The sequence below is a fragment of the Lontra canadensis genome, unplaced genomic scaffold (genome assembly GCF_010015895.1).
Source record: "Lontra canadensis isolate GAN:19392208 unplaced genomic scaffold, GSC_riverotter_1.0 scaffold98, whole genome shotgun sequence".
Classification (NCBI taxonomy): domain Eukaryota; kingdom Metazoa; phylum Chordata; class Mammalia; order Carnivora; family Mustelidae; genus Lontra; species Lontra canadensis.
The window spans coordinates 2,203,523-2,347,701 of NW_022631092.1; the positions used below are offsets into that span (position 1 = coordinate 2,203,523).

Sequence of the window (144,179 nt, forward strand, 5' to 3'; positions counted from 1 at the left end):
GTCAAGTGTGTTTGTGGAAAAACAGTGGAAAGAGAAATAAAAAAGAGTTCAATTATCCACCTTTGTAAGAGATGAAATCTAGAAAAGAAAGTCTATGAGAACATAATATCCTCTGAAATAAATATGGCCAAACCCACCTATAAAAAGTTTCATAGTTGGGGCGCCTGGGTGGCTCAGCGGGTTAAAGCCTCTGGCTTCAGCTCAGGTCATGATCTCAGGGTCCTGGGATCGAGCCCCGCATCAGGCTCTCTGCTCCGCAGGGAGTCTGCTCCCTCCTCTCTCTGCCTGTCTCTCTGCCTACTTGTGATTTCTATCTGTCAAATAAATAAATAAAATTTAAAAAAAAAAAGTTTCAGAGTTATTGAAGGACTCCTAGAAGGTTCAGATCCAACTCGCCCCTCCCCTCCCCTCCCCATGTACACACGAAACAAGGATAGCACATACAATTATATCTAACTCATTGCCCTGGGAGCCAGAAAATGGCCATGTTCCCTGCTTTAAAAAAAAAAAAAAAACTTTTGAAAAAAATTAACCCCCCACATATGCTTGAGGAAGTCCCTAAGGCACTTGGGTTTCAGCTTTTCCAAGTATCTTGTGGGTAAAAAAAAAAAAAAAAAAAAAAAAAAAAAAAATGCAGACTAATGAAAACTGTAATAGATCTTACCCAAAAAAATTCAAGGTTTCTAACGAGGGGGGCTATCGGAACATGGCAACAAGTCTTCACTATATTTATGCGTCAGGTTTAACAACTGTTTGGGCACAGACACAGACACTCACCCACACTCACACACTGTCACACACGCTGTCACAACTGAGAACAGACTACAGGGTTGATCCAGTCATCTCATCTTCCCTGCAAAACTCCTACTCAGGCTGCGGAGTCTGGTCTGCTTCAGTCTGAGTGTCTCACAGACGCGCCCTGTCTGCTGGGTTAATGGAGCCGTCCTTCCAGAATAAGATGTCTGAACTTAGGAAGTCAAATAATGGAAATGACCTTGGAATGCGTATGAGGTTATGTCAGAAAGGCTCCATAAGCTCCTCTCTAGGAAGTACAATCCTTTGTGGCCCAGTGTCCATGTCTGCCAGGGAAACAGAGTTCTGCTGGGTCTGTTATTTCACTTGTAACATGAATTGTAACATTCTAGAACCTGTCCTTAAAAATGCAAGTTTCCATAACGAACAAGAAGATAAAGGAGCCAGCCACCCCTCTTTTGCTGCAGTGACAGATGTCACACAACTAGTCTGAAGGATCTATGTGGGGAGTTGTTACACGGAGAACTTTTACTGAGAGTATCAGTCTTGCCTCTGGTGTAAATTGAGATATACGCGGGTATCCATAACTGCCACCAATTTGTTTTTTACTGTTTTTGTGTATCTGTCCACGGAAGTATAATCTTAACAAATAGGTCAACGGTTTTAGAAATCATGCTCTGTGGGGGAAAAAAGAAAACTCCCGAAAGCAATGCTGATTAGTCATCTTAATTGACAGTTTGGTAAGGAGGAACAAGACTGCAGCTGCTGCCTTGCGTGTAATCCTGAACTCTACACGCCGTAGTGACAAAGCACTTGACTCTTCTCCCGCGCGCGTGGTGGAAAACGAAGCCCCTAACTCTGCTATTGTTATTATTAGTTATTATTGAACAAATAAACTGAAATTTTCCATTTTATTTAAAGCAACAGAGTCAATGCTGAGTATGAAGCAAATGCTGGCTGTGCCATTATACACCACACATCGTCCCTCCTCATCAGACACTCAGTTCCACATGACTGGTGCTGACAGTTACATGAAATCCACAAAGAATACTGAATTCACTGAGCCCATATTGTCCAGTCTCTCAAATCTACCCAAGTTTTAACTACTCACAAAATGAGTAGTTCATCAATTCCATTTCTTGTCCTTAAATGAAAAATGCCAAGAATCACTAAAAATAGCCCAGAAGAGGCCATATGAAAGGAAAAGGGGAAACAAAATGTCCTGGACAAGTCTCCAGCTGAGTAGCTGTCCCCTGAATAATTTATAGTTGATGTTGGTGTGCTTCTCGTTCATTACTTAAAAATGAACTGTCTTACTCTTTACCTGTAGAATAAAAGCTTCAGGAAAGTATTTAAAACTTTTTTCACAAACACTGGTATCTCATTAACCTATGTTTTATTTTGAGTAAATTCATTATTCATTATTTCACATTATAAAAAGTAACCACACACACATATGCATTCACAAATTAGATCATCTTTATCATACATCAATATATTTTAAAAAACAAATATTTTCTAATATCAATATAGTTATATGCTGATTGCATTTTGAAATAGAGAAGCTGACAATAGCTTCATACAGTATATCTTAAGAACCGACATTTTAAAATTAAGAATCGTATATGTTCCACAGGCAAATTTGGATGGAAATATTAGCATTAGTACAAATAAATGCTGTTGACATAGCTTAAGCATGATAGCTTGGAATAACAGCTGATTCAAACTAGATTCATCATTTTAAATCAAGTAAGGACAAATACAATCTAAAATGTAAACAAAGTATTTATAAAATAAATTCTTCTAGGAAATGAAATCATCAATCTATTATTTTTAAGGTAGTTGTAGCTAAAAGTTATCAGAAATCTTGGTAGAATTTTCATTGCCAAATTGAAATTTCAGAATGTCCAGTTACAACGTTGTCACCACAATCATAGGACTGATAGAATTGCGGACAGCTGTTCGTCTCCTTTGCAGTGTGACTTTTCAATTGGGCTTGGAGATGTGCGAGAAGATGCAATGTATTTCTTACTCCCCAGGCCCTTTCAAGTGATTAGTGAAAGCAATTTCAGTTGGTTTGGACTTTCATGTAATTTTTGAGTGCTAAAACTCTAGAACAGTTAAATCAATGGTTTCCTGTACCGGTGAATGCCGACTGGTCTCTTCTGCAGTAGGGCTAAAAGCGTATTAACTAAAGTTGTTTTTCATTGCACTTCACTATGACAGTAGAATTCTGTAACCACATTATTACTCAAGAAATACATAGTATACCTCCTAGGGAATCTAATTTCAAATACGGAAAGTTTATCAACATCAGCTGCCATTATGTGTCTCTCTTTCATTCATTAACCAAAAAAAAATAAATAAGTAAAAATAAAAAAGAAAGAAAGAAAAGAAAAAAGCCCATTGCTTTAGCTTTTGTCCATCAATCACATTATCTCCAGTTGTCTTTGTTTTACTTCCTTCATCAAGCAGATGATTTAAGGATTGGATTTTCTCGATTTTCTTTGTCAGGAAAGAAAAGAGGGAGGGGGAGAAGGAGGGAGAAGGAGGGAAAGAGAGAGAGAAGAGAAAAAGAAAAAACAAACCATGAAAAATTTTATCTGTTTAATGCTCACAAATTAAATAAGAAATAAAATCTACTTTAAATAAACGGAATATATAAGGATTCTGATTAAGTGAAAAAGAAATCACACACTAATGATGACTTGGAACTCTTTAATCACCAAACCCTACATACATCTAACATAGCATTCACTTCAATTCACATGACTTTTCCCACTTTTTTTGTGTGTAATGACAAGAGAAATGAACACAGGCCCAAATATATCAATAGGGCCGTGATGCCTTCCTGTACCTCCTTTAAGACACTGGTACTTCTTAATACCAGAAGGCTCATCTCTAGGACACTAAGAAGCTGGAGAATGTGTTGTGTGCAATTTTTTGGAGAAGCAACATCGAAGTAATACTTCCTGAAATCCCTTCATATGCTTATTTTAAGGAAAACGGAGAGATTTTCATTTGGATATGGCACATCACCGAATCTTGCCTAATACTTGACAGAAACTAGACCAACATAGGAGTCAATCAAGCTTTTCCAGTCACGCAGCTGTGTGCTTTCAGGAGCAAGTCCAGACTAGAACCACAGCATACGGAAACAGGGTTGTGGACTCGACAGCCAGCATCCTGCTAAAAAGAAGCAGCTATAATACCAACATTTCTTCTCCTTCAGAATATTCAGAAAAGAAAAAAAAAAATGATGTGATTTTTTAGAGTGTTTCTAGATTCATTTTTTTAAACTCTCAGTTATATGTAATTGGTTATATAATTCTATGGATATAATTATATGTTATATAAAAGATATATCCTGAGCCAGAGAAAATTGAGTCTATAAAAAAGAAAAATGTGCTCAGCAAAGAAAGAACAGATGAAGATAGTAATCTGAAATACAGGAGTATTTGTCTAAATACTAGGTTTTAGCCATCTCTACTTTAAAATGTTCCTATGACATTTAGAAAAATAAGAGAAAGAACTACATTATCATGTTATTAAATATGTTCTTCGATAGAAGAATTCGTATTATTAAATATGTTCTTCGATAGAAGAATTCCAGGCAAACTTTTGAGAGGAAGAGGGCCGAGTGGTGACAGACAGAAGGCCCCTTGAGGGAGGAATCCACCCTCTTGTTGCACAGATGGGCTCCGTGAGGCCCAGACACCCACCAGACTATACAGAGCACTTCGCTGCCTGCCCTTGACCAGAGCACAAGGCACCAACTCCAGCTCCAAGTTCTCTATAGACCATTACCCCACCTGCCCTCAAGCCTCAGGACTTTGAAATGGAACTTCAAAGCATGGTCATCTGAGCAATAATCATAAGGGCAAAGAACACTCTCTGCAAATAAAAGTACCCTTTGTATTAATGCGCCTAATCTAGAGTATCCATATCATCTTTTATATTTGTTATTGCCTTGTGCTATTATAGTGTCCTTGAGCTCCATTCAGTAAACTTCTAAGTTTTAAATGAATTTGGAATACATCTACATATATATATATATATATATATACATACACACACACCAAAGGCCAATTAAAATTTAGAAGAAATTATGATATAGTTCAGTTCCTTGAAGGGACTAAAGCTTGCAGTTTCTGCAGAAAAGATGCATTTGAGAAATTTCATGAGAAAATCCTCATGAATTCAGTGAAATATGTTTAAAGGGAACCCGAGTCCTATTTAAACTCCATTCTCATCAGAAGGTTCAGGTGTCTTGTAGGAAAGCACAAACCTGTTGCTACGGTTTGGGCTTCCTGGCCAATCAGTTCCCCCTCCATACGACCTCTCACCACGGAGACTTGTAGACTCTACCCTGCTAAGTGTTCCAACCACAAGCACCAAAGGCTTCAACAGTTCAAACAGGATATACATAGCACCCGAAAAGGAACCATGAGGGAAAAGCAGAACAGCGGCCCTTTATAACCACAAGGTGAAAGTGTGAGTATGGTCTGCAGAAATCTCCAGTTTGCTGGGCCCACAGCCCTGGGCTACAGGCTTCAGGCATGTCTCTCCAGGGGCATTAGCTGTAGCCTGTCTCTGAGCACTGGGTAAGGACATACTGCATACGCAAGCCGGATACAACTGTACCCAGCGTCTTCTCAGACCTAAATGGCCTGAACGCAAACACTTCACAGGAGAACCATGGATCTCGGGTACTAACGGAAGCCATTTCAAGTTTCTTGTTGATTCCCTAAAGTTCCAGGGTCTTTGTCACATCCCTATCATTCACATAAAGTAGCCGACATAACAGAAGCACAGGTGAAAATAATTCCTTTTAATTTATACCTTTTCCTCATTACGGACATTGTCTCTTCCTTGGAAAGTATTTAAGTGGGACGGAGAGGGCCTGAGAAAAGAGTAGGACGATCCCCCTGGCCCATCACTGCATTACTTACAAGGTAGCCTTTCGTGGTTGCGTGTCTTTACTTCCACTGCTCTTTGGATCAACTGAGTTCCCAGTCCGGGAGGTGCTCGGTAGGGAAGGACTGGGAGAAAAGGAGGTCGGGGTGCTACTGGCATTACGAGTGCGGAATGAGTCATCTGAAAGGAATTCAACTACAGTCAGACATGCTGAATGTGAAAGATGGTAACTTAAGAGAAGGTTAATGATAGCTTTTTTCTTTTAAAATCCATTTTAAATAATAAACAATAAACTGCACAAATCTAAAGTCTGACGTATGTATACACCCATGAAGCCATCACCACCACCAAGAGTGAACACACCCACCCCTCCCTCCTGCACCCTGGCGACCCCTCCCCCACACTCCAGGCAATCTACCTCGGGTCACTAGAAATTAGTTCGCATTTTCTGAAATATTACATGAATGGAATCACAAGGTACGTCTGTCTTCTTTCACTCAGCATAATTATTTTGAGATGCATCCTTGTTGTGTATATCAATACTCATTCCCCTTTATTGCTGACTGATACGCCAATGTACGGATATGCCAAAATTTGTTTCTACATTCTCCTGTTGGTAGACACTGGGATAGTTTCCAGTTTTTGACTGTTACAAAGAAGGCTGCTATGAACAATTGTGTACAAGTCTGTGTATGAATATACGTTTTAACTTCTTGTAAATAAAAGCCTAGGAGGGAAATTGCTGGACCACATAGCAGGAATATATTTAACTTCCTAAGAAACTGCCAAGTTGTTGTCCAAAGTGGTTGTACCATTTCGCACTTCCACGAGCAATGAATAAACGTTCTGGAGACTTGCTCTGTGTCTTTATACACACGGGACAGTGTTGACTCGTTAGTTCTAAAGATTTCTTTGATGTATCCTGAATGTAAGTCCTTTGTCAGGTATACGTAATACGGTTATTTTCTTACAATCTGTGTCCTGCCTTTTATGTTTTCACGCTCTATTTCAAAGAGCAGTTTTAAATTTTGATAAAGTTCAATATGTTAACATTTTCTTTTATGGTTTAGAGAAATATCTTTGTCTATTCCAAAATCACAAAGACATCCTTCTGTGATATTTTCTTCATAAATGTCATGCTTCCGTTTATCGTGCATGTTGAGATAATTTTGTCTTAGTGTGAGATAAGGATTGAGGTTCAATTTGGTCTGTTTGTTTGTTTTTTTTTTAAATAGATATCCAAAGGACACAAACTTAGTGATTTGAGGGGCACGTGCACCTGAATGTTTATAGCAGCAATGTCCACAACAGCCAAAATATGGAAAGAGCCCAGATGTCCATCGACAGAAGAATGGATAAGGAAGATGTGGTATATAGATATATAGATACAGAATATTACTCAGCCATTAAAAAGAAGGAACTCTTGCCATTTGCAACGACATGTATGGAACTAGAGGGTATTATGTGATATGAAATATGTCAGTTAGAGAAAGACAAATACCGTATGATTTTACTCATATGTGGAATTTAACAAACAAAACAAATGAACATAAGGGAAGGGAAGGAAAAATAAAATAAGATGAAAATTGAGAGGGAGGCAAACCCTAAGAGACTCTAAAGTCCAGGAAACAAACTGAGGGTTGCTGAAGGGAGACTGGTGGGGAGAAGAGATCATTGGTGATGGCATTAAGGAGGGCACTTATAACGAGCACTGGGTGTTATATGCAACTGAGGAATCACTAAATTCAACCTCTGAAACTAATTTTAAAAAAATGGATATCCAATTGTTCCAGAATCATTTTTTGAAAATACTAACCAATTACTATTGATTCATGTTGGAGCCTTTGTGGAAATTCAACTGTCTATGCGTGACAGTGTAGACACTCCATCTTGACTACTGGAGCTTTCTAGCAAGTGTTGAAATCAAGCAGTTCAAGCTCTCTAAATTTGGTTTTCTTTTGCAAAATGGTTTTGGCTATCCGCAGTTCTGTGCATTTCAATTTAGATTTTGGAATCAGCTTATACATTTCTACAGAAAGACTACTGGAATTTTGATGAGGATTCCATCTCTGGATCAATTTAAAAGGAACTGACATCATAACAATGTTAAGTTTTTCCATTCACTAACATAATATCTCTATTTATTTAGGTCTTCTTTTTTTTTTTTTTTTAAAGATTTTATTTATTTATTTGATAGAGAGATCACAAGCAGGCAGAGAGGCAGGCAGAGAGAGAGGAGGAAGCAGGCTCCCTGCCGAGCAGAGAGCCCGATGCGGGGCTCGATCCCAGGACTCCGAGATCATGACCCGAGCCGAAGGCAGCGGCTTAACCCACTGAGCCACCCAGGCGCCCCTATTTAGGTCTTCTTTAATTTCATTCAGCAATGTTTTGAATTTTTTAGTGTATATAGAATATACATTTTGTTAAATTTATCCCTGAAGACTCAGTTTTTTAAGTTACTAAAAATGTTATTTTTAAAAATACTTTATTTTATAAATTTAGATTTACAGAAAAATTGAGAAGATAATTTCCAACCACCCCCTTAACTCAGTTTCCTCTCCTAACACTTCACTCTAGAATGCTACACTTACTACAGGGAATGAACCAGTAATGAGACATTATATTACTTAACTAAAATCCATAGCGCATTCAGATTTCCTTAGGTTTTGCCTACTGTCTGCTTCTGTCTCAGGATCTCATTCAGCATACAACGTTACCCTCACTTGTCAGCTCTCCTGAGGCTTTCCTTATTTTTGGTGACCTTACCAGCTTTGAGAGGTACTAGCCAAATGTTTTCCAGGATGCCTCTCAATTAGAATTTAGTGGATGCTCCTCTTAGTATTAGACTAAGGTTGTAGGTTTGAAGAAGGATGACGGAGGTAAAGTGCCATTTTCATTACATCATTATCAAGGGTTCAAACTATGATATATTTTATGACATTTAATGTATTTTATCCTAGTTTCATGACAGGTCACTAGAAATAGGATTGCTTGAGTCAAAGACTACTTCTTAAAACTAGGATTCTTGAAGAACTTTACCAAACTGGTTTCTAAAAGGGTTCCATGGAGTTTCATACCCACTAACAACGGATACATTGCAGTTTGTGTCCCTGAATTCTTACTACCATTCTCTTTCTACCTCCCCCACACAGCCTTGGATGAATGTCGGAATCAATGACAGGCAAAAGTCGCCAAACAGTTAACGATGGGTTCATGTTGAGTAAAAACTACTCAATTTGACCTTCCAAGTGATAACTCTGACCTTTCATTTCAGCTTTATTTATCCTGCTCTTTCACACTCAACTCCGTGCTCCAGCTGAACTGGCCTCCTGCTGCTTCCTCAAGACACTGACCATCTTCCTTATGACCGGTACTCTGAATAGGATATTGTTCCACACCCTTCTCTGCCCATCAGAAATCCCAGCATACCTTAGGCTTCATCCCAAATCACATAAACATCTTGGAGCCTGCCTTAAGTCCCAAAGTAAGTACAATCTCTTCTCTATGTGAACATCTCATACTTTTGTTAAGAGATGTTTTGCTCCCTTTTTCTCTTTGTAGATGTGTACTTGTGACTTCTTCCTCAGTCTGTACTTCATTAAGCAATATATAACAAACAAACAAAAGAGGTTCCAATCAACAATACTACCTCTCCCCAAAAATAATATTGAACCCTTAAGACAGAATATTTTCTGAATATTTTAATATTTAACCTTATAAAAGATTTACCATTATAAAATAAATGATTTAAGACTCTGGATGTCAAGTTTTAGGATCCGTAGATCACATACACACTCTTGACTCTCAAGATGACTTAAGAACTAGCAAAGTAAAAACTGAAGAAATCAGTGCACATCATTCAAACTTGTTAAAAAAAAAAAAAAAACCACTCTGAATCATTCTTAATGACTTAAGCAAAGAAATTCCTTGGCAAGAATTGTTACAAGTTCATGAATAAATGTGCTCCTTTGAAGTCATCTCTAAGAGGCCAGATTGGATCCATGCAAGTCTGAAGAACCACTTAGGGACAGCAATAATCATCAGCACCATTGAGCCCCAAGCTGAGCTAATTCAAACTGACTTTCCATGTATATTTATAATTCTTAAAGACACTCTGTATTATAAAGTTCATCAACCCTGAATGTTCCCTCAGTGTCTCCTAAAGAATTCACTGATTTGCTATGATAAAAATAATCAATAGTTTTATTATGTATAGTCCTCACTTTAAGAATTGTTGAGAACTTTAGTTCAAAAACTTCCTATTATCAAATGTGTTCAGGTTTCTTAAGCTATTCATATTCTATCTTGTAGAACCACTTTGTGTACAGCATGTGAATGTCGATGCTCTGATATTAGAAAGGTCTTTCTGATGTGGCAAATGAAAACATACTGCTCACAGAACAGCCCGCGGGCACGTATCTACTCTTCATGAGAGTAAGGACACAGTAAGAGGTAAGAGGAAGACAGAATACTCAAAACGTAACCTGAAAAGGAAATGTGACCAAACTTAAAAGAATTTCAGACCTTTAAGTAGATGTGCTGTTCTTTACACTAAAAACTAATAGATCAATACTATTAATTTTTAGCCAATATTCTAAGGCAAAAACTTGAAAATAGACTTAGAGCCACTAGCAACTTTTAGCAATGTATTTTCCCTTATTCATAGTATAATTCTGTGTTTTATTATATAAGCCAGAGGTCAGCAAACTACAAGTCTGTGAACCAAGTCTTGCCTTGCCTGCTGCCTGCTTTTGTAAATAAAATGTTACTGGGGCATAACCACACCTATTCATTATGTACTATCTATGGCTTTTTGCTCAACAGCAGAGTTGAATAATTGTGACAGAAACCGATTTGACCAAAAAAGCTGAAAATATTTACTATCTGGCCCTTTACAGGAAAAGCCTGCTGACCCCTGGTATAAACATTCAAATATATAATACTGTAAATGTTTGGTTGCATATGATCCACATGAAGCCCTACTGTTTTTAACTTCCTTAAAAATTATGGCAAAAACTTTTCATCTGTGCCCCAGGAGGCCCTTGGCCTATGGAAAAACCTACCCTATCATTGTCCTTTCTCTCTTTCAAAAGCACTGAAGGCTGACTCTTGGCTGTGAAAACAATATGGCATAGTCAAGTATTTTTTCAATTGCTAGGGAAAAGTTTAATTATTTGGGCATTTGATAAAGATGTAAGGTTAGGGAAAACTCTGTATCTAGAAATAAAGAAGTAGGTCATTTAAAGAAAATAACATTTCACTATACGTAGCAATTTTTGGAAGAGCTCAGATTTCTACTTACCAGTCAGTGAAATCACAGAAGTCTTCCCTAACCCTGAGACAGAAGGCGTATATCCCGCTGTAGAACTTTTACTAGAAAAGAACGTGATTTAGTTTAAAATACAAGTATATGCTTCTTTCACTCCAGTCATTAGGCACTTGGTCTTTTCTAATCTTTTTTAATGTTTTCTGCTACTTCTGATGACGCACATTTGCTACTTAGAGTTCTCATTTATTGTTTACATCCCATGCCTCCCAACAATTCCTTTGTCTTTAACTTAAAAACATTTTCTTAAACTTAAAGTTGTTATCTTGATACTTAGCTAAGACAGAAAATATGGATAAGTTTCACTGGAAATAACTTGTGTTCAGTTCTAATCTCTTTTGCCCATCTCACGATCACCCTGTTGACTAGGAACTCCAGACAGGTCTACTGAGAATGTACACAAACATAGCTGAAAATCTAGAGTAAGCTATCTTTAACAAAAGAAAAACATATTCTTCCCATGCCATGTTATTTTTGTCAATAAATACTTTTAAAGACAATTATGTTTACTTAAAATTAACTTTGTTGATTAGTATGCAGCTATTATGTTATATGTGTACAACACTTATAACAAATCATGGTCACTGGATTTATGCTGATTCTCTCCTAACCTTAACTGTTCATAATTCAGTCAGTGGGGCCAAAGGGAAAACCAGACATTCATCTTTTGTAAGAACTGTTGTGATCACTTTACCATAGAAACATGCCAGTGGCTTCTCCATAGAAACAGTGTCCACAGCATGTGGCTGGATGTCCACATCCACCAAGGGAAGGGGACATGTCCACACCCACTTAGTGGTTGGGTGGCGCATGAAATAGAGTACCCCCTCCCTCATAAAACAGTACATGGATCCCGTGATGTCACCATATAGCACCACGGTGATAATTTTTCTAGGATGCCACAATACCCATTCTTTTTTTTTTTTTTTAAGATTTTATTTGTTTGTCAGAGAGAGAGAGCACGAGCAGGCAGAGTGGCAGTCAGAGGCAGGGAGAGAAGCAGGCTCCCTGCTGAGCAAGGAGCCCAATGTGGGACTTGATCCCAGAACCCTGGACCATGACCTGAGCTGAAGGCAGCTGCCACCTAACCAACTGAGCCACCCAGGCGTCCCCACAATATCTATTCTTACACAAATTGGTAGACTATAGTTTTTCTCATAGAGAATCTTATAGAAGAAAACTTCCAATTTACTGACCTATACAAAACCCCGAATTAATCCTGATTTTATACAATGTAAATATTTCACATAAATAAAGACATATAACTATAAAAATTGAGTAAAAACATGAAAAGCTGACAGATCATACCTAGGACACTTGTCTAAGTTGCCATACTTTGCATGAAAAGCTTGATTATTAAAAGACTGGCTTCGAATCAGTTTGGATTTCTTGACTTCTTTGCCTGGAATGATAAGCAGAAGGAAAATGCAGCTGCTCAGTGCATCTTCAGCTGCTCCAACCCCATCCCCTCGCCAGCCCCCTATCGCACTTTCATTAGGCACAAATGTGTCCAGCTTCCTTTCCTTAGTCTGAGCTAACTGGAGTATCCCCTACCCCTACTGCCCATCAAGAACTCCCAAAATAATGAATGATAGGAGGTAAAAGGCATTTTAGAATTTCATCTCATGGAGTGACTTTCCCTGTAATTAATTTTTAGAAAAGGAAGACAGGAGACATAAAAAGAAGTTGTTTCTTACTTGTTGACGGGGTGCTTGTCCCAGAAGGTCCAGGAACAGAAATAGGGATGTTCTTGGGCAGAGTTGTTGGTGTCTTAGTGTCTCTACCTAAAACAAACTCTGTTTTAAATTCTTTCATTTTCTCTGAGCTCCTAGTCTCCATAAACACACAAGACAGCACGGAGAGCATGAGTCACTGTCCCTAGCTAAGCAGCATGCTCTTTCCCAAACAGTCTTACTTTATATATTTACATATTTCAAACTTAGCTATCAGTGACCAATCTCACAATCTTCTTGCTCTTATCAGACTTTAAGTTTTCCTTTGAAGAATCCGAAGGTCCACACTGACTTGCACAATTTATTCATGTATTCCTACGTCGGTACCAAACGAAGCAGCCAATTTTTAAAAACAACTTTTAGAAAATGAAAGAAAGAAAAGCAATTTCCCATATCAAATCTGAAAATCAGCATGAGCTTTCAGAGTGGCAGGATGCAACAATAATTGTATGACTTAGCGGTGAAGACACAAGGAAACCACTTACGTTTCTTTTCAAAGGTTTTATCACTCATGGGCCTCCCATCATTCTGTTGTTTCTCTTTCTCTAATTGTTCCTATTATGAAAACAGTATGTTAGCATTAAAGGTAAGCACAAATAGATTCAGAAAACTCTTCTAATGAGAAATTATTCTAAGCTTTACAGATGCAAATAGTTTGCAAAAAAGAATTATTTTCTCCAAATTATTGTCAAAAGAAGTCAAGGTTCTTTCACACTTGTGTTCTTTTACTATCTACAGACTTATAGATAGTAAGACTCTTGGGCATCTGTCAGGCTAAAACAATGAGTGTAGTGTCATTGTTGTCATGAGCTTTTATATTCTAGAAGACATCTGCTAATTCTCACCAGGTAAATATTAGTCATATTTTAGTAACATTTTTCTTTAAAAGGACTGAGAGAAAAAGAAACGGCCTTTTGGATATTTTTAAATGTTTCATTGAAGTATAACACACATAAAGTACATAAATTATAAGAGCATAGCTCAATGAATTTTCCCAAAATCAACACATCTATATAACCAGCTTCCAGATCCAGAAACAAAATGTTACCAGAAATCAAAAGAGTCCTTTATCCCAACGAACAGAACAAGTAGGCAAGAAAGTCAATAAACATACCAAGTTCTGAGCAAACTTAGCTTAACTGACACACATAAAACACTACCCTCAGGGTGCCTGCCTGGCTCAGTCAGTAGAGCATACAACTCTTGATCACGAGTTCAAGCCCCACATTTGTTGCAGAGCCTTCTTAAAATTTAAAAACAAAACAAAAAAAAGCAAACAAAAAAAACCCACTACATTTGACAACTGGAGAACACACATTCTTTTTAGTTGCACATATAAAGAAAAACAGGGAGAAAATAGACAACAGATTTAAAAAAAATTCCATTGGTCTGCATAAAAAAAGAACCAAATGGAATCCCTAACACTGAAAATAAAACATGTAAAACTGAAAAACAAAATGTCATTAAGTGGACTCACAAGTAGTTTTATCTATTTTGTCTACTTTTCCCTCTATTATCTTGATCATGTTGTCTTAAAGTCCTTGTCTGCTAACTCTAATACCAGTATCATCTCCGGGTCTTTTTCTATCACCTGATTTTTGTCTTGGGTTTAGGTCATTGAGTCCTAAACATTTTTAGAGCCTGTTTATGCTCTATAACCTCTATCCTGAACTTCAATCTTTGTCTCAGAAGGCTGCTAAAGCAATGTGATTGCTTTTCAAAAGATTTCCACTTAAGTGTTTAATCTCACCGTACAATTCTTCACAGAGAGATAGAACATATAAAGAAGAAATAAATGGGAATTTGAGAACCGAAAAATACACAGTGGGAATAAAAACAATGGATAAGCCCAGAAGCTGAAATGGGGAGGACAGGAAAGAGTCACTGACATTAAAGACAGATCAATAGAAATTATTCACTCTGAGTTAACAAAGTTTAAGGGGAAAAAAAAAAACAACCTCACAGACCTATGGGCAATATCAAAAGATTTTACATGTGTAATCGAAGACCCAGAAGTAGAAGAGTGAACACATATTTATTTTTTAAACGATTTATTTATTTTAAAGAGAGAGCATGTGCACACATGCGTGTGCAAGTAGGGGGAGGGGCAAAGGGAGAGACTCTTCAAGCAGACTCCCCACTGCACCTGGAGCCTGATGCAGGCCTTGGTCTTACAATGCTAATTATGACCTGAACTGAAATCAAGAGTTGGATGCTCAGTCAACTGAGCCACCCAAGCATCCTGAAGAGTGAACACAAATTTAAATAAATAATGGCTCAAACCTTCCCAAATTTGGGAAATACACGTTTACAGATTCAGGAAGCTAAGCAAATCCAAAAACATAAATTTGAAGTCAATTCTGCCTACACACATCAAAAGCTAAAAACAAGAACAAAAGAAAAAAAATCTTCAAAGTAGCCAGAGAAAAGCAACATTACACACAGAACGATAATTTGAATGAGAGCTAATATTTTATCAGATGTTCTGGAGACCAGAACACAATTACAAAGTACAGTAAGAGAAAGGTTGTCAACCCAGAGTTCTCTGAAAATATCCTTCAGGGATAAAGGCAGATAATACTGTATTTCAGATTAGGGAAAACTAAGAAAATATGTCAGAAAATACTATACCCCAAGAACAACTAAAGACAGTTCTTCAGGCTGAAGGGGGGGGGGGTGGAAACAAGAGGGAAGTTTGGATCCTAAGCAATGAATAAGAGTACTAGAAATGGTAAAAATAAGAAACACAGAAGTTCACTCTCTTAAATTCTTCAAAGGTTCATATCTCACAACTTAGAGCAAAGTTTTGAATCAGTTGTCATGAGACGATTGGTGGGGTTTTCAATACAGATATAATTCATATAAAACTTTTAACATAAAGAAAGGGTAGAAAAGATCTGCGTTATTTTTAAATGAAGTGATACAACATTAATAATAGGTAGACTTTGAAAGGTTAAGTTTATTGTAACCTCTAAAGAAACCACTAAAAACAATTCTGAAACAGAGAGAGAAAGAAAAAAAGGGGAAAGAGAGAAAGAACACCAGCCACTAAGATAAGAATGAAACAGGGGTTTTATCACCATGGATCTGATATACATTAGAAGAATATAAGAGTATAAACAACTTTATAGTAACAAATTTGACAGCTTAGATGACATAGACAATTTTGGGTAGGAAGCAACTTACCAAATATATAAAAGAAGAAATAGAAAATCTGAACAGTTTTATATCTATTAAAAAGTAGTTGAATCAATTATCAAAATCCATTCTAAAATGGGCACTTTGGGCCTTGACTGTTTCACTAGTGAATTCTATCAAACGCTCAAGGAAAAAATAAGACCAATATTATAAAAACTCCATCAGAAAATAGAGGGAGTGGTAATATTACACATTTCATTTTATAAGGCCAGAGTAACTCTAATACCAAATTTTAAAAGACTCCAAAAATGACAAAAAAGGAAATTATAGACCAGTTTCACTATGAATATAGATGAATATTAAAAATTAGCCAAGAATCCAGCAAAAGAGAAAAGGATAAAATATCATCACAAGGTAGAGTTTATCCCTAAAATATAAGATTGATTTAAGCATTGAAAAAAATCAATGTAATTCAATGTTTTAACAGGATGAAGTAGAAAAATAAATATCATTTCTAAATATGCAGAAAGAGCATTTGACAAAATTCAATAATCATTCATAAAAACTCTCAGCAGACTAGGAATAGGAGGGAATTCTCACAATTTGATAAAGGGCACCCATCTAAAACTTCTTTGCAATATCATATTTAATGGTGAAAAACTGAGCTGTTTCCCCTTATAACCAGTAAAATGACAAGGATGATGTCTCCATCACTTTTACTGAACTGGAAGTTTTTTAAAAGATTTTTATTTATTTATTTATTTGACACAGAGAGAGAGAGATCACAAGTAGGCAGAGAGGCAGGCAGAGAGAGAGGGGGAAGCAGGCTCCCTGCTGAGCAGAGAGTCCGATGCGGGGCTCAATCCCAGGACCTTAGGATCATGACCTGAGCTGAAGGGAGAGGCTTAAGCCACTGAGCCACCCAGGCACCCCTGGAAGTTTTTTATTATACTGGAAGTCCTAGACCTTGCAACTAGACATAAGAAATAAAATGCATAAACACTGAATAGGAAGAAATAATCTTGCTATACTTAAAGAGGATGTAATGGCTCATGTAGAAAATCTTATTAAATCTAAGAAACAACTCTAGAACAAATACAAGACTAAGATACAAAAATCAACAGTAATTGACAGCAGAAACAAAATTCTAGAAAGTGAAATTAAAAATTATAATTCCATTTATAATAATTCCAAAAACATAATATACCTAGAAATAAATATAACAAAATACTTCCTAAACTCCACATTTAACACTACCCAAAAATCATGTAGAAAATAGTAAAGAAGATTAAATAAATGGAGTGGTAGACAATGTTCATGGACTATAAAATTCATTGTTTAGATGGCAATTACCTAAATTGATCTATGGATCAATCCTAATTAACATACAACCTAATAAAAATTCCAGCAAATTTTTATGTAAATGGCCAACTGTTTCTAAACTTTATATCTAAATGAAAAGGCCCAGACCAGCCAAAGCAATTTTTAAAAGAACAAAGTTGAAAAACTTAACTGACATGATTTCAAGAATTATCATAATGTTACAGTGATAAAAGACAGTTTGGAATTGCCAAAAAGATAAACATACATATCAGTGGAACAGAATAGGGAGTCAAAAAATAAACACATACATATATGAACAATTTTTTTAAAGGTGCTAAAGCAATTCAATAGGAGAAGTTTTCAACAAATGATGCTAGAATAATAGAATATTTAGATAGAAAAAAATATATAAAACTATTTGAAATGAAACACAGATCCTACTATAAAACCTAAAACTAAAATTTCTAGAAGAAAACAGGAAAAAGTCTTTGTAATTTTGGGATAGACAGAGGATTCTTGTAACAAACAAGCACAAACAGAGAAAATACTGATGAGTTAGACCTCATCAAAATTAAAAAGTGCTCTTCAAAAGGCACCATTAAGTGAAAAATAAGCCACAAACTCCAAGAAATTACTCATAAAATGGATATCTGAAAAAGTAGTAGTATTCAGAGTATATAAAAACCCTTATATGCCAAAAATTGGAGAAAAACCACCCACTTTAAAATCTAAAAAGAGAAACCCCTGGGTGGTTCAGTCTGTTAAACATCCTGCCTTGGGCTCAGGTCATGATCCCAGGCTCAGGCTATCTGTTCAGTGGGAAGCCTGCTTCTCCCTCTCTCCTCTGCTCGTGCGCTCTCTCTTGCTATCTCTCTGTCTCTAATAAATAAATAAAACCATTTTCATAATAAAAAAATTAATAAAGATCTGAAAACAGACTTAATCAAATAAGAGATAAGGATGAGCCATAAATAAACAAAAAGGTGTTCAATATCATTAGGCATCAGGGATATGCAATTTGAAAGTCCAATGAGACACGACTACATACCCACCCTATCAAGCTGAGAGGAGATGGGGTAACTGAAGCCCTCCGCCATAGCCAATGGACATGTCAAATGGCCCAGTTTTTGTTTGTTTTTAAGTCAAGCATTCCCCACCATATCACCCAGTCCTTCCATTCCTGGGTATTCCCCCCACCCAAAAATGAAAATATAAGCCTCTCCAAAGACTTCTTCATAAATGGTCACAGCAGCTTTATTTCTAACATTCCCAAACTAGAAGTTACCTAAGTTCTTATTAAGGGGTGGGTAAGCAAACTGTGGTATGTCTGTAATAGGGGCTACTACTCAGAAATAAAAAGGAATGACTCTCGATATATACAACAGCATCGATGACTGTCAAAACAATTATGACAGTGGAAAGAAGCATGAGCAGAAAATATTACATATGAATAAATTTATACAAATTCTAGTTGCAAGCTAATTTATTGTGATAGAAACTAGATTAGTGGTCTTTGGGGACTGGGGTAGAAGATATGGATTACAAAGGGGCATGGGGAAACTTCTGAAGGAATGGAAATGGCTGGCATTTTGATTGTGGCAGTGGGTTCATAGATTATCCATAAGTTAAAATTCATCAAAATGAACACTTTAAATATACAGTTAATCATATGCCAATTATATGCTTTTTTAGGGGCTCTCAAATGTAGTTTTCTTTCTAGTTCATAAAAGAGATTTCAAAGGGTCGGGACGTTTTAGTTATCTAGGAAGAAAAACAGCAGTGTGAAATTGAAGGAAAATACTAATAAGTAACTCATAACAAAGCCCAGCTAATACTGATTAGAAAAATGTGTGTGTGTGTACGTGAAAATAACGTACCATTTCCATAAGAAGTAGTTCTTCTCTTTCTTTCTCTTGATCCAACAAATCTTTTTCATAAAACTTTTTCTGAAACTAAGTTTAAAGTTTAAAATGAAATTATGAGACATTATGTGAGTTTCTGCTGATTTTAAAATATTCTTTCAGCATAAGATAAGGTGTGTGCTTACCGCATCCATGGACATTTCCATTCTGTCCAGCTCTAACACGGTCTGTAAGCGAAGTGGTAAAAATTATTCAGCAGGAATTAAATTAAATCAACCAATCATTTCTCAAAAATACTCCTCTTCCAGAGGGAGGTTCAAAGAGGAGACTTCTCTACTCTGCGGGAGGCTTAATTAGAAAATCTCTTAAGTTCTTCCCAATTTTACACTGTATTTTTAACCAGCCTCCAAAGGCCAGGATCCGTTTAGACTTGTAAAAGACTTTGACTTTAAGAAGAGCAAGTCTCCAGGTGAACGCACAAGTCTCACTGTGAACACACAAGTCTCACCGTGAACACACTAAACCCACGCAAACTAACAAACTTCTAATAACTCCCAGGGCCACTTCTCTGAATTTTTGGAAACACAAGATAATTTTTGAGTTTTTTTTAAAAGTTTTAACTAACTATATATGAAGCAAACTCTCATTTGGCTTTAAATCCTTAGTTCCTTCCCACAGAAACTTTTGACCATTATGACATCGTAGCCATTAAGAAAGACTTTGCCCTAAAAGTATTTCTTGATTTAGTATTTCTCCTTCAGGACAAATTAGTCTGAAACAAACTGTTCCAATCAAACAATGATCCATCTAACTGAGGATTCTGACTCTGATAGAGGAACAGTACTGCTCTCCAGGAATAACTCTGACAGCTCAAATAAAGTACATTTATATATTCCTACATCCAAAGCTAGCCATTGCAAATGGAATATTTATATGAAACATTATTTTTATGCTGCAATTTGTGAAAATATTACAATTTATGCCAGGAAATGTCCCCTTTAAATACAATTACTTCTCATCTTAAAAAATTGACAAGCAAAAAGCCATACCATTTTTATCCCAAAGCTTTGTATGGCTTCCTCAGAGGTTCCCATGCCAAGATTTCAGTTTGATAAACATTATTCTATAGAATTTTCATGGGATTGATTAACTTCCTCATGTGACATATTCCTAAAGAGCTCTAGTCCAGAATAACCCATTGTAGATTAATAATCCACGAATTTTATCATTTTTGTGCCTACTTACAGGGTTAGTTTGTATTATCTTTTTAATAAATTAATAAAGTTAATTAAATTAATAAAATTAATAAAGTTAATAATTTCTGTCAAAAAAGTAACTCACCCTTTTATGTTTATTATTTTGAAAGTTAACTCTATTGCCTAAATTTTGTTATTAAAAGCAAAGTTTTGTTATTAAATGGTATTAAATGGTTATTAAATGGTAAGGACAGAAATACCTGATGTAAACAAATACATGTAATGCATTTTATTTACATATATATATAAACATTTATCAGACTCTGGGTATTTCTGGTTAGTTTGGTTGGTAAAAGAGGAATTCACGTTTCTGTAAAACAAAGAGTACACTAATACTAAGTCATCAAATCATTTTATTAAGAAGTTTCTTGTGTGACATCTGGCAATGATCTCTAGAAACAAAAGAAAAAAATCAAAAGATCCTTTTTTTTCTCATCATCAATGCTAAGTTAAAGACATTAATAAATTAATTCTTCCCAGTACAAATCAGAAAACTGAAGTTCATGTTCAGATTCCTAAAAATAACCACTTTAATTTGATTTAATCTTATAATAATATTAGTTACACATTCAGCAAAAAGTTTTTGAAGACTATAAAATATTCTCAGGTTTGACTTCACCAACCCAGATTTTTACTGTTCTAGGTTCTAACATCTCCCAGCAATTCATTTGAGATCCCATGCTAAAACAAAGCAACAAAAAACCCCATAAGACATGATGATACATTAATGAAAAAGGAATGCCCTCAGGGTAAGAGATCTCTATTCCGGCCCCAGCTCTGCTGCTTGCTAATATAATCTCAAGCAGACGTTTACTATCTCTAGACCTAGAGCTTTTGCAAATCAAACAGATCATGAGGGCCCTCCCAGGGCTAAATTTCTATGAAGTGTGAATTTTCCAATTTTACCAACACAATTTTCCTGGATTATAATCCCTTATAAATCAAGTCTGGTGGATGAAGCATTTGGTTGACCCGTACTTACTAAGAACCTCACGTATTCCAAGCTCGCTTTCATGGCACGTGTATCACTAGTAACAGAAGCTGAATGTCTGAGTTCCCTTTGGAAGGAACTTGACCGGCTGTGGCACACATCAGCCCAGCCAGTTACTAATACTACTTGAGCAACGATGTAAGTATTTTGACATATTGCTATCCTGGCAAGCTAAAACAGGAAGCTAAAATGGACACTCTCTTTGTGCCAGACATGCAGACATGGTGGTAAGAGTGATACTTACTCTTTTGACAATAGCCAGGACATCCTTATCTTTTTCTTGGCAGAGGAGTTTCCGCACACACATTTCTAACTGCTGAAGTAGGTGCTTATCTGCAGGGATCTTCAGGGTAGATTTCACTTTGGGCAACAAGCAGCAAAGTTTCATTCTATAATAAATTAAATAGTACTGGCTTTTGAACGCATTTAATAACTAAGAATAAGAGTAACATGAAATTGAAAGAAAGTTCAAACTCTGGAAAGCGTGGGAGTCTGTTTCTCACGTAGCCCATGTTTATGGAGTGCCTGGGATGAGTCAAGCAGGCATTATTCTGGGTGCGGAGATACAACAGTGAATAAAACCAACAAATCCTCTGCTCTCGTGGAGCTTACACTATATGGGGCAGGGAAAAAAAGAATAAGGAATTAAGTAAAATGTCCATCGGATAGTGCTAAGTGCTGTGAAGAAAAAGAAACCAGGGAAAGATGAGGGAGGACCAGAGAAGGGGCATTATAATTCTAAAACACGTTTCAGTGACGGTTCCACTGAAAAGATATTATTCAAGCAGAGACTCAAAGAAAATGAGGGAATGAGTAATGTGAACATCTGGAGAGCTTTACAGGCAGGGGCCTGCAGTATGTACGAATGCCCGAGAGGGGGCGCTTGCCTTGGGTGTCACCCCAAATTTGGCCCAAACTGGCAAGAGAAGGCCAGCTGGTTTAGGACCCTGTGGGCCACTGCATGGAGCCTGGCTGTTCCTTCCAGCACCACAAGAAGCCACAGAGAATTTCGCACAGAGGTGAAAGTGATCTGACTTAGCACGCTGGACGTGATCGGAGTACCGGGCTGAGTGAGAGGCGACGGTAGGTGGCCAGCGACGCAGGGAAACAACAGGGAGGCTCTAGCGGTAACTCGGGCAGGGGATGGTGACCGCCTGAACTGGAGTGGTAGCACTCAGGCGGCGAGAAGTGGTTGGACTCAGTGTATCTGCAAGCAGCAGGACGTGCTGAGGGACTGCAGGTGGGGTGGCAGAAAGGAGGTAAGGCTTTGACCTGAGCTGGCAGCAAGACACAGTGGTCGTTTGCTTGGATGGAGACCACTGCAGAAGGAGCAAGGGTGGGTGTGAGTGCAGGAGACGGGGATTTACTTTTGGGCAGAGTGAGTCTGAGGTGCTTGTGGAACATGCCATGGAAATGCTCAGTGGGCAGCTAGCTCAACGTGGCTCCCAGCCAGGATGGACGTCCATGCTGGAGACGTAGCGTCAGGAACCTTCAGCACACAGATGACAGGCAAGCCATGAGACTGAACGGATCGCTGAGGCCGTATGTGCACTTTGAAAAGAAAAGGAAAAAAGACAGAGTCTAGGCACCACCCCAGCCTACACCACATGCATAAGGAAGCAACACAGAGACTGAAGAATGCCAGAGAGGGGAGTGGGGAGAGGAGAATGCCAGGGAGGAACAGAAGAGCCAGTGCAGAAAATGCTCTGCTTTGCTAAGCTACTATTGTACCGCTCTGCCAGGGCTGGTCTTAGAGAGGGATGCTGGGTGGCTCTCTATGTTTTGGCTGCTGTATTCATTCGTTCATCTGAGTGCTCTCCAGATATTGTTTTTTTACTCCTATGCCAAACCCGAGACAACCAAGTCCCATTCCTAGAGTTTCCAGGACGTGCTGTCAGCTAAGATTACAGTGAAGGATTCTTCATACACAGTAAGATTTGCTTTTTATTCAAGCAGAAAGGTGAAAGAGGCTCTGCCTGCAGAATTTTCAGCTCCGTCTGGAGCAAAAATGGTCTCAAACTCATTCAGAGCTCACCACGGATCCTGGTGATGCTTTCTCTAAATTAAGAGGCCCCAGTTGCCCCAGAGAGAATTTTTTGCATTTCTGGCCGAGAGGAAGACTCCTCTGAATGCCAGTAGTCTTTCCAGCCTCCATACTGGCTAGACTCAGTGAATTCAAATTTTAAACATTCACTTACAGAAAACCAAAAACAAAAGACTATGCATACTTCATTCTTCATACTCAAGGCAGGTCTGGAAAACCTACTGTATTCAACAGAAGGTACAGAAGCCACAGAGGTGATTATCTCTGTGAGAATCCTGGGCCCATGAGATGACAAAGATTTTAAGATTAGGTATCACATCTTTCCGGTAATCTAAACTCTTTATGTACATTATCTCAGGTGTTTATCCATCAGAACACCCTATGAATTGGGTAACTAAGGAAATCAGTGCACAGAGAGATTCTGTAACTTGCCCAGAGACACACAACTAGAATGAAGCTGGAAATCAGCTCAGGCGGTGTGGCTTCCAGAAGCCCTCCTCCTAACTGCATCATCCCGCTGCTCTGCCTGTGATGGCTTTCCTTCTATCTACACATCTCTATAGAATTGGACAAATGCTTCTATATCCAAAACCCAGTTAGGATATGGTGTTGCTGGACCCATTCGTTGGGCTGGCAGCTGCTTGGGCAGAAGAGTGCAAACAGACAAACTGCTATGCAATGATCTCTTACCCCCAAAACCAACCAACATTCACGGAGCCATGTTCGATTAATCTTCATTTGGTTTTTGAATTGGCAGGTTGCTTTCTCTTGAGGTTAATGCTATGCTTTTAAGTCATATTCACCTGAGTAGAGATGATGTCATTTCCTTTCAAATAATTTTTGTTGACTGCTTGGTAAGTGAAAATTCATCACCCCAGGTGCTGCTTTACTAGAGTCCCAACTTTACTTTGCAAAATGTTAACAACGTAGTTGGACTCATAAGAGATTTAACACAGATAAGATGCACAAAATACTGCAGCCAATGCATGGGCATTTTCTGTACTTTCCTACACTAAAATATAAAACAAAAATGAATCGTTTGATTGCCCCTAAAAATGGGAAGAACTTCACCAAGCCAACTTTGAGTTGTTTTTTCTTTAGTCTTAGATGATCCATAAATTAAGAATAGCTACTCAACCTTCTCCTGATGCCAATATGTCTACCCAAGTGGCAGGAGAAGGCTGCCAGTCTGGCTTTGACTCTTGCCCTCTCGACCCAATAAACAGAAGACCTGGGACACTGTGAAAAAAAGATTATGCTTCCAAGTCCTACTGAGGCTCATCAATTGGGATTACTAGGAATTTCAGAGTAAGTATAAATTATTTACTTGTTTTTTTTTTCAATTGACTATGAAAAAAAATTGCATGTTTGTTATAGTACATAAGTAGATATATTATAGTAGATAAATTTAAAAGTACAATTTTTTCAAGTATTTCCTTGGACTGGTACCATACCTCACATTTGCCACAGGATCATGTGTCAGTTCAATAGCAGGTAGAAAGAAATATTTACAGAAAAATGATTTGGAGAAGATTTCTATAATAAATTCACAGGTATCCAAAAATCGAAGTCTGTTCCAATAACTTTTTCCTTGGCCCAGTTCTAGAAACAACAGTAACAAAAAAGAGAAGTTTAATTTTTTCCTACACGAAATTCTGTGTGACAAAATCAAACACACAGAATCCATGACAAATTTCTTTGTATCCACAATTTGTTTAGAAAATAGAAGAAGAGAAAAAAATCATATTATACACTCCAGATTAGTAGACTCCCAAAATAATGACATCTTAAAAACCAGAAAAAGGTCACTTTAAAGTATTGAATATATATATTATTTTTGATCACCCATTATGTGCCGAATACTTCACATGTATTATCACATTTAATCCTGAAAAGCAATCCAATAGGATAATCATAGATTTATCCAACTGAGAGGAGGTTTTCAGAGGTTAAAGTCACAGAGCTGGTAGGTGCAGGATTGTAATTCAAATGCAAGTTTGTGTAATTTCAAACTTTGAAGTTATATTTGATCAATCAAATCAACTGCTTTCTTTGTCTCATTTCCATAAGAATCCTCTGAAGTGGTTAAAGTCGTATGTAAACACTGTATTACTGACAATAATTCAGGTTAACATGTAAAGGATTATTTTCTCTCTTATCACACAAATGTTCAAAAGCAAAATTCTTAAGATTTAAAACCAAACAGAATGTCCTTACAAAATAAAACTGATTCTAATTGTGAGGTCCTACAACTGAGAAATGAAAATTAAATTAAAACAGAGTAAAAAAAGAGAAAGATTAAAGTATACTGAGCATAGGGGCACCTGGGTGGCTCAGTGGGTTAAGCCTCTGCCTTCAGCTCAGGTCATGATCTCAGGGTCCTGGGATCGAGTCCCGCATCGGGCTCTCTGCTCAGCAGGGAGCCTGCTTCCCCCACCCCCTGCCTGCCTCTCTGCCTACTTGTGATCTCTGTCTATCAAATAAATAAATACAAAATGTTAAAAAAAAAAAGTATACTGAGCATCATTTTTCTTAAATGGAATTTTATATACTCTAATTTTTTGAAAAGTGGTGATCCATACTTAAAAAGGTAAACTTCAGTAACCAGAAAATCCCATTACTCACCTATGCTGGGTAACAGAGTTTAAGAAAAGCATTAAGACATTATGTCAAAGCAAGTATACAGTAATTAAAAAGGATATATATGTGTGTGCCACTATTTCTAGAATTAACAGTTCAACTAGAGGTTTATATCTTGATTTTAGCCCTTAGCAAATTAAAATAAATTTGCATTTGTTAATTGACTTAATCTTTGAAGACATTATGAACCACCTAAGCTTACCAGATACATATTTATAGGTACTATCAACTCTGCTCAAGGAAACAAACCAAAAACCCCTACATTCTGTTAATATTTAAAATAAAAACATAAAATAAATTACTACATTCATGGATATTCTACTCATATTTTAGTTCCAAATGCTATTTATCAGGGTAGAAACTAGACTCTCAACATAATTATTTTAATTATTTTTAATAATTAATAATTATTTAATAAATTTAAATAATTTTAATTAAACTATTTAAATATTTTGATATTAATTTTAATATTTTAAATAATTATTTAATTAATTATTTTAACTTCTCAAGTGTAGAAACTCACTAAAGTAGGCCCAGACTAATTATTACTTCATTCATCATAGACTGATCCTGTCATACAGATTTCTAAAACCAAAAAAAAACTAACCTACAAAACTCAAACACAAACACACTCTGGATATTTACCAATATCAGCCTAACTATTCATGGCAAAATGATAAAGCCAGACAGAGCTAACTAAGGCCAGTTTACTTTCTGTTTTTCAAAATGAGAGGCAATGATTACTTACGTTCAATTAATTTTTGAATGACCTCATGTCTCTGTTCTTGTTTACGATTATAACGTAGAAAAACACATAGAGTCCGTGAAGCTGCCTTTTGGACAGGTAAGACATTCTTGAAGAAATAGGTAAGAAAGACAATTAAACCAATCAAACAGCATAATTTTGCTTCACAAATCAACTTTCAGTTTTGGCTAAAAGCAAGAGCAGGGATGTCTGCCTCTCAAATCACTGTGGAAAGTTTCTTCACAATTTCATGTTAATATCACTCAGGCAAATCAGCTAAAGTATCACATTACAAAGTTAATGCAGTTTGGCACGGTCATTTCCAAGTCATCCAGATCTGATTTATATTTGACTTTCTTTCTCTGCTACTTCAGCTTATAAGACATTCTCCCCAAATACATCTCCCCAGCCATTCTCTTAGCTTTTCTCCAGCCTTGTGTTAGGTATTGCATGTTCTTGCAAATATTCATTGAGTAAATGAATATTTACTCAATGAATATTTGCAAGAACATGCCCTGTGTCAGATACATCACCAAAACAGAAATCTAGAGATCCCGTGACCAGCTGTACTTTTCAGTCCTTCTGGCTTCTACCTCTTCAGCCTCAGTGTCATTCACTGAGATCCCTGGTCTGTCCCACAGATAAAGCTTAGAATCCAAAGGACACCATGTCAGTAACTCTTACTAGTGTTCTGTATTCCTTTGTCTTTTGAATTTCTGTCACACCACTGGGTACAACTGATATTTAAGTAAACTCAATCATCTACCTTTACTGGGTTTGGGTTCAAATTATGTATTAGAGAAAAATCTCTCAAGCAGATATACTATGTCCAGTATAAAATTCACGTTCACCATCTTGGCTTACATAGAAATACAATAATATTTAATTCTTGAAGATGCAGGTATTATAATGGGGATCCTTGGAATTCGAGTAAAATAAAACTTTACATTGCTGGGAGTGTGATGCCTGCTACCTCCTCTCGTGTTTTATATACTATTGTGTGGTGTTTTTAATGTGTTAAATGTAAAAGGAGAATATTCATTATGAATTATAATAGAAAGTTTAAGAAATGTACATAAACAGAAGCATCACTAGAATTTTAAAAAGTGAATTTTAGGTAAATGAATGAAATAAAAACATGTCACTCTTTTCTTTCATTCTGTGCATACTAGTGGAATTTTGAATGCATAAATACTTCAGTCATAAGAAAATATGTATATTTTGTACCTCACAGTATAACATAAGTTATCTTTTGGGCCAGAAATCAAAGATAAATGTATCAAAAACACCTAAGGGCAACCTGAGTAAGTTGTGAAAACTGGAGCACACTAAGAATGACTACAGTTGATTAAAACCATATTTAATATTAGAGAATGAGCCTGAAAGAGAGAACAAAAAAAAAAAAAAAAACAAAAGAAAACTCAGCAATCTCCACTGCAAATGGCTCCTGCACCGACTTTCAGCTCTGAAAATTGATCACTGGAGGAAAAAACTAAGGATCACATGATGAAATAGATTTCAGCATCATCAAATTACCCACGTGGATGAAGCAAAGCATCTCTTCATAGGAGAATGCATGAAAAATGTAGAAGGGATAGAATTTTTAAAAATCACTCTTCTGCAAGTTCTAATGAAAATGGATTCAGGAAGGGTCATCAGTGGATGCCAACCCTAATGGGTGTGAGGTTGATGAGAAACTGGTGTCCAAAGGGTTCCAAGGGTCAGCTGGCAATGACAGTGCCCCTTGCAAGGGAGAAGTCATAATTCTGCCGTGGGCTAAGAGAGCTGTCACCACCTGGGCAAGCACTCCAAGCTCACTTACAGAGGAACACGTGTCCTTTGTTCCCAAGTTGATGCGAGATGACGCGAGATAAAATACAAAGAGCATTTATGAAGTATGCTTGGCAAAAATGTTTAAACCTAAAACTCAGCAAGCCCTTAGATCTAATTTTCCGTTTACAGGAAATACTGAGACTCGGTGAACAAGCTAACCCCGTGAGGCAGCAATGTGACAGGTACAGAACGGGAATATTCTACAGGATGACGAAGTCTCTTCCACAATTCAAGGTCGTGAAAAAGTGGGGAAAGGGAGAAAAGGGAGTCTGTCCTGAATTAAAAGACAATTAAGAGTTGTAACAGCCAAAGGCAATGTAAAGATCCTAACTGGATCCTATATGGAATATAGGAACATATAAAATATGGTCGGGAACAATGTCATCTCCATGGATGTGAACTTACACTGAAGAATAACCATCCATTTTGTAAAACGCAATGATTCTAGTGTGATTATACAGGCGGATGTCCTCTCTTAGAGATGAACATTGAAATGTTTAGAGATAAAATATAATGATATCTGTAATTTAAAATTCCTCAGTGCAATGAAATAGAAACACAAATACGGCAAAATGTTAACAATTGTTCCATCAAGCCGGGTTCTACAGGAGGGTTCATCATAGTCTTTTCTCTGCCTATCTGTATCTTTAAATTTTTTTCACAACAAATGCAGAAAAAAGAAGTTAATGTCATTCCTCAAAACCTTCTGAAGATCCTCCTTATTTCAGAGACCACAAACTAGACCCCACATCCCGTTCTTCAAAGTGTGCCGCCCAGGCACCCTACTCCCCGCCACTCGCCACCCCAGCTTCCTGGCGCCTCACACAACCACATTACTCCCTTTGCCCTTGTCCTTCATCCACATGGTAACTCCTTTACTTTGTTCAAGCCTCTGCATGAAGCATACTTGATCAGAGAGGGCTTTTCCCTGATCCCTGTCTCCACAACAGCACCCCACTCCCATCTGTCACGCTCCTCACCTTCTACCCTGCTTTGCTGTTCCTCACTGTACTTTTCAACCCTGACATATTACGTACATATGTTGCTTGACGACAGCCAGTCTCCCAATAGCATCTCAGGCTGCGTGATAAGACATCCTTTGTCTCTTTGTTCACTGTTGTATCCTGGTACCCAGAATACACTGCTTGGCACATAGTAAGCACTCAATAAATTTTGCTGAATGAATGAATGGGTATTATTATCATTAGGTATGGAATTAAAAATATAAATCTTTTCTCCAGAGGATATTGAAGCAGAATAATGTATCCCTTTGATCATGGGAAATGTGCTATAATAATCATGTATCTCTTTTTAACTGGGGAATTACTGCCTTGTAAAAGAAAACAGTAAAACCAATCTCTTAGGCTTACAGGTACTTTGTTCACATTTTTGTGATAAATCATTTCTCTTTCTTGAGAAGTGAAATTAAAAATACAGAATAACTATGTGTTCTTAGCTTTGTAAACACAGCATACCTACTAAATCATCAGGCTGAGATAAACAATTAAGATCAAACGTCACAGCACCTACTGGCATCTGTGAATATATTCACTCCTCCTGTGGGATTATGTATCCTGTTACCACCCTTTAGAACACAAGCTCCCTTAAGAGCAGGAGTCCGTCTGTCTTATCCCCTCCTATATCCCTAACTCCTGAAACAGTGCCTGACACAGAGCAGGCACTCAAACAGATTATTTCTGAATAAAATAATTCATCAATTCTGTGCAATTTTACGTGAAATTTCCTATGTGGCACACTCACAGACTGTCCTCTGATAAGGAGTCATTGATGTCAAAATCATTTCTTAAGACTGTTACAGCTATAACGTGACCTTCAGGCTCTAGGCTATGCTTTGATGAATGAAATTAACCTGTAGAAGTGTTAGTTCATGAAATGTATCCTTATTTTTTTTTACTTATGTTATAAATGACACCAATAATGTTATTTTGTTTTTCTTTTAATCTTTGAAGATAAACCTGATTTTGGTTTCCTGAAATGACTATTCGAATTCATTATCTCCCTTTCATTGAGAACAATGAGAATATAAAGCACTTTTTCAACAGTTTCTAAAATACACATGTTATATAGAACATTTTCATACCTCAGAATTGGTAGGAAGACATATTAAATGCACAGTGAACTGTGAGCTAAATAAACCTCTGAAATTGTTGTGTCAAAGGTAGACAACTTACTCTCTGGAGGATTTGAGTACAAACCTTTTCCTTCCTCCCCCCCCCCCCAGGGCCCCGCTTTTGACTCTAATTTTAGGGATATCCACAGTAGGCTACCATGTTTTTAATATAAGCTTTAACTGTTACACAGCCACTTTTTAGAGATCCTTTAAAAGAAAAAGCAACTCCACTAAGATTTAGGGACTTAGAGGATGTCTCGGCAACATGGCATAGCTGAGGTAGGTAGGCTCTGAAGCCAGGACACATAAAATGTGGATGTGAGAGCACAAGGGACTCCGCAGTCGAGATCGGACTCCTGCCAACCTGCCTTTTGAGAACTATATCAAGTCTGAAGTGAGTCTATTCTCACTCTCCTTGGCAACATATGGAAAAAGCTAAGTAAAGGTACCTCCTGTTCATTCTTCAATCCAGCTGTGTAGGCAATGTTCAAACATAAGCATTAGTGAAGAAGCAGAGGGAAATCTGAGTCTCCCCCTTGGGGACCTGGGAATAAAACATCCTTCTAGGACCAAATGGAATCAACAGAGTTTGTTGTACTACTCTGAGAATGGGAAGAATCTGGTAATTCCAAAATCAGGTGTAAGTTCAAAAGAATTAGATGAAAGGGGGGACGCCTGGGTGGCTCAGTGGGTTAAGCCTCGGCCTTCGGCTCAGGTCTTGATCCCAGGGTCCTGGGATTGAGCCCCGCATGGGGCTCTCTGCTCAGCAGGGAACCTGCTTCCTCCTCTCTCTGTGCCTGCCTCTCTGCCTACTTGTGATCTCTCTCTGTCAAATACATAAATAAAATCTAAAAAAAAAAAAAGAAGAAGAATTAGATAAAATGTACTGCGCTCACATTTGTCATCATGATTGTGAACATTCTTTGTAAGAAACGATAATAAATCTGATCACTTGATATGATGTGTGGCAGACAGGCATATTTCTGGAGTAGCTTCTCATGAGTTCTCCATTTCAAGGAGGCTGCCGCTCGCTGCTCAGCGGCTGTGAGGGCTGGGATCAAGTCAGGCAGAGATGATAACTGGAAAAAAAGCACATCAGAAGACCGACGAGAACAAATCAATTGCAGCATTCAGTCAAACCACCCAGTCTTATAATACACTGGGGAGAGGAATATTCTCACTGACTTCAGAACCTAAGAGGATCTTAGCTGTCACAGGGAGATAATTATCTGGCAAAATCAAATATATTTCAAAGAATCCGTAAGTAAAATTTATGGTTACTGAAAACAAAATTTTGAAATAGAGAATGAGACTCAATCCTTCTAGCCTAAGTACAATGTGTCCTATTTCACTGTTGGAAAATTTTGGCTTCCTTCATTCCTACTGTTCTGTGCTCACCAGAGGCTATGCTTGGAGTAATAATTAATACTAGTAAAATCGAAAATATGAATGTAAACTCCAAGGACAATAAATAAGAATCGTGGGGGATTCTCACTCATGGGGGAAATTCAAGCTGTTGAAGCTTCCACAGATATTTACTAATAAGCACCTGCTATTACGGGGCAAGCACTACTTTAAATGTTTTCCACACATTATCTCATTGATTCCCCACAACAACTCTGTAGAGGAAGATCATATTGAAAACATTCAGCAACTTCTCTGATACATGGGATTTACCTTGTTTTCTTGCACACTGCTTTCTCCACCAGTAGACATAAGTTCAAGGATTTCTGGAAGATGATCTATAAGAGCATCTAGTACCTTTTAATAGAGACATCGATTACTGTTATGGTAACTACTGTTTTTCTAATCTTGTATTAGCCTCGTATGTCCATTTCTGTGCAGAAATAGTATTATTTACCAAACAAAATTTAGGGACTTTCTATTTTCCTACATTGCCATCTTCTTGCTGGAACGTTTTAGAAACATGGTCAACTGCCCCGATCGAAACTACCTTTTTGAAAAGAGATTAGTGTATCTGCCCCTTGATCTAGATCTAAGGCAGCTACATCTATACAACCAATATGCTGAAAACTGCCTCTCAACTTTTACAAAGCAATTTAAGTCAGGTAACACCTAAGCAATGTGCAAATATTGATGAGTTGAGCTTCGGCAAGCTAGTAGTCATTTGGGTGAACAGGATACACTAAATGCATCATCAAAACAAAGAATTTCAGTTTCCCCAAGTACACTCCCCAAATAATACTGACAGAAAAAAAGATACAAAATGTGATATAAAACAGGACTGCAATTATGTAAAATACGAACATTTTCATAGCAAAAAAATAAAAGAAAAACTTAAAAATATAACAAAACAGAAACAGTGACTGGAACTTTTGTCTGTCTACTTTCTGGTATGTCCTAAATTTTTCTTAATAAACAAATATACACTATTTTAAAACCTAGGATTTTTTTTTCAAATATCTCAACTTCCAGTCTATGATACAATGGCACCCTGTCTTGATGCTTTTGGGGCTAGTCAGCTGAATGAATTCATGCAATTCTGAAGAAGTTTGGGGGGGAACAGGCATTAATAATATTCAGATTAACATAATTATGATAGTTATAATAATTAACATAAAATTAACATAAATGGAGTATAAACCAAATAGTAAGAAGATATTACCTCCAGTGATTCATCTTGTAATAATGTTATTAGTTCTTTATGAATTAAATATACTCCAGAATTTAGAAGTTTAGATACCTGAAATGGAGCAATAAAGTCTCTCAGATTTAAAACTATTAGACATCTAAAGGATATGATAATAATTTTACAAAATGCACCCCTTTTAGATACTTCTTCTAAAACAAAACTAGGTTACAATATAAATGTAAAAATTAAATTTCTAGAAAAATTAATTGCATAGAAAACCAGCTTTTTTAGTCTGCTTTATAACACTCTGGAGTGTGGAGACACAGGGTGGGAAAGCCAGTGCCCACCAGGGTGTAGAAAGTACGGGATGGATTCATCAGAGTCATAATTTTCAAATCACAAGCAGTAAGTCCATGGACACCTCTAGCTCATATTTTAAAGTCTTAATAGCAGCCAAGAGGGTCTGACAGAACATCATGGGCATATAAGCTTTCATCCTGGATCAGTGCCTCCTGAAGAAGGCAAGTACTGCAGAAGGTCGGTGTGACACAGGGACAGAGGGGACTCTGAAGCAAGCAAGACACTGAAGATATTTCCAATCAAAGACTTTAATCAGCACAGGAGGAGTTGGGAGGGTCTAATCTAGCTTCCCTGTGAACAAATTTGTTTTTCTTCCTCCAGGCAAACTCAGAACCCCCAGTGGTAAATTTACCAGTTTCTACTTCATCTTTTTTTTTTTCCCTTTTCTTTTTTGGGTTTGGTGTTTTCTTTGTTTGTTTGTGTTTACATATTGGGCTTCTGGGTAAGATTTTATTTGGTGGGGGGGAAGGTTCCTGGATAAAGAAAATGTTTTTAAAAATTTTGCTCTACAGTGTTGTTTCTGACTTGTTCAAAATACTTTCAAAATAATGTATTTCTGAAAAACAAGAATGAAGTTAGGACATGGTAAAATAACTACCAGAATTTAACAATAACACTGTGAAAAAACTGTAAATCCACCAGTGGATTCTCACTACTCAAAAGGATAAACTAGACTAACAAGCTTTTTATGGAGTAACAGCAACAATCTACCTACAAGGTATAACTGAGAGAACACGGCAATTAGCCATCCAGCAAAGAGCTAGATCAATGATCCAAACTTCTACCAGTGAAGTATTTTTATGGACACATTTCAAGATGTTTATTTATAGGGTGTTAACATATTATATCCACTATAAAATGCAAAAAAATGAAATATTAAAGGGATGAGATAAAAATAAACATCAGTAAAACCTCTAATATATAAATACTGCTTTCTCAGATACTAAACTCACGAAACCATCTCTAGAGACCATTCATCTAACAAGTACAAGCACGCACAGTAACCAATCTGTGTGCCCACTTAACACACAGTGGGGACTGACGATTTGAGTGAATTAGGCCAGCCAGAGCGCTCTGTTCTTTCCCCTCCTCTGAAAGTGTGTTTCTATCGCTATATTTACAAAGATGACTTAATTCTGTAACACTGGAATTATTTTAATTAATTATTCCATTTAAAGGAAATATTTCCTAGATTTTGCACAGTGACCAGAAAAACTGTTATCCAAAAGAAGCAAAGACTATCAGCCAGCAGCCAAGAGTTCTTTATTATTAAGCAAAGTAATAGTGAGACTTTAGATGCCTCAGGTACTTTTAGCTAATCTAACGATGCTCTGCTTGCTGTAGGAACACAGTACAAGCAAAGGATTGAAATCTTCTCATTGAGACTAAGAATATTTAGGTGCCTCTTATAAAGAAAGGAAATATTTTGTTATGCCAATTATAAAGAGGTATTTCTGTTTTGAAGTTCCTAAGTTATAGTTCATACATCTTTACTACAACTATAGCATACATGTGCTTATTGGGATCATCTAAGACACGAAGCCAAATTTCAACCTCAAGCATTGAACAGTTAATGACATTCATCATCAAAGTTTAAATTCATTTTTGCTCTTACATTACAGAGAGTTGTTGTAATAGCCGAACCTAACAGCTATGTTCATGACACATGATCCATTTGCAGTAGAAACAATAAATTTAGGGTGCCTGGATGGCTCAGTTGGTTAAGCATTTGCCTTTGGTTCAAGTCATGATTCTAGGGTCCTGGGATTGAGCCCCCAGCTCAGCGGGGAGTCTGCTTCTCCCTCTCCCTCTGCCCCTTCTCCTGCTCATGCTCTCTTACACTCTATCTCTCAAATAAATAAATAAGATCTTTAAAAAAATTTAAATAATCTGTCTATTTTCCATTTATTCTCAAGTTCTTGAGTTTAGACGCAAAGTTAAATATAAATACTATAAAGCATATAAACACTGATTTTATTTCCAAAGTTGCAATACCCGTATTCACACCACAATGTCTGGCTTAAAGTAAGCATTTAGTATATGAATGGGTTAATAAATGATAAATGATTATAATGTGCTTATGTAAATGAATTCTACAAACATACTAAGAGAATTATGGGAATTTTAAAATAACATTAAGGATCACAATATGAAAGACATATGGAGTCTATATCTTGTAATAAACCTTTATAAATAGAAGTGTACACAGTATCAAAAAATCATCTAGCATACATAAGTGGAATTAACAACAAACGTGAAGTCGTATTACTTAGTCAGACTTACTTCATAAAAGCAAATAGCAATAGTGTATCTGACTGGTACTTCAGGGTCATGACAAAGGCAGAAGAATGTAGAATAGAGTTCCATGTGGAAGTTTTTAGGATCAACAAAAACAATCATGGCCTGGTGAAGGTGGAAGGGAGAAGATGAGTGGGAAGGAGAGAAAAACATGCATCAATACCTAATATTGCAATCATTTATACTGAAATCATGCCCTCTGAATAATAATTTAGATAGAGATCATATTTGGGAGATCCAAATGCATGCATACAGTTCTAGTTTATATATAAAGGTAAATATAAATTATAGCAATATTACATAGAACCTACTGTATATACCAGACATAAGGCTAAGCAGTAGGTGTCATATATGCCCATATTCTTTAATGCTATCTACTCATATATTTTAAAGTTATAATCAAAATGTTTATTCCATACAAATACATAGTTTATTACCGGAAAGTTATAAGCACAGTTCTTCCGGACTGAAATATACTTCTTCTCCTGCTCTAGGATTTGGGGTGGAATCTGATTTTCATTGTGTCCATTTTCTTGTTGCAAACCCAATGTACAGAGTTTCTTATAAAACTCCAAAAATCTCAAGTGTTGGTCTGGAGTAAAAATTCCTAAAATAAATGTAAAACCTTTGTTTAACATTTTAATTGAAAACAAAAATAAAGAGAGAAAAGCAAAGTACAATATATACATAATTGGAACCAAATAGTCAAGTAAATGGCTAAAGATCATAAATAAAGGCATCAGTGAGGAAAGAGTACCTATTATGAAGAAACCCAACACATTTTTTCACCTGATGTTAATTTTAACAGTATTTTAATTTTGACTTTGATAGCATAACCTACACAATGCAGGAATTACAACTGCATTAATTTCTGCCGCATATAACATACCACAGACCTCTAACAAGTCACTGTTATAGTAATACATCAGGGTCATTACTGCTGTTTATTGTAAATATTCTAAAGCTGTCTGCAGAAAAGACACATACATTTCTGCAGAGAAGGTGCTTAAAAACTCAGGTCTAAAAGATGACAAAGTAAACTCAAAATGTTTTTGATCAATGGACTGGTTCCATATTCATAAACTATGTTAGGGAGCCAGGAACTCATCATATACTGAAGTACTTATTTTCAACAGCCTATTAAAAGTCTACAATATACATTTTCAAAAATGTTTTACTATGCCAGATGGTTATAACTTAATTTATGCTTACATTATTATAGTTAGCAAAGAACTGAGTAATGTTCAAAATGCCAAGTTGTATTATGTTGAGTAATATTCAAAATGCCAAGATGTATTATGCTGATTCTAAGCTGAAACACTCACATGATATATTAATTATCCAGCAAATAGTTAATAAGGATATACTTACTATGTACCAATAGTTAATATAAATGAACTTCTATTATCATATGCCAACTGATACATATCCAAAAAAAATTTTTTTTTCATATTCAAAAATTTAAAGGGCCATGCCTACTTCATTCTGTCACTGTTCTTTCAAATAGATTCTATTGGGGGAAAAGTCATTTTTAATGTGTTCTAAATTAAGCTATCAAAAATTTAGGTCTCTTAAGATTTAACACACTGGAAGGGGGTTTTACAACTGGAGAGCTCAAGCTTAGTAGGCTGATATAAAAGAAAAAGGAAAAAAATTATCTACAATCTTGAAATTCTTAAGATATATCATACCATATAGTCCATGGCATAGTTTTCCTAAATGGAAAGATAAGGAAATAAGAATTGATTCATCTGCTTTGAAAGATTTTTCACAAAATGATTTCACTAGGGGAAGTATAGTTTGACTTCTGTCATCTGGAAAACAAAAAACAAAACAAAACATACTTTAGATCAAGTCACCCACACTGCACATGTAGAAATTAATACATACACACAGATCCCAGAAAGAAAAATTACTGTTAGCCACATAGTAACAGAAGATTTCTGCCAGCAGTGGTGGTGGGTGTGGGGCATAGAAGCAAAGAGAGGAGAGTTAAGATCATCAAAAACTTCAATGACAGGTGGAGAAGCGCAGACTTTCCGTATGCCTGTTTACTGAATTTCTTCACTTTTACTTCTTAGAAGACACTTCCTTAAGAAGCTAATCGATTTTTTTTTTTTTAAGTAGGCTCCCCACCCAGCATGGAGCCCAGTGCAGGGTTTGAACTCACAATCCTGCAATCAAGATCTGAGCTGAAATCAGGAGTTGGACACCCAACTGACTGAGCCATCCAGGCACCTCAGAAGTTAGTGAATATTTTTAAATAAGTCTGCTGGCTATAAATTTCTGATATATTAGCAATATTTACATCTTAATTCTAAATACTCTGAATTTCCCATAGTTCTCTTAAACTTTCAGAAACGCACCACTACTTTATTAAGGGTCTGAGAGGACTAAGTAAAATGCAGCAAGAGGCTTATTAGTATTATTATTCCTGTGACTCTCACCACAGTTCAGTACAACTACTGTTTTAACTAAACAACACTCATCAGACAAACACTTACTGTATTTCATATAGAATAAAAGCATTATATTAAGTAAACAGAAAAAGGAGTAATACATGGTCTCTGAACTTGAGAAGCTCAGGCCAGCAAAGAAGCCAAGGTGATGATGAGTGGTATTGGGAGCATCGTGTACCGGGAGCGGGAAGGAATGGCAGGGAAAGCCGAGAACACAGGTCAGACCCAGATCTGTGACAACCAAGTGCGGGCAGTGAGGGGAAGAGAGCAGAGAGGATGCCAGGATTCCCACACTGAATGCCCAGGGCTACCCCATAATTAGGACAAGGAGATTCATTCATTCACCTCTTTTCATGTATTACAGTTTTTCCCCCTCTGGCGCATCAGATAGCCTAAATGATTATTCTGCAGCAATCATATGTAATTACCATCCACACCGCAAAAAACTTTAACAGGCTCTCCTAGTTCAGTAAAATGCTTTTTAAATGTAGTCCTATAATTACACAATAGAGTTTTACACCAAAGTACTTGATATTTACTCCTCCAAATTTCACCATATCAGCATGGTTAATGTTTACTGACAAATTAATGTCCAGCATTAGTCGAGGGTCTAGTCATACAGTCACAGAGCAGCCGTCTCTATGATTTGACACAATACTAAGAAACACCTCCTTACACATTCCCACCCAAGTACCTCATCCCAAATTTCTCTTCCTATGGCCATGAAATTTTTAATATTAGAACATTAAGGAAGGGAAACTAATTTAGACACTGTTCTGATCAGCATCTTGAGCAAGTTGAGCAAGTCAGAGGTTAATTACCAAGCCAAATTCTTAGGAAGGCTTAATGTTCATCATGAAACCGAATGTAAGAGATTCTGTCCTTTATCTTCCTTTACTCCCTATCAGTAATACAAAAGAAGGAAAAACACTGCTTTCAGAAGCAAACAAGTGCACGTGAAGACTTACCTGCATCAAATACATCAAGCAGATTAACCAAAGTTTCAAAAGCTGCGAGACGTACGCTGCTGCTCTCATCCCTAGAGAGCTCTATCAGTTCAGGAAGCACCACGCTCTTTGTAAGTTCTGTCCTGCACAATAAGCAATGGAAGGAAATAGCTCAATTCAATAAATTATAGCAAGAACTTATTAAGAACAAGTCATGGGGCCAGGTGCTGCAGAAAACAGGAAAAATCACAAGGACGTGGTTCCTGCTCTACAGAAGCTTGCAATCTGGTTGGAAAGAGTGATATAAACATAAGAAACATTCATAGTAATTGTATGATTACTTAAATCAATTCTAGTTCTACCAGGATAATATTATTACCTACGGAGATCCTAATGACTAGAAGTTTATACTAGACTTTGTAAATTTTAAAGTAGTTTTCCATTTTAAGCAACAAGACAACAATCTGGACTAGTCAGAAAAATTTAACAGTAGTGATTATAGAAACCTTAACAAAATCTTTTTCTCCAAATTTCGAAGGATAAATTATTTTTTCTTTCACCTAAAACATAATGTTACAGGAACTAATTTCTATATAGAAGAATGATATATGATACTAAATATTCCCTCTAAAAGAATGAAACACAATAAACATGCTTTCAGGACATACGCAACATTTATAATATAATCACAACTGGTTCTTATTCAAGACTTTACGTTTCTGCTTATTCACCACGAGATGTTATTACAATGACACACACTGATAAAGTGGAGGCATATAATGTGGCCAGCTTTCTTGGACACATCACAGAAGATGGTATGAATTATAATCTGATAGCATACAAGAAAGTCAACCAGAGCTGCAGAAAACCTTAAAAATTTCAGGGAAGAACACAAAGACTCCAAGACAGCACTGTCAAGCAGAAGGTGTTGCTATGATAGAAATGTCTACAATCTGTACAGCAGCCACATGTGGCTACTGAGCAGTTAAAATAAGGTCAGTATAACTGAGGAACTGAAATTTTAATTGCATTTTACTTTATTTAAATAGCCAAACATGGCTAGTGGCTACCATATTGCAGCACAGCTCGAAGGACTTGAGTGATCAGAAAGCCAAAAACTGTCTTTAAGAAATTAATCTATGAAAGAGGGGAAGGTGGTCAGAAGTTGCAAACCTCCAGTTATTAAATAAATAAGTCATGGGAATGGAATGTGCAGCATAGTGACTGTAGTTAGCAATATTCTACTGCATATCTGAACGTTGCTAAAAGAATAAATCTTAAAAGTCCTCATCATAAGAAAAAAATATTCTGTAACTATGTAAGGTGACAAGTGGTAACTAGACTTACTATGCTAATTATTTGTAATGTATACAAATATCAAATCATTATGTTGTACACATAAAACTAACATAATGTCATATGTCAATTATACCTCAATAAAATTTTTTTTCTAAATAGTACTTACTCTTAGTATATAAAATACTCATGTGAGATTTTGAGTAAATTCCCAAGAAAATAACAAATACCCATTTCTTTAGCATAAAATTAAGAGAAAGAAAAAAAAGGAAATGAATCTAGATCACAGGTGTAGAGGTTAGCATTACCAGTGGTTCACAAACATTCATCAAACATAGGAAGTAGGATAGGTAAAGGAGTAAAACAGGAGAGAATATGTTCTGACCCAAAGGTCATAAAAATTTATTTCATACAAATCTTCCTCAGAACTATTTGTTTACCATTGAAAACCTTGAATTTATTAAGAATGAAAAATAAGAGTTTAAGATAAAGATTTCATCACTATTTACAGTCAAAACTTATCTCCATTCAATCTTCCAACAGACTTTCCTTTTCTTCCCCAAAGTAGTACACTGATGCAATCCCAACTTAATTATCTGCATGTTAAAGATAATCAGACGCAAGAGGTCTTTAACAGTTGTACAATGATTTCTTAATGTTGAAAAGGCAAAGAGAATAAATCAAATTTGTATTTCATTAGTGGTTCCTAGGGCCATTTCAATTTCAACCTACCAACACAAATGGGGACTTCTCATCTCCAATTAGGTTAAAGCCATAAAAAACTACTGCACTGTGTATTAAAACAGCACTTTTATATGTTTATTATCAAAAAATTTTAAATATAGGAAGTATAAAAATAAGTTAAAATAACCTGTAATGCTCTACTTAGAGAAACTTTGAAAGTTTCTGATAATGTATGGTCTTTCAGACTTCTTTCCTGTTTATATTATATAACATCATCTTTGGGCTTCAGCTTCCCCACCATCTGTAAAAAATGGAATGATACTATCCATCCAAGAGGTGTTTTTGAGGATATTAAGTTCATACATGTGAAGTGCTTAGAACATACAGTAAATATTATCTAAGTGTACACTTTGATTATTCATCAATTTTACTATAAACTAGTTCCTTAGACTCATCTCTCAAAATCCGATAATATAGGTAAAAGATAAGCAAAAATTTTCCCTATATTGTCGAACTCAAATGGACTCTAAGTTTATGCTTTCCCAGTAGGACATGAAGCTGTTCCCTGTGCCTTTGCTAATAACGGAAGAATTATCATTAACTTTTCCAATTTCATTGGCAAAGTAGCATTTCACTATTGTTTTTGTAAATATCACATACTATTCAATAACTGTCTGCCTACTTGACTACATCTGTTATCAAATTCCAAGCACCTGGAGACAGGACTGTATCATTTTCATTATTACATCCCCCATATGTAATCCAGTGCTTATGATAGATGCTCAATATATATTCATTAAATGAATACATCTCTCTTCAACCAATGAGTTTGAACAAAGAGGTTAAATCTACTTATTAGACATTTGTATTTCTTCTTTAGGATGTATATATATGTTTTCTTTGCCTGTCTGTCACATTATAAAAGTTAAGTGGGAATAAGGCATCATGGCAGACCCACACTAAGATGCACATACTATTAGTTCTTCTAAACAACTGGATTATAGCTGAGCAACTTTTTCAAGAAGTAGATGTGGGTTTTACACCACCTGTGCTAGTGTATCTATGAGAATATCTTTCTTGATTTTAAATGTAACCTCCACCCCAGCTAGGGCAGAATTCTAGGTCATTATCCTTTCTACTAAAAACCCTTCTGGCATTTCAGTAATTGGAACAAAAATCTTGGGACAGCCTGATCCTATGATTTGTGTAGAAGTCCTTTTTTTTCAGCCAAGATACTAACAATTACAATCTAGCGCTCCCATGACGTCAGAGGAGAGGTGCCCAAAATATAGGGTGAAGGATAACAAGATGAATGAAACAAGCAAGCTTGCCCTGACAGCCAACCCGGAATTTGGGGTCTGGCTGCATGATACAAATTGACCCAGGTGCTGGCCATGATTCAGCATCGTCTGATGGCTTGTCTGCTTCAGCGAAATACTAATGAAGATAATCCTGAGTTCCACGGTGGGCTAGGACAGCAACAGCAATTCAAGAAAACTTCTCATTTGTTTGTGCCCTTTCCACTGGCCTGTTTTAAGAAGCCTAGGCTTAAAGAAATACTGGGGACCAATCATCTCCATCTCTTTGTTAAGAAGATAGAAGGTGCTTCTAGTGTTCTTGCTTAGCCCTCCCCCTACGTGGTTCCCCTTCATCACTGACCTTCCAATCTGACAAAAGAGAAAAATCATGGGCAGAGGACAAAAACCAATCATCAGTCCCATTATATCTGAATACTACAATCCACCTCTGACAAAGGCAATCATGGATCTGCTTTTTGTCACTATAGTTTGTATTTTATATTACGGTGTATACTCTTTTGCATCAGGGTTATTTCCCTTAACATACTGATTGTGAGATGTATCCATGATGTCATATTGCATGTATCAGCACTACGTTCCTTTTTCTTGCTAAACAGTATTTCACTGTGTGGACATACCACATTTATTTTTCCCTTCACCTAGGTAGACATTTGGAATGTTCCAGTTTGGGTTATTACAAATAAAGCTGCTATAAACATGTATATATAATATAATTCTTATTGTGGACATAAATTCTTACTTGATTATATTCAGGAATGTGATAAATTTCAAATTAGTCTTTATGTAGGGTGTGAGGTGAGAATCAATGTTCACTGTTTTCTCTCATGAATATTATTATCCCAGTACTGTATTTTGAAAAGATTTTCTTACTTGAACTGCTTTGGCACTCTGCTAAAAGTCAACTGGCCATGTATACGTGGGTCCATTTCTGGCCTCTCTTCTGTCCCACTGGTCTATTTTTTTTTTTTTTGTATGTATCCTGAAATACCCTTAAATCCATTTGTTAGTTCTAATAATTGTTTTATAAATTATGAGGATTTTCTATGTAAATGGTGATGTCATCTACGAGTAGAAATCATTTCACTTCTCCCTTTCAGATCCTCAGACCTTTTAGGGTTTTGTTTTCTTGCCTTATTGCAATAGCTGGAACCTCCAGAAGAGTGTGAGATAGAAGTGATGAAAACTACCCTGGACTAGTTCTTACCTTAAGGGAAAAGCATTCAATACCTACCATTAACTATGATGTTAACTGTAGGTTTTTCATATCTGCTCTGTATCAGATTAGGGAAGTGCATTTTACCCCAGCTTCCTGAAAGTTTTTATCATGAGTGGATACTAAATTTTGTCAGATGTTCATAAGCAGCATTTCTAAGTTATCTCATTTGCCATATCATCAGAATTAGAAGTTTGAGCAACGTCTTCAAAAGTGTGTTCCTCCTTTCCAGTCTGAGGGCTGTGTATGTTCTTCCCCTCTAACACTGAAGGATATTTTTGTAGGTCCCGTATTTGTTTCTTATTTTTCTCTTTAGTCATCCCTATATTCCATACAGTTGTTCTCCTACAAACAAATGTGCATTACCTCTTCATTATACTATTTGTTATTCATCTGATTATTCTAAGAACTGTCCACTTTGACCCTAAGCTGGTACACAATCCACAGTTAGCTTTCTAGTGTTGTGTAGCCTTTATTTCATATGGATATGCTAGCTTGACAAGAAACACTTAATTTTGCCTCCTGATTACCTTATTAATGGATACAATTTCTGGTGCTCATTTCTGATTAAACTAAAGTGGTCAGGGTGCCTGGGTGGCTCAGTGGGTTAAAGCCTCTGTCTTCAGCTCAGGTCATGATCCCAGGGTCCTGGAATTGAGCCCCACATCGGGCTCTCTGCTCAACAGGGAGCCTGCTTCCCCCTCTCTCTCTGCCTGCCTCTCTGCTTATTTGTGCTCTCTCTCTCTCTCTCTCTCTGTCAAATAAATAAATAAATAAAATCTTAAAAATAAAGTGGTCAGTAATTGTTCTCTTGCCAGCCGCAGCAAATAGGAGATTACAAATCCACATCTGCACCGTGCTTGGGCCTCTTCCAAGCACTTCTCATCCCCAAATGCCTTAGAACACAACTCCCAGTGCAGCGGTGGGCAGCCTCTCTCTTCAATCAGTAGCAATCTCTGAAATGTCTGTTCCCACCTCCTTTCACCCATCTCAGAGATTCTTCTAGCCTTGAGTGTAGGAATTTCCTGTTGGTGGTTATCAGATCCTATCAATAGTAGTGATTTCCAATGCCAAAAGAAAAGACAGTGTACCTCTCTTTAGTTTCATGTACTTATCAAAGCGAGAATAAAGAATATGAATCAGATATTAGCAGGGTTCAGCCATCACACCATGGAAGTCCTATGATTATGTTCTTTTTTTTTTTTTTAAAGATTTTATTTATTTATTTGACAGACAGAGATCACAAGTAGGCAGAGAGGCAGGCAGAGAGAGAGGAGGAAGCAGGCTCCCTGCTGAGCAGAGAGCCCGATGCGGGGCTCGATCCCAGGACCCTGGGATCATGACCTGAGCCGAAGGCAGAGGCTTTAACCCACTGAGCCACCCAGGCGCCCCCTATGATTATGTTCTAATAGTATGTGAGAATTCAAATTGAAATGAATATGCATTTAATCAGGCAAATTAGTTTATTACATGAATTCTAAGTTAACAAGCTAGGTAGAGTCTAGTTTGACTTTTGTAAATTAATCCTTAAGCAATAATCCATTATTAATTTTCAGAAGACTAATTGGAACATACTTGACCCAGATGGGTTTTTTTGTTTCTTTTTTTTGGGGGGGGGGTTGTTTTTAAAGATCTTATTTATTTTAGAAGGAGAGTGAGCAAGCTGGAGGAGGGGTAGAGGGAGAGAAAGAACTCCAAGCAGTCTCTCTACTGAGCATGGAGCCCAAGGCAGGGCTCAGTCTCAGCACTCTGAGATCATGACCTGAGGCAAAATCAAGAGTCGGACACTTAGCTAAGTCACCCAGGCACCCAGCTGACCAGGGTGTTTTTAACAGTGGCAAAATGTCAGATGACAAAAAATGGAATACAACAAGACGGTGGTATATTCTCCTGATTGGTTCTGATCCTGATTAAGGAACAGAGAACTGGGCAAGACTGAATTATTCATGGTCCCCAATGATCCAGAGTCAGCCTAGCTTTGAAAGATCTATCAGAAAGAAGTTGGTTCTGAAATCAAAATTAGAGAAATGATTCCTCTGTTGAAATGTTAAGCTTCCCACACAACACTTAAATCCAACTCAGCAAGGCGGAGAGGACAGAGGACCTGAATCTGTGTGACATTCTGAGGGTATCCTGAAGCCTTAACTACTGGTCCCCAATTGTGTTTTTTAACAGTTGTGCAAATGGCAACAACCTGATTGTCCCTGCTTATGAAACAAAGAACCAGATGAAAACAGTGCAACTTCTACTAAAAATGAGTGGTCCAATGTTTTTTGTATCAATTTAGGATCTTTAAAAAAAAAAAAAAACTATTTCCCAAGATGATTCTTAGATAAAACTTCCTTTAACATATATTGACATGAAATCAGTTTTTATGGAGAAGAGACTACCTGCCCTATCGGTCTCTTTCCTAAGCTTCACACTTCCAAAACGCAAAAAGAGCAACAAAGCAGACAGTGCAAGTGCAGAGTGTACAGGAAACAAAGACTTCAACTGAGTAATCCCATCTGAGATGACCCAATAATACTCTGCTAGCCCAAAGAAATGCTATTGCAATAGACCAAGCATGGTTTGTATCAGGACATTTTCCCTTCCTAAATCTGGGAAGCTAACAAGCAACTGAAGGTAAGAGAGAAATTAGCATGAAATGAATGCTAAGCATCTTCACTTTAATCTCTCTTAATCCAGACACATCAGGAGGTACTTTTTACAATCATTTTTAAAGATCATATAAAGCTTAGCCTTTCAACACCATGTTTTCATGGAATACAGGAATAGGATATGAATATTTGACAAATCAGAAGAATATGAAGTAAGTTATTAAAAGTGTACTTACCCAATGCCCTGAGCTATGTTTTCTAATTGCCGACACATACAAGACCGAACTTCATATTCTACATCTTGACACAGTGATTTTACCAGAGGAAGTATTTCTCTTTTAATGCTTAGAAGGGAAGGAGAGGAACATGCAAGTGGGTGTTTTAGAATAATTAAAACTTTTAAACAATTATTGTCAAAATCTTAGTTTAACTTAATAAAAACAAATATGCTTTAATAGAAAGCTTTGTACTTTACATGGTATTTTCACATATCATATTACATTTGGATGTTATCTTTTGTGATTTGTAAATTATATATATGCCTGGCTCTTTCTAAAGTAATGGTTAATTTTGGATTGACAGTTAAACATCTTAGCTAAAATGAAAGGCTACAAGGAAATGGAATGGTCTAACAACCATCGACCAAAATATTCTTCAATTTTATATTTTCCTCTTGCATCATAATTATACAACATTTCATTCTTTCCACTTGGGATTTATCATCTGGGTAGAGAGTAACATATAAACTATTAAGATTCTCCATAAAACCTCAAATTTTTCAAATTCTAAATAATGAATTCATAACAATAATGGAAGAAACCAGAAAGTCTATCTTTAGGTCAGGTTTAACAATTTTTGAAGTCTATAGAATAATACCATTTTATGTTCAAAATTACATTAAGGGTGTGAAAGAGAAGATTAAGATGAGAAATAGAAAAAAAGTTAACCATATTGATTTTGAAATGCCATGAGATCAGAAGAAATGCATCTGAATAAGTACACTTTTAAGAATTCTATAAGTTAGAACTAAGCTTATATGAGTATGAAATGATATGTCTAATATAATTATTAATCATATGACCATCATACATTTTAAATCAATTTAATTGAATAAAGTAAACAAAAATTATATACAAATACTCACGTATGGGCATCAAATTTGTTGGTCAATTTTCCTAAAATTTTACAACTAACTAAACGAGACTGGACTGTTTGGGAAAGTTGTGCCTTGGAAACAAGTGGGTTCAAAATCTAAAGAGAAAAAATTCAGAGAACAAATTCACAAAGTTTTATATATTCTTGCCACTAATGTCAGCTATTTTTCTCAAGAAATATTTTAGGGTCTTAAGTGTTTTTAAGGAACCTGAATTATAATGTGAGGTGCTCACAACCTGAATCATCTTGTTTGCCTTCCGGCTTACTAAGGTAAAGTTGATGAAAAATTATATAATTAAAAACCAATCAGGCACATAAAAACTGAATTAAAGCTTAAGGTGAATTCTGCAGTGCTCCATATGCATATAAAGTATCATTGTGAAATGTACATTTTCAAAAGAAAAAAAGAAGAAAATTGCCACATATCTGAAATTTATTTTTATTCCATATAAAATTTTTATATTTATCTTAAAGGGATGCAAAACAATATAGCTTCAAATACATTCTATTAAGTAATTCTGTCATTTGAATGCAATTCTGGACACCCAACAACACAACACGATGAAAGACTATAAGGAACTATGAAGGTCAAAACCATGATTCTGGGGTGCCTGGGTGGCTCAGTGGGTAAAAGCCTCTGCCTTCGGCTCAGGTCATGATCTCAGGGTCCTAGGATCGAGCCCCACATCGGGCTTTCTGCTCCGCAAGGAGCCTGCTTCCTCCTCTCTCTCTCTGCCTGCCTGTCTGCCTACTTGTGATCTCTGTCTGTCAAATAAATAAATAAAATCTTAAAAAAAAAAAACCAACAAACAAACAAAACAAAAAAACCCATGATTCTGGCACCCGCTCTTTAATTTGTCCAAGTAATCCTCTTACCCTGCCCCTTGCTTATGCTCTCACTCTCTCTCAAATGAATAAATAAAAAATCCTTAGAAATAAATAAACAAATAAAATTGGAACACTATTGCTGAGTAAAGTCCAGGGAAACAGGCATTTCCACATATTGCTAGTAAGAGTCTTAAGAATATGAATGTCCTCTGATCTCCTAAGTCCACTTTTTTGGAAGGCAGAGTTAAGAAAATTATTTGAAAAACTTAAAAAGTTCTACACAGATGCTTGCTAATACCTTATTTTAATAATAAAATGCTGAAAGTAGGTTTAAATGTTTAACAAGTAAAATATTTTGTATCTACTACCAGTGAGTTTAAAATAACATAAGAAAATAATGCTAAGTGAAAAATAACCAACCACATACAAATTCACCATGATTACTAATATGTCCAACAAAAAACATGTATAGGGAAAAAAATCTGAAATGATTTTTCAGATTTTGGTTAAGTCCAGAACCATGCTTTTTCTTCCTACTGTTTCTGTATTACTCATATTTTTCATAATGAACTTGTGTTGTTTTCAGAGTGGGAAATAACCTTATTATTCTTTTTAAATGTGACTTTTTTTTAAAAACAAAAACAAAAAATCTTAGAGTGGCTTACTTAATAGTATTTACCAAAAAAATAAATAAATAAAAAAGAAAGAAAGTATTACCTCATGTCTTAGGGTTTCTTTGGGCAATACTTCTATCACAGACAGAAGAGTTTCCAGCCATGCATTGCTGACACCTGATTGACACAGAAAAAATACACCCAATTAAATGTCTTACAAATTTAGTTTCAACTCAGCCATTAAGTTAAACAATACTTAATGATAAAATGGGATGATAATTTTTATTACTATTTGAAGAAGTTCCTCTATTTTTTTTTTTTTTTTGCCTCACCAACATCTAGAAAACATCTATATCTTTAAAAAATAATATGGGGAGGAATATCTTTCAGCTAAAATGTATTTTTCGCTGTACAATAATACTATTGCATAAATACTATAAAATTCAAAAATTCTAAGAAAAAAGTATAGCTCATAAGATGAATTAATGAGTCTTCAGCTTTCGAGGACACTGAATTTCATGGGCTTTGGAAGGAAAGAGCCATGGCTGGTTTTAGTCACACTAATGACCACCATGGCCTCATTCAGTTATCCTCATCAGGCTAACAAGATTCGAAAACCGTCATGGGCTGCATCCAAGGCACGATAAACAGGTACAGAATGGAGCCCGCCGGGCTGCTGACCTGCATCCCTGTGCTCCAGGTGCAGCAGAATGACTTGGAGGAAGGCGTGGGCGTACGTATGAATTGACACCGATTCTTCCTGTAGAATGGTCAGGCACGACACTGCAGCTGTTAACTGCATGTCCACTCCTGCAACATGCAGGACTTCCTGCGTAATCACAAAGAGTTTACAGAGATGAGAGATCAGAAACTCGAAGTTTTAAAATCCAAGGTCAGAGAAACTAAACATAGTCACATTCCACAAAATAACGGTATATGACCTATAAGGGTATGTGCTTCCTCTTATTACTTTAAGAAAACTCTATTAATCTGCTCCTTATTGTTTAACTCACTACACCACAAAAAAGTTTAAATGTCTTAGGCATTTACAAAATAAGATAAGATTCCATTGTCTTTTTAAATGAAAACTATAAATATAGATAAACCTCTGAATAATAGAATAGGGATTTTTGATAGCTCTCAATGTCTAATTTTGCTATTTGTCTTGTACAGTTTGCCATCATACCTAGAACAATAATGTCAAAGGTCAATCACATGTCTCTTCATTACTTGTATTTCTGCTTCAAAAAATAAACATTATGCATTTACTATAAAAAAGGAATACACTTAAGGCTATACAAATATATTTTCCCCCTTAAAAACACTGATGAGTACATAAATGACCATGCAGTAAACTGTTTTTAAAAGGAATTTTTTAAATATAAGAATGCTTCTAAAAATTAACTGAATTCATAACCACCTCCATTCAACATTTTTTAAAAATTAACATATATTCAAAGTTTAAAACCTATTAGTTTTCAACACATCAAAAAGTAAAAAAAAAAATCTTTCATATAAACCTCATCAAAGATATTACCTCTCTAGAAGAGAAAGTGTATGCATGTGTATGTGTGTGTGTGTAAAATGTAAAGTCAGTTAAAAGTCCTACTTTGCTTAATCAGTTATGTCAATTATGGGAATTGCCCTTGAACGCCTATTTTATAACTAACATAATAAAGTTAGTAGAACAATGTAGAACTGGCAGCCATAAAACAAAGTTTCATATCTGTGACCTTAAGAAAATTAATCTCTCAGGGTGCCTGGGTGGCTCAGTGGGTTAAAGCCTCTGCCTTCGGCCCAGGTCATGATCCCAGGGTCCTGGGATCGAGCCCCACATCGGGCTCTCTGCTCTGCAGGGAGCCTGCTTCCCCTCCTCGTTCTCTCTGCCTGCCTCTCTGCCTACTTGTGATCTCTGTCTGTCAAATAAAAAAATAAAATCTTAAAAAAAAAGAAAAGAAAATTAATCTCTCTATGTTACTTCCTAATCTATAAAATGTGAATTACAGTTGAAATGTAGTACCATCTTCTCAGAGATTTAAGTCATATAAGCCAAGTTTTTATGACTTAGCAACTCGTGTAAACTGGGCATTTAAATAATGACCACTGGCCATCCACCGGTCTCCTCTGCATCTGGTTATCTAAGAGGAATCTCATCTTGTCCACACCTGAACTGATCTCTTCCCAAAACCTGCTCCTCCTCCAGTCTTCTCCTTGGTCAGCAGTGAATGATAGCCCTGCCCTTTTGGTCGCCAACCCCAAAACTCTGAGGCTAGTCCTCAGCTCCTCTCAGTCCCTCACTCGCCACAGATGGCCACCCAATCCTGATCCGGAATCTGACCACTTGCTACCTCCACGGCCACCACCCTGATCCAAGCCACCATCACCTCCAGCCTGAATTATCCCAGTAACCTGTTAACTAGTCCCTGCTGCCATCATTGCCCCTCTACAGTCTAGTCTCTACACAGTAGCCAGAGAGATTCTTATAAAAACTAAGTCGGATCATGGCACTTTTCAGCTCAACACTCTCCAGGGGCTTTCTGGCACTCTCAGAAAAGTCAGTCCTTGCAATGACTTCCCAGATCTGTTCCCACTTTCCACTTTTCCCAGATTTCCACATGATGGGCTCCCTGATCTCTCCCAAGTCTCTATTCAAGTATCGCCTTTCCAAGTAGCTCCTCCTCAGTGACCGGAATTTATACTGAAAGCCCCTCCCCCACTCACGCTCTCACCACCTCCGTTGTACCATGGATGCATTACCTCTACTGTCCCAACATGCTCACGTGCTTATGGCCAGTCTTGCACCCCGAAACACCAGCTTCAGGACGGCAAGAGTTTCTGGCTGCTGTGCTTACAGCTGCGCCCACCTCCTGGCGCGCAGCAGCCATTCAGGAAGAAACTGCCAGATGACTGAGTAGCTCTTACCCTTTGACCTAAGCTTCCTGCCCTTTGACGTTCTCTCCCTTCACAAACCTTTTCCACATCTCCCACTAGGTGGCTTCAAGAGATTTTGAGGCGAGTCCCAAAGATTAGGGATTGGGAGAACGAGACAAAGGCAAAGCAAAAAAGGATCACACACAAATGCATTCTCCATCCTCTCTCTACTACGTCAATAAGGAGACATTCCTGCCACCTTCTCCCCCAGCAGGTCTGCAGCTAGGATGCACAACAAGAACTCAGACGTCTTGATTCATATGGTGGGCGCATGGCCAGTGATTGTTCCGGGACATAACATGTCATTTCAAAGCACAAGAACCAGACTCGGGATTGTCCATGTTCTGTGAGCTAGTGACCGGCAACTCTGAAGACTTAACCCTCGTCTGCCTGATGCCAAATCTAAGTTCTGAAATTCTTCCTCGTGGACTCTGCACTTGCGTTCGTCACTTACTAAGGCCTGGCTAAAATCAATCCCAAGCCTTCACGCGACCGTGCAGGAGATCTGGCAGCGGCTTTCCCGTGGCAAATGTTGAAGCGGAATGGTTAATTCCCAGGAAACCCACTGCATATTCAGACTTTGGTATCACACACACACAAACGTCACTTTACAAGGTTTTTCAACCAATAGCCAATTACATATCTTAAGAGTTCTTGGCTGGAAGAAAAAGAAAAGGAACGATGGGCGTGAAGCAAAAAGCAGCGTAAAGAAGCAACTGGTCTCTGAAGTCAGCCCTCCCATGTCTCCCTGTTTTACTGTTTCTAAACCAAACATCTGTTCCACAGTAATCATTCTGGATTTGAAAAACACTCTTAATTTAAAAGATTTGATGTGGCCAGTATACATCACTTACAGGTTTCAGAACACACAGCTTTTATTTAGAAACACAAAGTATGGTGCAGGGAAATATTAAACTATATGATGAGGGCCAGAGTGTACATTCCGGGTCACAGGAGTCTGCAGTTTTAAGTTCCAAGAGATGTAATTTTGCCCCTCTGAAAGCCATTAGTCTTGGGTTTTGTGCATAGGCAAACTTTATGCAAAAGAAGAACATGAGAAGCTCTCCAACTTCATATCTTCTTACTGCATTATTTAGTCTTGACTCCCGCAGGAACATTTGCCCCAACTAGTCTGCATTTAATTTTCGAAAAATCCTCAAGTCTTATCAGGATTTGGGTTTTTCTCTTGTTGTGCTGACTTCAACATCGGGGACTGTCCACTGTTAAGAAACCAGCACAGACTAAGAGATTTTATCACTGCTAAAAATCAGCTCATTTCTAAACATGTTTTTCTGAAATATAATACAATAAGAGTTTGACACTTACCAGTAAGTGTTCTCCTCCACAGAGTCACACCCTCTGGACAAACATAGTGAGATCCATACTCTGGGTAAATAAGTGTGCATCCTCATGGACCTTGGAAGACACTGAAAAGGAAATTCCTCTATTGCTTAAGTGCATGCCTTAGTGCCAGTCAGGCTCCTCTTATAGAATACCGTCTGGCTGGCATTCCAACCTGAAGTCCTCAAAAATGAAATGAGACATTTGATAAATGAGTACATGGTACATCTCCAAATTTTAAAAACTATTCCCACTTGAGGAAGGAGAATGTCCTAGACACTTCGCTGTTTAAATTCATTCTGTAGTTAGCATGACTAGCACGAGAGAGCGTTTTGTAAAACCGCAGAATACAGTCCTTGCCTAGAGGGCAACTGCTCTGTCTCCAGCAAACCCACACTGTATACATCAGGAAGATATTCCTCCTTACAAAGCACAACATCGAGAAACATTAAATAAATCACTGGCGTATTCCAAAAGAACAAATATTTTGGATTCACACATTTGGAGACTAAACTTACTGATTTAAACTGGTAAATATATTTACCACAAATGGTGCTGGCTAAAGGTAAAGGAGCCCTAACATTATAAAGTAACTTTGTATACTTTTTAGAGAGAATATCATTGATTGTTTTGAAATTAAATAATAGGAATCTAAATACAAAACATTGAAGACTTGGGACATGTAAAATACCTGGGTTTTGGGGGTCACAGTTGTGAGAACTTTTATGACTAACAATAATGGTAAACAACTCTTTTCACTATTAAATGATAATATTTATGACTTTAAAACTGAGTTAAATATGAGTAATTGGAACATGCCAACTTGGGTACCTTTAACAATTCACTCTATCTTTTTTTTTTTCCCCCTATCACTGGCTGCCATGCTGTACTCTAAAATAAAGTGGGGGGAGAACTATTTGAGAGCCCCAAAGTCAGACTCTGAGAGGGAAAATGGGAAAATAAAGTGGAGACAGGAACAGGACAAAGAGGGATATGTTTTTCCCTTCTTTAAATCTGTGTTTCAGTGATTAGCAAGGTTCATGAGGAGGTACACATAACAATATCCCAAAGATCTCTTTCCGTAAAGGAAATACCAATGCCAATAGTAACTCTCATATCGCTACTGATATGTGACCACATATCCTTCCCCGCAAAATCATGACAACACCAAACAAAGAAAAACATTTCATGACAGTGGTTTTAAAACTGAAGTTCTAATTGGGCTACTCTGCCCAAAAAAGTCATTTTTACATATAATAATTAGAATCATGTAATCTTACAAGTTAGGCCTAGGATGTAAATAAAGAGCTATATAGGGGGCCCCAGGTGGCTCAGTCAGTTAAGCATCAGCTTTCAGCTCGGGTCATGATCCCAGGGTCCTGGGACTGAGCCCCACGTTGGCTCCCTGCTCAGCAAGGAGTCTATGTCTCCCACCCTCTGCCCTTCCCCACCACTTGTGTGTTCTCTTTCTCTCTCAAATAAATACAATCTTAAAAAAAAAAAAAACTATATAACACTGCAAAGAAAAGATGTGCTTATCAAAGAAATATCTATTTGCTAGGTATAGTACTGTCAGTAACCATATCCAATGATCCACTGTAGCCATATTTAATTAGTCAAATATATTTTGAAAACTTATAAGTTGTTTTCTTGGATGCGGGAAGCAGCAGTGTAAAGTGGCAAATGTCTATGAGCAAGTGGAAATAGGGCTTTCACTCTTGTCGGTCTATCCTAATCTAGTCCCTTCTAATATTCGTCTTAAAGTAGCCCAATGAAGATCTAAACCTGATAACAATATGATTTTAATTTCATTCACAGCTATTTATTAAGCATCATACAAAGTATTCTGGGAAATTGGAGAAAAGTTAAACATTGTGCCCCTAACTTTGAAGGACTCCTCTTACTTCTATATATTCACAAACATTCAACAAATATTTAGTGACATTCGAGGCACTGTGCCAGGTGCTGGAGACTCAGAAATGAGCAGGGTTAACAGTGTGCCTGTTAACACCGTAGTTACAACTGTGACAAGAGCTGAGGATAAGGAGCACAGATGGTATAAGAACATCTAACAGGTGACCTGATCTCTTCTGAGAGGGGATCATTGAGAAGTGACAACTGACTTGTAAGAAAAGAAAGATAATTAGACAAAAGTTGGGGTAAAGAGAGGTAGACAAGCAAGAAGAATAAGCAAGCAAGCACTAAGAAGTAAGAAGGAGCATGGCAGATTCAGAAACTGATAGATCAGTGTCCCTAGAGCAGAGTGAGAGGAGGAGCTGAGGAGGGTAAAGTAGAAGGAGCCCCAATCATGTAGGGCCTCAGATGCATTCAGCAAGAGAATACTCTTAGTCTTAAATGCTTCGAAATAGCATGCTGACTCTTGAGAATGAGTCAGAAAGTAGTAAGGTATGGTGGAATGGGAGGGAAGTGGTAGGCAGGGATCACTTGGGAAGCAATCACCTTCATCCGAGGAAATCCGCATATTTGGACGAGGGCAGAGCTGGTGTGGTTGGAGAGGTGGGTGGATTCAACAGAATACCGAAGACCTAACATAACAGGACTGCAGAAGCGAGTAGTAAAACAAGAGATGGTATCGAGGACGACTCCCAAAATTCCGCCTTGAAAACCAGGGGGATAATAATGTTACACATTAGGAAAGCGGACACTGGAGGAACCCCAGGTGGCGAGGGGAAGTGGCAGGAGCTGAGTTTTGGATTTGTTAACTCTGAGAGGCCTCTCAGGCATCCAAGTAGAGATTGGGAACAGAAAATTGCATATACAGATCTGTTGCTCTGACAGGGTGCTGTAAATAGGAGAATTTATATAGAGTAGATGCAACGGTCAAAAAAAAAAAAAAAAGAGGGGCGCCTGGGTGGCTCAGTGGGTTAAGCTGCTGCCTTCGGCGCTGGTCATGATCTCAGGGTCCTGGGATCGAGCCCCACATCGGGCTCTCTGCTCAGCAGGGAGCTTGCTTCCTCCTCTCTCTCTGCCTGCCTCTCTGTCTGCTTGTGATCTCTCTCTGTCAAATAAATAAATAAAATCTTCAAAAAAAAAAAAAGAATAGATACAACGTATATAGATAATATATAAAGACTTGGGCATAGATGAGATTGTAGATGAGACTAAAAGTGGAGATCTGCTACTCTTAACATAATTTCATCCCAACAAAATAAAGGGATTGAAGAACTCAAAGTTTAAAAAAAGAGATCGATCACAAATGTTTTGGCGAATATTTAAAGTGCAAGATTATTCCTAACACATCACTGGAAAACAATCAATTTTTTTTGTGCGGAGGTAAAGGTGATGGCAAGTCGTGGTGGAAGGGTATATGCAGGTACATGAACAGAAACATTTTAGTTAATATCATTCCAAGATTCAACCAAGAAGAAGAAAAGTAAAGGGAACTTTGTAATGGCAGACTAGATCATTCTAATCACCTCTCCTGATGATGATAATTAGTAAAAACCTGGACAAAATACAAAATTCATCTGCATAAAGGTATATGGAAACTAACAAGGCTACCCATGCAAAACTAAAAAAATTACCCATACTATATTACCCATCACCGGAATAATTACCCACCCAAGATCTAAGAGACAATGGCGTTCCAGGAAGATAAGCATGTAATTTGGGGCCTGTTTTCCTCTAGGGTCACTTGCTAATTTGAGAAAAGTCTCCTGAGAGGCTAAGAGCTTAAGTGACTTTTTTGAGTCTTGTGGAGGCCTCAATAAGAGCCCTGGGAATGGATAAGAATGATCCTGAAGCAGTTTGGCATTTGTAGGATGAGCAGCCCAGCTGTAAACCATCCACTATCTGTCACTGGATTAACTGAGACTGTATTGTTAGTGCAGGTAAGTAGCTCCCAGAAGAAAACATATTCCTTTCTAGAGGAAGGTACCACCCTAGGGCTCAATCTATTTCTATAAACAATTTATCAAATACAAGATCAAACACACAATCAAGAATATGCAGACACCTGAAGAGATAAGATTACATGAATGAGAACCAGCAGAAGCAGAAAACAGAAATGCACCAAAAAGCGCTCTGGGTATTGGTGTTATCTGACACATATGTGGTTCAAGAAGATGTGGCAGATTTTTTAAAGAGCTAATTAGAAATTCTAGACCTGAAAAGTATAATAATCAAAATCAGATTAGACACAAATGTATTGATGAATTAAACCATGGGTTGGGATAAATCAATCAGACTGAGTCACAAAGAGAAAAGAATGGGAAAAAAGGTAAAAGACATAGAAGATACCATGAATGCGAAATTCAAGTCACAGAAGAAGAGCAGAGAGAGGATTAGGCAGAAGCATATTAGAAAATGTCTGAAAAGATAAGGGTCAGGGTTTTTCAGTGCAAATATTCTAACAAGTGTATAGCTTTATCTGCATGTATCTAATGAAACGGAGCACCTTTTCTTATGCATACTGGTCATCCATAAATCTTCTTTAGTGAAGTATATGTTCAAACATTTTTGCCCATTTTTTTTTATATCAGGGTTTTCCCTCGTTTTTATTGAATTTGGAGAGTTGTTTATGTATTCTGAACATGTCTTTCATCAGATATGGGATCCATGAGTATTTTCTCCCATTCTAGGTTTTCTCTTTTCATTCTGTTAACAGTATCTTCTGAAGAGCAGAAGCTTAAAATTTTCATGAGGTCAAACATCAATTTTCTTCTAGGGATCACGCATTTAGTGTCAGATGTAAAAAACCTCTGACTGACCCAAGGTCACAAAGATTTTGTTTTCTTCTAGAAGTTTTTTGCAATTTTAGTGTTTAAGATTTAGGTTTACAGTCTATTTTGAGTTAAATTTCTGTACATGGTGTGAGGTATGGACTTTTTCCCCAATTAACCTAGTACCATTTGTTGAAAAGACTCTCTACACTGAACTGCCTTTGCACCTGTACTGAAATCCACTGGCAATGTGTACATGGGATTTATTTTTCCTCTGTATGTGTCACACTGATTTATCTTTATATGATTATCACATGGTCTTAACTGCTGTAGATCTATATTGTATCTCAAAATCAGAGAGCAAAAAGTCCTCCAACTTTGCTTCTCTTTTTCAAAGCTGTTTTGGCTATTTTTGGTCTTGTGAATTTTCATATGCATCTTAGTATTGGCTTGTCATTTCCTACCAAAATCAAATAAATAAAAACAAAACACAACCTGTTGGAATGTCTATTATCTTACATTAAATATATAGATTGATGTGGGAAGAACTGACATCTTAACAATATGGAGTCTTCTGATCCATGAACATGGTATTTCGATTCACTTAGTCCTTATATTATTTCTCTCAGCAATGTTCTACAGTTTTCTGTATACAGGTCTTACGTATCATTTATCCAATTGATCCTCAGGTATTATGTACTTTAATGCAACTGTGGTAGTTTAGAAAAACTTCAGTGTCCAGTTGTTTGCTGCTTGTGTAGAAATACAATTGATTTGTATATTGATCTGGTATCCTCCAACTTTTCTATACTTACTTAGTTCGATTGTTTTTCTTTTGTAGATTCCATCATAGATAGTTATTTTTTTAAAGGCCATTATTACTTTTTTCTCTGCAATGTGAGTGCCTTTTATTAATTCTGTTGCCATACTACATATGTCCAGTGTAACACTGAACAAGGCGGTAAGAGTAGACACTCTTGGCTTATTCCTGATCTTAGGGGAAAGAATTCAGTCTTTCGCCCTTAAGTGAATTCAGTCTTTTCACGCTTGCCTATACATTTTTCAGAGAAAGCCCCTCTCTATTCCTAGTTTGCTGGGTTTGTTTTGTTTTCTTTTTCAGGAATGACATATTTTTATCAAATGCTTTTCTTAAATCTACTGAGATGAGTGAATGGTGGTGTATTTTTTTTTCTTTTTAGTTTGTTGATATAAAAACTCACATCAACTCATTTTTTAATTTTGAACCAACTCTAAATTCTTGAGATAAACTCCAACTGGTCATGATATATTATCCTTTTTTATGTTGTTGAATTTGATTTGCTGTTTTTCAGATGTTTCATGTAAGCTCATGAAGGATATGCATCTATAGCTTTTTGGTTTTGTAATGTCTAAGTCTCATTTGGGTATCACTGGGTGCAGATTTCTTCTGACATTTTTTTCTTGCTTTTAGTACTTCTAACATTCCACTGCCCTCTAATCTGCATTATTTCTGACCAGAAGTCTGCTTTATTCTCACATTTATGCCTCTGTTTATAATGTTTCTTTCATCTCTGGCTGCTCCCAAGATTGTCTCTCTTTTCTTTTTATATTCAGCAGTTTGATCATGATATACCTAGAGGTGTGTGTGTGTGTGTGTGTGTGTGTGTGTATCAGCTTCAGATCCTCTGGGCTTTTGGATCTTTGGGTTGTTCTTGTTCATTAACTTCAGAAAAGCCTTAGCCATTACTTCTTCAAATAGTTCTTCTCTGTTCTCTTTTTCCTCATTCTGAGACTCCAGTTGCACATATATTAGATCACCTGACATTGTCTCAAGGCCATTTGATGCGCTCTCCTATTTTTTCCTTATTATTAGGACAGGAGTAATGTTTTCTTGCACATTTCCACACCTTAGGTAGAAGTGGAACTGACTGCTTTGTTTTTGAGGCCTGAATAGTCCTTCCTCCCTAATAAGCTTAACTAAACATTTAAAAGAATGCTTGCTGTATTTTATCTAGAGCTTCTAGATATTCTAATTTGAGAAATTTCTAGGATATTTAGTTCACCACTGCCAAAAGGTTAGTTAATCCATAAAGTTTTAATCAAACATTACAGATCCGTATTACAGTATAATCTGCAAATATTTTCTAGGTTTTATACTTTTGCAAGGATTGTAAATAAAAATATCTATAAACGATCCTAAATATTACTCAAATGCCTTAAATAGAAACAATATTCAAGTAGCAACAGTGGTCCCACTATCCTAGAAATGAAGGATTTTCTAATTAAGAATTTTAAAAGTTCTAGTTCATTTTTATGGTGAGCAATATAAAAATAACAAATGAATAACTAAGAAACTCATGTCTCCGACAGAATTTACTGAAAGGCAATATTTTTAGGTTTATTAGGAATATTAGCTAATATAACATTTTATATATGCCCAGAAAACGATACACTCAGTGAATGTTTCCACTGAATTTAATTACTGTAAAATAATGAATGATATTAATCTATTTTATCCTTAAGCACAAACAGATAAAAAACACAACATAAACATTATTTTCAAAATGAGTGTGGGTCAATGTACTTTTATTTTTGAACCATAAACCCCAGAAGAAAGAGTGCTTTGTATCGTCTGTTCATATTCCCTAATTCCTTTAGTTAATACTGCCTCTCTCTTCCTTTTTCTTTCTTTTTAAGTGAACTAGAAAAAAAAATGTTATATAATTTTATGCTTCCTAGCCCAAAAAAACCTCCTAGTAAGGTCAATTCTAACCCTAACGGTTGTTTTCCATTAGCTTACATTAGAGGCATTATTTTATTTTCTTCCTTTACATTAGAGTATCACTAAATGTTTAGCCTGTCAAGACACTTCTACACTGTGCACTTTTTAGGACTGGTAGGGTGTCTGGAACACCATGTTCTGTTTATTATGTATAAATGTGTTGCTTTTCTCAGGATGTAACTTTTAACTTATCTCAGAAAACATCACCTTCCATGAGGAAGACAAGTACTTTTACTTTTAAGCTGCAAATCAAAGAAAAAATCAATTTGTATCATCTGTTTATGCTCTTTAATACTTTTAGTTAAGAGCACCTGCGTGGCTCAGTGGGTTAAGCCGCTGCCTTTGGCTCAGGTCACGGCCTCAGGGTCCTTGGATGGAGGACCCGCATCGGGCTCTGCTCAGCAGGGAACCTGCTTACCCCCTACTTGTGATCTCTCTCTCTCTCTCTCATATGAATAAATAAAATCTTTAAAAAAATGCTTTTAGGGGCACCTGGGTGGCTCAGTGGGTTAAAGCCTCTGCCTTCGGCTCAGGTCATGATCCCAGGGTCCTGGGATCGAGCCCCACATCGGGCTCTCTGCTTCGCGGGGAGCCTGCTTCCTCCTCTCTCTCTCTCTGCCTGCTTCTCTGCCTACTTGTGATCTCTGTCTGTCAAATAAATAAATAAAATCTTTAAAAAAAAAATGCTTTTAGTTAAAACTATTTCTCTTTTTCTTGGTGAACTTTTCTTTTTTTCTTTTTTTTTTTTTTTTTTTTTTTAACTTCTTTTTATCCCCTTTCTTCCCCCCACAATTTGGGGTCTCTTCTGATTTGGTTAACACAGATTTTTCTGGGGTCTTTGCCACCCTTTTAGTATTTTACTCTCTCCTTCGTATATTCTTCAAATAAATTATGTAATTTCATGCTTCTTAGAAAACTCCCAACAAAATATTCATAGTCAAACAATGAATTTTTTAAGCCTGGATCTTATCAATTATGAAATGAGAATAAATACATCAGGTAGAGCTGTGACGAGATGTTTAAAAGGGCGTGATAAAGCAGTAAGTACAGTACCTAACCCACAGAATGTGTTCCTTATGTTATTATTGGTTATCCACACCTCTGTGCCACTTGAAATAAGACTTTAATAGTAAGTAAAGCTAAGTTTTTTATTTATATTTATCTATATTTACATAGTAAAGGTTTTCCTCAAAAATCTGAAAATGAAATCTTTTAAAAAAAAATCTACCTACATTCAGTAGATACAAAATACTCTAATAAATAATCACATTGGCAGAAACTTATGATATTTTTCTATTATTTCCATTAATGAAAATAATGCCATGTAAAATTAATAAAAGTAAAATGAACAAACTTTTTCTGAATCAGATTGGTAGGCCACATCTGCTAATCTCAAATGACTAAATTTCATCTTGATTATGTCTCTGTCATTCTTTCCTTATTATGCATCTTTCTCCTACTTCCCAAAAAAGGTCTCTCTGGAACTGTAAATCACCATCATATCACTGTACTAATATCTGTTTTTACTTTTCATCCAAGAATGCCATCAGTGGATCAGGCCAATGTGTCATTGGACTTTCAGACAGATGCTTACCGTCTTAGAATATTAAGTTCAAACAATGCTCATTTTTAAATCATTGTTGAGTGCCTTTTGTTTGCCAAGCACTGTTTTAGGTTCTGGGAAGACTGGGATAAATCAGACCATTAAGGATACGACCATTAGGGAAGAAAGAGAAGAGAATGGTAGGGGATGAGTTTAGAAAGCTCGACAAAGTCCTTTAAGGACATAATAAGGAGTTTTATTCTACCTGAAATGGGAAGTTACTTTTATTAGTTTCTTGTGGCTGCTATAATAAATTACAATAAACTGAGTGGCTCAAAACAACAGAAATGTATTTTTTTCATGGTTCTGAAGGCCTTAAGTCTTAAATCAGTATTTTTTAGCCAAAATCAAAATGCAAAATGTTGGCAAAGTCATGTTCCTTCGGGAGGCCCGGGGGTAGAATCCATTCCTTGCCTCTTCCAGCTTCTAGTGGTTGTGGGCATTCTTTGGCTTGTGGCCACATCACTCCCCTCTCTGCCTCCTCTTCACATGGCCTTCTTCTCCCCTATGTCACATCTACTGCCGCTTTCCTCTTGTAAGGATGCATGTGATGACATTAGGACCTACCCATCAATCCAGGATAATCTTCCTATCTCCAAACCCTTCACTACATCTGCAAAAATTCTTTTCCTAATTAAGGAAATATTTATAGGCCCCTGATCTCTTTGGGAGGCTGTATTCTGCTTGCCACACCACTTACTTTTCATGCAAGAAGATATTATTGATGATTTTAAAAGATCTCTCTGAAGAAAAAAAGATAACTATGTGAGATGATGGATGTATTAATTAACTTGATTGCAATAATCATTTCACAATGTATAAATATATTAAATTGTTATGTTGTACACTCTATACACAATTTTATTTGTCAAAAAATTATATATTGTCCTACATAAATAAATAAAATTTATTTATTTATAATTTATTGTAATAATAATATAATAATAATATTTATTATTTAAATAAATAAAATTTTATTTAAATATAAATACAGGTCCTTGCTGGATCTTGCTGGACCTGTAGAAAGGACAGGTCCAGCAAGGAAGCTGCTGTGTAACCAGACGAGAGATGGCTAAGACTTGAGAAGTAAAATTACACATTATATATCTGCTGCAGTCATGATCAGCTAATGAGGAGGTTGCGTAATAGTTAAGAGGGAAGACTTGGAAGCCAGACTTCCTGTTCAAACCTGATTATGCCACTTGCTAGCTTTGTGACCTCCGGCAAGTTATTCAACTAAGTTTTTTCTTCTTCTCTCAACTGACCCTTATAGAACTGCTGTGAGCATTCAAAAAATAAAAATGCACAAAGTGTTCTACAGAGTATAGTTCCTGACACATAGTAAGACCTCAAAAAATGTTAGCTGTATTTATTTTTATCTGTTCCTGACATGGCACATTTTCTAATATAGAATTTTATTCCATAGATTTGGGGTTCCCAAAATAAGTGGAAAAACAATGAAAAGAATTCAATAACTCAACAGGCAGAGACATTTTTCACAATTCATTATAAAAGGAGTCACTGGAGCACCTGGGTGGCTCAGTCATTTAGAGTCTGCCCTCGTCTCAGGTCATGATCCCAGGGTCCTGGGATAGAGCCCTGCATGGGGCTCCCTGCTCAGCAGGAAGCCTGTTTCTCCCTCTCCCACTCCCTCTGCTTATATTCCCTCTCTCAGTGTCTGTCAAATAGATAAATAAAATCTTTTTTTTAAAAAAAGGAATGATGGATGTTACATGGTATGATTATATCACTACCATTTCAAATTTTATAAAAGACCATAGTATTTTAGAAATTTATCTTGAAAGTCAAATTCTTTCACTTCTAAGTAACCAGAAGTTCAAGTCAAATATTGAAATCTAACATCTAAGATTCCAATTTATTATACTGTGGAAAAGAATTCAGACTATTTTAATAAAGACCACAGGAAAAAATTTTCTTTACAAAAGCCTCCCTATGATTAACTCATAGAACATGAATACATTATAACAGCTATATTTAAACGTTCTCCAATCTAGGAAATTTAAGTTGGAGGTCAAAATACTTCCTTCCTGGATTCTTATTTAAACTTAACCTTGAGATGAGTGACCTGGTAGCATTATCATTCATTGTACACTTCAGATACAATTTACAAAGTAAATTGCAGAAATACTATGGATTAGCTCAATTCTAGTCCTGACTCTGTTTCTGCCTTTTTTATTTTAAAGATTTTATTTATTTATTTGACAGAGATCACAAGTAGGCAGAGAGGCAGGCAGAGAGAGAGGAGGAAGCAGGCTCCCTGGTAAGCAGAGAGCCCGACGTGGGGCTCGATCCCAGGACCCTGGGATCATGACCTCAGCCGAAGGCAGAGGCTTTAACTGGCTGAGCCACCCAGGCGCCCTGTTTCTGCCATTTTTAATCTTAAACTCCTTTACCTCTAAAACAGTGAAAATAGCAACTCATATTAAAAGCCATTATTCAGGAACACCTGGGTGGCTCAGCTGGTTAAGCGTCTGCCTTCGGCTCAGGTCATGATTGCAGGGTCCTGGGATTAAGCCCTGCATTGGGCTCCCTGCTCAGCAGAGAGCCTGCTTCTCCCTCTCCCACTCCCTGTTGCTCTGCTACTTGTGCCCTCTATCTCTCTATCAAATACATAAATAAAATCTTAAAAAAAAAGTTGTTCAGTTAATATATTATTTTAAGGATGAAATGCAAATGTAATTACAACAACAGCAAAAAATATCACCGATGAAATTTTATAAGAGCTTCCTCATCACTGTGTCTGATGCTCTTTAAGGTGAAAATAAGCTAAAGGTGAGTTCTAAAAGCTGCTTATCCTCCTCTTGTGAATGTGCCAACTATCTCAGGAATGATTAGTTTCTTATACACAGAATATTGGTTGTTTGTATCTTTAAATTTTCTAAAAGTAAATCATCCACAGATTAGTAAGTATGCAAACTACTGTTCCCATGGATTTAATAAGCAACCAGCCAAGACACTCAGAACCAGCAGAACCATACAGATGCTCAACCCAGAAATCCAGAAGGTATCTCTCACCTCCCACAACCAATTCATAGAAAGTTGTGTTCATTTCACCTCAGTAACTGTGTCTCTAAGATAGCCACTACTCCCCTCTGTCCCAGCTAGCTGGCCTAATCCAAGCCACCCTCACATATCACAAGGACAAGTGCTGTATCTTCCTAATTCTCCCGCTCCAAGCCACTCGCCACACAATTATCAAAACGATCAGCATCGTAAAACGTAAACGGAATAAGCCACCGCCCTGCTCAAAGGGTTTCCACTGTCCTAAGAAAGAACACCTCCTGCGTGCTCTGTCACTGAGGAATGAGGAATGCATGAAATATAAGTTTTACAATTTGAAATGGAGTAGCTTAAATGTTTAGCTGCCCATAATATATATTAAACCTTCCATAAGTCATTATTATTACTCTCATGAAGTCTTTCAAATATACTTAATTCTTCACTATTTTTACACAAAGTCAGAATCACACAATTAAATATTCTCCTATGATTGTTCTTTAATTGTTTTCCATAGTCTTTAGGCCGCCCTGACATAGACTCTAATCTGGGATGTCTTCTACTCTTTTGGTATCTTTTTTAAGACAAAACAGGATAAATGAGAATCCTAAATAAATGGCTGTTTGTTGACTGAAGAAAGGAATGAAAACTGTCAGCATAAATAAAGGCTTTCTTAGTACATATTCATCAATATACATTTTCTTTATATCCATTTATTTAGTTAACCTTCTATATTATGGATTAACTTTAATTACCTTAAAAGCTGATTAAAATCTTATCTTCTATAACTCAGTTATATAGTTTCAGCAAATACATTTGATTTTTTGTATAAATATGCTATATATATGAGTGTATAATATTTTTACACATTCCCATGAAAACAAGATTTTTCAGGAGTTAATACTTGACTTTATTATGAACTCATTAACAAAAGGATTTTTTCAAAATAATTTTGAAACCTCTAAAGGCCAACCTTCATCTCTTATTCTTGCTTTAAGCATCTATGGATGCTCAGTAGACTGTCCGTGAACCAGATTTAGCCTTCTTCGCAGACTGTATAGCAGGCTCGGTATTTTTAGCTTTAAATCGAATTCACTTACCTACAATAATTTCTTAGTCAAGGGGGCCTAGCCACTTGTTCCCTTCTACTATCATTTAACTGGCACTTCCAGTAGTCATGCCAAGAAGTTTAGGTCAGCTGCTATCACTGAAATTGAATGTGAAATTAAACCTGGATGGGGGACACTTAATGCCATTGAAAATACAGCATGATTCTAGGAAAAATAGCTATGAAAAACTGATTCACTTTTGAATCACATGCAAAGCCAAAAGAAATATTTTCTCAATTTACTATCGTAACCAGTAAAAAGAAATTCATAATGCCTGCATAGAAATGTGGGCATCTTGTAGAAATAACATGCTATATCCCTGACCTAAATCCTAGCAACCAGAACCATGATGCGTATGGCTAAAAATGAAACTCAAGAACACGATCCCAGTATTTTAATTACAGTATTTTAAACACATAAATTAATAAAAAATTATGAACTTATAACCAATCAGAAAGCCAACGCAAAGTATACAAAATTCACTATAAGCAAACATAGTCCCCATTAGTCTATAACCTCCCTGACCCTAAATAGTGGGTAAGTTCCCTGAGGACACGTAGGCTGTTATCTGTGTTGCTCATTCAGGTACAAATAAGAAAAATACTTTGTACACAGCCACAGATAAATAACAAAAATGTATTATTATGTATTATACAAATATGTAATATTATATATTAATAATCAATAAATATGAAATATCAGCAAAAAGAATGTTCGAAAAAATCAAAGATTTTTGTTTAAAGCAGGCAAACTAATTTGGAGGGAATTTAGGAAGCAATAAATGAATACAAAACTAAAACTGTGATGGCCACAATTCAATCTTTATTTGGTGATTCTTTAGAAGTCACCGGAGAGTGGTTATTAGGAATATTAGTTAAATTTCATTATCCGTGTTGTAGAACTGCTATTAATATAAATTTAAGTCAACAGAATACCAAATAAGATAGCTATGATTTCATAAGACTAATGAAGTTTTGGTTTGTTTTTGGTTTTGTTTTGTTTGTTTTTTGGTTTTTTTTTTTTTTTTTGAGCTACTGAAAAGCTAACTTTATTAAATAAAACGTCTTGGGGCACGTGGGTGGTGCAGTCAATGAAGTGACCAACTTTTGACTTAGGATCAGGTCGTGACCTCGGTCATCTGATCAAGCCCCGCATCTGGCTCCACCCCTGGCAAGGAGTCTGCTTGAGACTCTCTCCCTCTCCCTCTGCCCCTCCTCCCTCTTACCACCGCCATGAGTACATGCACTCTCTCTCTAAAATAAATAAATCTTTTTAAAAAATAAATATAATAAATAAAATGTCTCTACCGAGAAAATGACTAAATACAACTTAAGATCTGGATTTTCCCATTTTCATTAGCTAGTTTTCCTAAATATTTTCAATATAATTCAAAATGTGTACCGTAATACTTCCTCCATGCCACAATTAGAACAAAAGATCAGCCATTCAAAACTCTGAAATCTCCTCTTAATAATGACAATGTGTGACTGGAAAATGGTAAATTCAAACCTTATTTTGCACCAACTTACTCTAACTTTCGGCAAGACTCTCCGAAGTGTCTCAGCAGGATTCTGTCGCATCAGAAATGGAAGATTTGCGATCACACTTGTTCCTTGGATATCTTGGCCAGCACTTATAAAGAAAACACAAATTCAAAATTTGTAATTACAAGCCAAATGCCTAGTTTACAACCATAAAAAGCAAGGATTAATCTGCTAATTTTAATGATACATGCTCAGACATCTGACAAAGTTTTAAACTTTAAACACACATTTAGATATAAAAATAAAACCAGACCTGAAACTTCATTAAGTAAATCTTATAACAAATGCATGAAGATATTAATTATGCTAATGGTAAAACAAGACTCTACATATGTGTCTTAAGTCTAAAAGTCTCGAGGCAATTTTCAAATACTTCCTTTAAAACACCACCTTATTTTTTCCTGTGATCTGCCAGTTTGCTGTATTTTATTTTAAAAAAGTATGGATGTTGTAAAAGTTCACTATGATAAAATATTAATAACCATTAACAACAGCAGGGACAGCAACAAAATCGACTACCACAGAGTCGCACAACTTTCTTCTGGTCCAGTGAAACCACTGTTGTACTAGCTGGACTCTAAATGTTGCCAGAAACTTCTTAAAGATTATTCATTATCCCCAAAGTTCAGTGAGGTATATTTACATGGTATCTTTGGATATAACATTATTTCATTAGGTCAGTAAGACTTTCCCAAAATAATCTCGGTGATACGGTAGGGGCCTAACTACCCTGGAAAAGGTGTTCAAATTCTTCTGAAAAGCTATTTCCACACAGAAAAGTCTTCGAAAACATTAGCTAAGCGACCTATGCACATACTTGAAACATACATTAGAAAGATACTAACCAGTGTGGCACCACTTGAGATGGAAATGCTACTTTTTCTTGGCTGACTGCAATACCAATTTAAATGTTAATTCCGACACCATGATACTGATTTTAATTAAAATTATTTTTATTTACCACCTCAAATATAACTTTTGTGATTATCTGTACATAAGACCTTAACATGTTTTCTTAAAGAATTTCATAAGGGAAACAGTTAACAAAACCAAAAGACAACTGACAGAATGGGAGAAGATATTTGCAAACAACATATCAGATAAAGGGCTAGTGTCCAAAATCTATAAAGAACTTAGCAAACTTAACACCCAAAGAACAAATAATCCAATCAAGAAATGGGCAGAGGACATGAACAGACATTTCTGCAAGGAAGACATCCAGATGGCCAACAGACACATGAAAAAGTGCTCCATGTCACTCGGCATCAGGGAAATACAAATCAAAACCACAATGAGATATCACCTCACACCAGTCAGAATGGCTAAAATTAACAAGTCAGGAAATGACAGATGCTGGCGAGGATGCGGAGAAAGGGGAACCCTCCTACACTGTTGGTGGGAAGGCAAGCTGGTGCAACCACTCTGGAAAACAGCATGGAGGTTCCTCAAAATGTTGAAAATAGAACTACCCTATGACCCAGCAATTGGACTACTGGGTATTTATCCTAAAGATACAAACGTAGTGATCCGAAGGGGCACGTGCACCCGAATGTTTATAGCAGCAATGTCTACAATAGCCAAACTATGGAAAGAACCTAGATGTCCATCAACAGATGAATGGATAAAGAAGATGTGGTAATATATACACAATGGAATACTATGCAGCCATCAAAAGAAATGAAATCTTGCCATTTGCGACGACGTGGATGGAACCAGAGGGTATCATGCTTAGCGAAATAAGTCAATCGGAGAAAGACAACTATCATATGATCTCCCTGATATGAGGGAGAGGAGATGCAACATGGAGGGTTAAGGGGGTAGGAGAAGAGTAAATGAAACAAGATGGGATTGGGAGGGAGACAAACCATAAGCGACTCTTAATCTCACAAAACAAACTGAGGGTTGATGGGGGGAGGGGGGTTTGGAGAGGGGGGGTTGGCTTATGGACATTGGGGAGGGTATGTGCTATGGTGAGTGCTGTGAAATGTGTAAACCTGGCGATTCACAGACCTTACCCCTGGGGATAAAAATATATTATATGTTTTTAAAAAAATAAAATTAATTAAAAAAAAGAATTTCATAAGGTATTACATTTATTGGCTTCAGAGTTTAATAACGTCTGTTAATAAGAAGCATATCCTAAGAAAATGCCATATGATTTCACTTATATGAGATAAACAAAAGAGAAGGGGAAAAAAGAGAGAAAGAGGGAAGGAAACCATAAGAGACTCTTAGCCATAGTGAACAAATTGAGGGCTGATGGAGGATGGGTATCAAGGAGGGTATTTGTTATGATGAGCATTGGGAGTTATATGTAAGTAAGGAATTACTAAATGCTACTCCTGAAACCAATATTACACTGTATGTTAACTAATTAGAATTTAAATAAAATTTGGGGCAAAAAAAACAAAAAAAAGAAGCATATCCTGATGCTAAATGGAGCTCCCCCATTGTGAAGAAAGGCTTTTCCCTCTGTTGCAACATGGCAATGAAATATAGGTCAGTACAATCTTTTCACATCCTTGACACTCTCAAAGTGAATACTTGAAAAGACAAACCCAAAAAGGAAATGAGAAAAGAGTAAAAAGAGGAGACCCATGCCACGATGGGAAGAAGATCAAAAAGGGGAAATTAAAGTTGCATATACTACAGGTGACCCTTGAACAACATGGGGTTAGGGGGTGCTGTCCCCCCATGTAGTCAAAAATCTGCATGTAACTTTCAACTCCCCCAAAACGTAACTACTGCTGATGGGAAGCCTAACTGATAACATAGTAGATTAATAAATATTTTGTATACATATCATATACTATAATCTTACAAATAGAGAAAATAAAATGTTACGAATAAATCCATAAGATAAAAATAGATGTATGCACTGCATTTACTGAAAAAAAAAGAATGCATACAAGCCAACCTGTTGTGCATATAAGCCATCAAACCCATGTTGTTCAAAGATCAACTACACTTCTAGCAGGTCACATGGCAGCCCCTCCATAAGATATGTCTGCATCCTAATCCCAGAACCTGGGAATGTTACATTAATTTGACAAAGGATCTCAAAACCAAGAGATCATCCTGGATAATCCAAGTAGGCTATAAACCCAAGAACAAGTGTCCTTAAAAAAGACACTTAGAGAAGGTGGCAGACCAAACAGAAGAAGGGAATCTGATTGCAGAGCAGAGATGGGAACGCAGCCACCAACAGTCAGGGAATGGCAACCACCACCAGAAACCAGAAGAGACAAAGAACAGATTCCCCCTTAGAGACCCGCTGACACCTTCATTTCCTCTTGGTGATACTGATTTCAGACTTCTGGCCTCCAGAACAGTAAGAGAATAAATTTCTGTCATTTTAGGCTATCCAGGTAGTGGTGATTTCCCACGGCAGCCAGAGGAAACATGCCACCAAAGAACTGGGATGGAAAAGAAATATCTGAGAAAGTAATGCTTCGTAAGACAATTCCTGCCCAGAGCAGAGGTTCAGTGTCTCTTGAAAGGATGGATGAAAGGATGACTCATTAGATGAACTAATGCCAGGAATATTTAATATTGAACAGAACATTGGTGGGTTTTATCTACTAATTTTGCAATTAGGCAAAAAACAATATGCTATTAGAAATCTAATAGATGTGAATACCAAACATTGCATTGAGGAAACATAAAAACAAACAGAAAACAAAAACTAAATGGCAGATTAGCCCAAAATATCAATAATTACATAAGATGTAGTAGTCTAAACTCATCAATTAAAGGACAGGAATTGGCAGAGTGGACTTAAAAACATGACTCAACTAAATGCAGCCTACAAGAAACTAATCTCCAAGAGTAAATGAAGCAAGATGGATTGGGAGGGAGATAAACCATAAGTGACTCTTAATCTCACAAAACAAACTGAGGGTTGCTGGGGGGAGGGGGTTTGGGAGGGTAGGGTTATGGACATTGGGGAGGGTATGTGCTATGGTGATTGCTGTGAAGTGTGTAAACCTGGCGATTCACAGACCTGTACCCCTGGGGAAAAAAATATATTATATGTTTATAAAAAAATAAAATTAAAAAAAATTTTTTCACCAAAAAAAAAAAAAAACCTAATCTCCAGTAGAATAATAGCAGCACGTTGAAAATAAAGGGCAGAAATACAAAGCAGAAGAAAGCAGGAGTATCTAGATTAGTACCAGATAAAGTAAACTTCAGAGGAAAGAAAATCACCAGAAACATTAACACTGTGTCATGATAACAGAGGCCATCCACCAGGAAGACATAGCAATCCTAAACATGTGTATGCCAAATATGGGAAACAAAAGTCTACATAACTGAAGAGAGAAATAAACACATTACACAGGTAGATGGACATTTCCACAACCCTCTTTCAACAACCATGGGACAAGGAGACAGAAAATTATCAAGGACATAGGAGAACTCACAAGAGCATCAGCCAACAAGACCTAACTGATACTTATAGGACACTCTGTCCAACAACAGATTACATATTCAAGTGCCCAAAGGATGTATGTCTAAAAAGGCCACATCCTGAGCCATAACACAATCCTCAACAAATATTTAAAACTTGAAATTAGAGGCCCTTGAATGGCTCAGCTGGTTAAGCATCTGCCTTCAGCTCTGGTCATGATCTCAGGGTCCTGGGATCCATCCCGGTGGCGTGGCGGGCTCAGTGGGGAGTCTGCTTCTCCCTCTCCCTTTGTTTCTTCCCCTGCTTATGCTCTCTCTGTCTCTCTCTCTCAAATAAAATCTTAAAAAAAATTGAAATTATACATAATTTTCTCTGACTACAACAGAATCAAACTAGAAATCAATAATAGATAACTTAAAAATCTAAAACTCTTGGAAACTACCACACTTCTACATGACGCATGGGTCAAAGAAGGAGTCCAGGAAAATAAAAAAATACATCGACCAGAATGAAAATGAAAATACCACATATTAAAATGTGTGGGACACAGTGAAAGCAGTGCAGAGAGGGAAATTTATAATACTACATGTATACATTAGAAAAGAGGAAAAATCTAAAATAATAATCTAACTTCCAGCCATGAGAACCTAGAAGAACAAAGGAATCACAATAAAAACAGAAGGAAATAGTAAATGGAAGAAAGTAATACATAAATACAGAAAATAAATAAAGACCTCATTCTTTTAAATGATCAATAAAATCGGGGCACCCAGGTGGCTCATTCAGTTAAGTAAGCATCAGACTCTTGATTTCAGCTCAGGTCATGATCTCAGGGTCATGAGATCCAGCCCTGAATCAGGCTCCATGCTGAGCTTAAGATTCTCTCTTTCCTTTTGCCCCTTCCTCCTATTCCCTCTCTCTCCCAACGGGATAAAAGGGGGAATAAAGGGTCGATAAAATGGACTACATTCTAGTAAGACCGGCAAATTAAAAATGAGAGAAAACACAAATTATCACTCTCAGAATTGAAACAGCGTATCACTACAAACCCTATAGACACCAAAAGGATAATAAGGGAGTGCTACAAATAATTTGACATACATAAATTTGAGAACTTAGACCAAATGGACCAGTACCTCAGGAAAAAAAAAAAAAAACACAAACCATCATAACAAACCCAATTCAAAATAGATCATTTGAATAGTCCTATAATCATTAAGGACATTGAATTTTTGTCAAACTCCTTAAAGAAATCTCCAAGTCCAGATATTTTCACTGGCGAATTCTACCAAACATTTAAGGAACAACTAACACCATTCCACACAATCTCTTTCAGAAAACAGAGGAAGGGGGAACATTTCCTAAATTACTTTATGAAGCTAATATTATAGAAATACCAAAACCAGGCAAAGACCAAAAAGAAAAATTACAGAACAATATCCTTCATAAATACAGATGCAAAAAAATTTGTTTCAGATGCAAAAAATCTTAACAAAATCTAGCAAATAAAATAGTGATATGTAAAATGAAAAGTTATACACCATGATCAAATGGAGTTTACTCCAGGGATGTGAGGCTAGTTCATTATTCAGAATCAGTGCAATCCATCATATTAACAGGTTAAAGAAGAAAAATATCCATGACCATATCAAGCAGAGTATAAAAAACATTTGCCCAAATTCAACACGAGAACACTGAAATTACAAACACAATGCCACTTGAAAAATGAAATACAAAAGTAGAGGTTTAACACAATTCATATAAAAAATCTAAAGATTTTGGGAGACACATTTTTCTAAAACTTATATGGAATGGCGAAGGAACTAGAATTCTTGAAAAGACAAAAATTACACAAATGGGGAAGCAGATTAGTGGTTTCCAGGGTTTGTTAAAGATGGGTGTGGGAAGGGAAATGAATGTGATTAGGCAGTGATAAAAATCCTACCTATCTTGATCACATCAATATCAATATCCTGGTTGTGCATGTACTACAGTTTTTCAAGATGATACTATAGGGGGAAACTAGGTAAGGGGTGTACATGGGTATCTCTGTATTATTTCTTACTACTGTATATGAATCTATATTATCTCAAAATAAAAAGTTTAATTTTTTAAAAAATCAATATGACAGAATTCTTTAAAAACACATATGAGCATCTCAATAGATATAGAAATCTGACCAATCTAGCACTGACTCATGATTTAAAACTATCAGCAAACCAAAAATTCCTAGGTAACGAATGCTCTTTAGATAAAGGGCATCTATGAAAATTGTACAGCTTTCTTCATATTTAATGGTAAAAAAATGAATGCTTTCTCTCTAATCAGGAATAAGACAAAGATGTTCACTATTACCATTTCTATTCAACACAGTGTTGGAGGCTTGGTTAGTGCCGGGGAAATAAGCAATAAAAAGAAATTAAAGGCTTATGGATTGCATAGGAAAGAGTCAAATTGGCTTTAGTCACAGACAGCATTGTTGTCTACAGCAAAAACAAAATTTATATGGAAATGCAAAAGATCTAGAATAGCCAAAACAAATTTGAATACAAATAAGGTTATAGTAGGGCAAATATTATCTTATTTCACAACTTATTAAAAAGCTAAAATAATAAAGTTAATAAAAATAAATAATAAAGCGGGGCGCCTGGGGGGCTCAGTGGGTTAAGCCGCTGCCTTCGGCTCAGGTCATGATCTCAGGGTCCTGGGATCGAGTCCCGCGTCGGGGTCTCTGCTCAGCAGGGAACCTACTTCCCTCTCTCTCTCTCTCTCTGCCTGCCTCTCCAGCTACTTGTGATCTCTCTCTGTCAAATAAATAAATAAAATCTTAAAAATAATAATAATAATAAAGCTAATAAAAAAGTGTGGCACCAGCATAAAGACAGTCCTATAGATCAATGAAAAAGAATCAAGTGTCCAGGAAATAGACTCAAACATAAATAACATGATTGATTTTTGACAAAGGTGACAAGATAATTCAATGAGGAAGTGATCATCTTTCCAACAAATGGTGCTGGAACAAATGGATGGCCACATGCAAAACATAATGAATCTTTCCCCAACCTGAAGCAATACACAAAAAATTAACTCAGTGTAGATTACAGGTTTGAATGTAAGAGAGCCAATACTATAAAACTTCCAGAGCAAAACTCAGTAGACAATCTTAGTGACCTTGGGTTTGACAAATATTTCTTAAATGGGACACAAAAGACGTAAATTATTAAAGAAAAAATATAACAAAAAGAACTTCATCAAAATTAAAAACATTTGCTGGTTTTAAGAAGGGCACTTGTTGTGATGAGCACTGGGTACTATATATAAATGATGACTCACTAAATTCTGCTCCTGCAACCAATATTACACTTCATGTAACTAGAGAAAACAAAAGTCCTTTTTTTTTAATTTTTAAAAATATTTTTAAAAATTGAAAACATTTGCTTTCCAAAGACATTGATTGCTACAAAAACAAAAAGGCAGGCCACAGCCTGGCATAAAATATTTGCAAGATATATATTCAACAAATAACTCATATCTAGAATACATAAGCCCTCAAACTAAATAAGAACATCCAATAAAAAAAATGGACAAAAGATTTCAAAACTTCACCAAAGAAAATATACAAATGGCAAACAAGCACAAGAAAAGGATGCTCAACAAAATTAATCATTAGGTAAATTCAAGTTGTAACTATAATAAGATACCACTACACATCCACTAGAATGACTAAATTTATAAAGACTGAACATACCAAATGTTGGCAATCATATACTACTAGTGGCATCACATACTACTGGTAGAAATGGAAACTGGTACAATACTTTGAAAAAGATTGACAATCCCTTAAATATTTACACCTACCAAACAACCTAGACATTCCACTCTTATTTACTCAAAAGAAACAAAAGCATATGATCACAGAAACGCGTGAACACAAATACTTATCACAGCTTTGTTTGTAATAGACAAAAACTGAAACAACCCAAATGTTCACTAACAAGTGGGTAGATGACGAAATTCTGATATATTTATACAGTGGGATACTTTTAGCAATAAAAAGGAATGAGCTATTGATACACACAACAACATGGGTGAATTTCAAAGTAATTATGCTGAATGAAAGAAGCCACAGTACTGTATGATTCCACTCATCTAAAATTACAGGGAATGCACATTAAACTATAGTGACAGAAAGCAGATCAGCTGTTGCCTGGAGAATGAGAAAAAAATGAACTTTGGATTGCAAAGGGGCATGAGAAAAGCTTCAGTGGTAATTGATAGGTTTATTATCTTGATCATGGTGAGGATTTCATGGCCATATACATATGCCAAAACTCAGGAGACTACATTTTAAATATGTGCAGCTTCTTTGTATGCCAATAATACCTCAATAAATATGAACAAAATAAAGGCAGCAATAGTAGACACATGGCTTTTGAATTTTCCTGAATTCCCCACAAAAACAGAGCAACAAGGAGAGTAAAATTAAAAACTCAAACACAACAATGACAACATAACCAAGTGATAAGATTTCCCACATGAAATCGTTGAACACTACATCAAAAATTTATGAGGCACTATATGTTGGTTAATTGAACATAATTTAAAAAGATTTCCCACATGAACCCAAGATCTTATATGTATGGACAGCAGTTAAAACTATAAATGATTTTGTGCACTCCAATAATTGATAAGTTCAATGTGTCTACAATAATATCTGAAGGAGCTAAACCAGTCTTATCCCTATGAACTCTCAAAACATCTAGAACAAAGGGCCACTCTGAAGAAAAATTCTAGGAAATAGTATCTGAACGGAATGGATAGAAACAAAATACCACAAAGGGAAGACAAGGTCCAAACAAATGTAGAGAAATAGAGCCCAGAAACCTCAGAAAGTAAAGCATCTTATTTTAAAATTAGGTATAAAAGGTAAAAAAAAATAAATAAATAAGTATGAAGGAGCTCTAGAATCATGAAATTAGAAAAGCTACCCTGAACTACACTGCCTTCTAGGGTTTATGAAACTAGTTTCACATAAAAAGGAGAAACATAGACGGATCATGATATAATTCCATATACAGCTACCAAAAGAAAAAGAGCATAAAGAATGGACTAACATCCCTAAAGACAATGAAAGACAGACATGCCCATAAAACAGCAAACTATAACTATTATTTCCCCCACAGCTTCTGAGGGAGCTGTCCAAAAGAAAGAAAGAAAGAGAGAGAGAGAAAGAGAAGAAAGGAAGGAAGGAAGGAAGGAAGGTAGGTAGGTAGGTAGGTGAGGGAGGGAGGAAGGAAGGAAGGAAGGGAGAGTATAAGATATTGAAAAAAACACATCATAATTATGAAAACTTAGAAATAAGGTGATAGAATTCAGGAAAGAAATGAAGAAAATATTTCAAAAAACACTAAACTTGAAAGAACACAAGGGTGAGTGAATATAATAAATAATACCTTAAAAAAAGAAAAGGTGAAAAGAAAGAAATTTTTAAATATAAAAAGATTTGAGAAAGTGATATAAAAGATAGGCAAAAAAAAGACCAGCTCCTACTTTTTTTTTATTTTATTTTTTCAGAGTTCTAAGATTCCTTGTTTATGCACCACACCCAGTGCTCCATGCAATACGTGCCCTCTTTAATACCCACCACGAGGCCCTCTCAATCCCCCACCCCCCTCCCCTCCAAAACCCTCAGTTTGTTTCTCAGAGTCCACAGCCTTTCATGGTTTGTATCCCCCTCCGATTTCCCCCAACTCACTTCTCCTCTCCTTCACCCAATGTCCTCTGTGTTATTCCTTATGCTCCACAAGTAAGAGAAACCATATAATTGACTCTCTCTGCTTGACTTATTTCACTCAGCACAATCTCCTCCAGTCCCACCCATGTTGATACAAAAGTTGGGTATTCATCCTTTCTGATGGAGGCATAATACTCCACTGTATATATGGACCACATCTTCCTCATCCATTCATCTGTTGAAGGGCATCTCGGCTGTTTTCACAGTTTGGCGGCTGTAGCCATTGCTGCTATGAACACTGAGGTACAGATGGCCTTCTGTTCACTACGTCTGTATCTTTGGGGTAAATACCCAGTAGTGCAATTACAGGGTCATAGGGTAGCTCTATTTCTAATTTCTTAAGGAATCTCCACACTGTTTTCTAAAGTGGCTGCACCAACTTGCATTCCCACCAACAGTGTAGCAGGATTCCCCTTTCTCCACATCCTCTCCAACACTTGTTGTTTACTGTCTTGTTGATTTTGGCCATTCTAACTGGTATAAGTTGGTATCTCAATGTGGTTTTGATTTGAATCTCTCTGATGGCTAATGATGATGAACATTTTTTCATGTGTCTGTTAGTCATTTGTATGTCTTCTTTGGAGAAGTGTCTGTTCATGTCTTCTGACCAGTGGAACAGACTAGAGAGTCCAGATATGGACCCACAACTCTATGGTCAAATAATCTTCCACAAAGCAGGAAAAAAAATCCATTCAATAAATGGTGCTGGGCAAATTGGATAGCTATATAAAGAAGAATGAAACTTGACCATTCTCTTACACCTTACACAAAGATAAACTTGAAATGGATAAAAGACCTCAACGTGAGGCAGGAATCCATCAAAATCCTAGAGGACAACACAGGCAGTAACCTCTTCAATATCAGCTACAGCAACTTCTTTCAAGACATGTCTCCAAAGGCAAAGGAAACAAAAGCAAAAATGAACTTTTGAGACTTCATCAAGATCAGAAGCTTCTGCACAGCTGAGGAAACAGTCAACAAAACTAAGAGGCAACACAGAGAATGGGAGAAGGTATTTGCAAACGACACCACAGAAAAGGGGCTGATATCCAGGATCTATAAAGAACTCCTCAAACTCAACTCACACAAAAAAGATAATCACGTCAAAAAATGGGCAAAAGACATGAACAGAAACTTCTCCAAAGGAGACAAACAAATGGCTAAGAGACACATGAAAAAATGTTCAGCTCCTACTTTTAATAGGAGTCCTCAAAGAAAAGAAATCCAAAACAAGGGAAGTGTTTAAAGAAGAAAAAGTTATAAAATGAAAACTTCCTTTAAATTAAAAAAAGGGGGAGGCGTGCTTGGGTGGCTCTATTGGTTTAAGCGACTCCTGTTCAGGTCATGATCCTGGAATCCCAGGATCAAATCTCACATCAGGCTCACTGGTTGGCAGGGAGTCTGCTTCTCCCTCTGACCCTCTCCCTTCTCATGCTCTCTCTCTCTCTCTCTCTCTCTCAAATAAATAAAATCTTAAAAAATATATAAAATAAATTTAAAAGAAAAAGATTTAAAAGAGCACACCATATACCTGAGAAAAGCGATCTAGCATAACCAACGCTGAGATATACAAGACTTTAGAGAAGAAGACATTCCTTTGGCAAAATCAGCCAATTACTGAGAAACAAAATCAGATTGCCATTAGACTTTGACAGCAGTAAGATATTAGAAAACTAAGTAATAATGTATAGGTAATACTGCTTACCATAAACAGGACATGAAGAGACATACAAAGAAAGTGCACTTAAATTGTAATTATCATAATCTCTATCAAATATAAAATCTAAATTTAATTTCTATAGTTAATTTATGTCCAGCCCTTCTCCCTCTCAGGGAGAAAAATGTATATATCATGGATATAATGAGCATTATTGCTTAAAAGGAAAAGCGGCCGGGTTAGCTAATGGTTCTCAGTAGGGAGTGATCCCCGAACCACCCGGCACCAGTACACATATGACAAAGTCTGGAGACATTTTTGGTCATCACAAGTTCACAGATGCTACCGTAATCCAGTAGGGAGGATCCAGGGATGCTGCTAAGCCTTCCACGATGCACAGGACCACTATCCACAGCTAAGAATCTCAACAATTCAACAAAAAATGTCTAAGAATGTTTTGGTTGGTTTACACAAAGTAGCTCTTAGCTGAACCCATATGTGATCACCAACATTAGATAACTGTTGGCCTACGATAATGGCAATTTCATATTTTCAACTTACACACTGAGCTTAGCAGAAGTGTATTAAGTCAAAGACTTCAAGGAAGAGTACTGACCTTTACAGATTGGTAACCACAAATATGCTAAAGCAATGGTTCTCAAACTCTACCATGTACCAGAATCACCCAGAAGCACCTGTTAAAACTAGTCCTTACTCTGAGAGATTCAGGTTCAGAAGATCTGGGTGAGGCCTGAAAATCTGATTTCTAACAAGTTCCCAGGTGACCCTAATGCCGGGGGTCAGGGGACGATACCATGAGAGCTACCACAATAGAGAAAGAATTAAAAAAAAAAAAATAGACTGCAAAGTTCTTTACATTTTTAGGACTAAGGAGTGAATGAGCCAAGTGCACAGTAGCGGTTTGCCCAAATGAAGCAGAAGGTCCATCTGATGATGAATGCATTTGATCGCTACCGCTGTCAGTCCTGGCGACAGGGCTCCCCACCACAATAACAATGTTCAAAGCGATGTGGCAAAGAACAGTTAGCAGAGGTGGAAAAACACGTCATCTGCTCAGACACACATTAAAGAAAAGCAGGAGAAGGAGCATGGGAAGGGGTCGTGCATCAGACAAAAGAGACACTGACAAGAGTAGATGTGGCCAGATGTTCAAGTGAGTTACTGAATGTGCATGCCTGGAAACTTCCTAGGGTGCCGTGGCCCTCCTGCTATCTCCTGTTTGGTAAATAAACCAAATATGCATAGATCTCCGTGAGCATCACTGATTGAAATGAACCCAAAACAACCTGCATAGGCTGAAATCGATAGTATAAAATTTACTTTATTGCTATTTGATATAATAAATGTAATTTTTTTTCCAAAGATTTTTTATTTATCTATTTGACAGAGAGAGATCACAAGTAGGCAGAGAAGCAGGCAGAGAGAGGAGGAAGCAGGCTCCCCGCCGAGCAGAGAGCCGGATGCGGAACTCAATCCCAGGATCCTGAGATCATGACCCGAGCCAAAGGCAGCAGCCTAACCCACTGAGCCACCCAGGCGCCCAATAAACGTAATTTTAGAATAAATGTTGACTCAAAGTTATACTTTTTTTTTTTAAATCAAGTAAGCTTCCTAGACTTCAAACCTACAGCTTTCAACTGAAAGGCACATGGAACCATCATCCTGGCTACAAAACGCACTGTTCCTTTTTGCTCCAGGTGTGCTATTTCTTGGGACGTGCTCCCTTTCTAGGATACTCGCTGAGAAAGAAAAAGGACGCAAGCCCACGCAGCAAACCCTTCCTCTAAAACTAAAAAGAACTAGGTTAATCATCTAATATGTACGCTAGTGGCTAAAAGGAAAGAGGAAGGAAAAAAAGGACTAGGTAAATAAGTGGATTTAGGACAGCGACCTTCTAAATTCTAAATTAATGTCACTAATTATTTTATTCCCATTGGGAGATGTCCCTATTTTAAAGAGCTATTTATAGTAATATCATCAACCAATGAAAAACAAGTCAATCCACTCAAGCATTTTTCACTATAATAAAGTTTCAGTCTCCCTTGTCACCCGAGCTCCTGCCATTGTCATGCGTCACCTCAGCATTCAGGTAAACAGTGAACAACAAGCTCTTGACCCCTCTAATCCAGTGATGCTTTGCCCAAATTTTACATTCCCCAATGCCTAGCACAATACCTCACATGCAAGAAAGGCTCCATAACTCTTTGTTGATTTAAACTGAATTTGTCTCCACATCAGCAACCACTGTCACCACTGAATCTTACCCTCACCTGGAAATGCTCATCTCTAGAATCTCAAACTCTGGGATCTCACTTGCCGGCAGTAAACTCTTTATCTTTCTATTTCTCTGTCACTAAATCCATTTTTTTTTTAACTTTCATCCCATTTCTATCCTATCAATTCCTTCTCATTCTCTAGTTTCTAATATTCCATCTTGTGCCTCTTTCTCTCCCAGCAGCCTGAATGTGCCAGGCTCTATCTCCAACCACATTCACACTAATCCACTCCTTCTTCAATTCTCCTTCTCCTTGACAGCAGCAACAACAAAAATACTATCTAATACACTGCATGCCAGGCATTATGCTAAACGAGCACTTTACTTATATCATTTAATTCTCATAACATTATGAGGTAGAGTAGATACTTTTATTAGCTCCATTTTATAGATGAGGTTAACTAGGGCTTAGAAAGATTACTGCCCAGAGTTACCCAGACTTACAACTCCACCAATCACGCATAATACTGCCGCCTCTCTTCCAACCTAGGTGCCCAGGCAATACCAAACCCATCCAGTTGTGCTTTCTATCCCACTCCTGCTCCTACACTATGGAGAATTATGAGAGAAAACTGTACAACGATGCTGTGTAATGCTTTTATTTTTTTTTATTTTATTTATTTATTTGACAGGCAGAGATCACAAGCAGGCAGAGAGGCAGGCAGAGAGAGTAAGGGAAGCAGGCTCCCTGCCGTGCAGAGAGCCCGATGCGGGGCTCGATCCCAGGACCCCGGGATCATGACCTGAGCCGAAGGCAGCGGCTTAACCCACTGAGCCACCCAGGCACCCCTGTGTAATGCTTTTAAAAACATGATTTCAAAAAGAGCTGGTCCTCAGCGAGGCTGGGGGGAAACAAAATAATGATCAGTTAGTGGTAAATCAAGAAAAGAACCAGGAATTCTTAGTACATCATATAGCCAAAGCAAATTCAGAGCCCAAAAATGAGGCTCCCAGTGCTAGTTTATGAAACCCATGCCCTTCCCACAAAGAAGAGAGAGCCTTATGTTAGAACAGATCTGGAGACTGGCAATACTACCTTTCTCTATCCTTGTACCTTTGTTCAACCTTCAAAGAGTTCAAACTCTAATGAGGAAGACAGATACAAACACTAAGAATTCTGACTAGCAAAAAGTCTCCTTTCCTAGCAGGCCATCCTCATTGTTTATTTAATCTTAAGCCACTGGGGAAAGAGAAAGGGAAAGAAATAGATACTATCCAAAAATGATGACGTAACATGGTCAGTCACTACCAGCGAAATCAATCTGAGGACTCTAGCTTCGCTACTGTTAAACTACGTGGAGGATGTCAAATGATTTGTGTATACACAGTCTGTGATCCTAATCCTAGCAGCTCTCATTTCAAACTCAAAAATTATAAAACTGCTGATGCTGTGTTTGAATTTATAACAATGAAGAAGATGCCATACGGGCTAGGTTCTGAGTTTGCAATGAAAAGTAAACTTCGGGTAGTTGACATTTAATTACTTCTTTACTCAAAGTAAATTATAAAACAGTATATTTTAATGAATGGAGCAAAATAAATTAAATGGTTAGCTCAAGGAATTAAACTTCCAAGAAAGACAAAAACTTCTTTTAAGACAAAGATGACTCAGGAATCTTTGTCAGAAGATACAGAATACCAACCCACAATAGCAGTCATCTTTCAAATGTGGCGTATTTTCTTATGTTAGTACCAGAAAATAGAATCCTGAATAATGTTAAGTCTTCCAAGTACTACCTTTTATGTCGTTGGGGAACCATTCAACCCTGCTTAATCATTATGCTTAGAATCATAAAGAAAGGTATTATATTTTTGAATAGTACCAAAGGAGGGTTAAGGAAAAATTAACATTTAAAGATTTACAATGTACCAAGCAAGATACTTCACATAATCACATTAATCTTTGCAATATATGAGCAATATCTTTCTATCCTTACTTTATAATTAAGGAAACTGAGGCCCAGAAAAATAAAATGCAACTTACCCAAAGCCAATCAACTACTAAAGATTAGAGCCAGGCAGGATTCCAACTATGACCTCTAAGCCCATACCTAACCTAGGGCCACTATACCCAGGATAACATCATATCATAAGAAGTGGCTAAACTGTCAGCCTAAAAATGTCTCTAGTTGAAAATGCTGCAAGACAAAAATTCTCACATGATTTATTTAGTAACATTCATGTTACAATAAATTAGCTGACAATTTCCACGCTGTATCTTTTACTATCACAGTGTCACATCAGCAGAGCATGCACAAGGTGTGTGTTCGTTGTGACAAAAAGAACTCCTCTCGTGATTGAACTCGAATACACAGACAGCATTTCCTCTTGAGTAGCTCTCCGACTTCAGGGATCAATGAGTGAGCTCCTTTCCCCTTCAGTCTACCAACAGAGGGACAAAGAGCCTCCGACTCTCCAGTTATACATCTTGGAATTACTTTCACTTCCCTTTCTCCCTCATACCCCACTGCAAATCTCAAAGCTGTTTACAAGATGAGCGTTATTATCCTCACTTGTCCTGGGGCGGAATGAAATGATTATGAGGCAATTATTAACTATATCAAGACTCTCTTTGATGCTATGTTTGGTATGGTTTTATTTTATCACACATAGGAGGATAATGATTATTAAAATTTAGTTGCCGTTATATACATACATACATATATATTACATATACACACACAGGCAAATGTGTGTGTACATGCCAGGTCACAATTTTTTTTTTATTTTTTTTTAAAGATTTTATTTATTTGACAGGGAGAGATCACAAGTGGACAGAGAGGCAGGCAGAGAGAGAGAGAGGAGGAAGCAGGCTCCCTGCGGAGCAGAGAGTCTGACGTGGGACTCGATCCCAGAACCCTGAGATCATGACCCGAGCTGAAGGCAGAGGCTTAACCCACTGAGCCACCCAGGTGCCCCGCCAGGTCACAATTTAAAATTATTGTAGGTCATGGTTTAAAAAAAAAAAAAAAAAACAGTAGAAAATCACTGCTCCACAGCATTTTGCAAAGAGTAAAAGGAAAGATTACCAAGCTTTCCCCTATATAAGAAACAAGTTACAGCACTCATGTCAAAAGGTATACAAAATATAAGCTCAGGAATAACTGTACAAACTTGGAAGATTTCTGCAAACACTGAAATCTCTGATTATTTTTGTGATCCATCTTTCCATTTCCCCATTAACACAGTAGTAAAAACCTAAACTCTTTTTAAAGACTTTATAGACATATCAGGACACAGCGGGGGAGAAGGGATAGCTAGGAAGATTCAGTTTACATAGGTGCCAACCCAGTAAGAGAGGAACCCAGGAGGGAAAATAGAAGAGATAGAAAGCAGGCCAAATCCCTGGTACCTACAGGAAGAAAAAATGATAAATTGCCCTCATTGGAAGGGGAAGAGACCTGATTACTTAACCCCTAGAACACAGGAAGACTGATATGTTCAGTCAGTCAGGGAGTCCCTAATCAGGACCTGCTGGTGCCAGGCACTGGTTCTGGATTCTGCACCACGATCTAATGATGCTTTATGCCTAGCCACAGACCTTGTCAGACAGCAAGGACTGACTAAGTGCCTATTACAGACTGAGCAGTGAACTAAGCCCTGGGTTGTGACGGTGCAGCAGACATGGCCCTTGCCTTATTAGAGCTTCACAGTCAGAGAAGACAAGTATTCAATGACAATCAATTAAATCATCTCGAGTGTGCAAAGACCTATCAAGGGAACAGTACATTTGAGAACATCACTTAATTTAGAGGCCAAGGGAGGGCTTCCTTGAAGAGTTGAGACCTGAAAATGAGTAGGAATAGGTGAAAAGAGAGAGTTGAAGGAACAGTGTGTTCAAAGGTTCCACGCCAGATGGGATTCAGGCAATCATTTTATAATGATGTACTGAACACTTATGATTTGCCAGTCACTGTGCTCTGGAAGTAAAAAGAAAACAATAAAAACAAAGCATTCGCATTCTATGTATCTGAATTAGAGTGGAAAAAGAAGAAATGGCTTCTTGCAGAAATAAAATCAATAGGACTTGATATAAAACCAATTACTGAGTGAAAAAGGAAGAGTAAAAAAATCATTCCCAGATTTCCCTCCAGGATGATTTGAAAGGATGGTCAGGCTCCAGTGACAAGTGAAGGCACATTTAGATAAAAAGTGATGAATTCGGTTTGGGGCACACTAAGTTTGAAAAGCCAGCTAGGCATTCTGGTAGAGACATCCCAGTGGAGACACCCAGCAGGGAGACCTGGCCCAAAGTTCACAAGAAAAACCCAAAGCTATAGTTACAGATATGGAAAGTATGTCACAGAGATAATCACCGAAATCTAGGGGTGGGTAATATGACCCAGAAAAAGAGTCCCAAACAACAGACAGTGGCTCCTGTCTGCTTGATGGATATTACTGCAAATGCAGCATCACATCAGAAGAAATGTAACACAAACAAATCGATCACAAAATGTAAAGGTTAACCCAAAATCAATATGCAAAATCTGCCTGAAATGGCTCCTTTCCTCTCATGCAAATGACAGGATAGAACAGAGGGCGTTGAAGAGGGCCTAAAGCAGTGATCATATCCGTGACATAATTTACAAACCTGTGGAAACATAATTCACTTTCTCATGTTGTGACAATGAAGACACCAACATCTGTAAAGACTATGGAAGTTGTTCAAGTCAACCAGGTAATTACTGTCAGGGTCAGGACAGGATCTTCATAAAGCAAGAATCTAATTTAAATAAAACAACAGAACTATTGGTCCTAGAATATTTCTTATGAGTTCCTAAATAACTACTAAATTAATTTCAGGGGATGGGGGGCGGCTGGCTAAATCAGTGGAACATGTGACCCTTGATCCTGGGATTATAAATTCAAGTCCCACATTGAGTATAGAGATTACTTAAAAATAAAATCTGTTTTAAAAAAATTTAATTAGGGGCGCCTGGGTGGCTCAGTGGGTTAAAGCCTCTGCCTTCAGCTCAGGTCATGATCTCAGGGTCCTGGGATCGAGTCCCACATCAGGATCTCTGCTCAGCAGGGAGCCTGCTTCCTCCTCTCTCTGCCTTCCTCTCTGCCTACTTCTGATCTGTCTCTGTCAAAGAAATAAATAAAATCTTTAAAAAAAAAAAATTTAATTAATTGGGGTACCTGAGTAGCTCAGTCGGTTAAGTGTCTGCCTTTGGCTCAGGTCATGATCACGGAATCCTGAGACTGAGCCCCAAGTCGGGCTCTCTGCTCAGCAAGGAATCTGCTTCTCCTCTCTCTGCCCCTCTGCCCCAGTTATGCACTCTCAATCTCTCTCTCTCTCCCCCCTCTCTCTTAAATCAAGAAGTAAAATGTGTTTTAAATAAATAAATAATTAAAATGTTAATTAACTAATTAATTTCATGCATATATTTTCTTCTTTAAGAGAACCGAAGTCAATTTTATCCTTGCTGTTCCTTAAAGAATTATTTGAGACATTCCTATCATTCCTTCTAGCAATATATGAATTACCAGTCCTCTAATTATTTTGCAAATACTGTCTAAGGAAATATAACTGCTAATTATACCACGTGTAATTCAATGAGTAAATATGGATACATACGAGTAAATTTACTCATATATATGAGTAAAAAATGATATACATCTTACCTAAATTATTTTAATACGTTGTCCACAAGACTAGGCCCATGTGCTACTTATGTGGAAATCATTGACACTAAGCAGTAAATGGACTTTTAAAATCACAATATGTAATGATTTTTACTACAAAATAAAGATTTGGGGCGCCTGGGTGGCTCAGTCAGTTAAGCAGCTGCCTTTGGCTCAGGTCATGATCCCAGGGTCCTGGGATGGAGCCCCGCATCGGGCTCTCTGCTTGGTGGAGAGCCTGCTTCCCTCTCTACTTCTGCCGGCTGCTCTGCCTACTTGTGCTCTCTCTCTCTGTGTCCAATAACTAAAACCTTTACAAAATGAGGATTTGATGAAATAAAAAGTCATTCTATTCTTTTTTAGTATTTTTTAAAGATTTTATTTATTTGAGAAAGAGAATGAGAGAGAGAGAGAGACAGCCTGAGAGGCGAGAGGGTCAGAGGGAGAAGCAGGCTCCCTGCTGAGCATGGAGCACAATGTGGGACTTAATCCTGGGACTCCAGGATCCTGACCTGAGCTGAAGGCAGTTGCTTAACCAACTGAGCCACCCAGGAGCCCAGGTCATTCTATTCTTATTTATAACTCTTTACCTGCACAAAAGGATTTAGAGAAGCACACATTTAAAATGCAAATATTGAACATATAATTTTTTTTTAATACGAGTCAAAAGAATCAGAGTTGATTTGTATACCCTGAGCTTTTTTGTTTTTTAAAGATTGAAAGAGAGAGAGAGATGGCACAGTGGAGGGTGGGGGGTGGAGTTGTGCGGAGCAGCAGAGAGAGAAGGACAAGCAGACTCAGTGCAGAGTGCCAAGCTTGTTGCAGGGCTCGATCTGAGGACACTGAGATCCTAACCTGAGCCGAAACCAAGAGTCCGACCCTGAACCAGCTGAGCCCCCCAGGCGACCTTATCCTGAGCTTTTTTAAACTACAAATAAGTAAGTATTTTTGAAGGAATAGAGAAATGAAGGTAAGCTGATAACTGCACTGAGCACTGAATTAAGTATACAGTCACGATGCAAGAAAGGGTCTTAACAGCATGACTAAGCGCACTTCCCTCACTTTACTAACAGAATAGAGATGCTAAATGATGTTCCCAAGGTCACACAGCTGGTTAGAGGCAGATCTCTTAGCAACGAGGATTAAAAGAAAAACACAAGTTTTATAGCTCTCACTGCTTAATAAAAAGAAGCAAAATGAGGCTCAACTAATTTTATATATACATGTAAATACATATATTTAAAAACATATATATATTTCTGTATATATATGTTTTGGAACATTAAGAAAATTCTTCCTGAAGAAAAAAAGAGGCCATATATATTTACCCACTAAGGTACCAAAAGAAATGACTAAAACACTGGAATTCTGACCCTTTAGCGTGTTTCTACTAATCCAGTATTTAAAAACCATCTTGAATAAAGAAATGTGGGAGTTCTTTAATGTCTATATCAAAAAACTACAGAAACCTTGTGAACATTCCTATTTCGTAAAAGAAAGATTTAATTTGCTTAAATATCAGATGAGGAACAGGAAAGACTGAGAATACTCACAGGTTTTTAACTTGTGACATGAAGCAGAGGATGGTGCCATTTATCTGAGATAAACAAGCAACCCACATATGTGTAAAGATGTGAAGGAAATAATAAACCTAGCAGTGCAGATATGTGAGGAAAACATATTAAAAACAGAAGGAACAGCAAGTGCAAAATCCAAGGTAGGTGCATACCCGGCATGTTTAATGAATAGCAAAGATGGCTGGAGGACACATCAAACAAAGAAGGGAATAGTAAGAAATTAAATAAGAAATTACGGGAAAGGAAGAGGTAGTCACAGAAATCAGGTGAAGTACTTTCTTAAACTGTAATGGAACTAAACAAGAAATCAGTAACAAAAAGATACCTGGAAAATCCCCCAATATTTGGAAATTAAGCAATGTACTTCTCAGCAACTCATGAGTCAAAGAAGTCTTGAAAGAAAGTTTGGTTGTTTTTTTCCTTTTTAAAGCTTTTATTTAGAGAGAGAGAGAGAGCACATGTGCCCAGATGAACAAGGGGAGCGGCAGAGGGAAGGGGAGACAGTCAAGCAGACTCCGGGCTGGGCTTGGAGCCCAAGGCAGGGCTCAATCTCAGCACCCTGAGATCATGACTTGAGCTGAAATCAAGAGTCGGACATGAAAGCTTTACCAACTGAGCCACCCGCATGCCCCTGAAAGAAAGTTTTTTTTTTTTTATTTCAACTAAATGACAATGAAGACACAGAACATCAAAATTCGTGGAATGCGGGGCGCCTGGGTGGCTCAGTGGATTAAGCCTCTGCCTTCGGCTCAGGTCATGATCCCGGGGTCCTGGGATCGAGCCTCGTATCGGGCTCTCTGCTCACCAGGAAGCCTGCTTCCTCCTCCTCTCTCTCTCTCTCTGCCTGCCTCTCTGCCTACTTGTGATATCCCTCTCTGTGTCAAATAAATAAAGAAAATCTTAAAAAAAAAAAAATTCGTGGAATGCAGTTAAAGCAGTCCTTAGAGGGAAATACATAGCATTAAAATGCTATTGATCTAAAATCAATAAAAATGCACATACTAAAATAAAAGATCTAAAATCAATAAACTGGGATTCCACCTCAAGAAATGAAAGAAGGGAAAACTAAATGCAGAGTAAACAGAATGAAGGAAATATTGAATACAGAATAAAATCAATGAAATTGATACAGAAAACATTACAATACAGAAAAACATTACAGAAAAATGAAACCAAAAGCTGGTTCTTTTAAAAGACCAATAAAATTGATAAACTTCAAAAGTAAACAAGAAAAAAAAACAAAAAAAAAGTGAGAAAACACAAATTACCAGTATCAGCTATCAAAGAAGGGACATCAGTGCAGATCCCATGAACATTAAAATACTAGCCTAATTCAATAAGTTTAGATGGAATACAGTTAAGTACTTGAAAGTCAAAAACTACCAAAACCCACTCAAGAAGAAATAGACGAACCCACATAGCCCTTTATCTCTTAAATAATTGAATTTTTAGCCTTTCAAAAAACAAAATCCCAGGCCCAGATGGTTTCATTGGTAACTTCTACCTCATATTTAATGAAGAAATATGGGGCACCTGGCAACTCAGCCCATGGAACTCAGGGTTGTGAGTTCAAGCCCCGTGTTGGGGCTTTTTTTAACATTTAAGGGAGAAATAATACCAATTCTACACAACCTCTTCCAGAAAATAGGAAACTACTTCCCAAGTCATTTCATGAGCATCCTCCAAGAACCAAAACTGGGCAAAGATATAAGAAAACTGTAGATCAATATTACATTAGATGCAAAAATCCTCAAAAATATAATAGCAAATAGAGCCCAGAAACATTGAAAAAAGACTAATATATCATGCTCAAGTAAACTTCATCCCAAGAATGTAAGGCTGGTTCATCATTTGAAAACTGATCAATGTAATTCAACATATTAACAAAATTAAGTTAGAAAAGCCATACATCATATCAATAGATTCAGAAATATAAATTTAAAAGATTCACCACCCATTCATAATAAAAACTGTCAGCAAATTAGGAATACTTACATCATATTTAATGATGAGAGACTGAACGCCTTCCCCCTAAGATCAGAAACAAGGGAGGTCCTCTCTCACCACTTCCTACAAGGGAGGAACCTGGCAGATACTACTTTAACCAAGTAATCAAGATTATCACCCCCAGTGATAACCGTGTTACTTGCATGTACCCCCCCGAAATGATGGAATGAGAAAAGCATTTCACCTCTATGGTATTCTTCCCAAAAGCCCATAACCCCAATCTAATAATGAGAAAAACATTAGGAAAATAGAACTTGGGAAACTCTATGGAATACCTGACCAGCACTCTTCAAAGCTATCAAGATCCTGAAAAGCAGGGGAAGACTAGGAAAGCATCACAGCCAAGAGGAGACTAAGGAGATATGGCAACTACGTGCAATGTGGTATCCTGGAAGAAAAGAATGTTAATGAAAAAAACTGGTAAAATCCAAATAGTCTCTAGTTTAGCTAATAGTGATGTACCAATGTTAATTTCTTAGTTTTGGCAGAAGTACCATGGTTATGTAAGATATTAACTTTAGAGTAAACTGGTGAAAGGCATATGGGAACTCTCTGAACTATTTTTATGACTTTTCTGGAAACCTAAAATAATTCCCTCCAAAATGATCTTTTTAAAAAAAGCAAAAGGTCAGAGGTGCCTGGGTGGCTCAGTCAGTTAAGCACTTGCCTTCGGACTGTCTGCTCAGCGGGAGTCTGCTTCTCCCTCTCCTTCTGGGCTCTCTCTCTCTCTCTGTCTCTCTCTCAAATAAATAAAATTTAAAAATCAAGTTAAATTGTTTGAAAAAGCAAAGGGTCAGAAAAAGATACACTGTGTACACACTAGCCAAAAGAATGCTGGAGTGACTATATTAATATCAGATAAAGAATACCTCAAAACAAAGACTATTTCTAGGGATAAAGACAAATACTATGTAACTATAGAGGAGCTAAATCACCAAGAAAACATAGCAATCCTAACGGCGTATGTACCTAAATACAGAAATCAAAATATCCAAACTACTACTACTACTACTGACAGATTTGAAAGGAGTAGGCAAATCCGCATTTATAGAGACTTTAAACTGGAGTTTACTCCAGTCTTCGTCATCAGTAGAATAAGTAAATAGAAAATAAAAGAAATATAGAACTCTTGAAAAATACCATCAGCCCATGTGATCTAAGTCATATTTATAGTACCTTATACCCAACAACAGAATGCACATGCTTTTCAGGTACACATGGAATGTTCACCAAGGTCAACCATGTTCTGGGCCATAAAACAGACCTCAGAAAAGTTAAAAGAACTTAGATCAAGCAGACTAAAGTATGTCCTGTGACCATTACAGAATTAAACTAGAAGCCAATAACATAAAGATATCTGGAAAAACCCCCAAATAACTGGAAAATTCTGTGAGGCACACATGTACATCAACCACACATATAAACCATCCCCCTTCCTCCCCACCATTATCAGAACTGCAGGGAGAGATGTCATCTCCCGCACAAGCCCAGTCTGCACTTTTGTGAATCCCTTCCCTCTTCAAAACTACCTACTTTCCAAGCAAATATTTTTTAATTTCATTACCAGAGGATTTCTAAGCAAATACAGTTTATAAACTTATTACCAAGAGAATTTATATGACGATTCTAAGCCAGCCAGACTTCTCAGTCTGATTTTTCATGCATAAACATGTAAATATTTTTACACTAGCCATGTAACTCTCATTCTGCCCAAAACACACTCAAAAGAAATCTAGAATGTGCAGAACTCTTTAAAGAAAAAATACTTTGATATCTTTTAGTTCAACAAAATGAACAGTATTTTTTCTTTAATCATATTATTGCATGCAATCCTTAATGAAACACAGGCACTTTCTGAATTATGACTATTTGCCTTGCAAATGACACTTTTTATTTTAAAAGGCTGTGGAACTCTTCACCTCTCCAAGGACCTTCTACCCTACAGGAATAACCATTAGCACCACCTAGTGGATGAAATAATAAACTGGGATTCAACATCTCTTTATCTTAGAATCGAGGATACCCCGCTGAAGCAAGATGTTACCTTAAATTCTGTCAGGCCCACCCCATGGTATTCTATGGAGGGAATAGGGGGAAAACAGTGTCTGAAGAACTTAAGTGACTTGAACGTGATCACAGACACAAACGCCACGTCTGCTCACTCGCAAACTAGCCCTTTCTACTGCATGTTATAGCCATGTGCAAAAAAAGTAACCTCAAACCTTACCTTCGCCATATGCAAAATTTGCCTGGAAATGGATCAGAGACCTAAAATTAAGAGCTAACACCTCAAAACCGCTAAAAGAAAACAAAGGAAAAAAATCCTCCTGACCTAGAAGTTAACAAAAATCTCTTAAATATAACACAAAAAGTACTAATTATAAAGGGGAAAAAAATCAATAAATTAGACCTCATCAAAATTAGACCACAACAAAGCAAATACCCTTTGCTCTCTGAAAAATACTTTTATAAAAATTAAAAAGCCATGGACTGGGAGAAAGTATCTGCGAAACACATATCCAACCAAAGGGCAAAAGCTTTGAACAGATATGTCCCTAAACAAGGTCTGTGGTTGGCTTATAAACACACGTAAAGAAGCTCAACGGCCATTGGTCATTTGGGAAAGCCAAATTACAAATACAGTGAAACACCATTACACTAGACCACCAGAAACACCATTCAATGGCTTGAAACTAAAAAGACTGATCATACCAAATGTCAACGAGTATTATGGAGCAAGCTTTCATACACTGCCTGGAAATTTTAAGTTCACTTTGGAAATAGTTTAGCAGTTTCTTAAAAATATAGACATACATTTATTATGGGACTCAACCACTGCACTCCTAGCTGTATACCAGAGAAGGAAGAAAGCATGTGTCCACCAAAGATTTGTACATGAATATTTACAGCCACTTAAGTCTGTAGTAGCCAAAAACTGGAAATTACCCAAATGTCCATTAGCAGATGAATGGATAAGCAAAATATATTATATCCTTAAAATGTAATAATTATCAACACCAAACAGAAATAAACTATTGACACATACAACATTATACATGAACTTCACAATAATTAAGTTGAGTAAAAGATGTCACAAAATAGCAGATATTCTAATTCATTTCTATAAAATTCTAGAAATTGCAAACTAATCTATAGTGACAGAAAGTATATCAGTGGTTGCCTATGTGGGAGATCAGAGGAAAGGGAGAGGATATTAAAAAGGGACACAAAGTTACTTTTTTTAAGATTTTATTTATTTATTTGACAGAGAGATCACAAGTAGGCAGAGCGGCAGGCAGAGGGAGAGAGGGCAGCAGGCTCCCCGCTGAGCAAAGAGCCCGATACAGGACACTGTATAATCGCCAAACCCCTTATAATCAGTGACCTAGTACTTTTCCAAAACAGGGAATTCGAGGTTTGCCAAGGACTTAAGTAACTCGGCCTAAGCAATAATGTAAGATATACAACCGGAATCCATTATATACTGCTCTTTATATGTGAAGCACTAGTCTCTCTATCTTAAAACATGAAAATGGAGGTGCTTGCTAGTTCTCTGTAGAAAGGCAAGTCATTCAAGCATCACCTTCACCAAGTAAGATAATTTGGGCAATTTTTTTTTTTTAATTGGGCCTCTCATTGGGAACATTCTTATAGGAAAAGAAAAACGTTCAATGGTATAAGTAAATCCAGCGCCAGAAAAGAGAAACCTCTTCAGGCTATTAGTAGGCAGTTCCTTATAAATATGCTAGGAAATTTACATCCTAGAGGGTTTGTCCCTTTGTTTCCTTAAAAATAAGGGCTGGACCACTCATACACTGCAGATAGAATTTAAAGTGGCACAATTTGGAAAATTGTTTAGCCATATCTTTTAAGCTAGACATATGCATATACTAATGACCAATAATTCTACTTTATGAATTTAACTAAAAGAAATGCACACACATATTCATCAAAAGACTTGTACATGAATGTTCCTAGCAGCACTATTTATAGCAGCAAAAAACTGGAAACAAGCCGAATGTCCATAAACAGTAGAAAGAATAAATTGTGACTTATAATGGAATACTATACAGCAAAAAAAAATGAACGATCTATTTCTCCATGCAACAATATGGACCAATCTCTTTTTGAAAAGGTTCAATAAAAGCTAAGCACAAAACAGTACATTCCATGGTTCCTACTCTACAAAGTTCAAAATCAAGCAAACTAATCTATGATGTTAAAAGTCCAGATGGTAGTTACCCTTTGCAGGGAGCAGGAGGAACTGGACAGGGGTACAAGGGAGGTACTAGAGTAATACAGTAGATTGTGTTCTATTTCTTAATTTTTGTGCTGATTACATGGGTGTGTTTACTCATGAAAATTCAACAAGCTATATATTTAGGATTTGTGCACATTTCTGCAGATGTTCAAAAAGCTTGTTTTTAAGAAAATAAAACAAAAAATATGTCTCTTTGGGGAACCTAAGTGGCTCAGTCAGTTAAGCATCTGGTTTTTTATTTCGGCTCAGGTCATGATCTCAGGGTCCTGGAGACTAAGCCCCACAACTGGGCATGAAGCCTACTTAAGATTCTCTCCCTCCCCCTCTGCTCCTCCATCTTCCCACCACAAAAGGAAGGAAGGAAGGAAGGAAGGAAGGAAGGAAGGAAGGAAGGAAGGAAGGGGAGGGGAGGGGAGGGGAGGGGAGGGGAAAGGGAAGGAAGGAAGGAAAAGGAAATGGAAGGAAAGGAAGGGAGGGAAAGGGAAGAGAGGGGAGGGGAAGGAAGGGACTCTTCACCTGAGATTCCTGATTAATTTTTTTTTTTTAAGTATACAAAAGTAAAGGAATAACAGACCAGACCGTGGTTCAAACTCAATGCCGAAACAAGAGAGAAATATCATGGGTAACCAAGGACGAAGAAAGGTCATCACAGTGTATGCTTTGAAAAAGGATAATATCTCTCTCAACCCGGTATTAAAAGACTCTTCCAACTAAACAACACTCTCCACTTCCTTGCCAAAGGCAGACTGAAAACTCATAGCTAACATGCTACATTCTAGAATGTTCACAGGCTTCTACTCTAGCGGATTTATAACGAAGAGTCGGCTGCATTTGTTCTCAGACCAGTTTATCCCAATTTCACTGGCTACAGCAATTACATATTTAATTAAATACTGCAGAAACATATAATGCAAAAAGAGAGTTATTTCTATGAAAAGTAAATTGGAGGTTTAGAAATACTCAGTCAAGACAACTTACCAAAGAAAATTGCTATTGAAATAGGAAGAACTAGACAACTTGCAAAAGATGAGTAGAAAATCACAAAATTCTAAGACCATGCTTTCCAAAAGCTTCCTAAGCCATCTTCAAATTCTCACTCAGCTTTAAAGAAACATAAACTTGACATTATAAGTGCATTACGGGGGTAATCAGTGCAAGAAAGCAGATCCTGAACTGTAATCAGCAGACCTATACTCCAAGAAAAGGCAGTGGACCTACAACAAAAGAGTGGCAAACAAATACATTTTTTTATACATTAAAATAAAATGTTGAATGTAGGCATCATTTTTATGATTCCCCATGCTGACCAATTTTTTTAGGATGAACTAACTAACTATCCATTCCACTTGTGAGGGATTAAAAAGGCTCTTCTGGGGGGCACGTGGGTGGCTCAGTCATTGAGCATCTGCTTTTGGCTCAGGTCATGATCTCAGTGTCCTGGGACCAAGCTCTGTGCTGGGCTCTGCCCTCAGTGAGGAGTCTGCTTGGGATTCTCTGCCTCTCCCTCTCCTTCTGCCCCTCACCCGGCTCATGCATGCTCATGTGCTCCCTCTCTTGTAAGTTCTCTGTCTCTCTAAAATAAATAAATAACTCTTTTTAAAAAAAACCCATAGTGTAAAGTGACGATAAAAGTAATCAACATAAAAGTGAGGTTAACACTAACCAATACACAAAATGCATACATAACGTTAAGAGCAAATATTACTTAAGATAAGAAAATATAAATCTGTAAAACTCAAGCTTAAAAATGCTTAATTATTATTTTTGAAGATTCTGGTTTCTGATAGATACTAGTAGAAAAGGAAGTTAATAGGTATCTTTCATAAACTTCAGGTGACATACTTTATTTCCCAGTTGCTTTACTAAATACTTGGGAGGCAAAATTAATATTGTTATCTTCTTTTAAAAGTTTGAAATGTAGCTTGAGAACCTAAGTAACAAAGAAGTAGGGATGGGGGAAAGAGACAGAAGGAAATTAACATTAATTGGGTACCTATTCTGGGTTAGGGCTCCAATCATAATACAACCTTGGGAAACAGGTATTGCTATTTCCATTTTACAGATGAAAGGAGAGAGCTTAACCACCATAAATAATGTGTTCCTGGTCACATAGATAATAAAGAGTAGAATAAGCTATGACCTAAATGTCTGATTCTATATCCTATAATACCAAAAAAAAAAAAAAAATCCGAAGTATCTTAATTCATCTGGCATTTTGGTCATCCTAAATTAAATAATATACTTTAGAAGAGGTATATACTTATATAACAGCACAAAACAAGGAAGACCAAAACAGCAACAACATAAGGGATGCTTGCCCTCCAGGAGCTTACAATTAAAATGTGTCTGTGCGCACACAGTTAAGAAATACATTGTAGGGGTGCCTGGGTGGCTCAGTGGGTTAAGCCTCGCCTTCAGCTCAGGTCATGATCCCAGGGTCCTGGGATCGAGCCCCGCATCAGGCTCTCTGCTCCGCAGGGAGCCTGCCTCCACCTCTCTCTTTGCCCGCCTCTCTGCCTACTTGTGATCTCTGTCTGTCAAATAAATAAATAAAATCTTAAAAAAAAAAAAAGAAATACATTGTAGTGATTAATCCCTTCTTGAGGGATATGGGAGCAGCTCCATGTGGCTTCAGCAGTTCAGAAAGGCTTTATGAAAGATGCAAGATCATAGCTGGATCCTGGTGATGGAGAATGTTGAACAGGTGTAATGAAAGGTCCTCCAGGACAGGGAAAAGCAGAGGTAAGGGAAGAGGTAAGGGAAAAGCAGAGATGACATGATGAATATGAGTAACAGTGAAGAGGCCAGCAGGACGGCTTCAAAAAATAAAGGACTAAGTAAGTGGAAACAAGCCAAGTAAGTGTCCATCAACTGACGAATGAATAAGCAAAATGGGATATACCCACACCACGTAATACTATTCAACAATAAAAAGAAAGGACTGACACCTGCTACAACATGGGTGAGCCTTGAGAAAATTATGCTAAATGAAAAAAATCAGTCACAAAAAGCCACATACTGTGTAATGTCATTTACATGAAATGTCCAGAGAATAAGCAAATCCATAGAGACAGGAAGTAGACTAATGATTCCCAAAGGCTGGAAGGGGCAGAAAGAAATGAGGAGTGACTACTTATAGGTACAGGGTTTCTTTGGGGGATGATGAAAATGTTCTCAAATTGATTGTGGCGATTGTTGCACAACTCTGTGAACACGCAAAAATCCACTGAACTGCACACTTTAAATGGGTGAAGTGTACGGCAAATGAACTACATCTCAATCAAGCCATTAAAAAAAAAAAAAGTTGAGGGCCTGGGGGAACATCACACTGCACGGCTAAGATGGAGTCTGGAATTTATGTGGTAGGCAATTAGAGATATGTAAGTAAAGACTTAACCTAATGAAAGCCCAGTATACAAACTTAGGGCTCTTCTCTAACAAAATTATTCACATATTTTCAGTATATTCCTAAAATATATGCCCAAATCACAAAGATGACAGAGAACAGGAAAAAGATGATGTGATCGGATTTTGACGAAGCCACAAGCTGTAACTATTAGGAAAGCTGTTTTGCTTCAGCACTAAATGGGTGTATCAGCATCGTATTTAGGCAAAACCACAAATTCATCTGTGTCGTGTCTTCAAATACCGTAATGGTCTAAGCTTAATTATGGAAACTGCATTAACAATTGATCTGCCATATTTTAGAGTGAGATAATGAACTGTGTAATTTGTTTTTCATTGGATGACAGTACTCTACAGATAATGTTTTATATATTAGATTCAATTTAAATGCTATCAGAACCTCCACTGAGATAAAGCATGTGTGTGGCAAACACATTTGTCTGAATTCTAATTTAACCTAAGATTCCAAAAGAGTTTTACTATACAAAATAAGAAAACTAAAGAGACAAATCTGACATTCAAAGATGGGGGGGGAATCTGGATATTAAATAATCAATACAAAGGAAAGGGCAAAGCATTCAAAAATCAATCTGAAAATCAAAGAAAAAAAAAAAAAAGCAGGGGGCACCTGGATGGCTCAGTGGGTTGACATTAGACTCTTGGTTTCGGCTGAGGTCATGATCTTAGGGTCCTGGGACCTAACTCCACAGGCTCTGTGCTCCATGCTCAGTCCCTCTCTCTCCCCCTCTGTTCCTCTTCCTCTCTTTCTCCCCCGACCCTGATCCTGTGCTCTCTCTCTAATAAATAAATAAAATCTTTAAAAAAAAAAAAAAAAAAGGCGGGGGAACAGGTGTCAGTATGAGGTTCTATAGCATAGCATTGGGAAGTACAATGGAAAAAAAAAAAGGAACAGAGTACATTTAAAATAAAAGGCTCAATATAAAACAGCAGAAGAGTCTGCAACAGTTTGGAATCCATCTATAAGGCATTCCCACACCTTCCCTGGAATCCCAGGGAAGAAAGAACCTTTCAGACAGTGTGCATATGTTATCCCTGCAGAAGCTGGCCTAAAAGTGAAATCCCCCTGTCCCCCAGGAGGTGGTGAGATGGTAGGAATACAAAGAACTCCGCCAGAGAACCCATACACAACCAAACTAGTGTTCCTGAGTCACCTTGCAAACCTCCTTTAAGGTAGACGAGCCACAAGAAACTAAAGGAGATACCAGATCTCTTTGAAAATTCCCGTCTAAGAATGAGAGGACCCATCTGTCTCTGAAGGACTTTGTAAATTCCAGAAGTGGATGAAAATTGTGTGTCTGAGAAATATAGACAACTTAGATGACCCGGTTCACTAACAAACAATAAAAGCAAAATAGAAAACAAGTAAGCTCTCCTAAAAAAGAAGTCTTGTCACTGATATCTAGAATAAGGTAATAAGGTATCTGCTGTCACAAGTAAGTAGAGCAAGACTCTTCATTACCTAATTGTAAGCCAGAGTTTATGCGAAAGAAGAGAATTCAGTAGGAGTATCCAGTAGGAACTTACTACAAATCATTAACTGCTGTATGTTAAAAGAAACTTATCCAAACTCTCATTAATTGTCTACCTACTCCAAACAAAAGAACTCAGGGAAAAGGCATAAGTTTACAACCATTGTTCACCGTATTGGACGTGTTAATTACTAAGGAATAAAGTACTTCAAATATAACAAAAGAGGTTAAACACTGAATTATTCTCTATGTAAACATCAAAAACATATTACTACTAATTTATACATAAATAAAAGGGTTTTTTTTAAACAAATAGGGAGAAATAATGATAGCATGCTAGCCAAGATCACCAAAGGAGGGTAAATAACACCAACACACGATCTAATACCCAGAAACATGTTCAAGTGATAGAATTATTAGAATGGTCTAAATTATAAGCATGCTACAATTCTGACTAAACTAAGAACAGAAACCCAAGAAGCCATAAATAGGCTAAAAAATAATTAAGAGAATGGAAGTCATGGGGAGGGGTTTTTTTGTTTTTGTTTTTGTTTTTTACAGAATCCTCCACTGAAGAACATGGAACCAGAAGCATGACCTATAAATTAGAAAGGAGAACAAGAAACTTGCCAGCGCCTGAAAATGGCAAAGCTGACTTAAGCTAAGGAAACGAGGAAGATAAATATCTCAGTAGGTAAATAACACCAGTTCTCAAAATCTGTTCTAAAAAACAAAAGTGAAAACTAATTGGCCAGAGGGAAAAGCATGTGGATGTAAGTTAAAGAAAAATTTTAAAACAAATATACACAAAGTACCTTTGGAAAATTTCTGCTTCTGCAGTATTTTCACAGGTAAGCTCATCAATGTTCACTGCATTAGCTTTTAAGAAGTTAAATCTAAAGGTTTTTTAGTTGAGAGAAATTTTATAAATATTTGCAATAACCACCTGCATTAAGCAAATCTGCAGAGCTGTGAGATTAAACGACAGTAGGCTCAATTACATTTAAACTCTTTCAGACAAAATTACAAAGTTTACGTAGCAAAACTAATATAAACAGAATATCCTGAGCAACAAATTGAGCTACTCGATTTGTGTGGGGGTTTTTTCCATATAGTAAATAGCCTATCAGTTCATATTCTATGATTAACTTAAGTCTCATCTAAACTTGCTGATCTAAGGGAGAACCACCAAAGCTGGAAAATAAAAAAAGAATGAGATCCGATTCAAATCCTTTGCTGTTCTCTTCCTCCTCCCGCTAGAAATATTCTTTAAGTTGGTGGTCTTACTTGATTTCAGCTCTCAGACATGTAAGTCCATACGAAAATCTTAACTGATAACATAATTAAGTGCTATGCATGCCAAAGTACTCCGTTCAAGCCGTTCAGTGAATCTGAACATAACCGTAACGACATTTCACAACGCGTTCATCCATGCTGCCACAGGGAACGAGCAACAAATTCACAGAAAGACTTGGAGCAATACCTGAGCAGATAAACAGCCCTTTCAATATCACTGAGGTCTTCATCAACTGTCAACCTTTCTATTTCTTCTGGTGTCTGTCAAGTGTAAAATACAAATTATGCACACAAACGTGGATTAGTCTTGCCACCCCCCACCCCCAGCCCCCACCCAGTGACCCTCCGGGAACCCCATATGAGTAGAGACTAATGCAAAACTTTCACAATTAAGCAGTATCATTGAAAACTAATCAAGAGGACTCAAGGTGCCGACCTCAACCACAGAGGTCTCCTCGAATTGCTGGGTTGGGGTGGTAAAGTCTGGAGGTTTGGAGGGGTTTTGTTTTGTTTTGTTTTTTCTTTCTTTCTTTCTTTTTTAAACTGTTCTAGCTTGAGAATTACATTGTGGCTTCAGAATATTGCCGAACTCGGTTTTATATGCACGTATGAAATACATACGTACTTTTAAATCTCTAATACCCCAAGACTGTTTCTCCAGCATTTTCCACCCCAGGAAATGCTAGAAGGGGGGATGGAGGCAAACTGCAGCCGTGAGAGAATGAAAAAGACGAAATGTGGAGTGGGGGAAGGGAAGGGAATAAACTCTGGAGCTGGAAGGAAATCAAAGATTCGCGATTTTGCGGCAGGTGGGAGTGAGAAGAGCTCAACGGAGCTTTGGAGAGGACGGCGGGGGAGGGGGTGGTCCGCAAACTAGGTTTGCAGGCAGTGAGGGTTGGAGGCTGGGACGAAGATGACTCTGCGGGGTGGGGGAGCGAACTGAAGGTTGACTCCCTCAAGGCGGGGAGTGGGGGATCAGGGTCCCAGCTGGAGTCCTGGAGGGGCTGGGAAGAAAGGACGTGCGGTGACTCAGGATGGGGGTGAAGGGTCGAGAGGGCTTTGAAAACCCGTAGTGGGACGACCGTAGCCTGGGTGCTGGGTGGGAGGTGAAGGGAGGCCTGGCGGACGAGGGGGCAGAGGCACCCGAGCTTGCTCAGATGGAGGAAGGGGAAAGTGGGATCCGCCGTGTCTCCGGGAGGGGGGTGGGGGCGGAGCTGTGTAGACTGAGGAGTGGTACGGGGTCCGGTGGTGGTGGGGCACTCAGGAGGGGACAAGGCGGCGGCGGCCTCGAGGGGCAGCTCCCGTAGGGAGGAAGGAAGAGGGGCCACGGCCGTCCAGGAGGGGCGGCTCGGGGGACGACGCTGGACCGGCCGTTCCTAGGTGCGGGTTAGAGAAGGGGCCCGTGCGGGGCTGGGCCGGGGGACTAGGGAGCCCAGGGCCTCCGAGGGGCCAGTCCCTCGGGGATGGGGGTCCGAGCTGGGAGAACCGAAGCTGCGTCGAAGCAGGGGCAGGCTTAGGGTGACACGGCGACCGCGGCGCGGGAGGACTGTGGGTCCAGCCCGACTCGGAGAGGGTCCCGGGCCGCCGCGGGAAGGAGAAGGGGACGCGACGGGGTCGGGGCCCGGGCCAGGCGCCCTGCGGACAGTTGCTCCTCCCCGGGGCGCACCTTGAGGCTCCGGCGGACCGGCCTCTCGATGATGGTGAGCTCCTGCAGGTCCTCCATGTAGCCGAACAGGCTGTTCTGACTGAAATCCATCGCGGCAGCGGCGGGCGGCGGCGGATGCATGGACCGCCGGGCCCCCTCGCCGCCCGGGCCGGAGCGGCCCCGGAATGCCGGACGCTCGCAGCCCCGCGGCCGCCCACCGGCAGGACTTTCTCCCGCTCTCGGCCGCGGGAGCCGGGCGGGAGGGTAGCTGGCGGCGGGAGAAGGAGCGCGGCCGCCGGTGGGGGGCGGGGCGGGTAAGGCGAGGGGGCGGGGCGAGGCGCGCGGGCGGCCTGCGGGGGCGGGGCCAGAGGCGGGGGAGGTGCCACAAGCCCGCCTCAGCCCCGCCCCCCGGCTCCGAGCGCACGCGAGCCAGACGCAACTGCTGCGCCACGCCGTGGCTGCCCCCTCCGCCCCTCTGCGCCCTCCTCTCCCCTTGCCCCGCCCCCGGCCGAACGCTCCCCGCCCTATGGCGCGTGCGCAGAACCTTCCGCCTACAGCAGCTTCTGGAGGCGGGCTGGGGTTGGGGGCCGGGGGCGGGGGCCGGGGGCGGGGGCCGGGGGCGGGGGCCGGGGGCGGGGGGGGCGGGAGCCGAGGCCTGAACCAATGGCTGGGGAAGAGAAGGAGAGGAAGGTGGGCTGCTGTCGTGTTTAACCTGCTGTAATAACCTAACGAAAATTCGTAATTGCCCACACCAGCAGGCGAGCTGTGTACATGGGGACTACCCTAGCTCAGCCTTAGCCCCGGGGGAGGGATGTGTACCCCCAATCAGCGATTACTGCGTGATGTGTGCTCGGGTAATAGGGGAAAGGGTGTGTGGGTATACAGTCCTGGAGGGGCTAGCACTTGAGTAAGGCTGCAGCCAGAAAAGGACTCCCGGAAGGGAAACACTTAAACTGAATCTTAAACAATCGAACTTTCCTAGAGAAATAAAAGTAAGCCCACTTCGAATCGCAATCTGGGCTTGTTTTGATTTGATTGTGGGACGTACTGCCAGGAGTGCGAGGAAGCAAGTGCTTGGCGAGGTGGATGGAAGGGAGAGGAGGTCCCTTTTAGAGAAAGGCCCGCTCTGGGCAGCCACACTGAGTCGCTTGCATCCGATTCTGCTAAGAATAGGAAGCGATGCGAAGGGGATTGAGGCGATTTTTTTGGACCTCAGGGACAAAAGTTATGTTGAGCATACTCTTCAGCTCCTAGAAGAGCTCTTTTTAATTTTATTTTGTTTTCCACTCGTTCCCTCCCCACCGTCTCGTTTCACTACCGGCCATGCGCACCCTCTCTTGTATGTTTCCTTCCCAGTACAAGTGTATATCCTCCAGAGAGACTGCTAGTTTCTGTATTGTTTTTAAAACACATGAAAGGCATTGTGCGAAGAACTCGTTCTGTTTCTTGTTTTTCCCTCAACATAACGTCTTAGCGATTTATCCAGGCTGCGATCTATATATCCTAGGTATTCATTAGCCCTGACCACTAATAGCATTCAGTTTGTGCATCTAACGCATTTTACTTATCAATTCCTTAAAAAATGGAGAGTTAGGTTGCCAGCAGTTCCTTGTAGCCACAGACAACACCGGAGTGAGATTAGACGTGTCCCTGATGGACCATTAGAAAGAAATGCAATTGCCCGGTCATGGAGTCTGCAATGCTTGTTTTCACTCTGCCAAGCTGCCCTCTAGAGTGGCTTTCTCAGTTCGCCCTCCCACCAGTGGTACCTGAAGACTGAAAGATTCCTATTTTCCCACTTCATATGCTAACATTTGATATTATCTGATGTCCTAATTTAAATCACTCTGATATCACCAAAGTAGTATCATATTGTAATTTCATTTACTTTTATTGTTAATAAAGTGATGTTACCCATTTTTCTGTATACTGAAGAACCATTGAGATTTTTTCCCTTCTGTGAATTAACTACATCCTCTGCCTATTTTTTGGCTAAATTTCCTATTATTTTTCTGAATGAATTAAAGGAGTTTCCTATATATTCTAAATTCTAATCTCATGTCAGTCTTGGACAATGCAAGTATTTCTCCCAATCTTTCACATGTCCTGATAGCTTGGCCTTTGCTATCCTACAGTATAGGGGAAATCCTTATTTTGATGTAAACAGATGCATTTAATTTTAGCCTTTAGTGGAGTGGGGTTTTTGGGTCTCATTGAAGAATCTTTTCCTACTCAAAATATTGTCCTACACCTTCCCCTACTTAATAACTTCATACCTTTATCTATCACAGTTAGGTCTTTTATTATTATTATTATTATTATTATTATTGATTTATTTGACAGAGATCACAGGCAGGCAGAGAGGCAGGCAGAGGTGGGGGGGCAGGGGGAAGCAGGCTCCCTGCCAAGGAGAGAGCCCAATACGGGGCTCGATCCCGGGACCCTGGGATCATGACCAGAGCTGAAGGCAGAGACTTTAACCCACTGAGGCACCCAGGTGCCCTTCATAGTTAGGTCTTAATTCATCTGTAGTTAACCTGGCATATGGTATGACCAGGAATACAATATTCTTTCCTCTGCATAGTGAGCCAATTTGCCCAGCAGTATCCACCAAACAAACCATCTTTTCTCCGCTGATGTGTAATGGCATCTCTGTCCTACACCAGGTCTTAATAGACACACATCCCTGTTTCAGGGCTCTAACTACTGCTCTGTTGATCTAGATCTGTTCCTTATACCAGTGCTACACTGATTTTCTTGCTACGTCTTTGCTATATGTTGTATGTTTTTGTTACATGTTGTATGTCCTAATATCTAGTAGCGTGAGTCCTTCCCCACTCCCCTCTCTTTTTATTCAGTATTGCCTCTGAAGTTCAAAACAAAAATGGTCAGTGGTTACCCCATCACTAAAATCCAGGTATTCCGATCCCTGTTCCATATTAAGGAAAAAGGGGGAGGTTGGAGAGATCAGGATGGAGAAGAGGCAGAGACGCGGAGGAAGTGGTTTTCCTTAGCAATACCTTGCAGCCTCCCTTGCCTGTCAATTTCTGAAATTGTCCTCTTTTCCCCTTGATTTGTAACTGATAGATCATATTTGTAAACTTTATCCTCTTTCAGCTAAGAAGTATTATCTCATGTTTAGCTTTTGTAACACCATCATTTGAGACTTGATGACATTCTTAAATGACAAACTGGTTAAATACACAGATATAGCTTTGATGTTGGCTGCTACAGGGCAGGAGACTGATGAAGTCAATTTGGTGACTAGACTCTGTAACTGTTGTGCTTACTATCCTGTGCTAGAAATAGCCTAACCCAGCCTGGCTGCCAGGAAACCTTGGTTTCAGTCCCAGCTCTGCCAGTGACATGCAATGGAAGGAGTCTTGCCGCCCTGTTTTTCTTATCTGAATTGTTTTCTTATGACTTGTCTCAATGTATCCAAGAAGCAACCCCATGAAGTACAGATGAGATGCACCACTATTCCAATACTATAGATAGTGAAAGTGAGGCTCAGAGAGGTTACATGTCTTTAGGCATGAGCACACAGCTAAGAGAAGATAGATTTATTCATTTCCTGTATTCATTCAACAAAAGCATGGTGGTTAAATGCAAGGACTTCTGAGTCCAACTGCCTGGATTGGCTCTGGTCAACCCCCTAGAATCCTGGCTCTGCTACTTCCTGCTGTGGGCAAGGTACTTAACCACTCTGTCCCTCACTTTACTCATCTCTGAGGTCAGAATAACAGTAAGTACTCAGCACAGCCTCTTAAATGACTTAAATGAGATAATATGTATACAACGCTTCGAGGAATTCCCGGCATATACCAAGCATTATTACCATCAGTGTTCCCCTGTCCTCGGGCTCAGAAAAGATTTAATACACTTTGTGCTGAATCTGTTGATTCTTGTGCTTGAATCTGTTGAATCTATGATTCTAGAATAATATTCTGCTGGAAAAGTCCAGGTCCTTATCCCCCCAAATCTGTGACTATGTTACCTTACTTGGCAAAAGAGGCTTTGAAGATGTGCCTCATTTAAGGATCTTGAGATGGGGAGATTACCTTGGATTATCCTGGTGAACACAATATAATCATAAGGGTCCTCATGAGCAAAAGAGGGAGGCAGAAAAGTCAGCACCACACCTTGAGAAAACTTGACCGGCCATTGCAAGCTTTGAAAACAGAAGCAGTCCACAAGAAGACAACCTTTAGAAGCTGGAAAAGGAATACAATAAATAAATAAACTCTCGTAGGGCCCTTCGATGGGAATGTAGCCCCGATGACACCTTGATTTTAGCTCACTGAAACCCAGATCTAGCTTTTAGAACAGTAATAAAATAAATTTGTGTGCTTTTAAGCCACTACATGGGTTGGAATTTGCTAGAACAGCAAAACTAAAACTAAGCAATTATCTATATGAGGAAAATGTTTAAATTAAATGACTACTTCAGATCATATGTAAAAATCAATGTCCTGTGAATTAAAAACCTAAACAAGGCTCTCTGGGCTTGGACCTATAGGTATCCCCTCGGCTAAAAGCACCAAGAAGGTCAGAAACTGTCAGAAAATAAACAGGATCCATGAGGACATCTCCCTCAGGAAAATGGTGAAGAAAACAGAAATGAACTAGCACACCAAATGCATTTCTTCCTTCTGTGGCAAAACCAAGATGGAGAGATGAGCTGTGAGGCTCTAGCACTGTGGTTCCTGAAGGAAAATGGTGCACGGACCTACCTCACCTATCCCGCCATCATGTGATCAGTTGCAAGACCAGCTGAAGGTAGCCTAAGCCAGTTCATTAGGTCACCACGACAGCAACAGCAAAACTTAAACGCTTAAGACAGATATTCCAAACTTTTCCAAGAAAATACACAAGGGAAGTTTTATGACATCCCAAAGACTGGGCATTTTCTTAAACAAAACAAAATGCACAGGCTATAAAAAACAAGATTGATAAATCTAACGACTCGAAAATTCAGAACTGGCATTCATCAGACGAGACACCACAAAGACAGTGTGACAAGACAAACGATAGACTGGGAAAAGATATTCATAACAAATTAATCAAAGAAAGAATGCTGCCCAGAATTAAGAACTCCAAAAAATCAGTAGGAGGAGAACTGATAGAAAAAGGAGCGAAATACGCGAACGACCACTTTACAGAAGGGGAACCGCCCATAAACCTATGAAAAGAAGCGCAACCTTATGTTAATAATCAGGAAAGGGTAAATGGACATACCTGGCAAGTGGGCAAAAATTTTCAAGTCTGACCACATCAAGTGTTTGAAGGAGATAGAACACGAGCAAATCTTGCAGAGCAATGGTGCTCATGCACACTGGTACAACCACTTTGGAAGTCATTTTCAAAGATAATTTGGCGTTAACTTGCCTAATGGAATAAATCTCTTCAAGGCATATACTGTACCACACCTGCAGAAAGGGACCTGCACAAGAAGGTTCACAGCACCAAAATCCTGGTAGCAACTCAAATGCCTCTCTTCCAGGAGAATAGATACATTAGTTGTTGCATACTCAAATCAATGGAAAACTGATGGTGAAAATGAACCACAAGTACATAATTCAACAAAGATAAATCTCATAAACATATTGAGCAATAAATGCAAATTGCCCAAGATTATCTGCAGTATGAAACTCTTACATAATGTTCAAAAGCAGTAATATGTATATAATATCCCTATGTGGTTAAAATGGCCAAGAAAAGAAAAGGAGACGATTAACACAAAACCATAGCGTATTGTTGGGGATGCTAGGTGGCTCAGTGAGTTAAGCCTCCAACTCTTGATTTCAGTTCGGGTCATGATCTCAGGGGTCAGGCTCTGGCTCTGCGTGGCACCTGCTTGAGATTTTCTCTCTCTCCCTCTCCCTCTGCCCCTCACTCTCGTGCTTGCACACTCTCTCTCTCTCTCTCTCTCTCTCTCTCAAATAAATGAATAAAATCTCTAAAAACAAAACAAAACATAGCATATTGTTAATCTTTAGGACCAAGATGGGATCAGGGAGGGGCAGAGAAGTCATAGGTGATGTGTTCTTTTCTGAACTAGATAGTGATACATATTTGTTTTATTGTTATGCTTCAAGTATACATATGCAGTCCGTATAATGTTTTATACATGAAATATTTTAGAAGTCTTTATATCAGGGAGATTATGTGGTTTCCAGTTCGAATTTAGCACTGCTTTCCATCCATTCATTCAAAACGTATTTCAAGAATTCTGGCTATATGATAAGCATTGTTCTAGGCTAGATCCACAGATATGAAACAAGCCAGGTACAGGCCCTCCCACCACAGAGCACACATCCTAAGAACAATGGAAATTGATCCGGTATTCATCTATTGGGATTAAATATCTGATACAAGCTATGATAACTGCTATGGAAAAAATACAGGTGCTGGGATATTGATGGAGAAGGACCTTTAGGAGTGGTATGAACAGGTGCACATATTCAGGGGCTGCTCCACCCATGATATACTGAGGGCGGGGGTTGGGGGGTGGGGTGGAGGTCAAGGAGGCAGAGGCAGTAAGGATGAGTTCCACGTTTTTGGCTTGTGCTGTTGGATGGATGGAGACATTACCCACCCAGTGCTCGCCCTGTGCCTTCTGCAGTGTCTGAGTAGAAAGGAACTTCTGACAACAGGCACGGAACAGAGCTCTACCCACTGCCCCAAGGGGATGGGCCAGCATCTGCTCCCCCAACCCTGGCCCAGTCAGGGACCCTGTAGCTCCCTCCTCTTCAGCTTGGTTCTGGGTGAGCTAGATGAGGTTCCTAATGGACCACGTCTGCCAGAATCTACCCAGTGCCTGACAGGATGGTTAGCACCCACTAAGGGCTCTGTTCATGTTTATTGAGAAACAGAAAGAGGCAGGAGGCAGGGAGGCTGGAACAGGAGGAGATCAACCACTGGGGTCCAAGCCACCCTTATTTCTCACCTGGATAATAGAGCCTCTGGTTCTGTCCTTCAGCTTTCAAAGGCCTTATTAACACAGCCAGAGTGATCCTGTTACCACCAAAGTCAGACTCAGTTACCTCGGGCTCTAAAAAGAGGCTTTTCAACCTCGTTACTCTGTGGCCCCTGGTGATTCTTTGTGGGGGAGGGGAGAGAAATGCTGGCTTGTGCCTTATTTAGCAGCACCCCCGGCCTCTCCTGGATAGATGCCCACATCCTGTCCTGACTTCTCCTCACCTACCCCCTCCCAGTTGAAAATGGAAGTGTCTTCAGACATTGCCAAATGCCCACTGGGAGCAAAATGACGCCCCCCCTCCGCCCCGGCTGGCTGTTGAAAACCACTGCTCTCAACTCTGCAGTTACTCCCCATCTCACACGGAGGACGTCCTCCCACACCCCCTCACCTCTCCCACCTCCTCCTATTTTCAGCCCTCCCACTCTCCTCTTGCCTGGCCCTCTGGCCTCCTTGCTATTCCTCCAACTCTGGAGGTCTGATCCCCATCAGAGCCCCAGAGCCTGCCCTCCCATCTGCCTGGAATGTTCTTCCTTAGGATTGTCAGGTAACTCCCTCTATCACATCCTTCGGGTTTATTACTCAAACGTCATCAACTCAGTGAGGCCAGCTCGGGCTGCCTTGTATGAAATCAAAATCTCACCGTGTTAGTCTGCTCGGACGGCCATCACAGAATACCACAGATCCAGCAGCTTAGACAACAACAGAAATGTATCGTCTCACGGTTCTGGAGGCTGGAATTCCAAGATCAAGGTGCAGGCAGGGTTGGTTTCTCCTGAGGCTTGCACCTAGTGGTCCTCCTGCTCTGTCCTCAATGGTCTTCCCCCTGTGTTCACCTCCCTAGGGACTCTGTGTGTCTGAATTTCCTCTTTTTGTAAGGACACCAGTCATCTTGGAGTAGGGTTGGCTCTAATGCTTCATTTTTTTTTTTTAAGTTTCTCTTGATTTTATTGTTCGTTTAAAAAAATAAAAGTAGGGGCGCCTGGGTGGCTCAGTGGGTTAAGCCGCTGCCTTCGGCTCAGGTCATGATCTCAGGGTCCTGGGATCGAGTCCCGCATCGGGCTCTCTGCTCCACAGGGAGCCTGCTTCCCTCTCTCTCTCTCTCTCTGCCTGCCTCTCCATCTACTTGTGATTTCTCTCTGTCAAATAAATAAATAAAATCTTTAAAAAAAAATAAAATAAAAAAAAAATAAAAGTATGTCTTTCACCGATACAGGTTAGAATGTTCCTAGGGTAAGGAGCCGGCCAGCAGAGCCCAACTGTCTGTTGAATTTCAGTAGCACTTGCAAAGTTCTATCTTCAACTCAAGGACGTTTTTGCTATTCTTTTGGAAAAATAATTTAGTGACAAAAGGTCATTAAGCTGCAGGCATGCTCCTGATGTCGTGTGTTCTTTTTACTTGCCTCCAAAGGTGTGAGACAGCAGCTCACATTAAGTGGGGTTGAGTACACACAACGTCTACATGGAAATCCCGTGTTTGTTTCTTCTTTGACAAGGAAGCTTAAGATCTCCTCAGAAACACAAGCACCTCTTCTCAGTGCCTCAGGGAGAGGCAGATTAAAAAGTCCTAGAGGTACACGACAGCATAGTTTCTTTTTAAAAAGGCATGTGCCTATTGTGCTCCTCTCTCCTAGACATGACTTCATTACACAGACACTTCCTGTGCCACAGAGCACTGGGGAATTCTGTCCTGAGGTGGGCTCACACGCCACATTTAAGGCATCTCCAGCCATCTAATGCTTCATTTTGACTTTAGCACCTCTAATGGCCCTATCTCCAAATATGGTCACATTGGGACATCCCGGGGGGTTAGGGCTTCAACATATGAATTTTGGGGGAGGGGAACACCATTCACCCCTGTAACACCTACCAGCCCCCCCACCAGCGCTGATTAGTCTAACATTCTGAATAGTTTACTTATTCATCTCATTTATAGTCTTTTTCTTCTCCCATCTTCCATTCAAATGTTATGTTCCATAAAAGCAGAGATTTTGTTTATTTTATTCACCCATACATTCCCAGTACCTAGAATAATGCCTGGCACATAGTAGGTGCTCGTTAATTATTTGCTAAAGTAATGAGTAGGCATAAAGTCATGAATAATGGCATCATGAATCTCCACTAACTGGCAGTAACCTTGGTGAAATCACTTAACTTCTCTGGGCCTTGGCTCCCTCTGACAAAGGAGGGAACTAGGCTAACTGATCTGGAATGAGACTGCTGCTCTATCTGGATATCAGCGCTAACTTAGCCCAGATTCCCTAGAAAAATCTGAGGGGAGGCATAAGTGCTGACACTTCCTTAAGAGGTATAATCCCAGGGTAGCCAGAGTGAGGGACAGTGAGGTGATGGGGGGGCAGGATGGGAAACAAATACAAGGATAGCAGCCTGCCACCAGGCGGACCCCCAGTTCAGGGAGAAGCCCATCCAGGTCCCATATAGGACCTCTCCAGACGGGCTCTAAAGAAGCCCAGGATTGAGACCCGTCCGTGGAAAGAAGGCAAAAGTCTACCTCCTGCCTTTTGCTTCCCGCAGGTCAATGTTGGCTCATTTCGGGGCTAACTCTCTTGCACTTTAAAGGTCTCAGTGGGCCCTTTGAAGCAGCTTCTAGGGTTGCCAGAGCCCAGGTCCTCAGGAAGAAGGCTTCCGCCCAGTCATGAAATGGGGCTGGTGTCTGAAGGGGCTGGCCTCAGGCTGTAGGGAATGCGGAAAGGAGAGTAATCAGGACAGCAATCCTTGGTCCCTAGGGCCCTGCAAGTGGCTCAGGGCCTAGGAGACAGGGGAGAGACAGGAGGGAGGAGGGAAGGAAGAAGTGAGGAAGGAAACAGCTGGTCCCTGTAAAGTCCTGACAGGGACCCCAGTGCCCCAACAGCCCGCCCTCATGGAACTGTTCTGAGGGGGTTTTTGAAGAAGGGCACGCAACTGCATCGTTTGCAGGATCAGACTCCAGGTGTCTGCGGTGGCAAAGGGGCTCCGATGTTCTGGGCAGGGAGCCTCTTCCTTAGCAACAGGATCTGACCCCTGGCCCCCCACCCCCTCCTTGGCCATGCGGCCCCTCCCCCCATCATCACTTGGCAAACCATTCCCAGACTCCAGCTGCCCCCTTCACTGTCTCTGGAGGGAGAGATGGCATTCACCGCTGCGGCTCCCTTCCTCCTCGCAGGGGCTGTTTTTCCTCCTGTGTGGGCCGCGCGAGTTGGGCTATGTCCCAACTGGAGGGCAGATCCTCCCTCCAGAGGTGATGATACACGCTGGGAGCAGATTGCACATTTGTTTCCTGGGAGGCAGTGGGCGGGGGAAGCAGAGCTCAGCGTGTGAGCGTGGGGAGGGGTGTCTGCAGAACTGTGATGGGGTGAGGGGCCCAGAGAGCGGGGAGCTGATGCTGCGGGCTGTCTACAGAGGCAGCGGGATGCTGATTATAGGGCTGGGTCCCGCAGCCCTGGATGTGGGTGCAAGAAGCTGTGTACGCACTTGACTGTCAAGGTGGGAGTGATGGTTACCCTGGTGACCGGGCGAGGAAGTGGGTTGGCCCGGCAGGCAGAAATGCTGGAAAGAAAATATAGTAAGCCCCAGTGAGGGCTTCTGTCTTTCTTTTTTCTCTTTCTTGATTGGAGCACCCGTTAGATGGAACCTCATCATCGTAAGTCAAGGGCAACTTTCAGTGGTTGGGCCCTGCATCCCCTCTTCTGGTTCCCTGGGAACACACCCCCTCCACACTCTAAGCTGGCACAGAAGTCCCAGACCCTGGTCCTAACCAGCCCTGGGACAGAAGGCAAGTTTCTTCCTCGCTAAGCCTCTCTCAGCCCAGGCGGCCTCCAAGGTCCATTGGTGCTCTGATTCCTCGACCCCACCCCCAGATATTTTGATGCAGCAGGTCTGGGGGCGTGCCTAGGAATCTGGATTGTGGCCACACCCCCAGGAATTCTGCACCTGCTATTCAGAACCCCTGCCTCTCAACGTGGGCGTCTCTCCCCCAGGCGTGGGAATCAGACAGACGCAGATTCCCACCTTAGCTTGGCCCCTCTGAACCTGTTTCTTTGCCTCCTTGATGGGGGAAGGACACAGGGGTATTTTGAGAATGGGCTGAGAAGCAGCTAACATATATAGCATGGTAGCACAGTGCATGATAAGGGGCCAGTGAGTGGTCGGTTTTTTCAGCTTCTCATTCTGTCCGAATCTGTAGTGTCTCTACGACCCTCTCCCCTGCCGGGCAGCCCCCTTCCATCAGCTTATTCACCTCCAGCCAAATCCCACATCCACGAAACCGATCCAGTGTTAAGCAAGGACTCCTCAGGTGATGACCCAGGCAGAGGGAGGAGAGAGTATGCTCACAGCGGGAGTGCTCACACCCAGTTCCAGCTCATCTGTTGTCATGACAACCTGTAGCTTACCAGCCTCTGTGGGGTGCCATGGCTTCCTCCAGCATCTGGGGGCTCTGGCTGTGAACGGTCATTTCAGCAAGGTGCCAGGAGATGGGAGAACCCCAAGCTCACCCCATCCCGACCACCACATTGTCATTTCAGGATAAACTGAGGGCTTGGCCAAATCTCACTCCAAAGCCTCGGGACCTAACACAATGCCAGGCATACAGTAGGCACTCAACAAATAGTGGTTACGTGAATAAATAAGTAAACGTGATATGTTTCTGATTCTCTTAAATCTCTTTACCAACAGTGAGTTTCATTTAGGAGAGAAGCAAAATAAAAGGAGGACTTCGGGCATCTGCTGTTTGGGGTCTTCCCACCTATTCCCTTTGGAAAATCTGCACTCCTGCCCCTCTCCGTGCCATCAATATGTGAACACGTAACAGGTAGAACTCTCCAGCCCCTCAAAGTGTGGCAGTAGCATTGCCTCAACAAATTTGTTCCCAGGGGTGTGAGAATCAGCTGTAATATACAGCACCATGATTATTAATAGATCAAATTATATACACCACAAAAATTCATCTTTCTGTAGCGGGGACTTGCTTCCCCCCAACCATGAATTTTTCATGTCCCATCAATTTCTGTCCTCCTCTCTCTTGAGGCCCTGTTCTCTCTAGCGAAGGACAGAATTGATTAAACAAATCTGCTCAGTATTGCAGCTGATTAACAAAACTCATAGGAGAGAAAGAGATTAAAACTCTTGGCTCAGAAGTTCTTTTTAAAAATCATCTGAGAGACCAATATATCTATTCTGTCTGCCATTCATAGACTATTGCGAGCTAATAGAGAATATGAACCTTGGTCTCTCTGCCCCCGGCTCCTGGCACAGAGCTCCTAAAAGCCTTGGAAATTCCTAAGTGATAAGAGCAGGAGGAGCCTCTTTGGTCCTACGGAGGCAGTTCTGGGTGGGCTCCTGGGAAGCTCCTGGAGGGGAGCTGGTCCTCAGAAAGACCAAGATATGGTTAGAAGCATGGGATTTTCGGCCCCACCCCTCATTCTCCGGAGAGGGAAAGATGGAAAAGGAGTTTATAACTGATCATGCCTAAGTAAGAAAACTTCCCTAAGATCCCAGCGACGGGGGTTTGGAGAGCTTCCAGCTTGGTGAGCAGGTGTAGGTGTGGGAAGAGCACAGGTGGACTGAGCACGGAAGCTGCACGCCCCGCCCATGTAGCTTGCTCTCCACATCTCTTCCACCGGCCCCTTCGTCTGCATCCGCCATCCCATGCCTTTACCAGAAACCCGCAAACGGAACTAAACTATTTCCCTGAGTTCCGTGAACCTCTCTAGCAAATTAATCGAACCCAAAGAGGGGCTTATGGGAACCTCTGATTTGTAGCTGACCCATCAGAATCACAGTGACACCCTGGACTGAACTTGCCATCTGATGTGAGTGGGCAGTCTCGTGGGACTGAGCCCTTAACCTGCAGGATCTGATGCTGCCTCCCGCTGGGTAGGCAGAATTTAACTCAGAATCGAGTTAAATTGTAGGACCCCCCCGCCAGCTGGTATCGTGGGGAATTGCCTGCTGGGAGGTGGGAGGGAAGCCCCTCGCCCCCCCACCGTTGTAACTGGGTCCTAGACTAATTTCGATAATTGAGGTTTGGTTGATGAGAGGCCTGTGCTTAAGATGACATTTATTCATTCATTCACCAAATGTTTATTGAGTATGTACTATGGGCCAGGCAGGGCCAGCTTCATGGGGCGGCAGCCTGGACAGTCTCCCAGGGAGGGTCCAGCACTCAGAAGGGCCCTCCACTCAAGGCTGGGTGCTCTCCTGTCACCTTCATGAAGTCCTTAACAACTTTACCTTTTTTTTTTTTAAGATTTTATTTATTTATTTGACACAGAGAGAGAGAGAGCACAAGTAGGCAGAGTGGCAGGCAGAGGGAGAGGGAGAAACAGGCTCTCCGCTGAGCAGAGAGCCCAATTTGGAGCTCTATCCCAGGACTCTGGGATCATGACCTGAGCCAAAGGCAGACGCTTAATGACTGAGCCACCCAGGCACCCCAACAACTTTATCTTCGAACTGGTGCTTCGTAAACCCAGTCCGAAGGGACCCTAGGGCACACCCATGAGCAGAGCAGATTAGCCCAATATGTGTGTGAAGGCAATGTTTCATGGGCATCTGAGGCTGGGGTTCTGTGCTTGTTGGCCAGCACAATATTTTGTTTTGTTTTGTCATTTGCATTTCAAAGCCATGAAGGGAAGAAGGGCCAGCCGGTGGCTTCCAGCCTCACGGGTCCCCTGTTGGCATATACCTGGCCACCTTACACCTTTGTAACTGGGCTACATTTTTACCTTGGTTTCATTCGTTGATTCCTTCAACACAGACTTGAAAGCTATCTAGGGTTCCTGTCCCGCGTGCTCAGCTCTGTTGTATAAGGGAAGCGACTCCTTTATTCAAGCCCAAGATGAAAAACTTGTTTGATGGAACAAGAACATGAATAAAGCGTCACCGTACTTGTCTAGCACCATGTTTGGAGCCAAGAGAAAAAAAGAGGGCACTAGGCAATGAACCCTCTGTCTGTATGAGCTTCTGATCTAAGAGGAGAAAGAGGGCTGCCTGGGTGGCTCTGTTGCTTGAGTGTCTGCCTCCGGCTCAGGTCATGATCCCAGGGTCCTGGAATGGAGCCCCTCATCATCGGGCACCCTGCTCAGCAGGGAGCCTGCTTCTCCCTTTCTCTCTGCCCCTCCCCCCACCCCTGCTCATGCTCTCTCTCTGACTCACTCTCTCTCACAGATAAATAAACAAAAACTTTAAGAGGAGGAAGAAGATGCGCAAACTGTTAACAAGCACAGGTTCACATAATGACCCTGACAGTGCTTTAAAACCCAAACTGATTGTAGTTACGCAAGAGCTATTTCTCAGGCAAAACTGGGGAGTGTGGGGTGTGACTTAGATCCATGGGCAAATCAAATCTTTACCCTACTCACTCCTTCCCCTGAAAAAGGCAGGGAGGAGAGGGAATATGACCCAAGGGGGGACTTGTGGTTCTAGGAGATGGAGTCAGTCAATCTCCAGCCATCTAATGTAGTCCTTGAATTATCTGGGTAGGAGGGGGCAGGAATGAAAGTCCCCGAGCTGAGAGAAAGGGAAGAGTGGGGACAGCCAAAACACAAGGCATGGGAGTAGAAAGACTTTTAAAGATGGTGATGTCCAACATTCAGTGTTGAGTTGCTGGCATTGCTGAGTTGTAAAGGCTCCTTCTCTGCCAATAAATTTAAATCAGATCTGCCCCAGTGACCAAGGCATGGTGCCCCACGAGGGGGGCTTCTTCACCATGAAGAACGACATTTATTTTTGCATTTCCCCGTGTGCCTGGCACTTGGCAAAAAAAATGATGAGTATTTATTATGACAGAACAAATAGACACGTTTGATGAATGGACACAAATGAGATCGGGAATAATGTTCCACCAGCGCTCTGGATCTCCCAACTGGGTGCAAGCTGGAGACCCAGAGTGCACAAGGAAGGGCTTCCAGCTGCTGTGGGTTGGACGGGGAGGTGAAGTGAGCTTTGGTTCATTTATACTTGGAGACCCCACTATAAGCAGACGCTGTGGCCCTAAAGACTCGAAGCGCCTTGGAAGGAAGCCTGGGGGAAACGGCTCACATTCAGGATGAAATGGATCCAGCTGATATCGGATGCTTCTACACAGTTTCTCAGCAAGACCGTGCGAGGATCTCCAACCCTGTGCGCCGTGATCACATTTGCCTTGGCAAACAGAGTGAGGCAGACCGTTGCCACCTGTTTGCAACAATACTCACTAATGCTCATTCCTGACTCATGCTGGCTCACTGTTTCATAAGAGGGGGCAGCTCCGTTTCTCTCCCTGTGTCACCACAATAATTATTGAGAACAACAATATGAACAATGGCAACTTATAATTCTCTAGTAACATGCAAAAGTACCATTGTTTACAGCAAAATAATCTCCCAAGTTTGGGTAATGGAAACCATTATGTGCTGCTTCAGTGTGCCGGGCAAGTGGGAACCTTGGCTGAGAATGGAATTGGACTCATTCACTCATTCATTCATTTATGCAATCATTCATTCATTCAGCAACCCCAATAGATTACCAGCGATGGGGCAGGTAGTGTGTTCCATGACGTCTGGAATCTGGAGTCTGGCTTTATTCCCTCCCACATCTTGGCATACAGGTAGGGTCTGCCGGAACAATGATCATCTGATGGTCACAGACACCCAAAAACATTCTGGCCACCGTGTTTGAGGAGTCACACTATATACACGGGTCCAAGTTTCGGAAAACTACCTTCCCCACCGACATGGCATGTGGGCTGATCTGGGTTTGAGTCCTAGTCCTGACCAAGGGGTATGGGACTGCTCCTCTCCCAGCCTCTAGTGCAGGAGGTAAAATGGAAATAAACCATGTCCACAAAGATCGTTCGAGCAACAGAAAGTAGGAGGGATTGATGGATTTAGAAACTAAGGCAGGTCTTCAGAATAGGTATTCTCTGCTACACCAGGCAAATTGTTAAAACTCAAAGCATAGCACGCATTAAATGGTAAACATAAGCAGATAAGATTAGATTCTCTTAAAATTAGCTCCAGACCCATGAAACCATTTCAGAAATACTACAGTCTTCTTTCAAACTCTTTGTTAGGTGGCTACATTGCAATGGCGTTGAGAGAAGATATCAACAAACTCACAGAATGTCCATTTACATTCAGCAGGGACCACACAGCTACCGATACACAGGAGCGCAGACACAAACAAGACCTACTTAACAGTTTCTAGTTTGTTGCTAAGAAACCCTGATTGCCTGGTACAGGTGTATGACCACTCTGCGTCTTGTGTCAACTCATTATGCCCACGTGATTGGAGTGAACTTCACATTAGAAAATGGAATGTGGCAATGACTTTTCATCACCTACACAGTGAGTCTACTATTGTCCCAAGGCCTGAGAAATCTTTTCCAGAACTAGTGAGAGAACAGAGAGGTCAAGGAAGAATTGAGATCATGTGGAGGAAGGACAAAAGATTCTTCACATGCCGATCCCCAAAGGCCTACCCATCGGGTGGTAGCAGGTCATCGTTCTTTCCCTTTCCAATACCAGGTTGTCATGTTGGTCAAGCGTGGACACGTGTCACTGGACACCATTATGTCAGGAGAGCAGAAGAGTGAGGCGACACATTCCCGTGACTGGTCATGTCACCCTAAGCCACGCTCCTCTCCTGCTCATAAGAGAATGAAGCGTGATGGGTACATGGCTGCATTTCTCCTCCCCCACAGTGAGAGGGTCAAAGGTAATTGGTGTTTCCTCCTAGTAGCTCTGCCCCACTGTCCAGCCTGCCCCAGGTGACCGAGTTTCCATTAGCCTGTCAGCGGCTGCAGTTTCCCAGAATTCCACAATCACCCAGAGCCCCAAAATACACGAGATGGTTTCTTTCTGAGCTTTCTAGAGGATAGTTCTTAAATCACTTCTCTTAGGAAAGCAAATGGTCTTAAGATAACTTAACATCATTCATTCATTCCCTCCATTGGATTTAAATTCCCTTACCCCATTTCACCGGTCCACCAATTTTTTTCTAAAACATTGATCCAAGCAATGGCACACAGCACTGGTGAGAGCATGGGAGACAGGGACATAGCAAGGGATAATCCAGTATAAGGAACAATGTGACCAATATAACACATGGGGTTGTGGGGTCCCAGAAAAGGAACATATTCCTGTAGGGGAGAGGAATGTGTGTGGCAGAGAGGGGGTCCTTGAAGAAGTGATGACAAAGGACTCAGATTGTGGCTTCCCCATCCCAGAGGAGACTTGGCCTCACTGGACATCCAACCCCCACCCAGCACAGAGCCTCATTTTCAGTGGACATGGAATTACCATGTCCTCGGACCATCACCCACTCAGGCATCTCAGAGGACCCCTCACCATCTCAAGGCCTGCTTCCATCCCTCTGTAGCCTGCTCACTTCCAGAGCCCTGCAGGAGGTTTGTTTATGCTCCTTTAACTTTGATTTAACAATCTGATAAAAAAAAAAAAAAAAAAATGAAAGCCAATTCCAGGCTCTCACCATATCTTGGAAGAGGAGCTCTTCCACTGTGGGTCTAAGCAGAGCCTGGCACCCTGGGCCCATACCCTGGGATGGCATCATATCCTGAAGCTTCTCAGACCAAACCCTCCTTTTCCGCACCTGCTGGGGGTTCAGGTCAATCAGGGGGCAGAGGTCAGGGTGCTGGCCACCAGCGCCCACCATGTCCATTGTCAAAGCTGCAGGGCTCCTTTCACAGCTGTGTGGGCACACACAGGCTTGTAGGTTTTATGGGGAGGGGGAGTAGTTTTCCAGAAGAGCAATATAAGTGTCAGTTAAAACTCATCAAGTCAGGGGCGCCTGGGTGGCTCAGAGGGTTAAAGCCTCTGCCTTCGGCTCAAGTCATGATCCCCGGGTCCTAGGATCGAGCCCCGCATCGGGCTCTCTCCTTGGTTGGGAGCCTGTTTCCTCCTCCCTCTCTCCGCCTGCCTCTCTGCCTACTTGTGATCTCTCTCTGTCAAATAAATAAATAAAATCTTTAAAAAAAAAACTCATTAAGTCAGAAAAAGGGAAAAACACCTACTTTATGTGTTAGCTACGTTTGGAATGACGTATAGCCCTTTTTAAGCTATACCTGGGGCTAGAGGCAAAACACACGATGACTGGGTTTGGAAGTCACCTGCTAGTAACACCCGATTTATAGAGCTACAGCACCTGCACTCTTCAGAGTCCCATCTTTGGGGGGTCAACTGAGTAACCTGGATTTCAATCTTTCTTAAATCACTGCTTCCATCCCTTTGCATTTCTTTCTTTTTTTTTAAAGATTTTATTTATTTATTTGACAGACAGAGATCACAGGTAGGCAGAGAGAGGAGGAAGCAGGCTCCTCGCTGAGCAGAGAGCCTGATGTGGGGCTCTATCCCAGGACCCTGGGATCACGACCTGAGCCGAAGGCAGAGGCTTTAACCCACTGAGCCACCGAGGCGCACCCCCTTGGCATTTCTGTTAAGAACTTGAGCCAGTGCCGATGGTGGACTGCTGGAGGCCAGTCCACCATCTTGCCACCATAATTTTTACTGCAAGCCCCTCCCTCCCTCTCAGCTGAGCCTCCTGCTCTCACCAGGACTGCTGTCTCTGCTTGCGCTAGACACTACCCCCGTCCCTGCATCCGTGCACTTGGTTATGCTGTTCCCTCACCAGGAATACTTTTCCCTTTGCTCCACTCATAGTAATTCACCTTGCCCTTCCAAGTTCAATTTATGCCTGCTTTCCTCCTGCAACCATCTCAGATTGCCTTAAGGCTCCTCCCCTCCTCATTCTGGGTCTCCCTATTGTGTATGCACACGGTCTGTTCCACGCTTCTACTCCATGTGCTTTGTGTCTCTGTTAGATGTGGAAGACAACATAGGGTAACATGAAGCGTATAGGGTTTGAAATTAAGCCTTGGCTCTGCCACTATCAGCTGTGTGACCTTGGGCAAGTTACTTCAACTCTCAGGACCTCAGTTTCCTCATCTATTAAAAAAAGGACAACAACTTCTACTTTGTAGGATTGTGGCGATTACTTGAGATAATGAGCACTGACGGATCTGGCAAACAGGGACCTTAAGGACGGTGGCCGCCATTGATATGAATGACCTCCGAGCCCTCCCTCTTCAGGCCTTTCCCAAAGAAACCGATTAAAGAGAGTTGGCTGGGGTGCCTGGTTGGTTCCATCGGGGTTGAGCATAGGACTCTTGGCTTTGGCTCAGGTCATGATCTAGGGGTTGTGACACTGAGTCCCCTGTCGGGCTCTGCCCTGCATGTAGAGTCTACTTAAGACTCCCTCTCCCTCTGCCCCTGCCCCCCTACCGCTCACCCACGCTCTCTCTAAAATAAATAAATAAATCTTCAAAAAAAAAAGAGAGAGAGAGAGAGAGCACGAGCTTGCTGGCTGCAGCAGAGGCAGGAAGGCAGGCTTCTTCCTCATCCCAATCCTGTCTGAACACGCAAACCCCTCCTCCCCGCCTCCCCGGCCCTCCCTCCTGCGCACCCAGGAAATGCCATTCCACATTGTTGGCTCCTCGGACAAATTGTGTATTTTGATCCAGGAGTGTTGTTTGCACACACGCGTGCCCCACCTCCCCCGCGTCCCCTGGTGCCTCCATCTGGGCGTCTCCCATAAATGTGTCCTCTTCAAGCAACTCCAAGTAGCAGGGACCTGCTCAGGTCCACTTCCTCCCTTGTTGCTTTAATCAAAAGTGGCTTAGAATGCCTCCTTATCCTCACCTAGCTTAGCCTTTACTGGCCCTTTGTTCAGGCAACAAGGATTAAATCAGTTACCCGGTGAAAAACCCTCAGGACAATTCTCTGGGCTGAGACTAGCCCCGCCCCTCACCCTCTCAGCAACTCCCCCCGTGTTACTAGCTCCAAAATACAGCAGGGTCCCCTTATTAAAGTCTCCTGAAATCACCCAAATTGACTGTTTCTTTTCTTTTTTTAAAAGATTTTATTTATTTAATGACACAGAGAGAAAGACAGTGAGAGAGGGAACACAAGCAGGGGGAGTGGGAGAGGGTTTTCCACTGTACCGGGAGCAGTCTCAATCCCAAGACCCCGGGACCACGACCCGAGCAGAAGGCAGACTCTTAACCAAATGGAACACCCAGGTGTCCCTCAAATTCACTCTGTTTCTTGCCAGGCTCCTGACTGGAACATTTCCTTTGTAAGTATTGGATATAACTATGCATGGTTCAGTCCAATGTCATAGGTCAGTGTCCTTGAGGCTCTATTAAATTTATTTTTTAAAAGACTATTTTAAATAAATATATATATATATATATAAAGATCATTATTAGTGTGAACTTAAAAGTTCATACTATTTTTTAAAAATTATTTTAAAGATTTTATTAGAGAGAGTGCAAATGCACCCATGCATAAGTGGGGGGGGAGGGGCAGAGGGAGAGGGAAAAGCAGGCTCCCCGATGAGCAGGGAGCCCCACGCAGGGCCTGACCCCAGGACCCTGAGATCATGACCTGAGCTGAAGGCAGACGCTTAACTGACGGAGCCACCCAGGGGGCCCCAAGAATTCATACTAATTTTAAATATTTGATCTTGAGGCTCCTGAGACTAGATCAGGGACCCCTGGGATGTGGTTCCTCAAGGACGCCATGTGATGCCCTGAAGCAATGGCTCCAGATGAGGGGGGCTGGGGGATGCTGAACAGGCCATTCTAGGAAGGCTGTGGCCTTCACGGCAGGGGCAGAGTCCCACAGGCGGGCCTTCAGGAAAGAGTACCTTCTGTCCCCTCCTCAGAGCCACAGAGTCCCCCAGAGATCAAAGAGCCACCCTGGTCATTTGCCCTGGGCACCAAGGGAATACCAGCACACACCAAGGGTCACTCCGCACCTAGCTCTGGAAAACAGATCCGGGGTATGCTGGAGGGAGCCCCACACTTGGTTTGTTCCAAGAAAAAATAAAGAAATGAGACAGTTCTTGAATTTCATGGTTGTGGCTGTGACTATAACCATCACCCCTCTTATTTTGTAGGAGAGGCTGGAGACAAGGGCCATCCAGAACAAAGGTCCTAGTTCCCTGATCCCTCACAGTTAGATGTGAGCAGAGTTTTGAGGTCCTGCCCTTAAGGAAAGGGACACGATCACAGGAGAGGACTCTCCCTGAGTTCTGCTCTGTGCCATCTCAGGGGCCATGCTCCTTCTTTCCCTAGGGTAGTGCCCTCCTTTACACCATCCGAGTTGGCTCCCCACTTATGTCTGCCTACCGGGCGTGTGGGGGGTTCTGGATGGGGCAGGGAAGGGAGAGGAGGGAGCGAGTTCATTGGAGTGGTGGATCTGATCTGTATCTTGCTTATGGTGAGGGTTATGCCACCCTATATGAGTGTTAAAAGTCACAGAACTCTACACCAAAAAGGAGAAAAGTTAATTTTATAGCATAATTTAAGGAATGGAATTGTCTCCATGTACATGTGTGGTGCGCGCATGCGCGCGCGCACACACACACATACACACACACACACACACAGTATTTAGTGGTGTGCTTGATGCACAGAAAGTGCTAGAACAGGGCTCCCAGTGTGTGGTCCACAGATCCTGTGGGTCCGTGAGGAGACAGAACCTGGTGCAAGAAGATAGATCAGCTACTTTGCTCAGCACAAGCCTCAGGGCTGTTGCAGACTTTTTCTCATGGTGACTTTCTCGGTGGCATGACGGGCGTGTTGGCTTACACTCTGATGCAAGCTCCTTTTGTGGAAGCAGACAGGGGCTCTGAGGAGCATCACTCTAGAACGAGGTTCCGAGCATGTTATTTATACAGAAGCATCGCAACAACAGTCACCCAGGGCAGAGACCATGGCCTTGACCTCTGGGTGGCCAGCACCAAACACAGACAGAGGGGACAGAAGGCTGGCGGATGGGCGATGTCATGTCTGGTTTCTCAGCGAAGAAACAGGAAAGGGAGGAATGGCCTGGGCACGCAGCTCATTTACTCCTCGGACCAGTGGCGTTTACGGAGGGGCAGGCAAATAAATGACACACTGTAACTCGAGGTACGCTGAAATGGCAGCTGAACAGTGGCCCGAGAAAGGAGATCAAAGGGGGTGACAACCGGTCGAACCAGTGTCTTTCCCTGATGCCAGAGATCTTGCCTCTCGCTAGGTGCACCCTGTGAATGAGCCCTTCTCTCCAAGACCGTGCAGGCTGCTCCCCACTGCCCCCCGGCCCCAGTTTGAATCCGGAGCCCTTTCTCCTGCTTAAGAAAGTCAGACGAAGCTGGTCCATGAAAAGGCAAAGAGACGAAGCAAGAGGAGAAACTGAAGGTCATGGTCGGGAAACCAGCACGCTGGCCCCAGGGCTGCCCTCAAGAAGCAGGTGGCCTCAGGCAGATGTCCCTGTCTAGGGGCTTCTGTTTCCCCAGCTGCACAGTGGTTGGGCTGGGCTCTCAGCCTCTCTGGCCTCCTACCCGACATCCTCAGATTCAATGGACCCGAAATCATCACTCACAGATTAGACCCTTTTCAACCTTCTTGCCCACGACCTCCAACTCTGAGAATGTAGGTCCTTTGCCAAAGGCCAGCAAGCTTTGGCCAAAGAGGAAAGTACAAGGGTCTGCTGACAGGAAATGCAGAAGTTGGACACCTGGCTTCAACCTCCACTCTGTTCTCGAGTTCTCTCTCAGCAATCACCCCACCCCCCAGCCCAGCACCGCCCGCCACTCCCCAGCAAGGCAATCCGTCATCTCTGCCATCGCTAGACCGTCTGGCAGACTGCAGCAGAATGTATATTATTTCCGTGTATAATTTATACGGCCCACTTCCATGGCCAAGGACAGCCCACAAAGCACACCCGATCTTGCACAGGGAAACTGGGAGCTCTGCCCTCTGAGATGCTCATGCTCTCCACCGACGGCCACTCACCTCTCCTCTGAAAGCTTTCATTTTACTGGGGCACCTCAGTAGGCCAGGAACAATGCAACCTCAGAATAATAGGACAGTCCCCTCAGTTTCAAGGCTGCTCTCAGAGGCAGGGGCGTGGGTGACATCAAACACATCGGTGGTTTAAAGTAGCTACAGAGCTGTGTGCCTGGCAGGCGAGAGCCCATGGCTTCAGGCCATCCCGTCCTCCTAGTCGAGCAACGGTAAACCAGGCATCGAGTTGCTGATCAGAAAACTGGGTTCCAGGGCACCTAGGTGGCTCAGTGGGTTAAAGCCTCTGCCTTCAGCTCAGGTCATGATCCCAGGGTCCTGGGATCGAGCCCCGCATCGGGCTCTCTGCTCAGCAGGGAGCCTGTTTCCCCCTCTCTCTCTCTGCCTGCCTCTCTGCCTACCTGTGATCTCTGTCTTTCAAATAAATAAATAAAATCTTAAAAAAAAAAAAAAGATGGAGAAGAGCAGGAAAGAGATAGGAAAGAAAGGAGCTAGGGAGGGACTTGGAGGAGAATCAGAGAAGAAGATAAAAGATGGAGAAAAACAGGAAAGAGCTGGGTGCGACCTTCTGCCTGCCCTCTGTCACTTCCACCATCTTCTCCCCAGCCACCAAAGCCTCTTGACATGGACTCCCCAGCGAGCTGTTGACCAAAGGCAGCTGAGGAGTGGGTAGCCCTCGCCTGACTTGCAGATAACCAAAGGGGACAACCTATACCAATGGAAAGAGATGTTCCAAGGCTCGGGGCCGTGAGGGTCTCCCGTTTCTCCAAGAGGGTTGGGGGTGGGGGTTCAGCCTGCTTCCAGACCACAGAGCACCCCACGCATGGGTCCTAGAGACCCAAGACAGGCGTCAGCAAATGAATGGGAGAAGCACAAAGCAGGCCCATCCTCCAAGTTGCAAAGAGGACAAATGAGGTCTTTCTGGCTGTCTCTGAGGCATGGCCGGCTCGCTTAATGGAAATAGTCTTATGACACCGGATTTTCTATTAAGCAAGCTTCCTGATATAACTTGAAGGTGAGGGTACTTGACCTATGTTTCCAAATTTTCCAGCAATGCTGGGAAATGGACAGCAATCACACACAACAAACTTCCATTCAAGCAATAACCCAGGGAGAGACATTATAATCGCCCAAATATAAGTGCTCCATTTCATGGGTTTCAAAATACCACTTTCCAGGGCTGCGGCCAGCATTAAATGAGATAATGTGTGGTCCGCTCTTGGCACAGGCTTCCTATGAGTCTTTCCCTGGCAGTCTTGTAGAGGAATCAAAAGCTTCGCTCGGGCCCAGAGGCCTCATCCTTGGCCTCAGCCCTGGCCGCTGCACGCTAATGGCCCTACTAATGGATGTTTCGGGTCCGCAGGGATGGAGCCCCAGACCTGGATCTTAAAACCCCCACATCATGCTGGTGGAGGTTTTTCAGTTTTTGTTCTTTTTCAGAAAGAGCCCTTCTGTCTTTCTTAAGTACCACAGACAGATTGGCCCCCTATGCTCCCAGCGGCCAACAGCAGTCCCTTGAGGAAATCGAATTCAAGTCCTTGCAGACACAGTTTTAAATTCTCCTGGGGGCACATTCAAAACCCAGGGAACATACACGGCGACACACGGGATTAACGGCTCGTACCGAGCACTGACCAGGTGTGGATTGAATTACTGGCCCCGATTCTTCCCCTGTCCTGTACCCACACCCTCGCCGTGGCCTCGTTTTGGGCAGGGTAATTCCATACTCCTTGATTTGGGCCTCGACCACGTGACTTGCTTCGGCCACTGGAAGGCGCAGAAGTACCAGCAAGCCAGATGCAAGCACCGGTCTCCTGGGGCCTCACGTGTTTCTGCCCTTCCCCTACAAAGAACTTCCTCTGGGCAGCCGCCGCCCCATCAGAATGGAATGCAGAAGGGACACACGTAGACCAGAGCTGCCCCCGCTAACCTGGGAGCCATGAGTGAAAAACAAAGCTGCTGCTGTCACCACTTGAAGCAGTCACCCAGCCCAGCCAAGCCTAAATTAACAGAAGTGCCCCAGCCTGCCTACAGAGACACAAGGAGGGAAAAAAGATTGCTGTTTTAAGCCCCCATAGTCAGGGAGAGCTCATTCTGCAGCATTCTGGAGGTTACAGCAAACCAATCCAGCATGTGAGAGAATAAAAAAACTAGAATCAGGGGAAAAGAAATAGGGAGGGAGAAAAGGAGACCAGGATTGAGAGAAGAAATCCTTCTACCATGTTCACTCTTTGCAGCTAAAGACTGGTGTGGCCCGTGGGCTGCGCGCAGCTACAGGTGCCTGTAGTGAGAATGTACTTTGGGGCCGTGCAGCCCAGTCGGAAGGGCCGCTCAGAATCCTGAGAAATAAAAGTCAGACGGAGCCCAGAAGGAGTGGAGTCTCAGGGATGCAGGAAAGCAGCCACAGAGCTGGGAGCAGGACCACGGGGATCCGCCAGGACCTGAACTGTGCCGGAGGGGACAGAAGATCAGGGATCAGAAGTTACACCATACAGAGACACCGGCTCAGCTTCAGAAAGCTGGACAGGGCCAAAGCAGGACAGGGCCAAAGCAGCAAGGGAGAATCAGACCTGAGCCCATCTCCTATGGCAGGAACAAGACAGGTGCCGGCTTTTAGGAGGCAGGACTTTGAGAGAGCGGGAAGAAGTCAAATAAAGAGAGTGGATTAGCCAGCCTTTTCCAGGGAGACAGAATACACAGGAGACATCCGTAAATAGACAGAGGAGGAAATGTATGATAGGAAATGGCTATGGTCTCCATAACTATGGAGACCAGAAAATCCCCAGATCTACAGTCTACAAGCTGGAGACCCAGGACGTGGTATGATTTAGTCTGATTCCAAAGTCCCGAGACCCAGGACCACCGATGTCCGGGGGCATAAAAAGGTGAAGGTCTCAGCTTTGCTCTATTCAAGCCCCCAGCAGACTGTGTGATGCCACCCACACAGGCGAGAGTCCCCTTCTCTTCTCCTTCTACCAGCTTCAAAGCCAATCTCTCCCAGAGACGCCTTCATAGACACACTCAGAAAGAGTGCTTTACCAGCTCCCTGGGCATCCCTTAGCCCAGTCAAGTTGATACATAACCTTGGGCATCGCACAGTAACCCCCAGGGGTTGCATTAGGGAACCTTAGGGCTTGGAGTATTTAACCACGGAATCCGTGACTATAACCTCATTTGGTAAAAACAAAAAACACAAAACCACCTCCCCAGTAGTTGAGTTAAGGATCTCAATGAGATCATCCTGGACAATCCTGGCGGTCCTAAATGCAACAGTGAGTGTCCTTGTAGAAGACAGAGCAGAGCAAATAAACACACGGGGAAGATGAACGCAGACAGCAGTGATGCAGCCACCAGCTGGGAACACCTGGAGCCCCCAGAAGCTGCAAGAAGAAGGACGGTCCTTCCCTGGAGCCTCTAGAGCGAGCGTGGCCCTGCCAACGCCACGATTTCAGGCGTTTAGCTTCTGGGACTATAAGAAAATAGATTTCTTCTTTTTTCAATTTAAATTCAATCAAACCATATAGTGCATTATTAGTTTCAGAGGTAGCAGCCAGGGAGTCATCAGTTGCTTATAACACGCCGTGCTCATTTTATCACATGCCCTCCTTCATGCCCGTCACCCAATTATCCCAGCTCCCCACTCCCCTCCCCTCCAGCAACCCTCAGTCTGTTTCCTATGGTTAAGAGTCTCTTCCGGTTTATCTCCCTCTCTGATTTCATCTTATTTCGTTGTCCTCCCTTCCCCTATGATCCTCTGTTTTGTTTCTTAAACTCCACCTAGGAGTAAAGTCATAAAGAGAGTGACCCTATGGCCCAGCAATTGCACTAGTAGGTATTTACTCAAAGGATGCAAACATAGTGATCCCAAGGGGGACCTGCACCCCAATGTTGACAGCAGCAATGTCCACAATAGCCAACCTATGGAAAGAACCCTGATGTCCATCAACAGATGAATGGATAAAGAAGATGTGGTAGATATAGACAATGGAATATTACGCAGCCATCAGAAAAATGAAATCTTGCCATTTGCAACCACATGGATGGAACTAGATGCAACTATTAGGCTGAGTGAAATAAGTCAATCAGAAAATAGATTTCTTTTTAAAGCCGGGCAGTTTGTAGCCACTTGTAAAGGCAGCCCAAAGTAGACAAATCCATTATTCTCCCCTAAATCACCCAGCACAAGATCGGCACTGAGGGCACCCTTGGTGCTTGAGTATGTGAAAAACAGCTCATGCCAAGGGGGGGCCTTGTTTCTCATGTACAGCAGAGCATTGGGGGACTCCCGCCCCAAGTCAAAACTAGTTTTGGGTGCCTGGTTTCAGGTAAGGGTGACCTGGCAGGATTGTTAAAAGGGGTTTCAGATTCTTTCGCAGAGGCATGGTCTTACTGTGCAAATCCGGGGTATCAGGTAACAAAACTTTGAAAGACTTCTTTGAAGCACGGAGGTGAGTGGCTATCTAGTGAGATTACAGATACTTCAGAAGGAACCATTCTGACATTGTGCAAATGAGGACTCATGGTCTTGGCATTCGCCTTCCTGTGACAGCATCTTTCATAGAGTGGAAGGGGGGGAGATGTGGAATCAGTGAAGACTGGGGATTCAGCGTCCCCTTTCATCCGGCATGTATGGTATTTTTGCCCCACAGTTCAGGGAAAGGCTCTTGGTCAAGGCTCCATTAACACCACTTTGGGGAGAGGGTTTGACATGTAGAATACGTAAATGAAGAGTTGCTGAGTAAATAAACGAACTCCATGTCAGCACAGGCTTCCCTTCCCATAACTCCGTAATCCCCCTTGGCCACTGAAGGAGGGCGGGGCAGGGGGAGAGGGTCTCTCCTCCCAAGCAAGAGGAGATCACACTTGGTCCATCCTTCAGCTCTGTCTCGTGGGAGAAGAAAGATGGAAGCCCCTAAAACACAAACAAACAAACAAACAAACAAAAAACAAATCAAATGGGCAAAAGCCTAGAGCTATCCCGTGGCCAGGACCCAAATCCAGCCCATTTTGGGGTAAGCCCTCATTCTTCTGACAAATACATGCCAATTTGCTGCTAAGGACCCAGACCTGCACCTATCAGGGGCTGTTACCCACCAAGCCTATAGAAGATTTTGCATTTCCAGAATCTTGAATTGATCTTCCCAAAATAAACACTAATGTCTGATTATTAACTTTAAAAATGTAGCAGGATCATAACATGTACAGAAAACCTTCCAATTGTCCCCTATCTAACTGAGAGCAAGAGCCAAAGTCCTCCCAAATGCCCACAAGGTCCCGAGCCACCACCCTGCGACACCCATGCAGCCTACCCCCTCAAGCTTCCTCCACCCCCTCTGACCTCATCTTCAGCCCTCATTTGCTCCATTAGTCAAAGTCACTTCCTTGGTGTTCTTCAAACACCTCCTGCCCCAGGACCTTTGCACTTACTGCTCTCTCTGCCCAGCACTTTTCCTTAAGGTGCTACATGGCTCCCTCTGCTTCTTCAATTCCTTTACATCTTTGTTCAAGTCCCACCTAAGCAGAGAAGCCTTTATTGACTGCTCTATTTACATTCACTGTTCCCCTTACTCTCCTTCACTTTTCTTCATAGCTTTAACACCATATGACATGTTGTATACTTATGGGTTTGGTGTTTTATATTCATCACCTCTACATGACAGTAAAAAAATTTTTTTTTTTTTTGTTTACTGCTCTTTCCCTAGTTTCTATAGCAGTATCATTTGATATGTAGACAAGGTCAATAGTGACTTGCTGAATGAAGACATGAAGGAGTGATTGAATGCATAGCATTAAGACATAAGGAAGCATACCCAATAAGTTCTAGGAGCATCTCAGAGCCCAAAAGCTGGATGCGGCCAGACCTCAGGGGTTTCTAGAAAGGAGAACACAGGGAGAGCTCTCTCGCGCTCTCTCTCTCTCTCTCTCTCACACACACACATGCACACACACACACACTGGCCTCTTTCTGCACATTTGCTCTGTTCCCCCAGCTCTCTCTCTTACTCAACCCACGTGGAGGTATCAAAGTAGAACTAAATGAACAGCTGCCCCACATTCCCCACGTTATTATAGACCCAATCCAGTTAGTGTCTCTGTGTTGCTCTCCTTCCAAGTTTCCAGGGAAACAACCCCGCGTGGTCCAGATCTGCCAGATGCCCACCCAGGTCCTCTGGCTGTGGTCCAGGAAGTGACGTCATGTTCACGAACACGGATCCCAGGAGCCCACCAGGTGAATGAGGAAGAAACAGCATTTCGTGGCCTGGCTGGGAGTTGAGGAGACATCCTAAAAAGAAGGTACTGGAAAACCACTGTCACTGGGAGATTTCTGCTCGCCCAGTACAAATGTTTGCTCCAATAAAGGGAGCTGCCTTTGCAGCCCGGTCAGCACCTGCTCCCGCCCTCAGAACAAATCTCCATCCGAAGGTGTGCTTCCCGGCCCACCTGCCGCCGGGCTTCAGTTCGACGCGCTGCCACAAGAGGGCGCTCCAATCCAAGGCCTCCGAAGTGACGGCCCTCCCTGAACCCCCTTCTCTGCAGTGACCTCCGCAGGCCCGACTGGGGTGGCTGCGGGTAGAGGAGATAGGGGAGGACCCAGGATCTAAGAAATCCCCACCTCACCTTAGCCCAGGGCTGCCACATCTCTTGAAGAATGACACCTCCCAGGCAAATTCACTCACTTGATTCCGGGTTGGATGATTGACTCACGACCCAATGTAATTTCCAGAAGAGCTCAGGCAGGAGGCCACAGCCAGAGGCCATTCTAAGGTCTACACTGCAGGCAGGAAAAACCGGGAGAGAGCTCTGCATCAGAGACAGGAACAGGGGGTAGTGGTAGGAAACCACTGAGGGCTTTGATTTTTTTCCCCACTTTGCTTATCTAGAACGTCTCAATATTCTAACGACCATGTATTGCTTGCATGATTCACTTGTTTAATGTACATTACGGGTTCTTTGCGGGGACGGGGGGGGGGCGGTGCTATTGGGAATTCCGCTGTTTTGGACATCGTGTGCAAGTCCGTAAGTGGGGACAGATGTCTGCATTTCTCTTGAGTAAACACCGAGGAGTGGAGTTGATGGATTGCTCGGAATCTATAGGTCAGTGTGTAATATATTGGCAACTTAAAATTCAGTCTTCTGACCCATGAGTCTGGTTAATCTCTCCATTCGGGGGGAGGGGAGGTTCCCTTTAATTTCACTGTGCAATATTTTCTGGTTTCGATGTACGTGGCTTGAACATCCTTTGATAATATGTCTCCCTAAGAGTTTTCTGGTTTCAATGCTATCATGTCATTTGAAACCTCTTTGATGTTACAGAGTGTCATTTTGACTTTTTTTGCTAACATTTATAAATACAACTGATCTGGCAATATTGTTGAGTTCACGTGTTAGTTTTAGCCGGGTTTTGTTTTTTTGTGTGTGTGTGTGTGGATTCCTTCGGACTTTCTACATAAACAATAATGTTGTACATGAGGAAAATTTTACTGATTCCTTTCCAATCTTCGTGCCTTTCTCCTCACACACCCCGACTTTCTTCCTTGTGCGGGGTAGGACCTCCAGCACAATACTGCAAAGTGGTGGAAATCCACATCCTTGCCTCCTCCCAGTCAAAAGGGGAATTCAAAATATAGGCATGAAAAATTATATTTGTTGTTGATATTCTTCATGGAAAATTTTTGTCAGATTGTAGAAGTTACCTATAATTCCTAAATTACTTAGAATTTTTAATTAAAGTCTTTCTATTATTTTGTAGGAATAGTTTATATATTCTGATTATCAATTGTTTGTTACTTGTATGGCAAATATTTTTCTCTCACTGCATGGCTTGGGTTTTCTTTCTTTTCTCAGTGACTTTTGTTGAATAGAGCTTCTTAATTTTAATGTATTCACATTCATAGGTGCCTGGGTGGCTCAGTGGAGTGTCTGACTCTTGATTTCAGCTCAGGTCATGATCTCAGGTTCATGAGATCGAGCCCTGCCTCAGGCTCCGCGCTGAGCATGGAGCATCCTTGGGTTTCTCTCTCTTCCTCTCCTTTGCCTCTCCCCACCCATATGTGCGCCATCTCTCTCTTTAAAAAAAAAAAAAAAAAGTATTCAAATTAGTCATCTTTTCCCTTAACGATGAAATGCTCGCTTGTATTTGGTTTAAGCTTACGGTCTTTATCTGCAATTTGGAGGAAATCGGTAAAGGCTCAGGGAAGACAGAGAAGGTAGCTGCTGGACATGTCAGTTTTAAGTTTTCTTAGGAAGCAACTTCAAAGAATAATAGAGGCTCTTTGTGGCTGGAGTTTTTAGTTAATATTCAATTTATTGAAAAACAAATTAAAAGCTAACATTCCTTAAGTATTTAGGTTTAATTAAAAACTGAATTTCTGGCGGCGCCTGGGTGGCTCAGTGGGTTAAGCCTCTGCCTTCGGCTCAGGTCATGATCTCAGGGTCCTGGGATCGAGCCCCGCATCGGGCTCTCTGCTCAGCAGAGAGCCTGCTTCCTCTCTCGCTCTCTGCCTACTTATGATCTCTCTCTCTCTGTCAAATAAATGAATAAAATCTTTAAAAAAAAAAAAAACTGAATTTCTACTGATCAATCTAACAGGACTTTGCAACTTAATCAAATTCCCCTAAGTACTCTTAGGCTGTGTATATTTTAACATAGCCAATTTTATTTCTAAGTTTGTGTGTATCCGTGTATAAAGATAAACTGAGGCATATTAAAAATTACAAGTGTTTATTTGAGCAAGAATTGATTCAAACTGGGTAGCACCCAATCTAGGAGATAGAAAGGGGATCTGGGGAGCTGTATAAAATGAGAGACTTTTGGGGGCGCCTGGGTGGCTCAGTGGGTTAAGCCTCTGCCTTTGGCTCAGGTCATGATCCCAGGGTCCTGGGATCGAGGCCCGCATCGGGCTCCCTGCTTGGCGGCGAGCCTGCTTCTCCCTCTCCCACTGCCTACCTCCTCAGCCTGCTGCTCTGCCTACTTGTGTTCTCTCTCCAACTCTCAAATAAATAAATAAAATCTTTAAATAAATGAGAGACTTGTATAGGCAGAGGGTAAGGGAACAAGGAAGTTATACCAGGCAAAGAAGCAGATTGGTTACCACAAAGTTACTTTGCTTTAGGAAATGCCATGGGTCTATCAAGCAGATGACTCAACTAGAGTTAACAGGCACTTCCTGACTGGTTTAAGAGTCCATTTCTGGGAGAACAAAAATTTAATTAAGTTAAATCTCAGTTGGGTGTTGCAGGGCTTAGCATAAGTGACTCCATTTGGGGCCTGTTGTCTTGTTTTTTAGCATATATAGTCAATTTCCTTTTTAAAGAAACTTTGTTTCTAACAAGCAAAACCTCCGAGTGAACGCTGGTGAATCATATAAATCTAATAAAATAAGTTTATACAGTTTTTAACTTCCAGTATTCTTAAACAATACTTATTTTCAAAACTGGTTGAAAATATAATCTTTTTCAACTTTATCATCATAAGATTAAATTCTTATTGAAGTATACCATTAAAATTATAATCATAATTCTAATGCTACATATTCCAAGTTCTTATGCATAAGTTAAATACTCAACTTGCACAGATTAGTCTTGAAACTAATGTCCAAAATTAGATTTTTGGTTTTCTTTATTTTATTTTTTTCTTTAAATAATTATAAACATCCCTAAATCCCTAGGTTTTTTGTTACTGTCCAAAAGGATAGTTTTTAACAGGGTGGTACTGCCCCCTACGGGACATATCAGATATTTGATTTTTTTTTTTAAGTGGTCCCAATGACAGTGGTATGTTACCAATATTTAGTACATAGGGGCCAGAGATGCCCGACATCCTGAAATATGCAGGACCATCTCACACACTTAGAAGCTATCCTGTAGAAATTTCAGAAGTCCCTTCGTGTAAGCAAAAAACTCCTAAGTATCTGCACCTAGAATGTCACTAAATTTTACAGGTAAGTATTTTTTGCATCGTTTTAACATAGTTTGAATTTTCCAGTAATTGCAATTATCTTGCAAGTCAGGGAGAGAGACTCGCAAGCAGACTTTGCTGTAAGCACAGTCTGACAGGGGGCTCGATCTCATGGCTCTTAGATCACAACCAGAGCTGACACGAAGAGTCGGTCACTTTAACTGGGTGAGCCACCCAAGCACCCCTAAAAAGTGAATGTTAAAAAGTGAAACCCCAGAAAAAATCTAAAGAAAATGCAGGTGATGATGTATCTGATAGCTGACGGGAACAGCCTTTTTGGGGACACAAAGACAAAAGAAATAAAGTAAAACATTGGCAAATTTATGTAAGCATTAAAAAGTTTTTGTGTAAAAAACAGATGAACTGGAAACAAAATTCTGCAACATCTGTGAGAATGGATTAAGAGAATTAATATATAATTCCTATACATCTGTAAGGGGGAAAAAATGACACCTCAATGGAAAAAAAAATCCAGAATGTGGGAAGATAATTCACAACATGAGGATTGCATAAGCCTAATAGACCCCAAAATAATTAGCCTCTGTTAACTTCAAAAATAAACTGCCAGATATTTTTACCAGCAAAAATTGCTTTATTCAGGAATAGCAGAAAATTACAATCTACAATACAGAACTATGGAGAGAGCACAGGCAAATCTGGAGAACAAAGGAGAAGTAAGCTCTCTTACAGAGGGAAGAGGGAGACTGGGAGGGCTGTTATAAAAACAAAAAGTCCTTTGGAGTAAACTGGGAATTCACCGTGGCTGAAGTTGTGACAATCTCATTGGCTGGTCTATTGCCAGAGGAGCGGGGGGAATCTTCTTTCTCCAGGAGTAGTAAAGTAGTAGCTAAAACAGTGTCCACTTGGAAAGTAGGTCTCTTCTTGGAGGTTTGCAGGGGATGAGGAGTGGTAGGGCGTGAGTGCGCCCCCTCCTGGCCTCCCCACTCCATTTTAGTGAGGTTTCCTTTTATTTTCACACTTCATTAGTGATAAAAATATATATATATATAGTCATTATTTCTCACCTTTCAACAACAAAGATTTCTTTTTCTATGACAAAGTTAACCGTTGGTGAGTAGTAGAAAATAGATCTTCTCTCACACTTTTGATGGAAGTATAGACTGATAACAGTATTTTTGGAAAGTACCCTAACAATAAATATCAGTGCCATAAGAAATGCGTATTTTCTGATCCAACAACTCCACCTCTAGGAACATATCATCAGAAAATATTTGTGTATGGTGACCTAAGCTCTTCACGCCAGGATAATTTATGCGAACAAAAATTCAAAAGAATTTTCGACTCCCTCAAAACTATCCTCCTTTTGGGGCGCCTGGGTGGCTCAGTGGGTTAAAGCCTCTGCCTTCGGCTCGGGTCATGGTCTCAGGGTCCTGGGATCGAGCCCCACATCGGGCTCTCTGCTCGGCGGGGAGGCTGCTTCCCCCTCTCTCTCTTTGCCTGCCTCTCTGCCTACTTGTGATCTCTGTCTGTCAAATAAATAAATAAACAAACAAACAAACAAAAAACTAGCCTCCTTTTAACCAGAAGCCTTGCTGATCCCATAAAGTCGATTCACACATATTTTGTGTTATATGTATTATATACACTGTATTCTTACAACAAAGTAAGCTGGGGAAAAATAGTATTGTTAAAAAATCTTAAAATATATTTACAGTGCTGTACTATTAAAACAAAAATCCGCATGTAAGTGGACCCACGGAGTTCAAACCCATGTTTTTCAGCGGCCATCTGTATTCTTTTTTTTTCTTCACATTTTGTTTTTTGCTGGAAACAATTCTTCTGTTGTTCGGACGCTCTAGGGCGCCTTTCTCTTTGATCTCCAATGGAGCGGTCAAGCAAGACAGAGACTACCACAGGGTCGAAGAGCCGGCGGAGGGGTGGGGTCAGGAGCTGCAGGGCCGCACCCACTGAGACCCGGAGCAGGAAGTGGAGGGGTAGGGGCGGTGGGCGGGACCGTCCCGGCTTCTGCCAGGGCTGACTGGCAGGGAAGGGCCCGCCCCCCGAAGGCTGGGCGGTGTCCCCATTGGCTCGCCCAGGGAAATACACCCGGTGGAGCTTGCACAGTTCTGGGCTGCGCAGGGGAGCGGAAGAAGTTTCGGGGATGCGTGAGTCTGCCTTCGCGGGGGTGGGGGTGGCGGCCCTCCCTGTCCCCAACCCGGGCTGGGCCAGAGGGGTCGCTTCTATCCCTCACTCCCTCCGCCTACTACTAACTAGCTGACTCATACATTCATTCTCTCTCTCTCCCCCTCCCTCCCCTTCCCTTTTCGGACCCCAAGAACGGGCGGCGGGCGCAGTCGTGGGAGGAGGTGAGCTACCGGATCCTCTGGGTCCCCAGGGAGGGGACTTGGGAGATGTGGCGCTGCATCGGCTGGGAGGGGCCGCCCCTCGGCTCCCGGGACTGCCCGGGTGAATCTCGGGGGCGGAGAGCCCCGCTCGCAGTACCCGCCGTTAAGGGGACACCTGATCCGGGACCGGGCTGCTGCCCTGGTCCTTCTGTCCAGCGAGCATGCAGAGATTGCCTTTGACCGGGCCGGGGGCGCGGGGGGTGACGGCTGGAAACGGCAATGGTGTGTCTCACCCCCGCACATTTACACACACACGCGCGGGCAAGAGGCCCAGTGAGGGGCAGTGACGTCCCCGGTGTCGCACAGCAAGTTAGAGACCCAAACGGGGCCTGCTTGGGGCTCGTGTGACACCTGCGCACCCACCTGGCTCCATGTCCCCCACTTTCGCTTTGCCTTCGGACCGCCTCGGAGCTGCCTCCCGGATGCTCAGCGCAGACAGGCCCCCGACACCGCCGGGGGGTTCCGGAGGGGCCCCTTCCCCGGCCCACGCCCCGACCCAGCTCCTCTTCCCCGCAGTGCTGGCGGTGGCGGCCGTGCCCGCGGTGCTGGGCGCCGTGGGCTTCACCGGGGCCGGAATCGCCGCTTCCTCGCTAGCAGCCAAGATGATGTCCGCCGCCGCCGTCGCCAATGGGGGTGGTGTGGCCGCCGGCAGCCTGGTGGCGACGCTGCAGTCCGTGGGTTTGTTGGGGGACAGGTGGGGGGAGGGGCTGGAGAGGAGGGGCGGGGAGCCTAGCCAGGAGGGGATTCAGCCCGGAGACTAAGCCTGAGGAGCCTGTCCTCTCCCTCCAGTGATGCGGTCCTCAGTGTTCCTGGTCCTTTGACTCTCCCTGACTGTCCTCTTTCTGGCACCTTCTGCGTGGGGTTTGGTAGGAGTGGAGGGCTAAGGGAGCTCTGGGAGGGAGAAGAAGGGAAGGAGCCCAGGGTTCCTGGAGCCCTGCCCAGATCTGACACTTAGGGGGCCTAGGAGGGTCCCTTCCCCTCTGGGGCTCAGTGGCCGCCTGGGTAAGGTGAGGGGACCTGTCACTGTCCAGGTCTGTGGCTGACAGTCCTCTGCCTCTCACTTCCTCACTTCTCAGCCTCCTCCAGAGTCCTCTGTCCAAAGTGGAGCCCTGGGGGTTTCAGAACCTAGAGCAGGAATCCAGGTTCCTGGGCCTCAGATCTGGAGGGGGGGGTGCGGTTCGGGGCCTCTGGCCACTGAATGTTCCTGTGCTCACCCTCTGTCCCTTCCTCAGGGGCAGCTGGACTCTCCACGTCGTCCAACATCCTCCTGGGCTCTGTGGGGTCAGCTTTTGGAGCCTGGCTTGCAGGTTCAAAAAAGGAACCTCCTTCCTCTCCCCCAGCAGAAGAGGAGAAAGAGCCACAAGAAAATGAATCCCAAGCTGAACTTCCCAAACCCCCCATCGGGTCAGAGAAGCAGGAGAAATAAAGATCATATGCAGACACACCTCCCTGTCTTTGCTCCTTGCAGCTCTGGTGGAGGTGGCCGGGGGCAGGGGGAGGCTGGAGTTTTCTAAATCCCCAGTCCTCCCAACCTGCCTTGTGGTGGGGGTCGGGCTCGGGGGCAGGCTGAGCACAGAATCAGTTGGCAGGAGGCTTTGGTTGGTCCTAGTCTGACAAGGGAGGGGCTGTATACACCCAGGGCCTTTCCTGAGCCTTCCTGGGCCTCAGTTTACTCCCTCATTCAGTGACGGGGTCGACAAAGGTTCCCGTTGGGGGCATCCAGGGTAAAGGGTAGCTAGGGTACATATAGAACCACTGACCATTTTGCTCTTCTGGTGCATGGACACTAGATGTCCTGAGATGAATCAGACACTGGCCTTTCCCTGCCTGACCTCAAGTCTGGTGGGTGGGGAGGCCAACAAGCAAACCAGCAGGACAACATAGTATCATGAATGTCACAGTGAGGCTCTGGGCACTTCTGGTCAAGGAGACTGAGTCAGGGTTGGTCACTCCACTGTGGAAAAATCCTTCAGTTCCTACCTTGGCGATAAGTGCTCTTGGTGTCCCTTGTCTCCATTCATGTCCAAGTGGAGGGCTGGCTTCCTGCCAGAGAGGTCTCATTCTCTGGAGTTTTTCTGTTTGTTGCTTGGTTTTGGTTTTTAAGGTTGAGATAGCATCTTTAAAATTCTAAAATTCTAAAACTTCTGCTTACACCCCAGCGGATAGCCTTGAGGTCTCTGGGAGCACCCTCTGCATTTTGTAGACCCCTATGGATGCAGAAAGAGCATCACCCCCAACCGGTAACAAGAAAAATCCAGACAACCCACCAAAAGTGATTTAAAAAATTAATATAAAATAAAAATAAATAACCTTTCATGAACCCGTAAGAGCTGAGAAGGCAGGCCTGTGGGGTTCTCCACTGAGAAAGACTGAGGCAGGTGGAAACCTGGAGAAAAATTCCCTTGCTGGGAGGAGATAGGGAGGCTAGCTACAGCTGCACCTTCCTTCTCCCCTAGGGAAAGAGGCCTCACTGCTGGGGGAAGGGCAGTAAACCTTTAAGCCTCCCAGAGCACAGATGAAGATCACTAGATGGAAAAAACGGAAAAACCTCTCCCTCTAAGGTTGGGGTGCTAAACCTTCCTGGGCCCAGGAAGAACCCACCCACCACTGGGGGAGGACAGGCCTATTGAGAAAACTCCATCCCCCAGCCTGGGCCTATGCTGCCTACCCAGACTGAGGCTGGATGGGACCACGGAGAACTCCACTGCTGCCCTCCCACCACCACCAGGCTAATAAGTAACAAGCAACAGCTGTCTACACTGTTGGGGGAGCAGGTATGCGGAGACCTTCCCCAAGATGCATCCACCAGACGGGAAGCCTAAAGCTAAGGCTAGAGCACAGACAGAGAGACCAGTTTCCACCGGAAGCACAAGGTAGGGTTAGTTGGAAGCTGATGGATCATTGATGGGAGCCATAGCAACCCCAAGTCCAACCCCAGCTCAATTCCCAGTAAGATTGAGTTCCCAGGTACAGACCTGTTTCTTGACATAAGTACTCTTCATTTCCTTGTCTCCATGGGGCTTGTGCAGCAGACCAATGGAGGCTTGCCTTGCCCATCCTCCTCCCTCCTCCGGCCCACCTCCAGCACTCACTCTCCAACACGTGCTGCATTTACGGCCAGCACCTGTGACACCCGCCCCCCCCCCCCAGCCAACAGGACAGGCTGGAAGTGTTCAGGTGTTAGTCCCCACCCCCCAGAAGAGACCTTAGCCAGGATTTTAACTGAACATAAACACCCATCAGGTGGAATGACTCAGACATGCCCCAGATTCCCAGAGATCTCTGGAGGATCAAGCCTCAGTTGCTCACAGTGCCAACTCACTCCTGAATGGACCCTTTCTTGGCTGTGTCTCTCCCCACCTCATCGTTCATTCCCTGCTGGTGCCCCCTGGGATCACCTCCCAAACCAACACCTTCACTCAAGTCTTCATGTTGGAGCGTCAGTCCAAGACAACTTCCTGCCCTCTCCTCAGGCCCACTCAGGAGCGCACAGGGCTGAGCCCATGACAACTACAGCGCCATATTGGATTGTTTCTGAAACTTGGCTGTGTCCAGGCCTTATCCTTCTAAGATAAGAGTGAGGCTCAGACAAGAGGCTCTAGGGTCTGTCTCGCAGGAACACCCCCTGGTCCAGACCCCAACCAGGTCCAGACCTATGGCGGGTGTTCCAGCAGAAACCACAGCTCAGCTTCGAGGCTGGTTAAGGACTTTAGGGCAAATCCCTCAAACCAGTCCCTAGGTCTTTGCAATCCTCAGGAAAAAGTCTGGCACCATGTCTGTTTGGAAAATGTGCCTTCTCAATGTCCTTTTCCTCTCAAAAAATCTCCATTATGAAAGATTCTCGGGAGAGTCTGGATGGGGCTACCCAAAGGTGGCTGAAACTGTTGAACCCTTCCATCTCCTGGCCCCCTACCCTGAACCTCTTCACCAACTGGTTCATTATGAAAATCATTTTATCTCCCTGAATATAGGCTGGCTCTTCACAGAGGGAGCTGGGAGGGAGCTGGTGCGCAGGGAGCCAGGTCAAGGCTCCAAATCTGGAAACAACCCACAAAGCCGGCCATTCTCAGTCTGGGAGGAGGCGCCCTTCAACAGCAGCAGGAATTAGGGACTGAAGTGATCTGAAGAATTCGGATCATTTCTTAACAGGTTCTTTCTTCCTTTTTTTAAGATTTTATTTATTCATTCGAGAAAAAGAGCGAGCGAGCAAGGGCATGGGTCGGGGGGAGGGGCAGAGGGAAAGGGAGAGGCAGACTGGCCTTTGAGGGCCTGAGCCAGAGGCAGACCCTTCACTGACTGAGCCCCCTAGATGCCTCTTACTAGGTTCTCGTAACTAGATCTCTAAAACTGGGGCAGCAGCATTGCCTTTCTTGGAATGCTGGGCAGATTCTATGAGATGAGGCACAGGTAATGTCTTGACCATGGTAGGGGTGGTTTAAACGTTGCTTGCTTGGATCCCCCTGTTCTCACTCTGTGCGTATTCAGGGTGCCTTTGTGGCATCTCCGAAGTTGCTGTGGGGGTGCAGGAGGACGGTGGCAGGCCTCCGTGCCGCTTCCAGTCGGTGAACAGGAGAATGAGGCACAAACAAGTCAGCGGCAGGAGATTGGGAGCAGGGGAAGACAGTCGAAAAGACTGCTGCCCCAAGCAGCTCCACAGTCTCACTTTTATTAGATAGAAACAATAGCCAACAGAGGAACTGATGAAGGTCAAACATTAGTCACGTGTCTTGTGGACAAACGAGGAGGAGGGTAAAGTTTATAGTTAAGCAAGCACATTCAAAGGACTCAACTAACTAACAATGGGCTCTTCTGGGAAGAGAAAGGAGCAACAACAGGAAAAGGGAAGCAGGTGGTATTTCGTTCCACCCTGAGCTGACAGGGTGTTCCCGGGTGCTCGGCTTCCCGGAAGCAGGCGGTGTTCGGCCCTCAGCCGGCCGGGCACCCCCAGCTGCCCAGCTTCACGGTCGGTCGTATATCGTCCTTCTCCCCAAAGACCTGTTGCCAGTGTATGTTTTTCTTAAGGCCGTACCTAAATGTGCTTGGCAACTAGTAAAATCCTCCAGGGGTTATAGTTTAAGTAAACACATTGTTCCTAGGGGCAGTTGCACTCTGGCCCAGACAGGGTGCTAACAGAACTCAGGGAACAGAGCGTCCTTCCTGGGCCAGCCACAGTCCCCTTGCCTCAGGACCCCTTTCTGTACCCACTGTTTTCCACTCTCTCAGACCAGGCTCATCCTTTCAGTGAGCACCCCTCCCCCATGTGTCAGAATGGGAACATTTCTTTTTGGGGGCAGGTAAAATTCTTAAAGAAGAATCCTCCCCTCTTTGTTCTGGCTGTTGCCACTTGGCTGCCAAGTGCTCCGGATATCCATGAAGATCGAGGGTCTGCACCCTTGTATGGGAACTCAGCATTTCTCATAGGAAGCCACTGCACTTTGTCCCAGAGACCCAAAGCTTCCAAAAATAAAGTGCCAGTTGTCTGCTGGAGGGGACCCACGGGGATCTGCCTGGTTCTTAA

General features: G+C 40.6%; 2 protein-coding genes across 5 annotated transcripts; one reads left to right on the forward strand and one right to left on the reverse strand.

The window, feature by feature from the left end:
* Positions 1-2,132: 2,132 nt before the first annotated feature.
* PPP4R4 (protein phosphatase 4 regulatory subunit 4) lies at positions 2,133-103,850 on the reverse strand. 4 transcript variants are annotated; one of them, XM_032837327.1, is made up of 25 exons: positions 103,536-103,829; positions 102,057-102,130; positions 68,033-68,135; positions 49,740-49,887; positions 49,162-49,235; positions 47,606-47,712; positions 46,698-46,805; positions 39,371-39,492; positions 37,635-37,757; positions 36,381-36,550; positions 35,929-36,048; positions 33,319-33,396; positions 32,370-32,453; positions 31,589-31,771; positions 26,732-26,837; positions 24,798-24,945; positions 21,544-21,688; positions 19,238-19,279; positions 19,068-19,142; positions 13,215-13,284; positions 12,694-12,780; positions 12,305-12,398; positions 10,973-11,043; positions 5,706-5,850; positions 2,133-3,258 (listed from the first exon to the last, which is right to left on the reverse strand). In XM_032837327.1, exons 1-25 carry the CDS (start codon positions 103,653-103,655, stop codon positions 3,234-3,236), a joined length of 2,622 nt encoding a protein of 873 aa, XP_032693218.1. In that variant the 5' UTR covers positions 103,656-103,829; the 3' UTR covers positions 2,133-3,233. The 4 variants fall into 4 exon arrangements, with proteins under 4 accessions (XP_032693218.1, XP_032693220.1, XP_032693221.1 ...); XM_032837329.1 differs by lacking the exon at positions 19,068-19,142; XM_032837330.1 differs by lacking the exons at positions 68,033-68,135; positions 102,057-102,130; positions 103,536-103,829 and adding an exon at positions 53,316-53,397.
* A 34,550-nt stretch (positions 103,851-138,400) lies between these two features.
* On the forward strand, positions 138,401-140,106 carry LOC116855065 (interferon alpha-inducible protein 27-like protein 2). Its single transcript, XM_032837423.1, has 4 exons — positions 138,401-138,421; positions 138,593-138,622; positions 139,178-139,339; positions 139,894-140,106. The coding sequence occupies exons 1-4, from the start codon at positions 138,418-138,420 to the stop codon at positions 140,085-140,087; spliced, it is 390 nt and encodes a 129-aa protein (XP_032693314.1). The 5' UTR covers positions 138,401-138,417; the 3' UTR covers positions 140,088-140,106.
* The last annotated feature ends 4,073 nt before the right edge of the window (positions 140,107-144,179 follow it).

Excerpts from the sequence above, each read along its gene's own strand:
- PPP4R4 (XM_032837327.1), bottom strand. The coding sequence starts at position 103,655 with ATGCATCCGCCGCCGCCCGCCGCTGCCGCGATGGATTTCAGTCAGAAC. Across the intron at positions 46,806-47,605 it reads AACAAATTTGATGCCCATAC|CATTAAAAGAGAAATACTTC; the intron begins GTGAGTATTTGT and ends TTCCCTTCTAAG. Across the intron at positions 21,689-24,797 it reads GATCCTGTGGCAAATGTGAG|AATGAAACTTTGCTGCTTGT; the intron begins GTATGGTACCAG and ends AATTTATTATAG.
- LOC116855065 (XM_032837423.1), top strand. Across the intron at positions 138,623-139,177 it reads GGGCGCAGTCGTGGGAGGAG|TGCTGGCGGTGGCGGCCGTG; the intron begins GTGAGCTACCGG and ends TCTTCCCCGCAG. Across the intron at positions 139,340-139,893 it reads GGCGACGCTGCAGTCCGTGG|GGGCAGCTGGACTCTCCACG; the intron begins GTTTGTTGGGGG and ends TCCCTTCCTCAG.